At 48.3% G+C, this 113,219-nt stretch overlaps 2 protein-coding genes across 7 annotated transcripts; both read right to left on the reverse strand.

The window, feature by feature from the left end:
* Positions 1–1,034: 1,034 nt before the first annotated feature.
* Positions 1,035–4,042, reverse strand: LOC122636390. Its single transcript, XM_043827571.1, has 4 exons — positions 3,980–4,042; positions 3,407–3,633; positions 2,406–2,746; positions 1,035–1,663 (listed from the first exon to the last, which is right to left on the reverse strand). The coding sequence occupies exons 1-4, from the start codon at positions 4,040–4,042 to the stop codon at positions 1,215–1,217; spliced, it is 1,080 nt and encodes a 359-aa protein (XP_043683506.1). The 3' UTR covers positions 1,035–1,214.
* A 21,925-nt stretch (positions 4,043–25,967) lies between these two features.
* Positions 25,968–85,843, reverse strand: LOC122636265 (amyloid beta A4 precursor protein-binding family B member 1-interacting protein). Of its 6 annotated transcripts, none has more exons than XM_043827293.1 (9): positions 85,662–85,843; positions 44,823–44,922; positions 29,769–29,939; positions 29,527–29,682; positions 29,215–29,448; positions 28,899–29,128; positions 28,154–28,810; positions 27,643–28,017; positions 25,968–27,562 (listed from the first exon to the last, which is right to left on the reverse strand). In XM_043827293.1, the coding sequence occupies exons 1-9, from the start codon at positions 85,758–85,760 to the stop codon at positions 26,153–26,155; spliced, it is 3,432 nt and encodes a 1,143-aa protein (XP_043683228.1). In that variant the 5' UTR covers positions 85,761–85,843; the 3' UTR covers positions 25,968–26,152. The 6 variants fall into 6 exon arrangements, with proteins under 6 accessions (XP_043683228.1, XP_043683227.1, XP_043683225.1 ...); XM_043827292.1 differs by lacking the exon at positions 85,662–85,843 and adding an exon at positions 77,993–78,555; XM_043827290.1 differs by lacking the exon at positions 85,662–85,843 and adding an exon at positions 67,862–68,021.
* Positions 85,844–113,219: the final 27,376 nt, after the last annotated feature.

The raw sequence follows: 113,219 nt of genomic DNA on the forward strand, positions 1-113,219 counted from the left end.
CTCTCTCTCTCTCTCTCTCTCTCTCTCTCTCTCTCTCTCTCTCTCTCTCGCACAAAGGAGACGTTCTAACTTTGAATTTTATCCGTTGAAAAATAAAAAGAGAAAAAGAAGGGGGAGGGAATAAACGCTAACCTGACGTTATTCGAACGAGCGCGGTATGCAAATAACGCGTAATATGATCGCAAATATACGAATCTCGCGGGAAACGGCTCGTACCGGGTGTAAACTTCTCGGGTTTTCTACAAACGCGCGTTTATCGGAAACAAGAAGAGAGGAGAGAGAAAAAAGGGGGGAAAAAGAAGAGAGACGACGGTGGCGGCAGCGGCAGCAACGGCCGAGGACGAGAAGGAGGAGGTGGTCGATCCTCCTCGCAGGATCCGCGACGAAATCGGCGGTTGGAAACGGCCATGAACCATTTTCGCCCTTAGAGAGAGCAGCGTACACAGCACAGACAGAATAAAAATGCGACGAGAGAGAGAGAGAGAGAGAGAGAGAGAGGAGCGAGAGGGGAGGTGGAGGGAAGGGAGAACCGGCCAACTTCTCTCACCCGGTTTGGGCTGGCTCTCTTGGCCTTCCAAGGGGCCAAGCTAGACGCGCGATTCTCATCTTGCGCCGGTCCACCGGGAGAAAAGGAACCTCTCGTACGATCCTACGCGCTTCTCTTTTCCTCCTCCTCTTCTTTCTTCTTCGTCCTCTTAACCTCCTCCTCCTCCTCCTCCACCTTCTCGTTTCTCTTCTGATTCTTTCTTTGGACGACGAGAGAACCGAAGGACGACGAGAAAGAGCCTAACGGCGCTTCTACTTGGCCGTCCGCTTGCTGGCGATTTATTAGACGATCTAATTAATAGGCCGCGCGCGTGCGCGAGTGTGCGTTTCTCTCCTCCTCCCTCGCCTTCTTCTGCTGCTTCTTCTTCTTCGGAGAAATCGAACTGGAGATTGCGATTTATTGCCCTCCGGGAGATTCACGATTCCGAATTTCGTTATTCGCGCGAGAAGCGGTCCTTCTACTTTTGCCGGAGACTCTGCCGAGACTTTTTCTTCTTCCTCTTTTTCTATTCGATTACGCTTCGTCTCCTCTCTGCTATTTATAAACGCGATCGTCGCGGCGGAGTCTTTTGGACGATCGAGAGAAATTCGTTTGGAAAAACGTATTTTCGCCATCGACTCTTTTATCTATCTATCTATCGGAACCGCCGACTAAGCGGTTCGAAACGCTAATCGCAAGGGTTTCGCGAGACGTCGCCAACTTTGAGACTTGTGTCACGAGACGTCAGGCGCACGCTGTTGCAATTCAACGTGAAATCCAAAGCTACGTTCGCACCGGTGCAACAACCCTCCTCGCGAACGATCTCATCCCCCTTTCCAAGCGGCCCACTCGTCGTCGTTCTCTCGCGAATATCCTTTGCGTTTCCCCCCCGAGATCTTCTACCCCTTCTTCCAGCCTCCTTGTTCTCCTCCTCGTTGCGTCGTCCTGGTCGTCCGTGATACTTCATCGCGATTCTTATCGTATGGGTCACCTCCGGGCTCGGGCTCCTCGACGACGCGCTCGTAACTTCCGTCTTCTTTCTTACGTCGACGCGCAACTTCTCCGGGATTTCGGAACACATGCAATCCTCTTCTCGAAAGCCTCCTTTCCTCGACGGCATCTCGTTCTCCCCTTTTTCTGGAATTCGAGCGATCACGTTTATCGTCTAAGAGAGAGAGAGAGAGAGGGAGAGAGGGAGAGTAATCGGAGGATTCTCGATCACGCGTGCTCGACGAGTCGCGGCGAGTCGGCAATGGCACGAAATCGAGATAAAAAGAAAACTAAAATCGATTCTATCGCAAAGTGACTTGTGCGCGAAACGTGAATTACGTCATCGTCCTTTAACTACGGCAACGCGACCGATCGTAAACGTTTCTTCTAATGCGTTGCATAGCAACAGGGGCAGCCCCTCTTAATGAATGCACCCAAGCGAATGCAACCCTATTTTCACGGCTGCACCTTTCTCCGCGCACCTTCCCTCGCACAACGCACCTTTCGCGCCTCGATTATCGCGCTTTTAATTTTCTAATACCGTCACGTGCATCGCCATTAAATCGCACACGACCTTCCAAACTGCCGATCCTTTCGTTCTCTCTCCCATAGGCGGTTAAATCCGAGCCGATAATCGCCGACGTCGGAGGAAAGTTTACTAGCTTCCTTTAATTAGATTTCTTCCTCGCTTGCGCGAGCTTGCAAATCGATTCGATCAAATTTATATCGTTGGCGCGCGATATCGACGGACCAACGTCGAAGCCACAATCGCTCCAAACTCCACATTCTTCTGCTCTTTTAAAAATGCTATCTGTCGCGTAACAGGGAGAGGAAAAAGTAGTAGGAAGAAAGGAAAAAGGGAAAAAGAAAAGAGAGAAAAGAAACTTACGGCGAGCCCGAAGAATGTTTCTCGTACATTCCTCGAGGGTGGCGACTTCCTTCGTGCATTCCAACGAGCCAACCTGCCTCTTCCGACTTCTTCCCTCTACGAAAAACGTATCGAGCTTTCTCCCGCGAGATTCCCTTTCTCTCTCCTTGCCGACCTCGCTTACTTTCTCCAAAAGTTCGTCGAGGATGTCGTCCTTGTCGTCGGACCGATTAGCGTCCGAGTCGTTGCGGCCACTCCCCTGCGATTCGATCAGCGGTACCGGTGCTTCCGGAAGCTCCAGAGAAACGATCGTCAAGTAGGCCGGTCGTTCCTTTCGCACTCGTTCCTGCCACGATCTGTAACTGGAGTTGCGAGTCGTAAAAAGAGCGAGACGAGGGCTCTCCGATTCCGGAGGTTCTTTCGTTATCCAGTTGGCTGGATAGGCGCGTCGAACGCTCGAGATCGAGGTAATAGAAGAGAAAATTGCGCGAGAATGGACAGGGAGAAGAGCGAAACCCGATCGAACGCCGCCGCCGCCGACGACGACGACGACGACGACGACGTACCGATTTGCGTGTGTTTAACGCCGATTTCTTTAACAACCATCGGACGACCGCGCGCCGAGTCTTTATTAAGTCGTACGGCCGCGATCGTTTGTTCCGTTCCGACCGTTAAATTTTAGTGCGTTTAATTAGGGGTTCCTACGATACGAAAGAGAAAGGATTTCGAAGCACGGGACGAGCGCGTAAACGGTCCTCTTCTCTATCAGACCTTTCGAGAACGGTAACGCTTTTAAAGAGTCGCATTGAAAATAATCGAGGCTGCGCTCGAGAAAGACTACGATCGAATCGATTCGACTCGAGGCTTCCCTCGGCAGAGCTAATCGAGTAATCGTACAAATGATCGGGTAAGTTGGTCGTCGGGGCGAATAAAAGGAGTAAGAAGCGATCTCTGCGCGACCTTCACGTACGCGAACGCGTCGGATAATTAAAGGCGGAGTCGCGAGCTCGGAAGGAAAATACCTGGAAGATCCACGGCCGGAGAAGAAGGAGGAGGAGACGTAAGGACCGGCGGGATGACAGATATGGCGCGGTGGCGTGCGCGACCTTGAACCGCTCGACCGTTCCTTCGCGCTCCGAGGATCCTCGAGAGTCAGCCGCCGAATGTAAAGTCCTGGCACCTCCTCCGCCAGTCGACGTCTTCTCTCGGAGGAAGCCACGACTCTCGCGGTCGATCGGCCTTCACGCCTCTATTCCTTCTTGTTCGAAAACGTCGAACGAGGGGAGAGAAATCGTCGAGGAAATGGCCGTCGATGGACGGGGGCTGAAAACGAGCCGAGCGGCAAGTAGATTTTCGTAACGCCGGGTACGCTAATCGAGCGCCGACGAGAAGATCGATTCTCTCGTGGGCGAAGCCAATTAGCGACGACTCATCCTGCTGGATCATCGTCACGGACCGGACCGCAATCTAGCTCGCATTCTACATCCTCCTCCAAAGCGTTACTACTCCTTTTCTATCTCGTTCGTCTGCAAATTACACGTCGCTCGTTAGAAATTTCTAAATCACTCGCGATTCTAGCAATTTCCTCGGCTTACCTTCGGCGGGACGAGTGACTCACGGTTAAGCGGTTCGCGAAACGGCAGGTGGTCTTTGAGCATTCGGAAGAGCCGCGAGACGTTGAATCGACCTGTAGACCGAACGAGAGGACGAGGCAAAGAAGGGAAAGAGGAGAGGAAGACATTAAAACGTTGTTTAACAGGCTATTTTGAATTTTAATGCTCTTGTTGGAGCTAGCCAAGGTGTGGGATAGATTAGTTTTCGTTCGCATGACTGTCAGCTACTTGCCGCGGGCTTGACTGACTGACTATCTCTCCGCTTCGCAAACTGGACCGGCCGAACGACCGACCGGCCGGCCGACCGACCGACCGACCGACCGACCGACCGACGGCCGACCAACCGACCGACCGAACGACCGCCTTCTTTCTCTCTCTCTCTCTCTCCTCGGACGATTCATTGCCGACCACTCGTTCGCGTTTCAAGGGGACCACACCGATCCTCGTGCTCCCTTTCTCTCTCTCTCTCTCTCTCTCGCGCGCTCCCGATGGAAATGTTTATTAATTCGTGATAATGTACATTTGGAATAAAACGTCGATCGCAGGTGTCGCTCGACGAAATCTTTGCAACGTTTTATCTCTAAATCTCCGTTTAAACAATTCGGGATAAATTGCTCTCTAAACGGCCTCATGCACCGATTAGAAGAAGCGAACGGGAATTATGTACGATCGAGGAACGGTCCCGTAGGTCGGACCACGAAAGATTAGATGCCGATTAAAATTCATGACGTGTCGGCCGGTATAATTTGATTTCGTAGGTGTTCGAGCAGATCGAGTTACCGAGAACGACCGGACGCGCGGAGCCTCTTTTTAGTGGTTTGGCCGAAAGAACGACGACGTGGAGAAACGTCGAGACCGCGAAACGCGCGATCGAAGACGTTTGCCGGAATCGACTTTTCTTCGACGGCGTGGTAGACGACGCGCTCCGTAAGTGTGTGCGCGCGCGTGTGTGAAAGAGAATTCAAATTGAAACTGCCTCATTAGCGATTCGTCGCGCTAATCGAGCGTAAGGATTGAGACTCGTGAAGGGGATGGAGTCGTATTCCGCTAGCGTAGGTACTCCCCTTCTCAAGATCGATAATAACGACGTAATCTCGACGTAATTCCTCGACGTTCTCCGACTCTCCAGTCTTCCCGAATTATCCTTTAAAACTAAGAAAACTCTCTTATCGATCGAATATCCGATGAATTTCGATATCGGCGATAATCGAGAGATATAAGCGGATCGGAGACGGACGCGATCGTAATCGGAATCGCGAGGAAAAAGAAAGGGCAAGATCGAGCTCGGCGATAAGTCGAAGAGGAGGGAGAAAGAGTTTTCCTCGTGGAAAAACAACGCTCTAAATCGTGGGCGCGGGTGAGCTCGAGTTGGCCGCGTAATCCAGACAGATGGGACTCGTTAATGGGACGCGCGAGTAATTCGCAAGAAATCTAATAATACCGAAGAAGCCCCTTACACCTCGTCCCTCGCTCGTAACTCGTAACTCCGACGACTTTTCTCTCCGTTCCCACGTTTTACGACGACGCCGAGGGTCGTTGCGGCTCGCGAATATTAAAATTCGCGATGACCCAAGGCAGCGATCTTTTAAAAAATAACTCCTTCGTTTACGTATTACGTTTATCCATGGCGTTACAAACTTTGCTTTTCGTCAAAGATACGTCATTTTTACCAACGATTCTATTTAACTAGAAAAACTCGCACGTCGAGTTACGGCGTCTTTCTCTTCTTTAAGAAATTAGAAACTCCGAATCGGACGACAAAGAACGTCGCTCGGTCCAACGAGAGAAGAAACGAGATCGCTAAAGTTTGGTCGCGAATAGAAAAGAGAAGGAGAAGCGTGGAAGGAGCGCGGAACTCGTTAAGCGGTTTGCGGTTCGTTCCCTCCTTCTTTTTTTTTTCTTCCTTCCCTTTAAGACACGCCTTTAATGTAAACATATTCCGCGAAGAGATCCCCTTCTCTCTTTCTCTTCCCTTCTACCGTTCGGTCCACCCACGACGACGACGACGACGACGACGACGACGGCGGCGACGACGAGGACGAGGACGAGGACGAGAACGGATCGTGCCAGAGCCCCGGATCGATAGGATCTTCGATATCGGATAAAATTCGTTTGGCGAGTCTTTGCTCTCTTCTACGATAGAAAATAATCGTAGGTATGTAAGTTGGTTAAAAAACGAGAGAAACGCTTGGACCAAATAAAAAGTTAATCGATCCTCGTAGGAGGTCGAACGTTCGAGGCGAGAAAGGACTATTTTTATCGGAAACGTATTTTCGGAGAAAGCGTTAGTAGTAAACTCGACGTCGATCGAAGGGTATCGAAACTCGAACTCTCTGCCGTGCTCGTGTTCGAGAAAGTTTCGCTACGCCGTAGGAAGGACCACCCAGGCGATTTGAAGGTCCGCAAGCGGCATCGCGATATCGTATCGATCTTCGCCGCGGAACACGGCCGCCGAGACAACAGCCGGAGGAAAGAAACAAGGCAATTTCCGAAAAGGAAACACGCCAAATCGATACTTGCCCTGGGTTTCTGCTATCTGAGAAAAGTCACGGGATCGCGAGAAAAACCTTAGGAGATCTTATTCTTCTCGACGATCGAGGGAAGGAAGGTCCGGAAATCGTACGGAAGGAAATTGGCTACTGTTCGCCGAAATCATAGCCGAGATATCGAACTCTTCTTTCGTCGTATCAATGATGGCCGTTAAAAGGATATCGATAGCGACGATTGAAACCAATCGACAGCCCGATCTTTTCCTTTCTCTCGCCGTAAGAATATTTCCTTGCCGAGTTAGAGACGTGCGTGCGGGATGTCTATCGATTCGCAGGATCGTCGTCAAAGACAAGAAGGCACGTCGTCGCGAAGGCTAAACGTCGCGGAATTTCGAAGGTCTCTGCCCTCTCCTTCCCTCCCTCTCTCTCTCTCTCTCGCTCTCTCGCAATACCTACTCGTATATTCGCTCTATTGTTCGAGAACGGCGCGGTTTGTTCGATCGACGCCCTAAGGCTCTCCCCTCCTCTTCTTTCTTTCAACGGGACTCTTCTCCGACTTTAAGGAGGACCACCGTCGATCCAGCGTAACGATGCGTAGACCGAACTAGGAAGATATATACGTGTGTGCGCGCGTGTGTGTACACAGAGAAAGAGAAAGAGAGAGGAGAAACGATCTTTTTCGAAACACCGACTATGTAATTTCGATTGGTCGTTCCGCGAAAGCCGACGAAACTCCACGGTAATTGGCAAAATTGCCAATCCTGCCAATCAATCGTTAAATATCAAGGATAGCTTGCCCCCGCCCGTGTGATTTCGCCTCTGTGTTCGCGCCTACGCGTACGTTCGCACACACGTGACTCTCCCTCTCTCTGTCTCTCTTATTCGCATCTTTCTTTTTGCCCCGTAGCCCTCCGAGACGAATAAATTTGGTCGAGAAATTTCCGGGAAATAAAAAGGAGTCGGCGCATGGACTACGCCATCGACGACGACGACGACGACGACGACGACGACGACGACGCCGACGACGACGACGGCACGACGACTAGGCGGCTGTCTTACGCAACGCGATTTGTCCCGATATTTCGGCGCGTTTCTTGGCCCTCGCCTTTGTCCCATCGGACTTCCTACTTTGGCTTACTCACGAGCAAAAGTCTTTCCTCCTTGGAATCGTATTATCGAGTTGATTCGTTTCTTTCCTCCTTCTCTCGCTCGACCGTTCCAGTCGGTTTGATCTTCGATTCGATTTCGCGACGATTTAAAAGAGCAGGATTATTTTAGACGACGATCGACGAGCCCACTCCCGAGAATGCGGTGAAATAGAAAAAATAGGAAAGAATAGGCACTTGCGTAAAGGTGAAAAATAAGGGGTTGCGTCGCGAGTCACGTCTGAGCACGGACTGTCGTGCTCGAGGCCTGCACGCCGTAGCCTCGGCCACCCTCGACGGGTCGCTATTATCGAATCTCGAGTGTGTGCATACCCGGCTAGAACATTTCGATGTATGTAGACGGTTCTGCGCTCTTGCATACCGTTGCGCGTGGTGTTGGGCGAACACGTAAGTGCATACGCGCGGTATTGCCGCGGACGTTTCCATGGATATGTGCCACGCACCTGACGGCTTTCCGTTCGAGCGCTTTATGTTCTGCAACTGCAAAACGGACGCGATCATTCGCGTTCGTTAGGGATAACGGAGGAATCGACCACGAGCGACAACGTGGAATCTTTCTCGTGGAATATCGGTAAGGGGGATTATCGTGTCTCTCGGCAAAGGGAATGGCTGCGACGTCGCGAAACGGAAACGAGCGCCTCTCCCTCGCGTTTTCCGAAACGACGATAATTAGAGTAATTACGGGGAAGGGGGTGAGCCAGGACGAGCGTGCGTCGCGAGGTGTCACCGTAAACTTTTGCGAGTTTCAGCAATAATTTACGGTGCTTTTAGCGACTTGCCAGAACGGAGACGAGCTAAAACTCGAAGACGAGGAAAAAGTCGTCGAGTAAAGCCTTCGGGAAGGGGAAGCTTTCATTTTCTTTTCTTCTTTTCCTCTCTCCTCCTTTTTTCCTTCTTTTACTTCGCACGAAATATCGTTTCTCGAGAGGGACGAGCTGCGGAGATGGGAGAGAAAAAAGGAGAAGAATTTAAAGCTTTCTCGACGTCCGTTAGCCAATAAAGTATGGTTTAAAGATTAACTCGGAAAGTACACGAAAGCGAGGCAGGTTTCTTCGGGGCGAGTAGACGCACCTCGATAGACTCGTCCTACCTTCGAAAGGAAAGGAACGCGGCGCGTTTTTGCCCTTTGCCCTTTCGAGCCGGGCGGCGACGGTAGTAGGCCAAGCGAGCGTTTCGACGTCTCGTCGACGAGGAGAAAAACTTTTTCCCCCTCGTCGTACGTCGAGTCGCGACGCCGAAGCGGACTCCCCGAGAGATCGCTCCTCGTTCGATCGGAGATGCCTTCCGGAGGTTGCGTCGTTACTGGACGTTACATCCTTACGTCGAGCCTCGTCGATCCGGGCAAACGTCCGAACTTCCTTTTCTCCTTCGTCGCCTCCTCTCTCGCGCCTTCGTTCGATCGTCCAAGGAGCGACGCGAAGATAGACGAGGATCGCGCGGACGATTAATATTTATTAAAAATATTTAAAAAATAAGATAGGGCCGTTACGCCGAGAGGCGCGAAGCACGCGTCGGCAAGGTATTTCACTGTCAAGCGTGTTTCCTTGAAACGTAGCGCGTCTCGTTAAGATTTCATCCCCCGTGTTGGCCAAGGATACGTAGCGGTAGACTACACGTGGCTTTAAGAGAGTTTCGTGTTTGGGGAGCGAAGGTCCTTGTACGCCTGTCGGCTACATAATATATGTTATATGCATACGTACGATATTATGATATGTGGCACGGCAAATGCCGTAATTCCAAAACTAGAGCGTGTTACCGACCCTGCTTCGAGAGGGCGCTCCGTTATAACGTTACAACGTTACAACGGTTGCTTTATTACGAGGCTTAATGATTCGGCTGCGGGATTAGAACGGCGCAACGTTTTTACTACCTTTCTCTTTCTTCTTTCCGTTTTTTAATTACGCGCTAAGAAGAAACTTTCCATCGGTATTTTTCGAGGGCTGCCGAGCATTCCCTTGGCACCGATCGATTCACCTTTCAGAAAAATATGTTTCTACTTTGGTTGCGAAGCATTCGGTGCCAGGCTCTGCCTTTTGAGGCCTCCTATTGTCAGTAGAACGAGCATTCGTGAACGACCGGCTGAGTGATGGACGTGCTACGAGCCGCTAAAGAGCGAGCGAAAATGAAAATGAGCGAGTGGAACGGAGAGAGAGAGAGAGAGAGAGAGAGAGAGGGAGGGGACGGAGGGAAAGTTTTCTAGTTCGTAAGCAATTATCGTACGCGAATAGTGGCACTCGCCAAGGCGTAGATTGGCGCCCGTAGCATCTATCCATATCGATCTCGTTCGGCTCCCTTCCAACGTTAAAGGGAGATCGATGATAAGCGCGAATTATAATTCTCGTTAAACCCTTTTTCTTTCGATCGGATAAACGGCGTCGTTATCTCGCGACGCGTATTAACCGGAACGTCATTTCCGTCGCTCGCGCGGGAAAGTGGAATATCCTGGAAAGTTGGGCCCATTCCTCTCGTTTCGTATCGAACGCGGCAGGGCAGATTGAAATCTCATTGTCGTCGTAAATCGTCGTAAATCGTCGCAAATCGTCGTAAATCGTCGGCCGACGTTAGCGCGGAAAGTGTCATTGGCAACGCTACGACGTCGGCCGATCCGTGCACGTACGTCGGCTAAGCCGCGAAGGTGCAGGAGCTTGGAAATCGGTAAAGCGTATCGCGTGCCCGTTCGAGGTTTCCGCTTGGCGCGGCAGAAGAGCGAAAACGTTTCGCGTTGACGCAAAGTTATGGCATCTAGCACGCGAGAAAACTTGGCGGACAGTGAGTTTGTTTTATCGTTTCACCCCGTCGGCTTGCCCGGCCCTTATTCTCCTTGTTTCGCCCAACGTCGTATCGTTAAAAGCGACACGGCCGTCGACCGTCCTGAATATTACATCCGCCTAGCGAAAGGACGATGTAACTTGTCTCGAAACTCGTAACGCTGCCTGCGAGCAACGTCGTTTCTCCTTCTCGATACGCCCGCGCGTATCCTTTTATTTTTTAACGTCCCTCCGACCGTAACTCCTGCCATTTCTAGCGAATAAATAAGTTAAGGTACAACGTTGAAATTATTATGACGTTGATAATGATACTCGTTACGTCTCTCGCGAGATGATATACAAAGGCGGCGATCGAGACGTTTACGAGACGGCCTCGTCGGGTTTCCGACGGTTGCGAGCGAACCGGGACCGTCTTGTCCGATAACAATTGTCTCTTTACCGCTGACGCAAACGCGACGGCCGAAGCTCCAAACGACGTACGAATAAAGGAAAGGTTCCGATCCTCGAACGAATTTAGAACGGCCGGTTTATAAGAGTAGGAGCCGATTTTATATCCCACCGCGCGCGTCTGCCCTGAACATTATAACGCGTATTGGTATTAGCGTCGCATTAATTTTAATTACTCGGACTAGTCTTTCAAAAAGCGTACGGTAAAAGAAGCGTCCTTCTTCGTAGCCGGTACCGAGGCAAAGGCTGAAACGAGGAGTCGTAAAATCTTCCCCCGACGACTCGAAACGTTCCACGTGAAACTACGTGCCTATTAAAATCCAATTCTCAGAACGCATTCTACTAACGAACGTCGACCGATCTGCCTGGCATTAAGTGTTCCATCTCTTCTCATCTCTCTCTCTCTCTCTCTCTCTCCCCCTCTCTCCGTTTCTTTTTTTTTTTTTTCATAACGAAACTAATTATCGCTCCGCAACGATTCCACGCTCGCGTGCGAAAGAACAACGAAAGGCGCGGTCGTTTCCAGATATTCCGGAGAAGCGAGGAACGTGTCTGGACAATGTATAAACTGGGCCAGTAGCTCGCCATAGTTTTTAACTTTGTGGAGCGCGAAGGAAGGACTCGAGAAAAATTCCGCGCGCGTAACGCTATTTCTTCGCTATTGAAAAGTACGTTCTCGGCTTGGCGTATCGATAGACGAATCCCCCTTTTCAGAGTCGCCTTCTTTTTCACTCTCCGGCCACCCTTCCCCCTTTTCGTCTATCGATACTTTGGTATTGGAGTCACGTGGTCGGCAGCCTCTTGTTATCGCCGTGGCAGCAGCGACCCTCCTCCTCCCGCTCCTCCCCCTCCTTGTCCTTTCTTTTCTCTTGCTCGCTCCGATAACGCAGAGGCAGCCCTCTTCTCGATACGATACACGTGCAGACGCGCACGGAACGTTCTCCTCGACGAATTAGGACTCGAAAACGTTCCGGAGTCACCTAGGACGCGACCGGAGTCTCCTTTCGGCTTTCCGGATATTAATAACGTCTTTGATTCGTACACGTGCGAACGGACACGCGTGCGCTCGCGCTCGCGTACGCGCGCGTACGTACGCGGACGTAATATACGAGGGTGAATTATGTTCGCACTCTGCGAACGGCTTATGGCATTTATTAGAAGATGGAGGGTGCTTCGGAATTACGAGTTTCCCTCCGTGGTACGCAAGACTCTCACTTTTTCATTTATACGCCCGTAAACGGTCGGTCGTTATCGGCCAACACCTTCGACGCTTCTCAAGAATTTACTGCCGACCGAAGGGGATGATGTCTAGGAATTCCCGTGTAACGATTACGGGGGATAATTTCGTACACGGATACCAGATTTTTCCTTGGCTTGGAAAAGGAAAGAGAAAAGAGGAGGGCCGAGGGTGCGACAGAAATATGATGGAAAAGCCGGAAGCCGCCTGTCGATCGGGTGAAAACGACGCGAATACCAAAATTCCCTTCGTTCCTTTTCGATCGCGTAACCATCGAGATCGCTCGCGAGGCACTTTGTCGAATATCGACTTTGATTTCGTCGACGATAACGAAGCATCTTTTCCGATAAATGCTACGGGTATAATTACTCCTCGAGTTTAGCTCCATCGACGTCGATGGATTCTCTCTTTTCTCTCTTTTTCTCTCTCTCCCTCGGAAGGATATCCCACGTGCGCGCGCTCGTGCGTAGGTGTGTTCGTTCTCGAGGTCTCGAACGAATCGGGAAGTCGAGCGACGAGGACGAGCGTAATCGATGCTTTTGATCTACCCAGAACTCGAAAGGGCGAACGAAGCTGTTAACCGTATCACAAAGGGTCGCCCTACTCTAAGCGTCCTTTTCCCTTGGACCAGTTCCCTTCCAGCCACGTCGCTTCAGCACGCAAAAGTAGCTCGTGAGCCACCTAGTGCACCTAGCGATCGGATTGGCTCATTGAATTTTAAAATATCAAATAGGGTTAACGCAGACATCAGAGACGGCGAATTACTCCTTTCGAAAAGAGCTTCGGCTTTTTACCGGGTTCTCTTCTTTTCTCTCTTCCTTTACGCTCCCGCCTCTCGACTCATTTTTCATCCTTTGAGTATGAAAAATTTTCTATAACGATCCGTACCGCGGAGCACTCTCTCGCTCCCCTCTGCTCATCTCCCGTCGCGACTCGATACTCGATGGTCTTCTTTCGAGAGATCCCTTAGAACGGTATCATAATTAATTGGAAAACTCTCGCCGTCGAATCGATCGTAGGAAAACATAATCGAACGAAGCGACCGAATGAAATTGAAGAAGGAGAGAAAGAAAGAAAGAGAGACGGAAAAGAAAAGAAAAGAAAAAAAAAGAAGGCGCAAAGAGTTTGGCGAAGCGAGGTATCGCGTTATGGGAAGACTAACGACCTTCCGAAAGACACATATCGTTAGGGTAGGTCCTTCGTTCTGAGCTTTTTCCGGTCAACGATGAACCGAGGGGTGGCCTAATTCGTCATAACGTTTTTGTATCCCGTCGACGGCCGAGCTAATACCCTCTGTAAATCCAAGGACGAGACCTTCTACCGTTCTATATAACGTATCCAAGAAAATCCAAAGAGGAAGCCGGTCGTTCTAAGAAAAGGCTTCCTTCCTTTCTCGACTCGACGAGAGAGATAGCGATAGAGAGAGGCAAGGTTAAAGAGGGAGAAGCAGCGAGAGAGAGGAGAGAGGCGACGAGGACGGCGGCGGCGACTCGAGAGTTTATGACGCGATTAAATGTGTCGAGCGCTAATTGCTTTTTTTACGGGCACCGGCGCACGAAAAAACCGATCGAACTAAACGTTCATATCGGCGCGTTCCTCGAGCTCTCGCGCGTGTCACGTCGAATCGATCGTAAAAAGCGCACCGGTGTGCGCGCCCGAGGGCCACCGTGCGTGTGCCGTCTTTGGCCGCCTCGAAAATCCGGCATTCGATATTATTGCCTCTGAAATATTAATGAACGGGGAGTGTTCCTTCCTCCGTTCTTTTTCATTCGTCCGCGAAACCGAATACGTTACTTTGTCTTTAATCCGACGTTGTGTGGGCCTCCTTTTGGCTCTGTGCCTTGATATTCATTGCTTCCTCTAATCCTTTTTTTTCTCTCTCTTTTTCTACCATCTTTTTTTATTAACGGCGAGAGTTAATAACAACATTGTATCTCCGAAGCGAGAGATTCGATAATTGAAAAGGTTTTATTAGCTTCGCGCTCGCAACAGAGACGCTTTTATTATCTCGAGAAAGAAAATGCGTACGTCCAAGGTACGTACGTCCACGATTTCGAGAGATCGTGAGAGAAAATTTCTTCCTTCGCTTCTTTCGACCGATCGAGGCCAGTTTTCGAGCGTGGCCAGTGCCACCTTTTGCTTTAGCACGAACGGTAATTAGAAGCGCGTTACCTCGGTATCTTCCGTGTCGTACGTACATCCGTCCGTGTGGGAAGTTGGCCGAGTGTGGAGAATGCGGAGGTATTTCCGGCAATTGCCGGATAATTGGGCCGAGTCATGCGAGGATCGGCGTTCGCCCTTTAATGGGCCGCTCGTTCGTTCGAGAAACGAGAGCCAAAGTGTTCGAAGCTTTCGTGTCTATTCGAATGTACCGATGTTCACGCGCGTATCTTTTCCTTCGATCAGACCTGAAACATAATCGCGATAAAGGCGGATGACGTTAATTGATAAGACAAATATACCAAGACCTACTTCTTAATCTCTTTCTCTCTCTCTCTTCCGCCCTGCGTCGAGAGAACCGTGAAATAATCGGGCGCGCTGATACAAATTTATGATCCTCGGCGAAAACAAAGTTTCCTACATATATCTCTATCCGAAAAAAGTATCGTAAATGTATCCTTCTTCTTCCGTCTCGTTGTTTCTATACAAATTTCGAGACTAGGAAAACTTTCGACCTCGAAGGAATTCCATTCGTAAGGGTGCCGACCTTGAGGTGAAAGTAACCACCCACCCTTAAGCACGAGTTCGCCCTCCCTTCCGACCCTTCCGAGCGCTCCACGATAGTCTCGCGTTTCTGTACCTTTTCCTATTCTACGAATCGTCGAGAGACAAAAGAACAGAGAGGAAAGCGAAAGACATATATATATATATATATATATATATATACACACAGAGAAAGAGAGAGGAGGAGACGTTCTTGAGTTTCTCGTTAAAGGATTTTCGAAAAACGAAAGGGGGAGAAGTAAGGAGGTTAGGTCCTCCGGTGGCGTCCTCTGGCGAGCTCTTCGCCAATCGATACGAGGGTTCGAGGGTAGACGTATCTTCGAGATGGGGGATTAGGGTGCGGCGACGTTGCACGACGGCCCGGAGAGACCAAGAAGAGGAGAAGGCGAAGCGGCAGGAGGAGGACGAGGGGGCGAGAAAGAGAAAGGGAGGAAGAGGGTGAGAGAGAAAGAGAGAGAGAGAGAGAGAGAGAGAGAGAGAGAGAGAAAAGCCTCGCGGATCGTGGAGGGCGCAAAGAGGGTCGATTCAGCGCTGGACCAAGGTCCACTCTCACTTGCCGGCGCAGAGGGAGAAGACGTAGACGAGTCGGTGGAGAGACCGAGCTAGGGCCGAGGGAAGTTACGGGGCAAGGGGCAAGGGAAGAAAGGAGATCGCTGCCCTGGGAGGGGAGAAAAGCAGCGAAAGAGCGAGCGAGAGGAGGAGAGAAGGAACCGAGGGAGGACAAGAGTGAGAGCGAATCGAGAGCGAGAGTGAGATTGGCCTGCCGGGTGAGCCGAACGGGGTGAGACGCTAAAGGGTTCTCTCGTCCTCCCTCTTTCGTGCTCTCTCTCTTTCTCTCCTCCGCCCGGAGAAAGTGAACAGTGGTGATCAACCTGGACTTTCCTTCAAACTCCAAAGCTTTCGCCACTGTTTCTTTTCCTTTTTACAAGTTGTATCCATCATGCGAATTTCCGTGATCGACGTTGCGTTAAGAAGGTTTAACCGCTCCGACGTCCGCACGGCGGGAACTTACTGGCTCGCGAGTAAACGAGTTCTTTTCTTTCCTCGATCTTTCCTCGTCACGCGAATGTCGACTCGAAATCGTATAGCATTTTCTAATTCCCGAGGTGGCTCGTTTCGCGTCGGCTCGATAACGTAAAACATCGTAATTGCGTGTACCGGGCGTACCAGTAGCGTCGGTAGCGGTCGAAGAGCATGCAATTACGTTGTTCGCGTTATGCATACAAGTATCAACGGTAGTAATCTGTTTGCCGTAGCGTTCCGTAGAATCCCCGTCATTTTCGCGCCCTTGGAACCGACCGCTGTAGAACCGCTGGCTCCGCGTCGAGTTCTCCTTTGTTCCTTAATACGTTTTATATCGGTCTCTCGTTGCGCGAATCACTCTCTATCCTTGCCTGCAAAATCAGCGGATACGTGCGAACGACGAGATGCAACGAGTATCTCCGATTAGACCATTTTTCAAAACAAATCCATTATCTTTCCGACGCGAGTTAAAGAGCGGAGTGAATCGAGGAATAAAAGCCATCGGCTTTCCCGGAATTTTCTTTCACGATGCTTTCACGAAGGAACGAGCTTCGGAAGAAAATACCTCCTCTTTTCGGTAATGCGGTCCACTCGAAAGGCGGAACAAGGCAGCCTCGTGGAACGCACCGAAAGAAGGGAGAAAGAGGGAACGAAGGGAGAAAGAAAGAGGACGAAGAAGGGGAAGAGGCTCTATTAGAGCTCGAAGAAAAACAAAGCGTCGGCAAAAAACATGGAGAGACGGCTCCCCTTTAAGTAACTCCGTGGAAAGTCACTCGACGAGTATTGTCTACGTGAGCCGCGGTCGTGCTGCCACTGGAAATTATAATTAAGGGGGTAGAAAATTTGGAATCATCGCCGTCTTCGTCGCGTCGAGTCGGGGCTTGCTTTTACGGAGGAGAAATAGGCGCGACGACAGGGATTTCAATTAATTAAAGAAGACGGCACGGAGACGAAGGCCATCGTCGATCGTCGAATCGATAAGGTCGAACGCGTCGCGAATCGATCTTTCGTCGAAACGCGGCGAAAAACGAAAAGCCCTTATCCCGCAAAGTTGTATAAACGGTAAATAAGTTTTTACGTTTAATCGGCCTTGCGAATAGAAGGTATTCGTGAAAACGAGATAATTATCTGTTGGCGAGAGACGACGTTTCAACGGCATTACGGACGGTCTTCCTGAGCAAGAAAAAGGGGAGATAAAGGGGAAAAGAATTTTATGGACGCGGCGTATTCGGCGTGGTACGTAGAGCGCGTAGGAATCGAAAGGAGGGGAAAGCATTCGAGAGATTGGAAAAAGACGAGCATGCAAATGGACCGGTCGCTTGAATTTTCTCCGAGCTCCTACGCGTAGTCGCGCGCGAATGCGCCCTTGTGTGCGAATTCGCGCGAGTGTGTTTGTAAATACAGGGTGCGCGGGCACGTTTCCTCCTACGTACTCGTTTACGAGCGCACGTAGAGGCGTATTCGAGGAGACGAACCGTCCATCCTTCCAACGTGAAACGAAACTAAGGGAAATTGACCGGTGCACAGTGGTTCTCCGATCTTTCGTCGATTTTTTTCTTTCTCATACTTTTCATACGTCGTTTTCCGCGATACTCTCTCAAGTACCTCCGCGCGCCGAAGCTATCGTCGAGATCAAAAAATGCCTTCAACCGCAACGGTTGGATACTTAAAGCGCGGTCGACGGATAAGGAACTGATCCGAAAGTACGAACCGATTTTACGCTGTCGCTATTCGGCTATAATTTCAGAAGGGCCGTCCCCAGGTCCAATTAACTTAATGGATCTCACGATATTTTCGTACGCGCACGTAAGCATTTCCACGTGCGAAGGGGCATTATACCGTGGAATGGCTCGTAAAAGAGTAACAGGAAAATTGAATTGTTTTCGGTGTCGTTTATACAGCCTTCGCGTTAAATTCGTCATCGTTCGCTTGCGATTCGATAGACGAAGAAGCGTCCTTGTAAACGAAGATCTTCGCGGCGACGAATTCTTCGAACGACGGAAAAATTTCTTCTGGTTGGAATGAAGTAAGGGAAAGAAAAAGAGTATAGGATCGATAGATCGACGAGTAAAAAAAAGGCACGAGGAGCAAGGTAGAGCCTAAAACGGGCTTCCTTCGGGAAAGACGGATGCAAAAGGCGAAGTACTGCGAGAGGGGTTGGCCGGCTAAGAGAGAGGGAGAGAGAGAGAGAGAGAGACTCGACGGAGACGGAGGAGGAGGAAAAGGTGGTGGTAAGGTTGGGGGTGGGAGGGAGAAAGAGAGAGGAGGGTTGATATCGGCGAGAAGGTGAGCTTCGGAACGCAATGTCCGGCCTGGTCCAGCCGTCGGAGATGCGAGTATTGATCTAGGCTCAGACCCAACCACCCTTTTCTCCCTCCTCGGCCACCTCCGGCCACCTCCTTCGTCTCCTTCGTCTCCTTCGTCTCCGCCTCATCGCGAAGCCACCCCTGCTTGTTCCTAGGGGGTCGCGTCGGCCAAGGAGAGAAAGGGATGCTCGATGCACGAGGTAAGAGCGAGCGAGAGGGAGAGAAAGTATTGACTAGAATGAGACGGAGCGTCGACTCTCGGTAGAGCAAGAAAGAGAAAGAGAGGGAGGGAGAGGGAGAGAGAGAGAGAGAGAGAAGAGAAAGAGGGTCGAAGGCGGAGGACCTCGAAGTCCGGCTTTCCGAGCTGCCCCTTCAGCTACGCACGTTCACTCTCACCTCCGGTCTCCTCCTCTTACATTAGACACGCTGCAGCGGTTCTCATTCTCAAGCTCAACCTAGTTACTTCTACCCCCGCGAATTTATATATCCCCGAACTCGTTGTCGCTTTCCCGTTTGATCCGTTTTTTAATGTCCGATAGATCGAAACGTTCCAACGAGCAAGTTCCTCTTACTCGTTGGAATTTCCTTCCAAAGGTTCGAGGAGCGAATAGATTTTTTTATCGATCGATCGTGAAGATACAGGGAGATCGAAAACGACCACACCCTAAAACCGGAGAAATATCGAGAATTTGCGAAATCGATTGCTCGAATGGCGCGTTTCAACGTTCGAAACTTGAAACGAACTGTAAAGACGTTCAACGCAGAGACGGAATATCGTATAACCGAAAAAGGAAGAGCCACCGATGATAACGAACGTACGAACTTACTCGAATCTCAATAAATTCAGTCCCCGGTTGGCCGTGCTGGTTCTTGCACGGTGCGCTCGGAGATTAGTATTAATTTATAGCTCTGCGTGATACGACAGAAAGGTGGCGCGATAGGGACGCCGGTTTCCAAAAGGAAACGAGTGAAAAGTGAAATCTCGCGATTCGTAAAAAGCTTTCGTAGGTACCTCGATCGGTTATATTTCGTTCTAACGTGCGTTTATTGTTTCCGAGTTAAAAGAAGATGGAAAGAAGGAAAGGAAAGATTTTTCATAATGGATAGCAAACTACCGGTCATAAATATTAAGGCAAACTCTTCTTCTCTCTCAGCACGCTCTTTTTTATTAACTCGCGTAGAGGCTTAAGATGCGGTCGTCGGTATGACGGAAGCCGGCCCAAAAGACTTTTATCGTCCTTATGGCGTTATCTTATTAAGCGTGTAACGGAGGACCGAGGGATGCTGGGTGAATGGTCGCGACCGCGCGGCAAGGAAGAAAAATGAAGAGGAGACGAGAACCTACCCCACGGTCCATCGGTCATCGCCCAAAACCATCCCATTTTTCTCTCCCCTGGCTCTATTCGTCTTCTTTTTCCTCGAGCGCCGTTTTTACTTTCTCCTTTTCTCGCGCGTGCTGCTCCTTGTACAGTCTCTTAATGAATTTGTCACCTAACTACGAGATTTCATTTCGCGTCTGTCAAAGCGCGTTAACGATTTCGCGATACTCGAAAAGAGTTTTTTTCCAAAAGGCTTTTTTTCGTTCGCGACGAGAAACGCTTTGATAAAAAGATACGCTTTGGTAGAAGATTCGTACGCGCGCGAAAAGAAAGTCGAACGTTTATCTGGCTACGGACGTAGTTAGGTAGCGACGGATATAGACGCGTTGAAAACGGGAAGTGAAATTGAAATCGGTCTCGACCTCTCGACCTCGAGTCGAGGAGGACGATCTCTCGAGGAAGCTCGCGAGGGACTCCGGGCAAAGGAGCCCTGCGACCCAGTCCCGAAGACTTTGACCCACATCATATCGCTCGTTTTTGCCTTTACCTTCTCCTTCTAAGTTTCTTCCCTCTCGAGACTATTATCTTAATCCCATACCTCCTCTTTAAGGGTCGTCTTCTTCGAATTCGGTCGCCCAGCGGTCGTGCACCGAACGCGTACGCACGATCTAAATAATTCCGTCGCTCGATCGAAACTTTTTCCTCGACAAAAATTGCTGCTTGAAGAGAAATTGAATTTTCTCTTAAAACGACCAGTCCCTCGTATCGATCGTCTTGCACATTGAAAAAAAAAAAAAGAAAAAAAAGAAGACGAAGCGTTTCTGTAAACCGTAAACTCGTCCGATCCTCTCCGGAGCATCTATGAAAATGGAAAATAATCTGATCGATGTAAAACCGATATACATAAAATCCTGCATAAAAATCGACTGCACCGACGCAGATAAAACTTAGAACCTTGTGCAAAGTCGCTGCTTCGGCGACGAAGCCCCTCGTAACGCAATGGTACGCGTTCGAGAGGTACTTGGAAAAGTTATACGATGCATAAATCTCTCGGACTTCGTCCTTGCTTTTTTCGTAGGACTTTTCAAGGAGAACCACGAGGACGTTTTGGCTAAAATAATCGTAGATCGTTTCGAATCTAGCTTCGCGCGATCCGATCGCTGGGAGGGAAGATTTCTCCTTGCAAACGCGGCCTTGAGAAGGGAAAATAGGACGAAGGGAAAATGGGATTCTCTCGTCGAACGCAAAGACGGATTTATTAGCCGCACGTTGAAATCTGATTTGGCTCGCGACCGCAGATTCGAACCGTGGGTCGAGGAAAGGTACCACGAACGAGCGAGCGAGCGAGCGAGCGGAGGTATCGTTTCAGGTTCGTGAATCGAGCTCAACGTTGGACCACCAGCGGTTCACCGTAGGCGCGCTTCGGTCTCGCACGCTGACCGACATTCCTGCGGTCGGGAGGAATGTCGGTGTACCGACAAAAGCCCCTCGCTTGACCCGCGGTGTGGGACTAAAAATCGTGTTACGCGCGCTCGCAGGAGTGGTAAAGGGTAGCAAAGGGTGGACGGAACCGCGGGGGACGGCGAAGAAAAGCGGAGAGGCGCTTCTCAACGGGATCGCGTCGTTCCGCGACGAGGGAACGAGGAGAACGCGTTGACCTTCGAGCGTTCCTTCCTGACCTTACCTCGTTTCGCTAATTCGTTAATGACCTCGCACGGCTCCTCCAACCGTGGGCCGGTTCCACTCCCGGTCCCGTATTATCGTCGCCTTCGTTGCTTTCGCCGCTGGTTCGCGGTCCAAGGAGCGCGATTACAAGTTTAAGGTAGCCGACGCCACTCGACGGCCTAACGCGGAGCAATGGGAGAGCCGACCGATCGAGAGCGGTACTCGACTCCTCGTAAAATTATCCGTAATAAAACCGTGATTTACGTCCGCGTTCTTGAAAAGCGGATCGTTCAAACGCTCCAGCTCCTTTCTCTTCTCCTCGTTCCCTCTTCGTCTCGCCGATCGAATACGACGAGGTTGTCGATGACGACGACAACGACGGCGAATTCCCTCGAGAAACGCTCTGACCTTTCGACGAAAGAGAAAAGTATCGAGAACAAAAATTCTAGAGTAAAGGTTAAAGCTTTTTTAAAACGTACGGGTACCGTCTCGTTAACGTCGATAAAGTTCAACAGCTTGGATAGATAGCGCGCGTTTATCGATCTAAATTTCGTTACGATATAGACTCGGGACATCAAAGTACGCGAACAAACGCGTTCGAATCTCGTAACTTTGGATTAACGCGTTTCTCATAAACGCGAAGCGCCGCGGAGTAAAAAGCTATTCCATTTCACAAGTATTTTTTTCTCCTTCTCCTCCTTTTTTTCCTTCGTATTTCTCGATATACATACGGAAGGGGAATTTCCAATGGTACTGCTCGTAAACTTTTGTGAGACGCGTATGACGTAAGCGTAAAGTAGAACGCGCGGCTTCCATAAGTCGTAAAAAGGGCCTATAAAATTGTACGTCTACCCTCGAAACGAGTCCACGGCAATTTCATATATTTACGACAATCCTCCCGAGTCATGAAACTAACATTAGAATATATCTCTTCTCTTACCGTTAAGCCGTCGACGTCGCAAGTCGAAATCGCTTATTAACTATGATAATTAATGATTCATTAAAGATTCATCGATGAAAGTTTCGTCATTTTCGATATCGAAATAAGACGTTTGCGTTCCTTTTAATATCTCCAAGAGGATATCTCTTTGGCAATTCTTACGTCCGTAAGCCGATCGATCCATGGGAGACGAGAGGACGGAGTCGGGAGAAGCCAAGGACCAGGGAATTGTCTATTAAAGAACGACGATACTCGATCATTGAAATATACCAAAAATTTATTTACATAAAAACATGAATATAATACCTGTAATATTTCAACCGCTGCGCATTTTTCCATGTGGTAAAATACCCAACCAACTGGCGACGAGTCTCAAAATAATGGTATTGTCACGATATTAAGGTCGAACACACTTCCACGGTGAGAAACAACTCGTAAGAATCTAAATCTAGGCTATATCAAAATTATGAATAAAATGAAAGGTAGTAAACGAAAAAAGGATCGGCAAATCAGGCCGACCTGAAAACAACGATATTCTATAGACGAATTCGTAGAAAAGCTCCGTTCGCTCTTCGCTTTTTCTTCGCACTTCGAATTTCATTTTATCTCGACTTTGAAAAAAGTATATCTGTAGAGTAAAAGTTTAAAGAAGACTAAAGATCCGTCTACAGAATGTGATTTCTCTCCTTTTATCCTCCCATAAATAATTGCGTTTTATATTAAATCAGTCACGATATCTTCGATAATAATTTTCTTCGTAGTTATCATTCGTTACAATATTTACAGAAACATACGTACAACTTAGGAAATATAAGTGAAAAGGTACGATACAACGATAAAAGTATTACGATCGTCATTCTTATCATTGGCAATAATCATAATTTCCCATTTCGTGTCGTCTTCGTCGTAATTAATTAACAGAGCTAAGGATCGTCGGGAATTTGCACGGTCTTCTTACACGTTCGCCGATTCTTTTACGATCTTTCTCTTTTTTTTTTTTTTTTTGTTCGCGCTAAGTGCTCTACGAGAGCGAATTTCGATTCTTTCTAAATTTATCTACCTATTACATTTTTTCTCTCCCTCTTTTTTTGTGTTTTTCTTGTTTAATCAATTTCTTAGATCTTACTTTTATATATATATATATATGTGTGTGCGTGTATATATCCATATATACACACACGATCCCCTTTATCGAGACAAGAATTTTATTCTTTCTCAATCGATCCAAAAAGAATAGAAGAAAAATGACGAGCTTTCGCGCCATACACTCGCATACGAGCCAAAGTCTACAGTTTCCGTCGCGTATCGCGGTTTCGCATACCAAATCGATTTGTCATCGATGTTACGTACGTACGAACGACGAACGACGAACGGCGAGCAAACGTTTAAAGGCTTCAAACCGCTAAGCCAATGACTCTTCGCTTTTAAAGAATGCTTTTCCCATCCTTAAATCTCGTACGTAGCTTATAGCATAGAATAAAAATAAAAAAGAAGAAAAAATAGAAAGAAAAAGAAAAGAATAAAAAAAAAAACGAAATCCTTTCTTCCTTGCGACATTGCTAGCTCTTAAGGATTATCGCCTTAGCGCACACGGATAAACAGTGACAAAGAGAAATAGACGGACAGATAGAGAAGGAGATAGAAAGAGTTGAGAGACATACGAACGATATTTTCGTAGAAATTCACGTATGAAAAGTTCTGACGTTAAATCGGCTTAGTCCCAAAGATCGGTATATATCAATCTCAAAAATTATTTTATATTATTGGTTCAGTTTGATTGGATCGCGTTAATCGCTACGACGCGGAACGCGGGTCCACACTTGTGATCGACACATCGACGTTTCTGCTCGTTACAAGTCGGTTTTGTTACTCTTGTTTATTTTTTTGGCGTTCGATATACGATAGCTCGTGTTATACTAGCGATGTACGCAATATGTACCAAATGCATTCGAGTTCTCGCGAACTCGTTTTGAACGAATTTTCAGCGTTGCACGGTCGATGAAAATCGCGATACAAGCGATCGAGCAGAGAGTACGAGGGGTGTCGGCCCTTAAAGTTTTCCAAAAATCGAGATACAAAAGTATATATCAGCCTTATCACGGTATACGATCATCGTACGTCCAAGTGTTACGATTTCGTTCGTTTATAAAGTCATTGCTGAAAATCCCCTTGACGATTACGCGCAAGTAAAGTCGGACATCGATCCGTCTCGCATCAAAGCGATTCGATTCCATCTTCGTCGTCTTTGTCCCTGCTCGAATCGATAAAATATCTTTTTTATTTTATTTTTTTTTCGTCGCTCGTTTCGTCCTTTCCAAGGACGACGTAAAGAAAGGGAGTGCGCGATGCACGTTATACAGGTATATAGTATATTATACGCAGGTGTCGTCGGGATTACGACGATCGAAGTTTCATCGTTTTTCGCGATACAGTAGCTCGTACTTTGTTTAAATTACCATCTTGATCTCTCATTTCCTTCGTCTTTTATGGCTGGGAAATATATACACACACGTAATCGTATATCGTTTCCATGCTCGGCAATATTTTGTTATCTTTTCGAAAAAAGAAGAAGAAGAAGAAGAAGAAGAGGAGGAGAAAGCGGACACGACCTTGCTTCCATAGCGTCGATATGTATACATATACATATCTTTACGTATATCATTAAGAACGAAACAAAGCAAACGAAGGAAAAAATGGCATAAACGAGATCTCAAGTTTGTAAATACATACGTATACTTATAATATCTGTATATCGCGATGATAAAAGCACACGAGCTCCGAACTCTCGAAGGAACTCATCTCCTCGCTCGGAGACGAATGTAAAGAGAATCCGAAATTCTCGGGCGTCTCGAGAAACGAATAAAAATCGCTCGTTTTCTTTTTATTTCTAATTCATCGTGTCCACGTGTCGTTAGAGCGTACTTCGAAGGATACGGCATACCTACACATACAGCATCATTGTCAATTATATCGATATAAACACACATATGTATTAGTTTCTATATACATGTATACCTATGTATAAGGATCCTTTATTAAAAGCGCGAACTGGTGTCGCGCTAACTCTCCTATCGATGATTCCCATGTTTTTTTCTTTTATTTACTGCGTTGTAAAGCACCTTGGTTATTGGAAAGAAAAGAAAAGAAGAAAGAAGGAAAGGAAAGAACGAAAGAAGAGCGCCTTCGATTCGCGAGAGAACATTCGGAAGGAAAGGAACGTTCGGAAGGACGAGCGTGATCGAGCGACCGAACGAAGCTTCCTCTTAATATTTTCTTTCGAGCGAAAAGAACGCGCAGTAGCGTTCGATCGCTCACGATCGCTCGACCATCGCGCGTCTTCCCTCCGTCTCCGCTGCCCGAGAAAGTACTCTTCTTTTTAGCGAGCAGGCAGGACCTAAGCTTTATATATCACATCCTTAACGAGTGCGGCAGTGTTTTCTACGCGTCGAGTAGCGACCTTAAACCGAGCATCAAGCACGCATCTACTCGAAGCACGGTATCGTCTCCTTCGAGATCATTTTTCGGCAGCGTTATCAACGTTTCCCATCGGACTATCGCGTCTCTTTCGCGTGGAAACGTTTCGAGACGATAAAAGATAAACGTTCGTTCGTCAAGCAGCGCCCCGTATTTGCAAAAGGGATACAAAAGTAATGCGCTTAGAGAAAAATCGCTGGGACAAATGAAAAAGCTTTGTTTTTATCCGACGCTGAGATTCGACATCGAACGTCTTTACGATTATCGACGCGACCGAAGGAACTCGCTCGTATCGTCCAAGTCGTTGAATCCGTTTCGTTTTATAGGATAAGGTAAATTTTATCGGTCATTGATATCGATAAAAAAGATTCGACGAGGAGCGATAAAGCGAAGCTTGATCTTCTCAAGAGAGAGAGAGAGAGAGAAGTCCGTTTGAAATCAGGTAGCGAGGCGAAGCAACGTCGAAGCAAACGCTGCGCAGGACCGCAAAAGAGATGGAAGAAAACGGCGAAAAATCCTCCTTTCTCAGTCCTTCCACCAGCCGCACAAGCAGCAATACCATCGCCTCTCCGGATGAGGTTGTATTATCTGCTATTGTCAGTGCATCGCCCTGGTCGTGGTCAGATGCGTGGTCTCCGCCCTTTTCGGTGGCGGCGGGGGCGGTCTCCTTTTGCTGGCGATCGCGTTGACGATATTGATGCTACGATTTTCGTCGGCGAATCTGACGGTAGGTTGACGAGCGGGACTCGAGGCATACTCGAGCGGTGCATGCGGATCCGTCGTGTAAACGTTCTCGTAGAGATTGTCCACTCCGTAGTGCTCCTGCACCCAATTGGAGACGTTGGTCTCCCTGTAGTCGGCCACGGCCGGCGGCGGATCTCGAAAACCCAAGACCTCGTGAGGCGTCGTGGTCGAGTCGAGTTTGCACTTTTGCGCGACCTGCCATTTCTTTCTCATGACGCGTTGGAGATCCTTCAAAAAGTCGCCGGGCGGTGCCTGGTCCGAGGCAGCTAATTTTTTCGGCGAGGTCAATCTGGTACTGTCGGATCTTCTCGGTGGCATCGGCTTTCTTTGCGGCAACGCCGGACTACCGGGTTCCTGTTGCGCCGGTAAATTGAACGTGATCTTTTTGCCCGTACCGCTTTTCGATTTGGGCGACGTCGGTGGTTCTTGGATGGTCACTCGACGCTGCGGTTGCGGGCTGGATGCCGCTTTCAATTCGGCGAGATAGGGCGGCGCGGCGTAATGGCTCGTACCTTGCTTCATGGCACTCCTTCTGACCGTGTCCATGTTCGGATTCGGCCTGATCGGATTTGGTACGGTGTTGTGGCCGCTCTGGTGGCTCCCGTAGATCGACTCGGGTTTCGAGTTTTGTCTCGTCAAGCTTTGCGTGCCGACGTGCTGCGCTTGAGAACCGTAAGCCGGAGGCGGGACAAAGGGCGGCGGGGACGCGAAACTCGGCGAACTCGGCGCGTAAGTCGGCGTGCTGGCGCTCGAGCCAGGATAGGAACTGTGTGGAGAATTCGACGAGTTGGTCGCGTTGCTGCTCCCGTAACTCTGACTGTTTTGAAGAGCAGAGGCATTTTGCGTGGCGATACTCGCGCTCGTATACGTCTGCTGATTGCTGCTATTGCTGTTGTTGCTACTGCTGCTGCTGCTGCTGTTGGATGGCCTGGAGGAAGCGGCGTGCGTCGGCGTGCTCTCGGGAGTCATCGAATTCGACGGGCTCGAGGTTTTCGGTCTCGCGCGGCGTATCGTGCCGGTCTCGCCGACCAGAGGACTCGGCGGCGGCGGTAAGGAGGCGAGACTCAACGAGGAGCCGGTCAATTCCGGCGTGTTGCAAACTGGAAGTTCGCCTACCCCTGGCGGCGGCGGTAACGAGTCCAGAGAGAGATTCGAACGAAACATTTCCGGCGGCGGTGGCGGTAAAGGCTCGCTGTCCGATTCGCCCTCCTCGGCGACTCTCGAGGGCGACGGCGGAGGTGGCAGCGACGTGATAGAATCCATCTACGAAAAAAACGACGACTTAACGATTCGCTCCGAGTTATGGCCGGAGTAGAAGCCGCTCTCTCCTCCGTATTACTCACCATACACGGTTGTATAGGACTGGTCGGCGTCTTGGACTCTTGACTCTCCGTTCGCCCGTATCCCATAGGACTGGCTCTCTCCCTAACCGGCGTCCCGGGCGGTACAGGACTGACCGGAGTAGCGTTGCCGGATCTATGATGTCTCTTCAAAGTGCCCGACCCGTCCGAATCGGTGCCGCTTCTCCTACGGCTGTGTCTTCTGGTCAAAGTACCCGAACCGGAGCTGGTCGGACTCGGGCAAGAATCCGGCTCGTCGCGTACAGTCTCGCCCACTTCCTTCAATTGCCTCGTGATCGACGTCAGCGGAAGTTTCGGGTTCATGGAAGGTTTTCGCTTTATCGTTCCGGTTGGAAATTCTCCACACTCGAAAGCCACCTGGAGAGAGAGAGAGACAGAGACGGACACGCGAGGGGTTAATTTCGTTGGAGAGGTTTCTGCCTCCAAGAAGAGAAAAGAGAAGCAAAAAAAAAAAAGAGAGAAAAGCAAAGAGACAGATGGAACGATCCGGTACCTCGCAACTACTCGGTGCTCCATCGGACAAACATCCGCTGGAACTCGAGCTGCTGGCTCTGCTAAGCCTTCCGTCGTTGTTGTAGCTTTGTCGCTGTTCCGAATTGTAACTTTGCCGTTGACCGTCGTATTGCCTCGTCGTCGCTTGGGTCTCGTGCCTCGCGTTTTCGATGAATTGCCTCGCGTTGTCGTTGGTCGTGTTATACTGAGTTTGATTAGGTGGTACGGCGATCGAGCTGACGGAACACGATCTCGCGTGGGCCAATAGATCGAGGTCTTCTTGCGCGAGCTCGTCCACCAACGTTCTGTAGTTCTCCATTAGCTGTCTACCGTATTTGGCCACTCTAATGCCGACCATCCATCGCTCCAAAGACGCGTTGTCTTCCGCGCATAAAAACTTTATGTATTTCGTCGATTTGGGTTGCTGCAATCTTGGATGCTTTACGGCGAAACAAAAATCCGTCGGTGCTTTGTACTTTTTCTTCCAACCGACGCCGTAATAAACTTGGTTCACGTCGAACGTGGCTAAACATACGAGATCTCTGGCGGTACGAGCTTTCTCCTTGGGCCAGTAATAAAGGCCGGACGCTCGTAATATGAAATGATACTTTTTCCAGCCCTTCTTGCTGTCGGATTTCAAGTACAACGGTCCTTCGACCTGAAACGAGAAAATTCTCTGTGAATAGGCGATACCGAAAGAGCACGACGGGAAATCGACACGGTTATCGTTCGACGCCTCGTCTTACCTCGGGAACGCCAACGTTGCTGCTCGAGAAAAATTCCTCCAATAGAATGTTGCGCGAATGGTCGTCGTATTCGTTGCTACACCTGTCCGACGGGCCCAACAGGAATCTTTCGGGAGTGAGGAAGAGTTGAGTTTTGTCCGGCCTCTCGACGAAGAGCAACTTGTTCTTCGAATCTCTCGTCCACAGCAACAAGTTTTCGACCAATAGCTCGTGATCCTCGTATACTCTTTCTGCGACGGAGAAAACATTTCATCGTTAGTTAGCTAGCTTGGCCGTGCAAAACGTCGAATCGTCGCAACGTCGACTCGTGAATTACCCATGAAAAGATCCGGCAAGTGTTCGACCACGGCCCACTTCGGATCCATTGGCACGTGATTCTTGTCCGCGAGGAGCCTCGAAACGTGAGCTACGCTCATTCCCTCGTCTACGAGGAGACTTTTGCCGCTCCCGTCCAACGTGAAAGCTTTGATAAAGAGCTTTTGGACGCTGGCCTCTCGCATCTTCTCCAACGCCAGCCGTATCTTCTCGGCCTTCGCTCTGCTCGCGGCGTCTGAAAAAGTATTTGTCAACGTGAGATCTTGCAGCGTCCTTTCGCGTGGAATCGAGACGAACGCTTCGAGGTACCTACCCATAAGCTGATGCGGCTGTTGCTGAGGAGCCGCGTGCATGGCGGTCTGAGGTGGCTTGTGTCCCGAGCCGCTGCTGCTCGCTGAGCTCTCGCTGGACAGCATCGAAACCGTGTCCGAAAATGCGCTGTCGTTGTCGGGGCTGTCCGTGCGAATGCCTGCGCGAATCGAAACTTTATTAGTCGCGATATTTTGCGAAAGCAAGCACGAACTTGCATCGAATGTCGGAGCAGGCTCCTCTTACCACCTTCATTTTTGCCGATATCCGTGTTATCGGTGGCGGTGATCCTTCCGTTATTCGGACGTCCTTGCCTCTGAGAGTCTTGCGCCGGAGTGGCCGCGATATCGCCGTCGCAACGCCGCTCCAAAGCGCACAGTTCGCCGAGAATCGCATCCAGGTCGACATCTTGCGAATCTAGAGGAACGAAAGAGAAAAAAGTGTCGATTGAGGCAAACGAGACGTGGACGCGCGCATAGGGCATCGGATCTCGATCCGTAGATAATAATTTGGAAACGTTTGCCGCTCGAACTATCCTCGAGGAATCGTACGACAGGGAAAAACACGCGAGGTACGCACGAAAGTGCGCGTTTAAAGGCTCACGATCGGATATCTCAATGAAGTATCGGATATCCTGATCACATGGAAGCTTGTTCTCAATCAGTCGGTAATGCTTCGTAACCGAGATAATGAGAGTGGAAAGACGAGGCGACTGCGGGGCACGCTCGAACGAAGAGAAGCGTCTCTCCGACGAGGCAATGTCGTCGTTAAAAGCGTTTCAAGCGCGCACCGATGTTCGTATCTCTCGTAAAGATCTATAAAATGACATAAAGCAAACTCGGAACGCGTCGTTAAATCGATATCTCGAGGGAAGGTTCATCGATACGAAATCTGACTCGTATCCAGCAACGTTTACAAACGAAAATGGACGCGGGCGCGCGCTACGGTCGTTTCGTAAATAGACCGAGTTTACGCGATACGTAAACGCAATCGGTATCGTCGATATTAATCGCTTCCGATCGTAGGGATAATTTAGATATCCGCAACTCTCGAAAGACGTACGTCGCAATTACTTTCGCGATTACGATAGATTACAGGAGAGAGAGAGAGAGAGAGCGCGCGCAGTGATTAACTCGTCGATATCTCGAGCGATATCGACGGATAGAGTTACGAAGGAAAAACTTATAAAGGACGAAGAACGAGATAAGAAGGGCTACGTGGACGGCGAAGAAACGTTCGAGAGTAATCCGCGAAAGCTCGAGAGGAACGTCCGAGCAAAAAGCGGATAAGTCTAGGATAGGATCGGACGGTGGCGCGTTCCAATAACATAGAATGGAGTTAATGAAGATGGAGGGAGGGAGATCCGGTAAGAGGATCGGTGACTCTCGTTGCTCGAGTCGAGTTACGGGCGATCCCTTCGAAGAAACCAGTTTTGCACTAATTGCCGGACATTTCTACGTTCGCGTTTGGCGTTCGCGCGAACGAACGAGGACGATTGCTCGTTCCAGCGTGAAACGAGGACTCCCACAACGCCGCGACTCCCGCTTCTCGCTAATCGGCCGATAGAAGAGAAGGAGAGAGAAAAAGGCCGGGAGAATAACGATTGCCACCAAGAAATACCGCTCTATCTCGGCAGAGTCCACGACATCCATCTCTAATAATCACACGTTTACGAGATTAGCCGAGCATTCCTTACGAAACGTCCGACGAACGTACAAGCGATTACCGCGCGTTCGCCCGACTACGAGAACTCGACGAACGTAAACGCGGAACGTGCGATTTAAAAATTTTTACGAATCGTAATCTTCTCTTCTGATATAGCGAGGCCCCAGCGAATCGCGGAAATGTGTGCAAATTGATTGATGAGCGTAAATGAGGAAGCATACGCGATGAGGAACGTTCCGGGAAGCTGGTAGAAATCTGAAACGTTTTATCATCGGGAACGAACGACGATGTAAATCGAACTTGGATGCAAAAGAGATGCGATTATCGAGTTATTTCCGACTCGATTCTCGTACCGAGAACTTTCGGTTACGCGCGTACGCTAGATCGAAATTATTAGAAGTAAACTCTAGTCGAACTCGCCGGTCCTAGATGCGCCGTGTAGCGTAGTAATTATCGCGGATCGTTAATCGCACGTGATAACACGAGGCCCGTAGTATAGTTCGTTAGTATAATTAACGAAATTAGCACGTGCTCGAGGATGAAACGCGCGAGCATCAACCTCGACGAGAGACATTGTACGTACCTATTCGCGCTTCGGCAAACTTCTTCGACCGTGAATAGATCGTTTGTCCTAATAAGAAACGAAGTTTACCCGTCGAAATTCGATCGGAAGGGCGATCGAGTTGGGAACGGGTTTTCTATGGGAGACGGGACGATGCTGCGATGCCTCCATGGAAAACAAAATTAAGCTCGTTTCGCATCTATGCGAGGGCGTTACATTCCATCGAGTTCGAGAGAGAGAGCGACCGCGTGTGGGTTTCGTCGACGACGACGCTGCCGTTCGCTCGCTCGACGTCGTTCTTTCGTTCTCCTAGAATTTCACGCACCCTCCTTCCGCTTCTTCTCTCCCGACGACGAGGACGACCAAGGCAAAGTATCGCAGCTTGGATCATAAATTTATACGATTTACTTCTCTTTATGGGCCAACCCGTTCTACTTTGCGATAGAAAATATCGCAACGGTGCGAGTTTGAAAGCTCTCGTTCGTAATAAGAGATAAATTCGTTCGATCGGTCGACGTTCTAAGCGCGATTCGTCCGTTCCGTACGTAAACGACGTCGGAAAATATAATTTCTGTCACGTCGGCGATACTCGACTCCGTAAGATGACGAGAGTCGCGTGGAATGCGACGCGATATCTCGCTCGAAACGACGAGCAACGAAATTCCGTGGAAAAATGTAAAGGCTGGTCGAAAGCACTTTCGTCGAAGAAATTCGAGCTCGGTTGCGTCGCGATAATAAATTCTTTTCGATCGAAAGGGAATGAATCGGCAGAAGGGAAATATGTCGAGAGAGAATACGTCGTACGATCGGCTTCCGCGTATCGTGCCTCTCTCGTTCGTATTAAACGAGCGAGCTCGACGCTGCAAAGTTCGTAAGCTCGGTTCGCAGGGCCGTATCCTGCTTCGCCGAGTGAAAATAATTTAATATCCGGGTGGCACGGTGATCTTCGCCGCGCGTTAACGTTCAATAATACATACGATCGAAAGTACGATTCCCGTGCGAGTAGATATCTCGAAGTCGACGTACGAATAATAGGACGCGTTCCGTTGGATGTATTATGAATGAAATGGAAACCGGAAGCAGAGTGGAACGCGTTGGTCGTTGCTCGCTCGTTGCACTTTCCACGTCGGCTCTGCGGCGATAACGTTAACGAGGAGACTCCTCTTTTGTTTTACCGATGTTACGTACGAGCCTGCGAAAGAAAGAGAACGACGGGAGACCTCCTCCTCGTCGAGCGGTTACCGTTAAGAAAACGTTACCAGTGCCAAGGGGAACGTCGGTCGTCGTCGTCATCGTTTTTGCCTGAAACCATTCGAAAGTACGAGGATGACGTCGACGATGCGAGGCTCGGCGCGAGTCGCTCGAAACGAGTCTCCTTCGTATTCCGTACGAGGATGCTTGCTTTCTTGACGCTAAAGCGACTCGAGGGGCACGTGAGTCACGGGTTCCAAACGGCACAAATATCCTTACTGCTCGCGTAACACCGATCGTCCGTATCGCGCTAAAGCGACCGATCGAAAGATCCGGCTGCGCGCGATCTCTCGACTTTAGCGCTTCGTGGAAGGATATTTGTCGTCGCTAATAATAAGACGAGGCTCTCTCGTCGACGGATTTTGAGTTACGAGGAAAATCGTGGATCTTGGAAGAACAAATCGGCAAACATTGTTTTCGACGAAGAGAGCGGACTACGGACGTCTTTCCGAGAAAAGTTAAACGCGCTAAGTCGGCTCGCCACTACGACGCAAAACGTGATCTATGGAGGAGGCTCGGTAAAACGCGCGTTTTGTTTTTTCGACCCTCTCGCCCACGGTTACCGACTTTGTTCGCTAAAAAAATAACGAATCGCTGCTAGACGACGAAGATATTAATCGCGATACGTACACGGCAAAAAAGAAAAAGAGACGACGCGCGAATCGATTTCGCGATCCGCAAAAGCAAGGTCCGTGTTTTGAATTCGTGCCACGGGATATCCCGACGAGTTCATCGTTCGTCCATCGAAACGAAGTGCTCCCGATCTTTCGATTACGACGCTTTTTTTGTCACGGGTTACGACCGACGACACGTCCAAACACGAGATTCGTCTATACGACCGAACGCTGTCGTTCGTCATCGGCCACGGAATTTGAAGGGTACGGCGGTACGCGATTATCTAGTCGTTATGTCGTTACCTTTGACAGTAAGATAACCGAGTATGCTGTCGTTGCTACCAAAGTTCGTCAGCATTCTAGAATCGCACGAAATGGAAAGCGATCCTCTCGCATTGGTTCCACCGTTGCTACTGATCAACATCGCGGAACGCTATCGATTCAGCGAGGACAACGCGGCGATGTTGCGACAAATAATAAATCCAGCTACGCTTTTGTTTCTCCTCCTGCCATTTTGTATCCAAGCACGTGCGAGAAACGACGAAACAAAAGGGAGCGGAGCCACGGCGATTGTCCGTCCGGCACACCGGCACTCGAGAGGAAGTTACGATCGATGATCGATAAAACCGAGGACCGAGAAGAAAATTGATAAGGCGTTCGAAGAAAAGACGGGAGAAGACCGTACGTAGATACGCGCAGCGCGCGTGACAACGTTCGACTGAAGGCCTTAAGGTGAACACTCTCGCCTCCTGCCCCGAGTTTTCCACGCGGACGCGCCTTCGCGCTTGCGTGTTGGTACGATTCTATAGCGTTCGTGTGAACGAACGCGCTGCCACACACGCTCACCGTCCTTCTCTCTTTCTCTCTCTCTCTCTCTCTCTCTTCTACGTACGTGAGCGAGTACGCTCTCCAACCCGACGATGCACACGCGAATAACACTTGTGCAAGCCCTGCCTGTTTATTATCAGCTACCACCGGTATCGTTTCTCTCCTCGGCCTGGACCGTTCGACCGAGCGAATGCGACTTTCTGCAAATTATACGAGCCCTTTGTCGTCTTCAAGAAAAAAATATGTACGTATTTGTGTAATAGAAAGTGCCGTATTAATCGCGGCTTTTTAACAACGATCGAAGAAAAGCTTTCCAACGTGCGAAACGCGTGGGCGCAGCTCGTTCCGGCGTTGTAATATTAGTGGCAGGCGACTTGACGGAGCAGAAAATTTGTATTGATTGAAGTGTGGGCGCCAGTGGCGATTCGACGAATTACGAAGGATGCCGGCTGGAGCAAGCGGGATACGCGTTCCGAATAATTCGTTCGTTGTCCAAACGAATCGACCGGATAAATCGAACCCAACGTAAAAATCCTAATAAATCGTTCGCGACGATCCTAGCTCTTTGCGCGCTTTTCCGATCGCAGCTATATTTTTCTTTTTTTTTTTTTGTTGGTTTTCGTTCGTCCACCGCGAAAATGTCCGCCAGCGACCGGCGGGAAATGGAACGTTTGAAAATATTCTCCCAAAAAATGGAGAATTTGTTTTTTTTCCAACTTACGTCGCAGAGATTCGCAGAGAAATTTTGCGAACGCGTAGCGGTATATAACGCGTCCGGCAGGCTATCAAAAATTTTCTTTTGATATTGTGCATTTTGACGAGGTATTAGAGAAATAACGTATCGACGGAGACGTCTTTCTTCGCGGGGACGCTCGTGCGCTCGCGAACAAAGAACGCCGATGCTCGTCTCGAGCATCCTATCTACGTGACGAGACTCTTCGGATTCAAGGTCGATCGTCGAGAGATCGAGGAGAATCATGAGAAAATAAAGATCGAGGGTCGATGTCGTAACCGCGATCGGTCGTGCAAAACGTTAGATCGCTATTATTACTCGATTTTCGCAGTCGCCGAACGCGCCAAGGCGAGTTTCGATCGCCACCCAAGTTCGTTCACCCTCTCTCCTACTCGCGATTACGCGAATGCGAGCGCGTTAGTTCGATAAGCTGGAATAACCCGTATCAATCGAACCGGAGTCGTGCATTATCGAGCGAAGGCGCCCGCTCGATTATTCTTTCTTTCGCCTATCTTTTCTCACATTTCCCTTCGCAATAGAAAATCTTTCCGATAGCTTTATTATTGAGCGCGCCGATGAGTCCATTCGCAAAACTCTTCGATCTGTCGTCGCGAACGTTTCTATAAAATAATTCGCTCGGACGGATGGCGCAATCGATCGAGACGTTTCAGAGGACAGTCACGCGCATCGATCTCCGCCGATATTCGACGCGAAGAACGACCGCATTACTCGGCGAGAAAACGCGAATTCTAAGGGGCGATTTCGCAAGACATCCTTCGTTTCTGCCATAATACGATCGAACGTCGTCGGTTTCGCGATTAACTCGATTATTTCCGAATCGAAGCGATCGAGCGGCGTATCGACCGCGAGCGAGTTTCCATCGAGAATAAAGAGAATGAGAAAAAGAAGTAATAAGGTAGCGCTCGGACGATTCGCGTGCGAGCGCGCCTTTTATCGGCAATCCTTCCAAGTCGGTTTGCTTCTGTCTCGCCATAAGCAAAGGAAAATCCTTGCGAGATCTCCAACGACCTCGCCGTTTCTAGACGATCTTAAATCTCGAGACGCTCTTGCGGACGCGCTTGCGACGTCTTTCAAACGTTTTTTATTCCTTTTTTCTTCCTCCTTCGATGTCCAACTTTGTGCGTACACATTTGCATCCCGTAAAACGTCACGAAATTATTATTCTCGTCTCTCGTCTCTCGGACGAGGCTACGACTCTTGACGAACGACCGTGCAAAAGTTTGCGAATCTTTCTCTCGGTGGAACGAGATTCGAGTTCGACCGAGTCGGAAATCGAGCGCGTAGAACTCGATCGTAGGCGGAGTCTCTTTGAAAAGAGTCGCGTTTGACTCGCGACGCGGAAACACCGTGTTTATCGAGCCCACCCCGCGCGTTCGGGGCGTACGCGAAAAGAGGCCTCGAGCGTATCAAGTGCGTTCGAGTAACGTTCGAGCGTAAATCAAACAATGCGAATCCGAATAATCGAACGCTGCCTCGAGAGTGCTCCACGCGAGAGTACCCAAAGAAAACGAGCCATTTTCCCGAACGATTCGTTCGCGCTCTCGCGTTTCCGAACTTTCCGCCTCTATGCTTCCCTTTATCGCCGTTCCTCGACACCTCCTGAATAATATTTCGATAGAGCCGACAAAAAAATGATACCGCAAGAAAAAGCGACTAAATCGTTGCGATACTCGTCAAGGACGCGGTATGGAAACGTTCGAATCGCTCCTCGCCAATTCCCTGCCGCGAACGGAACGCTGCCGGAACTAATTTTCAAAGCCGCACCGCCGTGCTCGCGCTCCCTCTCCCTCTCGATCCGCAAATCGCGAACGTAATTCGAGAGTAAACGATGAAAAGTCTACGGCGTACGGTTTTATATGCGTACGCGCGGATCTTGTAGAGAATTGGCGCGTACGTATCGATGGTTTCTCCGGAAATGACTTTTCGCGAGTGCGGTTGATTTTATCGGCGTTCCGTTATCGCTTACCTATCCGCGATTATGTATGCAATTGCAACAGGTGTAAAGCGTCATTAGGTACGAGTTCATCGCGAAACCCATTGCTCGCTGGCGAGAGAACGTTGAACCGCTTTCGTTCGTTGGACTTGGCACTTTGGCTCGCATAGATGCGTAACGCTAAAAACGCCAACGTGCGATTCGTTATCTTCGAAGCGATAGGCCGTCGAAAGCGAGATACGGTCGATTCGAAAATTCGAAAAATACGTTTTGCAATTTTCCAACGCGCAAGACGTCGATCGAAGCGCTGACGAAGCCGTTCGTTTTCGTCTGCCTTCCCGCGTCCGGTTTTTCGAGCTCCGCTCGCTAGCAACAATTCCCGGTCGTGTGCTTAATTGGCAAGCTTTAACCGGTGCGAGGCAAACGACGATGACAATGGAAGGCGGATACTCGTAGCCGAGCGATATGTCGCAATTACCGCGGCAATTTGCCGATACTACCGTCTATCCAGAACGGATTTTTTGTTACGTCGATGCCAATCGAATCCCGTCGCTTTGTCGCGACGAGATACATCGATACCGCGCGTACGCGTTAATATTCGTTCGATCCTACGATCTCGAGGAAGATAAATTCTCGACGAAAGATAAATTTATAATCTCTCTCTATCCTCTTTTTCCGTCAGCGCTCTAACAGGTCGATAAAGATCCGACCGAATTAAACAACGTCGATCCCGCTTGTCTCCGTCACGCTCGATCGTCGATGAAAGCCGACGACGAACGATCGTCGTAGCGATTCGTCGACACGAGAAGGCCTTGTTGCAAGTTGTCGTTCGCGAGTAGTTGCTCTTTAAATTACTTCGGACGCGCGTTAAAAGTGAAAACGAAAGGGAGAAGGTCGACTCGAAATCGCGTGAACGCGCTACCCTCGGTTTGTTTAATCAACTAATGAACCCCGCCCACGGTCACGAACGCAGACACTTTTATTCGACTCGCACGGATGCGTTCGCGCGACGAGATCGCGTGCGCACGCGAGCGATTTAGAAAAAGCGTGCCACGGATGCGCGGAAAATCGCGAAAACGGGAATTGGAATTCCGAGGCAGAATTTAATTGGGAAGGTACGCCTTCTCGCTGACGCAACGCTTTTTCATTATTTCAATTTTGTAGATACGCATTACGCTCTGCTTAGAGGGAGAGGAGATTGGAACGCGAAGGAAAAAAAAGAAAAGAAAGAAACGAAATAAAACGGCAAAGAGGAAAATTGACGAACGGCGGAAAGGTGAGAAATAGCGACGATTAGAGGTGCTACCCGCAATTAGGTTAAATGGCGAGCGTAATAAACTTAAAGTCTCAACGGGAAGGCGTCGAGGTGCCGGCGCAAAGCGTTTCGAAGGCGAAGCGTTATTCGCGTTTGCACCTCGCGTCAAAACGCGACCCTAATGACGACTGTGAGAACACAATGACGAACGGTTTAGAGCTGTCGTAAGCATACGCTAATCTCGTGTAATCACTTTTGCGAGCAGCGCCCGCAGCGAGTTTCTCCGTAGCCGTTCGTTCGCGTTCATTGTCAGACCATAACACGCTCGACGAACGGTGCGAATTGTAAATTTCTATCTTTGCGAGGTATTCGAGTCTTGTAATAGCTGACAAACACGCCGATTTATTACGACCCGTCTTTTCCTTTTCGCCGATCTCGAATAGCCCTCGAGGATTTTTTTTCCGTGAATCGCGACGACGATCCTAGCCGCTTGATCGAGTTAATCGTTCGTCCGGCGTTCTCCGAGTAATCCTAGAAAATGAGAAATTAGTCTTTCCGACCTCGAGGAGATCCGATATCCTTTCGGGCCAGAGGCGAAGGAAACGTCGACGAGGAACGATTGAAGTTGCCAGGCGCGGTGTTTAAGAATGGTACTCGGTGAAAAAGGCTTGGAAGAGGATTATCCGAGGAAAGGCGGAAGATCGAAAAGAAGTCGACGATGCGATTCGCCGGGAGACGTTGAAATCTAATACGACGACCGGTTGCGCTTCGTATCAAGAGGAAGAGGATGAGAGAGAGAGAGAGAGAGAGAGAGCTTCCAGCAATTTCTACCTCGATCTTACTCGCAACGGGCCGTCGGTCGTGCTGTCGCGTGAGAAGAAATGATTTCTCGAAGAGAATAAATTAGCGAGCCATAAAAGGAAGAAAAGGTGACGAAGACGCGGAGAGCCGACGAGTCGAAGAAAACGAGACGAGAAAGTTCGTGGAAGATGGAAAGAACGAACGACGAGTAGCACTTTCGTTCGATTTACAAAGTGGCTCGCGCTTCCTGAGAGAGAGAAAAAAAGAAAAAGCAAAGAAAAAAGAAAAGGAGGAGAAGAAAGGCACGAGAGAAGAGCAAAGTTAAAAAGGTACTCGCGAATAAAGGAATATAGAATCTTACGTCGGTGAGAGATAAGAATTATTTTCCTTTTAGGTCGAATTTCTATCGGAAACGAATTCTTTCCCGTTTAATTTAGCGCTTTAACGAGCACGCGTAGCGAAAAATACGGGTTTACCTCCGTCGTGTTGCGATCAACGTGACTCTTTAATTAACGACACGACGCGACGGATGCATAAGTATTCCAAGGCTTCTCATAAATCATTTCTCGTTACGAGACGAGACGACGCGCTCTCTTTGTTCGAGAGAAAAGAAAGAGGGAGAGAGAGAGAGAGAGAGAGAGAGAGAGCGAGGGGGAGGAGGAAGATTTATTTATGCCCGAGCTCGTATCGAGACGAATCGTTCGACGTTGATCCACTTAACGACGCGATCGTAAACATCTCCTCTCGAACGGATGAGAGAAAAAGGATCGTTGAAAGTCTCGACGTTCCGGAATTCGAAGACGTCTGAAAAGTAGAGTTTCCATTGTTATTACCTGTCTCGATGGAAACGGGAAACCCTCCTATCCGATCGGGGAAACCCAGAGAGAAGCCGAGTATCACGAACGACGTCCAGCATCCTCGTCGACGTTAGATCCAGAGCGCTTCGGATTCTCTCGTCGTTCCGGAATCCGACGTCGTCGTTCGATCCGCCGACCATTCGAATACTCGGCTAAATTTACGATCGCTCGTTCCAATTCGACGAGGAAATCGGACATTCGCTCTTAAATTAAATAGCCGTCATTGCGGCGACGTCGAGTGTGTTTCGTCGCGTCGGAGATAAAATATCAAAGATCCATTAATCGATCTCGATCGATGGTACGGGAACGTTCGATCTTTTAAAAGAATTTTCTCGTACGGTGCGACGCGAAGGAGACGATAGGAAAAACGTAGGAGAATCGCGGGACGATAAAATCGATATTTAGTTGGATCGAAGTCGCACGCGCCGTTTAAATCGCCTCGAATCGATAGGGTGTCCGTTTCGCGCGATAAGACGATCGTAAAGTACTCCGTTGGTATCTACCGTGGCTCGATCGAAGCACGCATCCGCTGCGATTTAAGCGATCGACGAGCGACGTCGGCCGCCGCCGAGTCGCCCACCTGCCCGGCGCGGAGACGATCGTAAAACTCTCTTAAAAGCGACAAAAATTCGCCGCGAAATGTTCCACCGCGTGGGAACCTCAGTCGAGCGAAGAGAAAGAAGTCGTACGGTCTTAGTCGGTCGTTCGATAGAAAACGACCGATGGAAATTGTTTTAGGAATAAGCGCTTTATCGAGGCTTTCTGAAAAATATACGAAAAGATCCGAGAGACGATCGATAGGAGTCGCGGAGCGTCGAGTGGGCGTTCTCCTTTATTCCTTTCACTCGGGAAACTCCATCCGATATAATATCGGCGATCTTACGACTCACGCTGGGCGTGTAACGCGCACGCACAGATCCTATCTTGGCCGGCTTCCACGAATTCGAGAGGTCCGCTTCCCTTTTATCGGGGAATCGATAAAACGCGCGAAAACGCGCGAGTGGATGAAGATTTAAGAAGCGTTTAACGGAAGTACGATAAGCGAGTTGCGATAAAAGCCTCGTTCGACGATCGTAAAAGTGGTAATCGCGGATGGAGAAGAGAATCGAACGATCTTTTTTCAAAGGATTTTTACGGGGAGACACGTTGAAAAGTAATTTCAAGACGGAGCTTTATAGCTCGAGACCGATCGATCACCGAGGGCAAGTTCGAGCGACATTAATATTAACGGACGCTCTCTGTGTCACTTTCACCTCGAATTACCGGTTAAAGGACGTAACGCGGTAATCGCGAGCGGACCTCCGTGAGTTAGCGTAGATATGCGTCGGTTAAAAGTATCTCGGACGGTGTACGGTCTTGCATGCAAAAATGTCCGAACCGGTTAGCGAGCCCGTAATAAAGCGTACCTTAGCGCGCGCGAAGCGTCGCTTGAAAAAGCGAATTAACGGAGCTCGGACGAATCGATCGAATTTTTTTACGAGAAAAACAATGCGTTACCTTATAGCCCGTTCGATCCTAATAAAGTGTCACGGGTGTAGGCGCGAGAAAAAATTGGCCGGAACGAGGAAGTAAAAGGGGAAAGGATTTGCATATCTCTTAATTGAGGCTCTTCGTATTTCGAGGAGAAACGTCTTTGTAAGCGCGCGAGCTTAAAACCGGCTTTCGGCGTTGTTAACGAGCGAGGGTTATCGTCGAGACGATTCTATTACGTCCTCGAGCGTCCTCGTGCAACCAAGTGGAGTCGAAGCGAAGTCGCGAAGAATCGACTCGAAAATGAGTTGGCTAGGAAAACGCGTTTTCCACCGAGGGAGAGAAAATTCCCCGCGGTATCGTTTCGCTATATTACCGGACATAAAGGCGCGCGCGCTCTCCGACTCGACGTTGCACTTTATCAGGAGCGCGGGCTTTTACGTCGCTTTTAAAAGCTTTGCAAAAAAACACGAGCGTTCGATCGGGACTCTCTCTTTTTACGCGTCTCCTTTGATAGACCGATCAAAAGACCACGGGAAAAGCGATCGACTTCTCTTTCCCGAAACAACCGTGTACGTAATCGAGGCGTTTTATTTCCATCGCGAATATTTCTTCGAAGCGAACGAATTAAACGATTTGGATAATTAACGGGGGTCCGTCGACGTCCACGCGACGAGATCTCGTCGTAGATCGGAGACTCGATCGAGACGCGGGATCTCGTTGGCTTTTGAAAGGGATCGCAGTTTCGTCCGAGCGAAGCGTTCTCCGAGGCGTCCGTGGTAAATAAGTTCCGGAATGCTCGAGAAAGAAGAGGAGGAGGAGGAGGAGGAAGACACGAAACAAGCCGTGGAATTCAACGTTACCTTATCTGAAGAATGCCCGGAGAGGAGCGAAATGGAAGGAGCGCGAGAGGAGACGGAGGTAAATAAGGAGATGCTGCGCATCGCTACGGAATGGAAAAGAAGCACCGACGCGGCGTGCCGGATTCGAGCGACGCTAGCGTAATAGCTTCGAAGCTATTTTAATACGCGCACGCGAGAGAGAAAGGAGAAGAGAGAGAAAGATGATTGATTAAATTTCTACGAGGAGCCAAGACGCCGCGAGCTCGTAATTGAAGGCACGTTTTATCTATCAGTCGCGATTCTTACGCTCCGCGAATCGGCGCCTCTTGGCGTCGATAACGGTCTCGTTTCGTGGAAACGTCTGCTGATACTCTCTCTCTCTCTCTCTCTCTCTCTCTCTCTCTCTCTCTCTCTCTCTCTCTCTCTCTGTCTCTCGTTCCGGACGAGTCTTCGCGCCTCTAGAATTTCGATGCTCGATCGGAAAGAAAAGGAACGCGCCTTTGTCGAATCGAGGAAAATTCGGGTAAGAAGGTAACGGGCAGCGGATCGTAATTCCGTTACCAAAGCGTTACGACGAAACATCCAAGAGCATAAATTTTTCCACGAGGAAGAGAAGATACATCGTTCTCCGATATTAAATTCAGACAGCCAGTTAATTCCGTTGGGCGATCGTTTCTTTCTCTCTTCCGTCGAGCTTCTCGATCGTTAGTCGGAACGAAGAGAAATAATAAGCACGTCCCTTTTCTCTTTCTCGCTTCGAAGACGGAATAAATCCTGTGTTACATGTATATAACCATTCGCGCGTATACTATATACGAAGCCGCGCCAGAGCCAGTTCTTCATCGTCGCGGCGAGAAACAATATATTATCGTATCGATTGTCCGCCCTCGAGCGAACTTGCGAATCGAGGGAACGAACGAGCATCGAAGCCGATCGCTGTTATCCCTCGACCTTTCTCGCGCGCGCATTCTCGACGGAAGAGAGCGAATCGCGCGTAGGTGAAGGATCGAACGAGAAAAAGGAGGGATGGGAAAAGGGAGAAGAAAAAGCGTCTCGATGCGCGAGTATTAAACTCGAGATCGGTAAGATGGAAGATCGTTGGTTCGGCGTTACGAACGACGAAGATATCGTCGGTGCAATATCGTTTGAAGTAAATATTTAAATCGCTGCTTCGAAGATAAGGGATCCTTCGACGAAGCGTCCGAAAGCTCGGAGAGAGAAACGTGCGCGTTGGACGAAAGCCCAGGGAGCTTGTTTTCGGTGCTCGCGGATTTAGGGAAAGAAAAACGACGTTGTATCTCGGAGAGATAACGCGGGGAGCGAGAAAGAGAGAAAGTCGCGTTAGTAGGCGAAAAGAAGACGAAAAAGGAAAGGAAGAAGGATCGGCGAGAAGAAGAGGAAGAGGAGGAGAGAGGAGAGAGGAGAGAGGAGTAGAGCAAAGTACAAAAGGAGGGGTCATGAAACCGCAGGCCGTCGGCTATGGCAGATTATCGACTGCCGCAACGCTGCGGCAGGGAGTGGGCCGAACGAGGGGCCGGGAGGGACCAAGGGTGAAATGCGGTATCGTCGAGCATAAATCCGCAGATACGACGTGAAAGCCGACGCCGGGCATCGAGAAGGATTTTTGTCCGAGTCCCTCTTGCCGTCGTTGCTGCCGTTCGAGCTCGTACTTTGAAAGATATTGGATAAAGTCCCGACTCGCTTGCCTTGAACTCGCTAATATTAAATGACACGGGGCTGGTTCCGTTCTTCTTATTCGCGTTTGGAAAAATACGAGCGACTCTCGCGAACGGTAATGGTTCGCGATTAGATCGCGCGGACACGGAAAAATGCGATAAACGCGGCGTAAAGATCTCATTCGATTCTAAACGCGCGTATACGTCGGTACGAGGATCGTCCACTCCGACGGCAAATCGTTCGACGTTCGAGCCTCGAATGGTCGTTACGTATACGAGTTTGCCGATAACGCATGCTGATTTATGGCAGCAAAACATCGTTATTGGGAACTAATATTGTAGAAAGAACTGTTGTCCAGAGTCTACCCACGCAGACGTCTCGTGTTTTCAGTCTCGTAATTACGCAGAAATAGAAATATTAATATCGCCGTTTGCCTTCGATTTTCTACGCTCGGATGGAAATACTCTTTGAACGATGCGACGATGCGTCAACTTTTTGCGCGTTTCAAAGGGACAACGATCTCTAATTAATATTTACAGATCGTTCGTATCGCGACCCATTCGTCTCGTTGGGTCATTCAAAGATCGAGAAACGTACGCGTTTTTGATTCGGCGATCGTACGCTGGACGTAATGTAGATCTGTTTTAAACGCGACTCCGTTTTCCCTTTACCGAGCTACGTCTTCGCGCGCGTCACGAAAAAAGGAGACGGATACGAGGAGAAGAAATCTCATCGACGTACGGCGGGATCGATCGAGGCGATCGTAACGTCACCGCCAACGGGCTTCTTACCTTCGAGATTGGCCATAGAAAACCTGTAGCTGTCGATTCTCGGAGTATTGATGTCCGAGTTGAAGGGCCTGAGGGTCGCCGAGCTCACGTTATCGAGACCCTGCAAGAAAAAGAGAAAAATGCTGTAAAAACGGTGTTTGCTCGGCTTTAATTCGTATTCCGAAGACGAGGATACGAAATCGATACGATCCAAAGGAAACAGGGACGAAACAGGAGAGGAGATTCGATCGAAATCGAGAGGTTGAAAGGGAATTCGTAAGCTGCGGAGTTTCCATCGGTCGATCGGTGATCCTTTCTGGGTACCTTTACGTTGGCGCATCTCGGCTGGAAAAGCGATTTGTAGGAGATCGTCGATTGGCTCACCCAATTTCCGCCGGTCGCTCGAATAATTTCACGGCAAAAGGGGTGCGCCGTAGAGTCTCGTAGAAGTACGTGCAAGGGTGCTATCTCGTGGAAGCGTTCGTTCGAAGAATATTCGAAGGGATCGATCAAGTAGTTTCTATTTTCCGCTGCTTCGTCGGACGAACATCGCCCGGCAACTTCGCCGGTGGGCGACTACGCGAAATGAAACGAGATTACGGGGCAACATCTTGCGCGTAAATCTCTCGTGAAACCGAATTTCATGGGACGTGGTCTAAGGGACTCCGCTCGGGACATTCGTATGCGCGTGCTTGTGTGTAAGCGGTCGATGAGTCCCTCCGAAGACGGAGGTAAATCGAGACAAAGGAGCAAGATTCACGCCTATTAAGATTCTAGAGGATACCGAGAGCGAGGCTCCGCGAGAGAAGGCTGCGGAGGGAGGGAAAGAGGGAGGGAAAGAGGGAGGTACGTATCCACCGTTTTACCGGGTGGCCAGCACGAAAGACACGTTTTCTACGGCGAAAAGAAATTTCTCCGGCGTTCGACGGACGTTCGAGGCTCGCGCAAAAGCCGTATATAGCCGGCGGACTTCCGCGTTTTGAGCCATTAGCTGTAAATAATGTGCGAGAGCCTGCTCGCCCGCGCTCGACCGTGTGTACACGGAGTGTGTTATACGGCGCTTAATCAAGCAGGAGCGTCGTACACGCTGAGCACACAATGCCTCGTACCTTCGAACACACGACAAAATGTTGACTCGGCGATGCTCTATCGAGTGCACGCGCCTACGTGTGTGCGCGCCTATGTGCGCGCTCGAGAACCTTCTCTCTCGACGACTCGAACTATGCACGTACGCCTAACGTGTAATACGGATAAAATTGAGATAATAAAGATCTTAAATGGAACGTGATAAATTCGTTGAGAAGGTATTATTAGAAAAATGTCCATCGCAAAGAGCTACGGAGAGAAAACTCGTACGATTATTTGCTCGGCTACGAGACCCGAGCGTCGGACTACTAATTAGGAGAACGAACGAAATTAGGGAACGAAGTTGACTAGCTAACTCGATCGATGCTCCTCCTTTCCGACGAAGAACGTCGAAGATAGAAGCGAGTGCTCGCGCGCGCGTAGAAACTTCGTTAGCGATAAAAGCGACGACGAGCCGTGTGCGCGTGTACGCGAAAACGCGCACGACCGACTCTCGTCTCGGAGATACGACGCGACGCGGAACGCTGTGACGGAGGGGGACGGAGAGAGATAGGAATGGGACAATTAGGTCCCGTCGAATAAACAGTCTCTTCCTGTAACGCGAAACCCGTGGACGTAATTAAGCGCGTCTTCCGTTGACTTTTATCTTCCGTCGAGAATCGTTAGGTCGATTGCGTCGGGACGAATGGAAATAGGGCACCGCGAGCGGGCGATCGATTCCACGTTCGATAAAAACGACTGGAACGTTTTTCTCGAGAACGGTCGCGTTCCTTTGATCTTTCGTGGGAAAACAAATCTCTCGTCCGTAGGCAAGCAGCGCGAATGAAAAGAGCAGAGGCGCTGCTCCGGCCGCTTTCCGTGCCAATCTGCTACGGAAAAGAAGGAAGAGAGACGAACACACGAGATCTACTCTCGACGGAGATCTTCCGTGGAACTACGACTCTCGAGTGGCATTCGCGCTTTCTTCGAGAAGAACGCGGGCCGAAAGAGAGGAACCCGAAACGAGCCTGGCGCCGGTTTATTTTCGGCGAGACCTTCGAACCTTTGTTACTCGCCACCGTCTCTCCGTTCAATTCGGCTACCGGAAAGAAGAAGAAGAAGGGAACGAGTTCTCTCGCAAAAGTCGCTCCACCGTCGATCCCGTTCCAACGAGAGTCGTCGAGTCGGATCGACCGGACCACGAGAGGATGCGTAGAATTTTAAACGAGAATTCGCCTTGTTCGCGGGAGGATAGGATGGAAGAACCAGCGGCGACTGTGACGACTTCCGCGAGATAAAAAATTGGCATAAATTCGTCGCAACTCGTGTAGCGTAAAGCGTCTATCGCAAAAAGCGTGGAAGCGATTCGCGATGCCGCGCGAACGGGCTTACGAGAAAAGAGCAGAAGTGCGTGCGGAGAGCTTAACAGCGATATTTAAATGCCGCCAAGAGTCGGGGGAGGGGGAGAACAAGAGCCGGTGGAGCGCTTTACATACGATTTGCATTTAACATTCCGAGTCAGGAAGATGAATTTAACGTCGAGACTCTCGACGGTACGCACGACGCCTCGACTTCTTCCCTCGGTCCTTTATCGATCGTTTGGAGGACCTATTACCTCTCACCGATCATCGTTGCTTGCCCAAACTCCGAGAGCAACTTCGACCGATCGTTCCACGAAAAATATTCCCGCTCTCGCGGAAGAAAATGAGAGTTACGAGGTGTCGCCAGATCGCGCTTTGCAGCAGTCGCTTGCGCGTCCCGCACGACTTTTAAATCGCGACCAAGTTTATCGCGACGAGACTCGAATATTACCGAGCACGGTTCTTCCCTCCGGTACCTCCGACGTCGATCGTCGTCGGGTCGCCGAGCGACCGAAAAGAATTTTAAAAGATCGCGATGACTTTATCCCCCTTTAACGTTTCGCCCAACGTTTCACGCTCGAGACGAACGCGATTACTTTATGCGAACGCGTTTCATTTGCATTCGGTCAAACGTTCCGTGTAATATCAATCTATTCCTTGTACGATTATTTGCATAATAAATGAGTTGCCAGCGGAATATATGCTTTCTCGAAATTCAAATATGCGCGTGCGTGTTTTGTTCGTCCATCGGAGAGCGATACGTTCGAGAGCAATTCGTTTTACGGTACAAAAGCTGCCGCTCGTAAACATTCAATTCGTTTTGAATTTTCAAAGTCCCCGTATAAAATTTTCAAGAATGACCCGAACTACCTGATGCATGCATAATTTCGTTCGTCGTAGAAAAAACTCGAGACCCGGGCTCTATTCCTATTCGGTTCGCGCGCCTCTCGTCTCTTTATCTTTTTCCTTCTTTTTTCTCGTGCAGTTTCTCGCGAAGGAAACTCGCCCGGGGTTTTAAGAACGCATAATAAAACGCGAACGCGAGCTTCGGCGAAATACGTAAGCGTACTCACGACATCGTGCGCCTTGTGGCTTTTCCATCGGAACAGCCTGTCCATCTGGACGCGCTGTGAAAACACTCGTCGTACTTCCGCTATTCTCTAAGCGTACGAGCCATCGTTTCCTTCTTCGTCTTTGCTTCGTCGGCCGCTATCGATATTATCGGAGCGCGGAGCTCGATCGGACGGAAAGTCACGTGGACGGTTTTCCGACGTTTCTCGCGTTCCTCCGACGTGGGCGGACGACGAGAGGAACCTTTTAAAAGACATCTTTCCCCTCGACCAGAAAATGCCAAGGCGAGAACGACGGGAGGAAGAGCGAGAGACGACGCGATCGAGAGTACTCCGATGAGAAGATCGACTCGTCGACTCGTTTGCGGACGATCCCGCGTTAACCACCGACGACGAGAAAGTCTTTTCCCTTCCTCGTAATATCCAAGATTCGGCTCGACGACGTAGCGTTGGCACGCGCGGTGAAATCGCGATCGATTTTCTTCCGAACGATCGTTTCTCCTAACGAACCGGTTAGGACGAGCGCACGAAGGATCGAGGAGAGAGGACTCCCGGCCGTGTTATCGGATCCGTCGTAGTGGTACGAGTACTGGATGCTGATCCGCGAGGGGATTCAGCGTGGAGTCGAGCGGCGTTCCTTCCCTCGCCCTCTCTCGATTCCCTCCTTGCGACGTTCGTGTGCGCGCACACGTTCTCGGCCTCTCTCTTTTGCCTCCTGTCGCGAGCGCGCATGTGCGTCTATCGATTCCGTCGACTCTCTCGCAGGAGCCAACGGCTTTTTTCCTGCGCGAAGGAGATCCTCCTCTCTCGTCCTTTGATCGAGGATCTCTCAGCGACGCCTTGCGAAATTGCGTTCTCTCGCGAATAACGTCCAAACTTTCCCATCAAAGCCGAATGTCTCTCCGACGCCTACGATTTTTTATAGACTCCTCGACGACGCCAAATTTTTCCTCGAACGTCCTCCAAACCAGTTTCCACTTTTCCGACGAAACGGCCAAGGATATTCCTCTTCGGGTAACGAGGCACGAGTACCTCCTCGCAACTCGGGGAATTTCTCTTTCCGTTCCGTATCCTCGTCAACGACGACGCCAACGACGAGTCGTCGAGGGGGACGAATCAAACCCCTGTGGAACGTCACGTAAGCCGATGACGCCTCGTCGAACGAGGATATTCGATGCAGTCGCTCGGGTGCTGCATCGACGCTTACTCGTGCGTGCACGCGCGAGCGAATGTGCACTCCCGCGACCGAGGACCGAACCGACGCACCCTCCTCCCCGATTGTAACTCGCTGCTCTCCAAGTGCCCCTCGAAGGATCCCATGTTTTTTATGAAAACACCCCGCCCAGCTCGCGCCTCTCTTCTTCCTTTCGTCAACGTGAACGTACGCGCGACCGAATCTTCGATAGGATCGATCTGGAAGCCTCGAGCGCGATCGACGAAACTTTAATTCGTTCCTGTCCCGTGTTCTTCTCGAAATAGCCGCGAAGACGACTCGCGACTTAGGGCAGCGATCCGTGCGCCTCGCTGGAGGATATAATGGCAAAGATATAATTATAGACGCGTTGCCAAGGGACGAGAAGAAAAACAGAGAGCAAGTCATCGAGTGAATCAGACGCAGCGCACCAACGACTAATTGTTTTGTACTAATTTTTCCCAAGCAGATGCCCGAGAGAAGGATTAATTCGCTCGGAGGAAAAAAATCTCGCGGCTCGAATTCCACGAAAGGAGAGGCTCGCGTCCTACCGAGGACCGTTCATTTTTCTCGCTCGATCCGCTTTTTTTCGTTCCTGTTCGTTCCTTCTCGAAATGAAAGATGTAACGACGCAGCTCGCGAGCTCGTCATCCGGGCGTCCATTTTTCTCGACGTTCCGCGAGGAATACCTTCTCGAGATGCTCGGCGCGAAAGCGAGTATTCTACCTTCCAGTAGAATTCGTCGATCCATCAAATCGTACGGCACGACGTTCGAAGTCGTCGGCGTACCGTCGACGATCCATCGACGATCCGTCAGCGTCTTCGTCGATTTCACCAACGACAGAGAAATATGCGACGTCTCTTGTATTGCCAGACACGTTCGCGGATAAACATCCGTCGCAAAGACGCATTCACGTGTTACTCGGCGCACCGTCGTCGCGTGCTTGCATATCCGGTACATCGTGCACGCACACGATCGCGGCTCGACTCGTGCGTGTATCACCTTCGAGGACCGAGGCGATTCATCCATCTCCTTCCCTTTCTTCCGCTCTTTTTATCTCCCTCTCCCTCTCTCTCTCTCTCTCTCTCTCTCTCTCTCTCTGTGCTTTCATACGACGCACACGCCGCACTAGAGACTTGCACGTGTTCGCGCGATGCTTATCTCGTTGCTCTTAGTCGCGCGGATAAAAAGTTCCGTTGCTTCCTTTTTGCGAACCGACGTCGCTTTCTCGAGTACAAGATATTCGCGAGAGAATACAATATCGGCGTGGTCGAGTCCCGTTTTCGTTTCCTCGAAGCCGACATTCGCGCGATCAAAATTCTCTGTTCTTCTTTGGAGACGAGAGATTGATAAAAAGATGGCTAGGATCGATCGAGCGGCCGATTAAGATTTAACGATTCCAGGCGCAACGAACCCTTCTACTAGACGGTACCCATGAGAACGCAGCGGTCCGGAAGTGGCGTTCCTTTAAAGCTCGCCGCTTATCATCGTACATCGTGCGATCTTTCGAGAGAACGAGGAGCATCCTGCTGGCTGAGTCGGCGCGACCCATCTACTTCCCAAAAGTTCGACCCTAACGTTTCGTCTAGTCGCCGACCGATTAACTTTCCCTCCGTCGTTAGAAGGGTACCAGCAGAGATTTCAGGCTCGATATTAAACGCTTATTAACGTCGCTCGATGAACCTTTCCGGGGCTTCTACGTCACGAAAGATTTCTTGAGATCCGCTTCGATTTATAGCTAATTTATACTCGAAGAAAAAGATTGGATCTAGTAACGCGGCGTTACCTCGCGAGGAACGATAAGATCGGTGGATCCTCGAGAGTCTCGAGGAGATACGCGCGTAGGAAGCCGTGCGTGGAAGGAAAATTTTTTTCAGGAGACTCGGAAGACTCGAGGAGGCTTTATCGAGACGCGCATCTCGCGATCCTCGTCGGGATCGAGAAACGCCGCGTCAGCCGCTTGATAAATTAGATCGGATCTTCGAAACCCTCCGTAGCTGGCACCCTAATATTCATCGTGCCAACCGAAAGCGTCCACCTACGACGTCAACCCTTACTCGTTGGGACGATGGTACCAGCGGCGTGATTAATCGCGCGGCTCGACAAAACCGGTGACGTATTGATTTCGGAGCGCTTTTACGGAGACGTCGTGTATATTCCTAAAAGCCAAACGAGGATCTCCTCTGGTCCGTTCGACACCGTTCGAATTTGATCGATCTGTTTTTAACTTTGAGATGTTTCGAACGACTTCGACGAAAGTTCATACGATACCGCACAGAGCGGATAAAGTTCGAGGAGTCGTCGATCGATAAATCTATCCTACGACCAAAGATAAGGTCGCGATAAGCTGCAAAGTACTCCCAGAGTTTACTCGTTCTTAAAGTCGACCGTCTAGCCAGATTTATCGAATCGTTTAGGGTTTTTCGAAGATTAGGTATCTCGAAAAGGAGTCGTTGTCACGCACAGAGCGTTATTGTTTTTATCAAAAGAATTCATTTTACAAATGCGCCATATACCCTCTCCCCTACCCCCCTCGATACGATTTACCATATCGAATTTCATTTCGATAAGTACGTTTGGCGTTGCACGTACTTTTACGTAAATATACTTACTTCTCGTTGCCCTCGAGTTATTCCCCGATCACTGATAAAAGAAGATTTAATAACGCTAATGGACACGCGAGCCTTTTTGCCAAACTAATAAGAATAAACAATAAAATGCGATCGAGATTAATACGTGTGCGCCGAGCGAAAAGAACTTTCTATGTTTTTTATACGAATCCTAAGCGATACATCGATTATCGAGTCGATAATCGGGATGCGTTCTCGTTCCGCGTCGTAATTAAGAAGATAATAATTGATATCGAGAAAGCCGCAACGGAGGCGCACCGCCGATCGTTACTTCGTCGCGGCAGATATTTTTGAACGCTCGCCAAAAGAAGGATCCTTTGAATATTTTTCCAGCGTATTCGCTTCCTTCTTTTACCGTTCCGCTCGAGAGCAAGATGAGTAACTACCGATGCCGGTGTAACCATTCTCGTTCGACTTGGCTCGAGCTCGCCGTCGTCGCATCAAAAGTCGCCCCTTTTCTTATCAGCGTACGGTAAGACGCGACGACCTACGGATCTTTCGCGAATTTCTTTTCTACCTTTCTTACGATAAAAAAAGAATCTGCGAGAAAAGCTAGGAAAGGAGTAATGAGACGCAAAAATAGACTTTTAATCGACCGAGCCTTGCCTTTTCGGTCCGACCTCGATTAAACCACGTTGGTCGTTTATTTCAGCCGTCCGTCTTATCGAGACCAAAATTATATTCGCGAGAATACGCCGAGACCCGCTAACGATAGCTCCTGAAGACGCTCCGCCGGACGAGCTACGGGGCGATAATTAAAATATCCTGTACGTTTCTGAGCGAATTCCCTCTCGATGCCATTTAAACGCGTCGAATAGAAAAAGCACCACTTTTATTGATAACAAATGGGAATAGTCGACGAGATTAATTATACCACCTCGCGAGCTTGACGCTCTCGCTCGCACGTAACGACTGCGGAGAAACTAGCCACGAACAAGGACTTTGAGAAATTTTTTGCGGACACCGACCATAGTCTTGAACACAATTGGATGATATTGAATTGCCGTCGCAGAGGGAATTGGCTCTTTCGAGGAAGCGGTGGTTCAGTAACCGAGAAACGAGATAAAACGAGAGAGAGACGGAGAGAGAGAAGACGAGTGCCTATTTCAATTCGTTTATAACGAGCATGGAAAATCGAATCGTCTCGCGTGTTCTCGTGTCTTCCTGCTCAAACGATAATAGAAGAAAGTTAATGGTAATGAAATACAACAAAGTATAAAAGTCGAACGAAGAGCAAAACGACCGAGCGGATAGCAAATGCGAAAAAGTGCGATATTTAAAAGAAAGGCCGGGCGCGAGACAGACTTATTCTTCAAAGTGACATTCAAGGTGATTTAGAAACCGGATCGACGCACACGAGATAGTCATTTACATCGAGCGCTCGGAGACTAACGCATATAGCCGCGCGTATCGAGTGAAACAGACGTACGCGGTTGGTGCGACTAGTCGCTTAGAAAATGTAATATACGATAAAATGATTGCGCGTTTGGAGAAATGGCGGCCATCTTTTTCGTTCGGACGAAGGTACTTAGCTTATCGGCCTTCCGTTTGACGCGTCGTGGCGTCTACAGCTGCAACTTGGACTTCCGTTCCTCGAGCACGACCCTCCGTATTTCCACGCATCCCAATCGTGGTCGTGTGGCCCGCTGGTTTAAATATAGACGTGCTTCTTTCTACTCGTCGTGTGTTCTTCGAGAGCCTCGTCGATTAGAACGTCCCCTCACGACTTCGATGTTAAAGGAACGAAAAGGAAGAAAATAGAGGAGGTGGGGAAAGAAGTAGCATCGTCGACGAAGAACAAGCAGGATGTGTAGGCGCATCCTTTCAAAATGCAAATCGTTTCGAGTTATCGGCCGGCTATTCGAGGACGCAAGCCGCGCCGTAGCACCTGTATCGCAAAAAATTCAACGACTTTCGCCAAGAATATAGAGTGAGTGAATCCAGAGTTGTCCCTTTAGAACAAAGCCAAGGGAGACCGAACTTAGTTCGAATAGCAAGCGATGTCATTTAGCCGAAAGCAATCGAAAACTTTTCTTGTTCGTTGATTCTTCGTCGCGAATTACGACGTCTAGTTTCTATCCTAAAACGAACGTCGACGAGCGTCTCCGTTTTAATAATCGAAAATTATGCGATTAGAGTTTCGTTGAAGATCGTGAAATTTTTTATAAAGCAAATACCTATTAATTAAGAATGTCGTCGACTTCCGTTTTCTGCTTTTTTGAAACGTACCGCTGACAGAAGCAACGAGATTTTTCTATTTTTACGCTTGCCACGCAATCTGCGTTATTTTCTTCCGTTCGTTTATCTCTCTACCACGAGATATTTGAGCGAAGAGGAAGGACCTCGTTTCTCTTGGAGAATAATTAAACTAAGCGTTTAATTAATATAAATTTTACCTTGAAATTACGCACCGTAATGCAAAAAAAAAAAAACAACAATGATAGAGAACAGAGAAATAAAATGCAGTCGTCGCAACATCGCGAATACTCGAGAGAAGAAGATAGGACCGCCGCGGATATTCTCGGCGAAAAAATATCGTCCGACGAACGCGCCGACCATGACCGTCAAAGAAAATTCGTCCCGTGCGTTAGCTTCGTGGCGAAAGACGCGTTTTCTTTAAGGACGGCAAGAAAGAAAGAAAGAAGAAAGAAGAACGAAGAAAGAAGAAAGAAGAAAGGAGAAAGTCGAGCACGAGTCAACGGAGAAATAGAAAGAGAGATAGAAAGAGCGAGAGAGGGGGAGAGAGACGCTTCCAATATTAGCCGAACGCGAGTAACTCCACCGTCTATTTATATACCGGGTGGTACACGCACTCTCTCTCTCTCCCTCGCTCTCTCGAAAGAGACCCTCGCCGTTTGCATTCTGCGACGAGCTTCGCGGTATCGCCGAACTCGCAGTATTTTCGTCCAGGGATGATTCAAGCATAGAATTCACCATTGAACGCCCAGACGGTCCGACCATCTAGCAGACATTTGCAAAACCGAACGACCGTGCCAACGTTTCCTTCGGCATCCTTGTCGCACCGTCTTTTCGTCGATCGAGCAATCGCTTTTTCGAGAGATATCGTAAAACATGAATTGGATTTGCATAAATGATAACCAATAGTGTCGGTTGCTACGTTCGACGAATTCAAAGGGAATTCGACTCGAAAGATTATCATAGATGGACCAGAGAGATCCGAGCGATCGTACTTTCACGGCACGATCCGTATTAGGCGAACGTACGTGTAGGTACTCGAAATCGTTCGCGCTTCGTATCGACTGCGGAATCCGCTTGGCGAGTTTCGACTCCTCTTTGAATCGTACTAGAAGAGACCGACGTTTACTCGGACTCTTCTTCCGTGCCAAGACGTCCCTAGTACCCTTGCACTCGGCAGAGAACGTTCGCGACGCTGCCTCTCTCTCTCTCTCTCTCTCTCTAGTCTTTCTCTTTCTCGTCGCGTAAATTTTCTCGAGATCTCGAACGCCGTAGCGAAGCCTCGCGTGCTCGCGAAGCATCTCTTCTTCGTCCTCTCGAGATATCCCTCTCGAGTTTCTTTTATTCTCTCTCTCTCTCTCTCTCTCTCATTCTCTTCCTCTTATTTTATGGACGCTTCTACGTATCGGACGCGACCACGTACATACCACGATCCGTTATCGACTAGCTTTTATCTCCGATCGATATTTATCGAATCGTCCATATATCAATTTTCGTCGGTCGATTTTTCGATAGCAAAGAATTCCTTCTTTTTATCCGGTTTACCGAGAAGAGGATGAACGTTCAAACGACTTGTTTGTTTCTTCGCGACGTTCTCCTTGCACTTTGATCGCTTTCATCGAGTTTGCGGAGAGTTCAAATAAATTTGCGCTTGGTCAGACTTTGAGATTTTTTTTCTCAGCCCGAACAGTCGACCGTCCGCTTCGCAGAAACGTCCAGGCCGGAAAGAAAACTTCCGACGATTACAACAGAGCTCGCTTCCGGGTCGTAGTCAAATATTTATATTATAACGGGCTGCCGACGGACGCGATATCGGTCCGGAGCGGATTATATCGATTAGTCGAAGTAAGAATAATCGTGAAAACGAATGACTAGTAAAATTTGATACGTGAAATCTATACCCAGGTCGAACAAAATTCTAGTTAAAGTCAAGTTCCGTGAACGTTTCAAAACGCATCGTCTTACGATAATACGACTTTCGAGTCGAGACCAGCGTCGGCTTCGCGTCTGCGGCAAGAATAAATTACGTCGGCGGGAGAAAGAGGGAGAGGGAGGGAGAGAGAGAGAAAGAGAGAGAAAGAGAGAAAGAGAGAAAGTCATAACGTTTCTCGAAACGTCGCGTCGTCCCGCTACACGAGTATCCTTCTCGGAGGCGTAGCTCGCACGCGCGGTCCTTGAATGCTGGAAAAATAAAAGACGGGATACAGGAGACGGGGAAGGAGGAGGAAGAGCACGGAGTGAGTCATCGAATAAGGTGCCCGAAAGAGAGTAGAGAGGTGGGCCGTGGTAACAAAGCGTCGTTAAGAAAGGTGCGGGTGGCCTCTTCCAGCTTCTTCTGGCCGTCTCGTTGTTCACGGTTTCGACGTTGCGGAGTCTTTCCTTCCTTTCTTCCTTCCTGGTGGTAGCTCGTCCTATCGGTGGACACCGACCGTGCGGACAAAGGAATACTCTCCCTCGAATTCACCTGCGCTTCGAGGAACATCGACGGTCGACGCGTTTTCTTCCGCGAAGAGATTGCGAGCCCGACTAGAACCTTCGTCTTCGGCTTTTGTCCGTAGGTATATACGACGAATAATAGCGCGTTGCTATCGAAATGAATTATCTTTACGAATTCGCGGGGAGAGAGAGCGAGAGAGAGGGAACATTCGAAGCGACGCGTACGTAGCATCGATTTTCTTGGAGCGACCGAACGAGCGGAAGGTCGACGTTTTTATCGTTGCCACCAGAAGGGTTTCACCCTTCGACGTTTCCGAGGAACTTTGGTGTGAGAGAGAGAGGAGGAAAGAGGTGTAACGTCCTAGCACGAAGGAACCACCCACGTAGGCCGTGAAGGGGTATGCGCTTTAAAGGTCCCTAAGAGAGACTTCGAAGCGGCATCAAAACTCTGCCGTTCCGCTTACAAACGGCCAGCCCTTTTTCACGCTTGTAAATGGGAGAGAAAAAACGTTAAAGGGAAAAAACAAGGGCTCGAAGGGATGGAAAGATCGCGTTACTCCGGTACGTTTCGGAGATGTTCCCGTCGAGCACGAATATACGCACGTTTTCTAAAAGACAATAAATTTCAAACGCGAGCAACGCTTATCGTCGCGTACGGACAGACGTGTAGTTACATATTTGTAACTAAGCGAGGAGGTATAAATTTTGAACGACTCGTTCGCGGACCGTCGTTCGCGCGAACGATATTCGATGAATATTCAACGAAAGACTTGTGCGCTCGGCGCGATTCAACGTGATCGGACTACCAACGACGAATGTTTATTATTAAGTACACCGCAGGCGCCTACGTTACAACGTAATACCCGCGTCTCTCGGACCTTTCAAATTCGCATTACCGGACGTGGTACGACCAAGTCGCTCGTTAAATCGTTGCATCGTACGCGAAGGATGACATTACGCCCGATGAGCTCGTCGTTGCTTTTCCATTTCCTCTCCGAGCGGGATAGTCTCGCGATTTCTCTTTCTCGCTTCCCCAGTTCGTCCAGACTGATGGAAATAAAAGCGTTATTTATTTTTCGCGAAAGGTACACGTCCGTCCCGAGGACGAATCTTCGAGGGGATGCTTTTGAATAAAAGCCACGGTAACGTCGAAAAGCACGCTGGGACGGAGAACTTTGGGAAGCCCTTTCGAATTCTCCGCGAATGGAAGTCGATTCCTTCGTTCGTTTTAATACCGCGAAAGGGGGAACTCGGTTCGGGATGGAAATTGGTTCGACTGGCTCCAACGAACGATAACCGTTCGAAAGAGTAAAATGGACAGAAGGTAGGGAATTTTAAACCGATCGATCGTAATCGGAGCTTCTTTCTCGCGGTAAAAACGTCTGCTGCCGAGCGACGATTAAACTCAACGCGGCCGAGCGTAGTCCGTAAAATAATTCCGGTTATCTACCCACGCCGAAGCGGACGCTAATTTATGCCGACGACATTTCGCTTCGTAAGCGTGCGCGCGTGCGAAAACGCTCGATGAGAAAGCAGGTCGTAGCCCTGACAAGTCGGAGCAAGAGACGGGAAGGGGGTGGTTTACCCACGATGGGAAGGTAAGTTCTGCAAGGGCATAAAGGGATCGCGTGCCGCAGGAATTTATGCGTCGACACGCGCCAACGTTGGCTCGCATACGATTTAGCAAATTTTCGGAAGCGAAGCTCTAACTTTACGGACGAACGACAGGGCCATTAAAAGCGTCTACCAAACTCTACCGTTAATAAGCTTCCCTATCCGCCGACGTTCGTCTCTCCCTTCGTCCTTCCGTTTAACGATTTTCCAAGAAAGGCTAACCCGAAGAAATTCTTCTTCTTCGTTAGGCCGTCGAACGTTCACGAAATATCTTAACGGTTTACGTTATAATTTCAATATTTTCAAAGAATATAAGGATCCCGAATTAACGACTCCGGTAAAGGGAACGTAATCGGACACCATCTCGTTGGAATATTTCTTACGAGAGGCTCGGTCAAGACGATTTTCGTCCCGCCCTCGGACCGTCTCTCGATTACGAGTCTCCCGATCGTCTCTAATCCGGACATAAAACGTTAGATTTTACGATGGTCGATTCGATGGACAATAGCCGCTCGGATATCCTTACGTTCGAGGATAGAGACGAATCTAACTTCTTAAAACATCGAAGACGCGCACAATGGAACGTGTGAAGTGTAAGATAAACGATGACTCGTCGATCCGTGGCTCGAAAGATCAACTTAACGCATTAAAATTCCTAGAGAACTTGACGTTCCGATGAGCACAACGGGCACGCTCTTCCTTTCATAGATCTGGCATTTTTATGAAGCTCTTCGAAGAACGGGAGGTAAAGAAAAAAAAAAAAAAAAGAAAAGAAAAAGTCTAGGACAAAAGAAAAGAAAATTGGGAAAGGATCTTTTTCGTGCAGAATAAAATATGCGAACTTGACCTGTCCCGCTGACGAGCGATAGACTTACGACCGGACAACATTTTCCCATTGTCCTACGAATTCTAAAGTCCCGAGGCAGCTGTGAAGCTTTCGTTTCGAGAATCGTGCCCTACGGATCGTTGTTCTTCTTAGAGCAAAATCCAGCTAGAGCACGCGGTAATAATTTGCCCTGGCAGCTGCGCGACATCTGCGGACTCCGTTCCGTTCGACTCTCTTTTCCTTCGATCTAGCCGAGTAATCGTCCCGCGAAACTCCAGCCTTTAAATTCGTAGACGAGCTTGTAAAATATTTTGCTTTTTCAGCGTTCCATAAAAAACGCAAATATCGGTGAAGTCGTTCCTCGTCTGAAAATATGTAAAGGAAGGTAGTCAGCCGTGCGCGCGTCAACGCGAAGCCGCGATAAAAATAAGTAGACCCTTGGGATCGTTGACTTTTCTTCGGCGATAACGAATTAAGTGCTAGAAAAAGAAGGAGGAGGAGAGAGACGGAGAGAAACTTCCACATATGGAACGAGGTCGGAACGGAAACTATAAAAATATTGGCGGATAAGGTAAACTCGCGCGCCTGGTGTAACTCGTAAAACGATCGCTCTAAAAGAACGATGTCCTACGAAACGAAAACTCGGAGAAATACGATTCAACGAGGATTACGAAACGCGAGTGTCTTACACGTTGAAAGAAAATAATCGAGATCGAACGGATTTTCAGCGATACTAAGCTCGGCTTATTATGCAACGCGAACGTATAAAATTGACAGAGATATTAGCGCGGTACGGTTTCCATTAGAAAGTACAGCGAAACACTCTTTACGGGAAATAAAGGGATTCGCGCTGTCCGTTGGTCGATTTCCTCGATCGGATTAGTCACGGCGGCTTAGCTCTACGTGCTAAAAACGGCATTCATTGTTATCCCGATTCTATCCGATTCATTCGTTTCCTTTTATTTACTCTCCCCCTCCCCCCTCTCTCTTCCCCTATCCCTCTATCTCTTCCTTTGCCCTGCGACTCCAAAAGATTATTATCTTCGTTATTCCATTTTGCTTAGGCTCGCGAAACTCTGTTCGACGGCGTGACGTATCCGATAGAATTAACTTGACGATAAAAATGTTGATATCGAAAAAGAATGGAGAGCGAAAGCGCGAGAGAAGGAGAGGGAGAGTAAGAGAGGAGAAGAGACGAGGGAGGGACTGGCATTAGCTCGACGGTCGAAGAAGTTTTAAGGCCGTGGGAAGCGGCTAGAGTACGAGGGAAATGCATCGCGCTAAGTGCAAGCTGTCGTGTGAAAGCTTCTCTGGTCTACGAACGAAAAGCTCGTCCGCCACGCGCCGCAAATTCAAAGACACGGAGATATAAAGAGAGAGAGAAAGGAAGAGAGAAAGAGAGATGGATGGAAAAGACAAAGAGTGGAGTAGTCGAAAAGATCGCTCGACCGTGACCTTGCCAACCTTTCTCTCCCTCCGTCCTTCTCTCGAGAGCGCGCCTCCGCGAGCTACTCTTTGCCCTTTGTCTTTCCTCTCCCACTCGTCGCGTCTCCTTCCCACCAGGTTCGTCTTCTCTCTCCCCGCCGCCGCCGCCGCCGCCGCCGCCGTCGACGACGACGATGAGTTTCGTTTTCGTTCGAGGAAACGCTCTCTCTTTTCTCTTTTATTTCTTCATTAGCGGCACTTGATCGGCTAATAACGTCGCCGCGTTTTCGTTCGTCGAAATTCTACGTTCGACGGCGCGATATCGATCTATGCAAACGTAATCCCGTCGATTAGAATCGCATTAATTATTGCACAAAGGTTGTAACATAAATCGTAAATATACGCTCGAGCTCGAGCGAAGCGCAAGATCGATCTCCTCTGTTTTTATCGTCTTTCGATCGGTCGAAGGCGAGGAGAGAATGCAACGAGCGTAGCCGCCACGACGACCGACGACGCACAATGACGAACGATCGTGGATCGAGGCCGCATTTGTCGAGTGCTCTGTGCCGCGTTCCGCTCGATTAATCCGGCTCGAGTGTCGTCGTGGCATTTCCGTGTGAAAAAGCACCCTTTTGTCGAGTACGACCGGGAGCACTCGGCCCTGCCGAGGAACGCGAACGCCTAAGAGAAAGAGCGGAGAAGAGCGGTGAGACAACGACGGATCCTGGCACGAGGAGCCTGTAATCCTCGCATTGTCTCTTCGACGTCTCCCTCTTTCTTCTCTTCTCCGTCTTCTCTTTCATTTTAGCTCTATCTCCTTTCGTCGTCTACTCTCCGCCCTTTCTCTCTCGCGCACGCAACGTTCGCTCACGCATTGGCGTAAAAGCGTGTCCTTTGCCGCACCGAGAAGAGTAATAAGAAGGAGCGATCCCCACGGTCGCGTTGCGAGTCCTTCGACTCTCACTTTGCGCTCTCTCGGCCCGCGCGATTCCTTTTACGGAGAAAGGATGCCGGTGAAAGGAAGAAGGATCGCGGCAAAGTCGACGAACAAAAGAGGACGCTTAACGCGAAGAGAACAAGAGATAGCTACTTTGAATAAAGAAGACTTTGAACGACGGCTGTTTCGTAAAATATCGTATTAAAAACGACGAACGACGTCTTTCGACGTCGTCGTACCGCCTCACGGCTGAGATTTTGTCAACGCCGAGCGCGGAAGAGAGAGACGAGCGTCGTTCGTCCATCGACGAGCCCATTAGGGTCGCGCACGGGGCAACGACGAAGGCCGACTCCGCCCTTTTCCTTCTCGTAAACTCTGCCAGGAGAACGACGAAGGAAGGATCGACCGGCCAGACGTTTCACGCACGACCGGTTTATTCCTCGATCCTCGCGGTGATCCCGCGGTGATCCCGAGGTGATTCCGTGCCAGAAGACCGCCTGGAATTCATGGAAACCCGTGGATTCGATGAGATTTCTCCGAGTCATCGCGCAGGCTCTCAACGTTCGGCGCTCTCCGGATGAAAATATCGGAGGAAAGAAAGCACGCGTCGATCATCGTGACTAGGAACGTCGGCTATCCAACGATCTTGGCACGTTCACCCGGGAATTAGGATGATAATCTACTCCGGTATATCTTCGCGTTACGTTCCCCGCAGCTGCCACGAGGTATATAATAAGAAAGTTGATATCCGGACGCGAGGTTATCCGTAGGTGCCTCGGGCAACGATTGTCATCGAGGGTGGTGCGAGCGCACCGCGAAATGGCGGTCTCATTGGACGCGAGAGATCGTAATAGCGCCAAGAGAAACTCCCTTTCGAGAAACGAGGAAATTCAGTTCGAATTCCGGCGTTCCTCTTTACGAGCCCGCTCGGCCATTATCGACGAATCCACTTTCGGACTATCTACGTTCTCTTTGCCGATCGTTGCCGAGAACCGCGAGCGAGCGAAGAATTCGCAACGCGGACAAAAGCGCGCTTCCTTCCTTTTCGTAGCTACCTCCCTATCCCGAGGCGAATAAAACGAGATAATTATTACCCTCGCGATCCTTATCCGCCGATCGACGATCTTATCTCGACTCGATAGTTTTACGAGTAGGAAGGTAACGTCGGATAAAGTCGATCTTCGACGGAAGATACCGGCAAAGTTTAACGATATTTAGCTAATAAATACCATAGACTATTAACTCTAACAACGCTCCGCGAACGGACCGGTAGATCGCATCTGGTAGAGAGAAAAGAAGAGACTTTTAACAACGGGCTGTGTTCCGTCTCGAACGAAGAACGCTATTAAAAGGAGAAGGAGTCTAGTTAACGATCGCGCGCCCGATAATGCGGCATTTAATTGGCCAAAAAATCTTTCGGGTTCTCTTTGTGACGACTACGGTGTGGTCCTAGCGGACTCCGTCGGTCGAACCGTTCGTTTTCGTGGCCACGAGGGCCCTCGGACTTTGTGATAAATGGCATTCCACGGGGCCATGGGACCTAATCGAGTCAGGTAAAGGCTCGTCAGCGACTCGCGTCGGAATTTCTCGCGCGACGAAAAGCACGAGGCTCGTTGCGACGCGCGACTCCTTCGCGTACGATTCGGCTACGGATCGGCGATTGACCGATCTTCCGCTGTCGAGAGGATAAGCTTCGAACGAACGAGATACTCTTGACGAACTCGTTATACCGCGCGAAATCGATTCTCCGATCTCGAGTGGAAAAATAATTGTTCCGGAGTCTCGACGAATAGGACCTCCAATGTCTTATCGCGATCTTCGTGTCTCTCCCGAGATAAAAATGATCGCGAGCTCGAAAGTGACGTACGATACGTCGACCTCCTGCGATTTAATGCAATCCGTGATGAATTCTTTTATTTCGTCGAGTCTTTTATTCGCACGAAAACAACGTGGCTGGAACGCGTTCTTAGCATGGGGATCCCTCCAGTCTGGCGCCAGGCAATAATAACCGTTCGCCCACGCTGAGTTCTCGAGGTTTTTGCACCATCGTTCAGCAGCCTCGTCCGACCGTTTTCCATCGCAAAAATTCTGCCTACGATTCGTTAAAAAACAGCTAATTCGCTGCTCGTCCGTAATATCGATTTCTCTTGCCGTCCGTCGAACGGATCTCGCTCGCGTTCGCGACCGAAAGTGAAACGAGCGAGAGAGAAAATAGATAATGAGCGGCGGTGACTAATCGTCAGCTCTCGCGAGTATTCTCGCGAAGCAAACACGATTTATAAAGGAAATGAAAACTTTGCGATAAAGAAAGAAGGAATACGAAAAGACCATTACGAGCTCGTGAAAGCTCGTACCAATTCACCGATGACTGCTACTCGATCTCGTAGATACGAGAGGAACGATTCCCTTCCGTGCTGCCCCCTCCGGAGCAGTCGATAATTTCGCAAGTTCGATCGATCGAACGGACGGCGATAAAGGACAGCGTACGTTCTCGCGCGAATCAAAGGAGAGAGAGGCAAACGGACTGAAAGAGAAAAAGAGAAGATCGAAAGATCGAATCGGCCAGCAACCCCTACTAGCGTAATAACGATTATCCGCGAGTGCATTCCGTCGTTCATACGCCTGCGGAAGACATAAATCCGGCTTCTCCCCGCCTTCTTCGAGAGAGTGAAAGAGAGAATGAATGAGTCGTCTCGTAATCTCGTACAGACATCAAAACGCAATGGCAGACCCATCGAATTTTTCCAGGCCCATTCCGGCTCGGTCGTTACTCGTCCTCGTTGAAAGAAAAGACGACTGAGAAGACGTAACTAATGGAGAAAGAATATGCGAGCACGGACGCGACTTCTAATGGATTAATTCCTTGGGCAGAAGCGACGACGACTGGCCCACGTGCGTTTTAGGTCGACCTTTTTTTTTAGCTCGCTTCCTCGGCGAGATCTATCCAAGCTGCGTTAGTCGTGAAATGATAAATGATCTGAGAAACGAGTATTAAAATCTCCGATGATAGTTTCGTGGATGCTCGAAGATCCGTGAATTAAAATCAACGATGCGATTCGAAAAGTATTATCTTCGACGCCGAATTTTTACTCGAGGCTTGATTTAATTCGCGGGTTATCTCGACCTCGCTCGACCAAAGCTTCCGACGCTTTCCGCCATTTTCGCGTCCGTCTCTTTCATCTTTCGACGTTTTAGATCGCAAACGAGCCGTCGTTTTAGCTTCGCTAACGACGCCCTTAATTAGCGACTCCGTGTATCCGAAACTTCCGGTACTCGCGACGGCTGACTCCGCGTCACGTCCCTAACGAACTCTACGAGTTTGCGATACGCACTCCGCGATTTTAAATCTATCAAGTGTACGAGTCGCGTCCAACGTTAATTATATCCATTGTACGTTTCTTTACGTGACTCGATAAAGGGCTTTCTCCTCGTCCGTTAGAAATCAATGCGATCTCACGGGGAGCTTGAAAAAAGTAGGTGGATGTTCACGATCGATCGTCGATGAAAGAGAATAAAAATGACCCTATCGAATGTCTCGACTTTTGCACGCGCGAGCATAATGTCGGTAACGATAATTCGTTGAAACGGCACCTGAACCACCGCCGCCCCGTGTTTCGAGCCTTTTTTCTCGATATTCTGTCGGCGCGGATTATGTTAATGTCGTTCTCATTCTCTTTTGATCCGCAGCAACGAAGGGTGCACGGAGAGCGAGTCGGAGTAAAAGAGAAAGAGAGAGAGAGAGAGAGAGAGAGAGAGAGGAGTGCGGGAGATTTCGATGAAGGGTCCCGGAGGGTGAAACTCGCAGCGCACGAGACAGAAAGCACGACGGGGGTGGCGGCGGCAAACGGTGAGTCATACTTTATCCCCTGGCTTTCCAGGGGTGAGGGAAGTGACTGGTCGCCGTCATCCCCCGTTTTCAGGGCTACAGACGAATCCCCAACATCGCTCGGAACGACCCTACGCTGAAATTATATTTCTTCCGACGTACAGGCGCCGAAGCTTGCCGTTCGAATCGCGTCTACGATGTTTTCAGATCGAGTCGTCCACGATTTTCTCTGCGTTCTCCCGTTTTTACCGAACAATAATTTTATAAATTTCGAGAAAAAGATTTCGTTATATCGTCGCTTCAAAGTGGATAAGTACGACGGTAAAAAGTGCCGTCAAGATTCCATAAAAAGATATCGTCGAAAGCGAAACCATGCGCGCTACGCGTAAGCCTCGGGAGAGGCACTTTAATTTTGACTAACAAATTTCGGGGTAAGAGTTTACGTGACACTCGAAGGAAGGAGCGGGCGTACGAAGGCCACAGCTGGCGCTGAATCATCGAGACCTGCTTCACGAGCGTTACCAAGGTTTCCGAGTAGATTCGTGTAACTTATCGCTTCCTCTTATCGAAAGGACCAGAAAAAGTACGTCCTCGAGTACGATAGAAGTCCGACGAAAAAGGTTCGGGCACTCTGTGCGGCTACTACGAACACAAAGATAATTAGTATCGCGACTACCGAACGACTACACTTTTTTCTCTTTCTAATCTTTTCTTTTCTTCTCTTTCTTCCTTTCTTTCTTTCTTTTTCTTTTTATCATCGACGAGCCAATGCACTCGAGCACAGAGAGTATTGTGTTCCTAAGGCGACGATCGCTTTGGCTCTGGAACAACGCTTCGTAACGCGATAGCGAACCGAGAGTCGGTATCAGCTGACACAGTGATCATAAATACACGAACCGGAAAGGCTTGAGAGAGCGGCGCGACGCAGCTGGTAACAATATTATTCTCTAAGTTACGGCTTCCCAGGCCGAGGAGAAAGAAAAGTTGCGGTAAAAAGGTCAAAACTAACGAAGCTGCCTATAAGGAAGCGTTAGAAAAATTATGGCATCCTGACGAAACGACTGACGAGCGAGTCGGATACGAAAGAAATTAAATTCGATGACTACGGCGTTTCTTCCCTCTTGCCCTCGTAATCCGAAGCTCCGGACTAATTTCTCCTTTGTCAAACATAATCGAACCCTCGGTCTTGCGAATTAAGTATTCACGATCAAAGTCCACGTGCGTATGCTGGCACAATGATCGCATGTAAGCCCTCTTTCTCTCGAACGTTAGGTCGACCCGATAGCCGTAGGTAACTAAAGCGACCACTCGAAAGGCAAGGACAATGCGAACGACGAACGCTCGTAACAGTAGATATTCGAGGTAACTTTACGCTCGATCTCCATTTTCTTCCTCTTTGCCCGCCACTCGGCATCGAGCATCGTCTCGAAGGAGTGCCCCGGTGGTGGCCACGAGGGAGTTGCCACGCTGTGGTGAGACGCGTAAAAAAGAAAGGGTGCCGACGAGACACGTGCGAATTGAAATTTCTCCAACGGTCGACCCGGCCCGATTCGTCCTCCTGCCAATTATCGCCAGACGCCGAGCGAGATCACGCGGAAGCTTTCAAAAGTTATTCCCCGTTGTTTCTTTTTTTCTTTCTTTCCTCTTTCAATCATCGAACCACTCTGGATCGCGTTCGCGTTACGTCGGGAAATTGGAGGCTCCCGGTTTGCAAACGGATTACAGCTTATCGCTCCTCGAAAATTCCACCGGCATCGATCTCGTCTGCGACGCGCGTTTCCCTATTAAAGCCGAGTTGCCGAGGGAGGTAAATTATTACGCGGGATAAACAATTATGGAGTTATGAATTATTACGCGGCCTTTAATTCCGCATCGTGGTATATACCTACCTACGTGCGCCATTGGACGTAGCTCGGGGCGATCGCGAGAGACGACGGCAAGAGATGCTGTAATAGAATCGAGCGAGAGAGATGGCTATAGATGGAGAGATAGAGAGAGAGAGAGAGAGAGAGAGGGTGGAAGAGGGGAAGTATTCAAGCAGACACGCTTTTGAAGTCTTGCGAAGGATAATCCCCGAGCGAAGAATCGAAGATTAACAAAGTCGTATTCGCGAACCACATGGCTCCCGGCACGAAGGAAACGAGTTCGCGATAAGAACGGCTCTTTCGAGATATTCGCGAGGAAATAAGCTCGTCGCGCCTTCCACGAACAAAAGCCCTTTTGATAAGAGGGAAACGATCAAAGAGAAAGGACAGGATTATCGTCGAATCCTCGACGGATCCCATCAAAGCCGGACGTTTCGAGGGAACGTCGTTTGATTCGACATAATTGTATATGATTACTTGCATTCTATCCAAAGAGGATAGTTTCCTTTATCGAACGATAAAAACTAGAGTGCTCGTTAACCGAGTAATCTTCCGGTTAAAGTGTATCGCGAATATCCGATAAAAACGATGGTCGATTGATAGTCGGAAAACGTACCATGCCCTCGTCTATCGACGTATCTTCCTCGAAGTAACATTCGTCGGCGTCTTCCGGTGTCAGGACGGCAGGAGTTTCCGCCGACTCCTCCTTGATATCCTGTCTCCTCATCCAATCCATGTCGTCGAGTTTTTTACGCGTTGAAATTTTTTCCTCGATCGTAAAAACGATAGAAAGAGAGCTTCTTCCTCTCCTCGAGGAACGAAAAATAGGAAACTCTCTCATTCACGATCACATGTCTCACACAACTCGATCTCGGGGACGTACACCTGGGACTTACACCGTTTGATATACTCTCTCCGTTATCGTTCCGTTATCGTAGCGGGTCCACGTTCGACACTCCGATTACGAGTCGAATACGGCGTTGCCTCTCGAGTCTGACATTTGCGAAATGTCAAACCTTCACGATTCGACCGACCGAATTATCCTTCCCGCCGATCGTGATCCTCGATAAAACGAGATCTCTCTACTATCCGCACAGAAAATATCGACAAAAGACGGAAAGTACCGTCGATCACTCCGAATTTTTTTTTCCAAAAAAAAAAGTGAAAATATCGTCACATGGAGAAACGATCCATCGATATCAACGCGAACACACCGACGATCCCTTTCGGCAGGATTTCCTTACGAGCACGCAGCTCGTAAAAGTCAGCGTCGTTCGACCACGCACACGTAAATACGCGAAATTCTATCGGAAGAGATGAAAAGAAAAAGAGAGATAGTGAAAAAGGGACAGAGAGAGAGAGAGAGAGAACGAGACAGAAAAAGAGAGAAATACGCGCGCGCAGACGGCGCGTGTGCGCACGAGCGAGCGAGCGAGCGAGCGAGCGAGCGAGCTAGCTAGCTGAGCGAGCGAGCCACGACGGCGGTGCAGCTGCAACTGTGTGTGCACGCCGGGAATGCTGGAGGTGGTATGGAGGCGGCGAGCCGGCTTGCGTTCTCCTCTCCTTTCCTCTCTCTCTCTCTCTCTCTCTCCTCTTTCTCTCTCTCTTACTCTCATACGAAGGCGCGCGCGCGTTTTCTCTCTCGCACTCTCGTCTTCTCCACAAAGCCGGCCGGAAAGCGTCTGCCTGTCCTGCGAGCTTCCCGCTGGACGAACGTGAGTCGAGAGAAGAGACGGGAGAAGGCAAGAGTGGGCGAAGAGGAGAGGCGGAGAAGGGAGCGGAGGTGCACTCTAACGAGGGTGGCCGAGGGTTCCTTTTCTCTCTCTCTCTCTCTCTCTCTCTCTCTCTCTCTCTCTCTCTCTCTCTCTCTCTCTCTCTCTCTCTCTCTCTGTCTCTCTGTCTCCGTCCTTCTTTTTATTCCCACTCCACCTTCCAACTTTGACGCTCTTCGTCACTCCGAGCAGCATCCATTTTCTCTCCTTCTCTTGCCCCCACTAGCTAGCTCGGTCCCCTCCACGAACCTCGACGATCCACCCCCCACTCTGCTCCGGAGTCCGACTCGCCGCGGGTTCAGGGACGATCCCTTTTCAGTCCAGACTAAGGGGTCAGCGCCTCGAAGGATCCCACAGATATACTCTGAAAGTTTTCTTTTCCTTTTCCAGGAAGACGGAATGCGTATCCTTATTTTATCTCTCGAGAAAGGATCCTTTGTTTCTCCGTATCCTTCGATTACTTTCTTCCGCATAAAAGAGATTGCTCGACTCGGAGGAACGTGCCTAGCCGATTGCGAAATTATCATCCTCTCTATTTGCTTAACCAGGATCCAACTATGTTCCACGAATATACGTGCGATCCGTAGAAGCGACGTGTCTCCTGGTCATTCCGAGTGCTTAGGTTCGCCTTGGGAGAAAACAACACGGAGGAGTATCCCTTTCGGCGATAGGAAACGAACGAACAAAAGGACTAGAAGGCGATAAGACTCGAGAGAAAATATTGCGAGTTCAGCGAGTCTCGTGTATGCTTCGAACAAACACGGTGTGTCCTCGGTCACGCACCGTTGCTCGCCAAAGGAGCTAACGTTGCTACATCCCTGAGTCCCTATCCCTTGCGACAGACGGAGAATACGATGTCCCAACGCGTGCGACAAAGAGAGGCAAAGATAACTCGGAAAGAGCGCAGGGGCGGCGAAAGATTGATATGAAATGTCAGGAAGAGAGAGAGAGAGAGATAGAGACGCGAACGCACCTGAATAAACTCCCCGATGACCGTAACGCCTTTTCGAAATCGCGAACGAGATCGTTAAAAATTAATTACTCGAGAAACGTGCGAAATCCTCTGAGATCGGAGAGATCGATGATACGAGAGAGACTGTAGAGGTAATCCTGTATCCGCGGTGACGTGGCGCAAAGATTACTTTTACGGTTTCATCGATTCATCGACGAAACTAAAAGTAATAGTTTAACGAAGCACGCACGGAATTTATTTCGCGTACGATGCACCGCAAGTCCAAACGGACGATCCTATCTTGGCTCATCGCATTCCTCGATTCCTCGATGGATGTAAAATCCATTTAACGTCGATTCCTCTTTTTCTTAATGTCGAATTTATTCTTAATGTCTGTCCGGGAATATACTTTGATTGGAAATTAATACAAAATCGAAATAAAGATACCTTTGCACCTCTTTTGGCGTCGATCGAGAAACTCGTAGCTACGTTACTGCGGGAACCACGAGAGAGCCGCGAAATGTTGAAAAAGGGAGAGGGAGAGCGAGCGAGAGAGAGAGAGAGAGAGAGAGAGAGAGAGAGAGAGAGATCTGTGCAGTGTGTGTTAGTCATGAGTTGCCCATGGCAACCCACGCGGCAGCTACGCACGCGGCTCTAGGCACATCGTTCCAAACGTATCGCACACCGACGACCGACTTTGTGCGTGTTACGTGCGTGTGTGCGTGCGTACGAGCGACGCGATACGAAGGGAGCCCGATTACGTAGACTTGTATGCTCGTACGTGCGCCCGCGCGCATGCAGGCACGCACACAGACGAGCGAGAGAGTACAAGACACGCATAGCTAAGTTAATTGATTTCGGCTCTGTCGGGCCGCCTCGATATGTTGCCACCCGATCGAAGCAACGCATCGAAAACGCGTTAACGCAATCGAATCGAAGACCCAGGTTCGCGTTGAACGATGCTTCGTTTTCGAAATTCTCCAAGTATTCCTCTATCCTTATTATTCCAACATTTACAGAATCGTAAAATATACGAGAGTAAAAGCGTTCGTAACGATTTTTCGAGAGAGAGGATTTATCGCCGCGGGGATTAGAGTAATCTGGACGATGGTCCGGACACCTTTTTATCGTAGACGCAACAGGATGAACGCTGCGCCATTCGGTTCGGAAAACGCGAAGTGGTAAGGTCCGGAGGGCGGTCGTAAAAACTAGGGTCGAGTATTATGCGTCGACGGTCGGCTTGACCTACAATATGGATTGCGTTAAATAACTCGGTTACGTCCATCGTCTCTATTCCCTTTGCCGCGTTGCCTCGTTAAAGAGTTTAAATTTGAAGAAGAATCTTTCTGAAATCGATTATTTTTATAACAGATAATTTTACCGTTTTAACGATTATCTTAAACGATCGAATAACCGTTATTCGATCTCGAAAAGCGAACTAACCAACGCGAATATTATTCTCACGTAACGCGTATAACACGATCCTCGAAGACTTTTGACCTCCGCGTTATCCTTGCACCGCGTTATTCCAGCCGCGACTAGCGCATCAAGCTTCGTACGTAGGTATGCATCGATGCAACGTTATACCCCGTATCGAACGGATTTGCGAAGAAGAGAAGAGGAAGAGAGAACGGTGATAATGGGAGAGGCATTAAATTCAAATGGACCGCAAACGAAATGTACTCGCGATATCGAAGTACGACAACCGGATCGTCCTTGGTCGAACGATCGTAAAATGTTGCGACCGTTCTATGAAATATTAGCGAGCATCAACGACCGTAGGAAACGTGCGTGCGTGCGTTCTCATCTTGTATTTCATAGAAACGACGAGCCACCTACGCGGCGATCGAACGAGTCGAAGCTGGAAAAAGATTTTCTCGAAATCTTGGCACCTTCTCCAATTTCCTACGAGCTCGGTCTCTTTTATTACTACTTTCGAAACGTTAAGAATTCTTTCTGTCCGTCTTCTTCTTTCTTTCTCAAATCCATCTTGGCTAGATTTATGTCTCGTGGAAGAGATTTTCGTGGAAAGAACGTAATCTCGTCGAAAGATATTTTCGTTCTTTTTTTAGGAAACTATAGAAACTTTCTAAACGACTATACGCGATCGTTAATGATAAAATAATAAACTTAGACATATAGGATAAACTCGCGAGTACGAGGTAGAACCCGCTGGAATCCCATTTGTTCATTAGATTATCCGAATCGCTTTGGGTTTCCCTACGTCCTAGATTTATTCAGTAATCTCGTTCCGTGTGCTTCCCATGCAGCCGGTTCGTTCGCGAACTCGCTTTCTATGGAAGTGCGTACCGCGAAATCCTGTTTGTCTTTCATCATCTAGGGACGCTATATGAGTGGACGAGCGTACACGACGCGAATAGTCGGACGTCTTTACCTCCTGCGAGTTAAACGGCTAACGAGCCCTAATTGATTTAAGAATTCTTGGTAAATATTTTTTACAGGGCGTCGCGCAAATCGTATTATCCCAACCGTACTTTTGAAGAAATCAAAATTTAACTGGAAGGCTAAAACGATTTTGCGAGAAAAAATTCGCGTAAGATTCTTTTGAAGATTTCCGCTCGCATGCCGGGGAAGGCGAAAGATCGTTTCGAGAGATTTACATCCCGAGGAGAAAGAGAGAAAGGAAGTGGCACGGGAGCGAAAGAGAGAAAAACGGACGTACTCGGAAGCCAAAAGGGTTCTCGGGAAGCTGAAAGAGATCCCACGAGAAAATGTCCCTTCTGGAGCTCCCTCTTTCCTTTTTCTCGTCTTAAAAAGTAAACGCTGTGGTAAGCGCGAGACGACTCGACGCCCGCACGAGTCCGAAAAAAATGATCCAAAGACTAGATCGTAGGCAATTAGGTCGATTAACCGATTGCGAGACGCTTCCAGGACTCCGATGCTAATCGTTTAAAATGCGACGATTTCGTCATCGCGGCAAACCGAATCGTGTCGCGTTTTCTAGCGAGCGAACGGTTTATCGCTAAAAATATTAGTCGGTGTATCAAACGACGACGGGAGCAGCTGCCACGCTCGTTATCCGACGAGAGATATCGTCCCGCTTCGACCGGCAAGAAATTGTCGCGTCGTGATCGCGCGAACGAACCAACGCAGCGTGCCTTCCCCTTCTGCCATTAAATAATGCGATAAGTTTCGAGTATCTCCTATGGCAGAAAGAGAAGAAGGAGCTCTCGTTCTAGATTTAAAATATGCGCGACGATCGTTTACTCTCGTTGGATTTCCAAACGCGTATCGCGAACGATTGTATTTACTTAACGTCGACCTCTTTGGATCGTCGCTCTTTTCTCCCGATCATCGTTGGCAGGGCAAAGGTAAAAAACAAAAAAAAAATAAAAAGAGTTATCAAGAAGAAAGTCTGGGAAACGTAGTTAACAGAAAGTATCGAGGCAATGATAATAGCGTGAGAGATATCAAGAAGACTATCGATATCTCTTCTCTCGAACTTTCTCGGCGAATGAAATAGAAATTCTCGCGCGGTCGCGATCGTCTCTTAGCTCTTGTCCTTTATTTCTTCTTCTTCTTATTCTCGAGAGAATTTTCTTCGGCCGATGTCCATAGCGATTCGTCGCGTTACTCAGAGAGAACGATTAAACCGAGTACGAAGAACGCGGCCACGCCCTTCGGCTACGAGTCCGTTGTCGGAGGCTTTCGGAATGTAAAAGCATTATGTTGAACGCTAACGCGTTCTTTCTTCTGAAAAGTCTATACGAATGTCCTTGCGATCGAACTCTGCGCGTTTCGAGATGTTTCTCTTTCTTTCTCTCTCTCTCTCTCCCTTTGTCTATTAAACTCGCATAGGCGTACAAGTAAACTTACAAAAGATCGGATAACGATCCGTAAAGAATATTAAGAGATTCTCTATCGAAGAAGACGTTTCTTCCTTTCTCTCCCTCTCTTTTCCTCTTTCTCTCGTTCCTCGTAGAAAGAAGCGCTCGCTGACTAGAGAATCGACTTTTGACGTCGAGTTCGTGGCAGCCGGCATTTACCGTATTAACTCTAATTAGTGGTAATTAGGAGAAATTCCTCGTACGGCGCCATAAATTGAAACTAGCGTAAAATAGCGAAGAAAGAGGAGAAGAAGAGGAAGAATAGAAGAGTACCACAGGAGAAAGAGAGAGAGAGAGGATCGGTGAACCGAAGCGAATCGCTATGCTAGCGAAATGAAATTGTAATGTCGATCTTGCGAGAGCAATGATCTCTCGCTATCTCTCTCTCTCTTTCCCTCTTCTTCCATTCCTATCTCCTTCTCGAATCCTTTGTCTCGGAGGGATTTTCGTTGGTAGCTTTCGCCCATGATTCCGATCGATTCGTTCCATAGGAAAATTAATCGAATTGATTTTATATCGCGCACGCTCGGAATAATTCTCTAATTAATCTCGCTCAACAACGGCAGGATGAAGTTTATTAATTGCGAGAGACGCGCCGGAGCCTTCCAAACGATATTTTCCGAGGATTCGAACGATAAAAGCGGCGCCATTCGTTCGAGACTCGAAGACTCGTTCGCGATCGGACGTGTTATGAAATGTTCTATCACCGCCGACTCGCGAGAATTATGCTTCGACGCGAGCGTGGTACTTACGCGCATGCGATACGCGTTGCCTGACGTAAGAGATCGACCTTTTCTTTGTTGAATATCGAGAAACATCGACGATCGAGCGTCGTTGTGAAATTCTTATACCTATCGTCGGCAAACATGATCTTAAACAAGCGCATTACGAGTATTCGTAAATACTAGACGTTTGTAAATTTGCGCACTGGCGCCGAGGGCTCTCTCGTTCGTAGGTTCGTTCAAAAATTCTCATTGACTCCGAGGAAAGCTACTTTGCGCGTCTTTGACCGAGGCGAGCCGCGGGAGAAGCAATAATAGAATAGTTATTAATGATCGTAAAGGAAAATAGAGAAAAGAATGACAAGTGGAACGGAGCGGAGTGAAATATCGAAGACGCGACGAGATAAGGAAATATGGGACGCAACGTGGATGCAAGTTCGACGAACTTAGTCGTCGGTGGCGACGAAACGAGTAGCCGGATCGCGCGCCGATTGCGCAATTTCGAAAGAACGTCGTAACGGCGCTCTATGGCTCCGGCTTCTACGAGAGGGAGACGCTAATAGAAGACCGGAAGAACGACGAAAAGGAGAAAAAAGAACGTGTTCGTTCGGCGATAGACCGCAAACCGTAAGCGCGTGCCTCCCATCGTATATATAGCCGTACCCGCGCGGATCCACGAAAAGGAATATGCGCTGCCCGCTGAAAAATCAAAAGGGATGAATCAGGATTTACGGCGAAGGGACCGCCTACCGGAAGAAAAAGTTCGACGATCTGGGACGGATATAAATACGAAGGAAACGGAACGTTTCGATCTGCGGCCAGCTGGAAATGCACCGTCAAAGATCTCGAAAAGCATTTCTGTGTCCAGCGTCTTGCAAGCTGAGCCGAGAATTATTGCCGTTTGAAATAACACGAGACGCGCTTTTCCACGAAATTATTTCAAACGATAATACGACGTTAAATTTGAATTCTGCATTCGACAGAGAAACGCTCGGAAGTCGACTTTATTTCGTGCTCGGGCTCTAACAGCGGCTTTAAGAAAGATGGCCGGGCGAACGGTGAGTGGACCCAAATCGCGGCGGCGCGATGCGAAGGAATGCGCCGAGGTATTTCGCGACGCCAAGATCCGGAGGGAGAATCTCGTCGAAGCAAGGGACGGTGGTACATCGGGAAGAAAAGGACGAAGAAAAAAGCTGGACAAAGACCGAGAGAGAGAGAGAGAGAGAGAGAGAGAGAGAGAGAGAGTGGCCGAGAGGTGGTCCAGCCGTACACAAATTGCTTACAGAGAAAAAAGCGCTTCTTCGTTTGTCTTCTTTCGCGTCTCTTCCCCTTCCGAATATCTTCGCCTTTTTTGTTCGTCCTTGCTCTCGCTAGCTCATCGGGAATAAAAACGTCGAAATGTAATCGATCGACGAAGAAAAATCCCGCGGTAGTAAATGCGGAGTCGTCCAAGGTAAATATCCCAAGCGCAAAGAATCATTAAAAAGTGCAAACGAGTTCTGTTGTTTCTAGATGAAAAAAATATGTCACGTTGTTAATCTCGGACGCCGTTTCGCTCGCTCCACCTTGGTTTACCGAGGAAATTAACGTAGGCAACGTTCCGTGCGGCATGCGAAGAACTTTTTCACAGCAGCGTTTAAAAGTTATCCTGTTGGAATTAGAGAACACCGCGCGGTGCGTACACCTCCGCTACGCCCTTTCCTTATTCATGAGTTCTCCGTAAAGTACGCTCGAATTCTCTCGTTCTACGGGTGCAATTTATACCGCGTTATTCTCGACGCTTTAAAACATCTCGTACAAAAAGGATACATTTAGAGTAAAAGATGCTCGAGCGAAATCCTTGAATATTAAGGTCCAACGCTTGGATGTCCTCTAACGTTGCTCGAAATTCCTATCGAAGAAAAAAGTTGTAGAAAAAGCTCGTCTCGTAGGAATCGAGGAGTACGACTCGAAGTCGATTCGACGGGGAATTCATCGGGGAGAAAAGAGGTCGGGACAACAAAGGATTTCTAATGGGCGTTGGGCAGCAGCGTCCAGAGAGGAAACCTTATAAGGTAAAGCTCGCGAGGTGCCTTCACCTCCTTTTGGTCTCTCTCTCTCTCTCTCTCTCTCTTTCTCTCTCGGTCTTTCTTGTTCTTCTCCGAGCACACTCGGACTCCTGCGAGCGCTCGGAGGCGCCTACGTGGCCGGATTTAGACCGAAAAAGAAGCAGCTCGACTTTCGGGAGGAAGACGACGAAGAAGACTTCGTCGCAGCGGCAGCGCGACGAGCACGCTAAAAGGAACGCTGTCGCGAGCTGCAGGCTCGATCGTGACCGGGCGCACCGCCGTTGGCCTTCGATCTCTCGATCGATACCGTACTCGAGTCCGGTTTTCGTGCAAAAAGCGTCTCTCGAGATTGAAGGGAAAAAAACGGACAAAGAAAGTAAGGGCAAAAACGAGGAACAATGAGAACTGTCTCGCACGAGCGTGTCCCCTGCTCGATCCTGTCCTTGAAAAATAAAGTCGCTTTTAAAATGGATATATCGAGGAGCGCCTACGATGGATTTTATAGCGGTCGATTCGTTTCCTTCGTAATTTATCTCGATCTTCGTATACCGCGGTGGAGTAAAAAGTACGGTAATGAAACGAGAATTACGAGTTCGCGCGACAAGCCGTTACCGTTCCTTTCACTAGCCATCGAGATAATAGTCCTCGCATATCGTCGTTACACTCGTAAAGTATGCATATGCGTGTTAATTGGACGCCTGGAGTGCTCTTAAAGCGTATCGATCGATCGCTTCGAATTAACCCGGCCGGGCAAGGGACACGCTCGCGCGAAAAGTGCTCGCCGACGCGTATGGAATACCGATAACGACGTTCCGAGGGCCGAAATCCGTCGTACTAAAGAGGAATAAACGCGCTTACCGAATCGCGCGTCCTTGGACGAAGGGCTCCTTCCGAATCGTCCCGATTCGCTGGTATCGATCTACCGAACGAACCCGTACGAGGAGGATGCAAATTAACTACGTACGCGGCTAGCGACGGGCAACGGATCGTAGAGCGTTGCACGTGCATACATATGTAGCAGCATGACGCATTCGCATTCATGTATGTAGATTCAAGACGGTCGAAATCCTTTTGCGAACCAATCGACCGGACGATGCGAGCCCTCTCGCGTTACCGTGACTCGAGCGTGGCGCCAAAACGCAAAGGAAACATCGACGTCCGTGGGGACGGATGCATAAGTTATACCATCTTTGTCCTCGTACGTTCGAAAAACCCCGTGGGAACCTTTCGGGACGCAACCGATCGAGTTGGAACGAAGATTCAGCGGACGACGAACTCGTTCGATTTTCGTTCGAGGGAAAAAAAGAAAAAAAGAAAAAAAAAGAAATAGGAAAGTCGGCCCCGATCGGAAAGATCGACTTTCTCTATCGGAACGTCTCGAATCGAAACGTTTACGAAAACTCACCATATTGAGAAGATCTTTGATCAAGGACGATCGAACGGTCGCCCTCGAGGATTTGGTCCTTCGAACGGCTACCAGAGAACCCTCTCGCGTCGACACGATTCTCGGCATGGTGTTCGACCTCACCAACCGGTACTCTTCCCCCGGACTCCTCCTCTTCTTCTTGAACGTACCGCACAGCATGTTTGCGCACTCCTTTCAACGGGCTCTCGACGAAACGAGAAAAAGGTCCCATCAACGCAAGAAGAAACGATTTAAACGGGGGACGCGCGTTCCTCTTTACGGGAAGGTCCTCGCGCTCCAAGACGACGTCTTCCTCGTCGTAAAGAGTTTACAGAAGAGCGCCCAGACCGAATATTTTTTCTCGCGACTACGACACCGACATGGCGCCGTCCAGAGATTCCTGCATCTATTTACCTCCCTACTACCACCTTCGTTCCTCCCCCACCTCCTCGGCCTGCTCCTTCTCACGGTTTCAGAGCTCCTTTTATTCGATTCCTCCGTTCGTCGAGCGTTCCGCTAGCGGCACCACTTTCGGCATCCCTTTGCCTCCGTCCCTTCTCCCTCCTCTTCCTCCTCCTTCTCCTCCTATCTCTCTTTCTTTTTTTCCTTCCTCGACTATCGTCGACACCCACGTACTAATTAAGCTCCAACGAAGAGCACGTCCGCGCGTGCTCTCTCGCCTTCTCGAACGACTTCTCGACGGCGACTGAGCGGAGAGCGATCGAGCCGAGATCCGGAGGTGATCGACCGGTAAAAGGAACTGGTTGTTGGATCGATACTCGCGATGCTCGCGTGGCCGCGCTCGAACCGGAGATCGTCGACCGATCTTGCTCGAATTTATCTTGGCTACGACGGTCCTTGCGCCACGCCGTAAAGTCGATTATTATTTTCTATCGGGTCGAAGGCATCTAATTCGAGCGTCGAATTCCCCTTCTCCTTCGAGAAGACGTCGATTTCAACGCGTAATTTATGCTACCGTCGCGGTCCAGGTTCGAAACTACCAGAGAGAGGGAGAGAGAGAGAGAAGACTCGCGTCTTTGCTTCCTCGGAGATCGAAAGATCCGATCGAGCGTGTCGGCACTTGCGTCCGAAAGTCAATTAACGGAATCTCAGGCAGCTCGAGTCGCAGTGAGAGCCGAGAGTCGACTGAAGGCATAAGGCTCCGTTGTGGTCGTCGAAGGAACCCCACCACGTTGATTTCAACAACACCCGGCACCCAGGCCGACCGGACGACCTGGTCGCGTGGCGCTCGGCACAGATACGCAGTGTTTCTCAAAAGTCCTGCTCCTTTCCTTTTTCTACCGCTCCTCGTTCGTTCTTTGCCAATCGACGACGATCGAGACGCGATCCTTCGCGTGCGTATCGATATTCCGTCGCGATACTCCTACGAGGAGGCTTACGAACGGGTTTGACTCGAAGGATTAGCGTAACGCCGCTGGAACTATATCCATCTTCGCAACCGACTGACCCCGTTACCGATCTAGAATATCGAAATTAATCGCCTCGAGCCGACATCCTTCGTAATTCGAGAGCAACGCGTAGGACGAAGCAATCCAAGATCAAGCGCGCGAAACTTCCTACGATCTGTTCGAACGATATTCCTCGATTTAATCGCGTCTCGTTTACGACACGTCGAATCGAGGAGCGGAGACCGAGCAGGATCGTATGAAAAGGAAACCGCTTCGCAAACCCAAAGGTCTCTCTTAACCGCTAATTTCTGCGGTTTTCGTCTAACTTTCCTGTAATCCGCACTCCCTGCGAGAAGTCCTTCGCTTCTTAGTCCTTGACGCGTAACGAGGAAGGCGTGATCGATCCTATTCTTTCGCGAGCGCATAAAAGGCTCGTACGAGTCAAAAGGTTGCGTCCTTCGCGCCGTCGAACGGAAAGTAACGCGATGATCGCTCGAAGAGCGATCGCTTTTGCAAGGAACGCGGTTGGGCACCATTCTGCTTTTGTGACTAATCGAACTCGCCTCGGACAAGCGATATATTTACGTGCGAATCGCAACACGCGATCGCTACGCGGCTATCGCGATTACTCGACTCCAAAGCGTTTAAGGCAGGGACTTGTTCCATGCGCCCTTCGAAACGATCGGAAGAAATATATATAATTTTCGCATGACTCACCGCACCCTCGAGGGACTGTCCGAATTAGTCAGAGGGCTCGACTCCGATTTATATCGTATCAATATTTTTTTCCACACCTTCGGAATATACGTCGACGCGAGATACGAGAACCTGCGAGAGAGTCGCTCGTATTCGCCGACTATTTCTTTCTTTCTGTACGATTGGTCCGCGATAAAGAGAAGCTGCGACGAAAGAAAATTTGAGAATCCCTGAGAACGCAGGTTTTACCTGGGGGATACGCATGCGCCGAGACCGACAGATGTTTCCTCCTCGCCAACTGTTGCACGCTCCCGAGAAGCGAGGCTGCATCTGATTTACCAAAGAAAGAAAAACGAACGGAAGAAAGGAAGAAAGATTCTGCTTCTTCTCTCCCTTCCTTTCGCGTCCTCTCGAAGAAGCTCGCGCTCGTGCTCCTAGCTCTTTTCGCTCGAAACGCCTCCAAATGGATCCCCGAGGACCGAAAGGGAGTGCGAACCTGCGAGCTTGGTTTAAACAGCCCATCGAACGCTGCCCTTGTGTCCTCGAATTCGATCCGCTCCGACGACAAGCAACGCGATACTCTTCGGCTCGAGTGGCGAGCAGAAAAATCTATTAGGAAGACTCGACCCCCATCGGACCGGGTTATCCCCGTCGTTAATAGTTCCGAACGATGGACGGAACATCGATTTTGTAAACGCGCGATTCGTCGGCGGCTCGTTCACGTTTTCTTCTCGCGTTTCGTCTCGTACGATCTCCTACTGGCACAACCTTTCTAAGATCGATACGAGCAAAAGGCCACTTTCTCCCGAGACTTGGAACCGTCGCGTCTTACGAATCGAACTCCGAGGAATAAAATCGAAAGCGAAGCATGTAGGTAGACGCTCGGGTACCTCGCTGCGTTTCGAAGAGATACGTCTTGCTCGAAAGGGAGGATGATCGCGAAAGGAAAGAAAGAAAAAAGAAATGGGACTCGATCGAAGCCACCTGCTTAGATCGAGACGCGACTCGGTCGCGACTCTGCAATTCGCGTTATAAGTCGCAGCGTGCCGGCGAGATTTATCGTGTCTCGTGTATCGAGGAGCATGCGTCGAAGCCCTTATTACGGCTTATTAAGCGGCAGTAAGCCGGCACGTCGACGATCCTGAAAACCGGTCGTCGTTGCTCGAGACGAGCACGAAGCGATGCGAGGAACTCCGCATCACCTGCCTGCCTCTTCTCTTCTTCGCCAGAACGAGAACCTTCCTCTCGCATCCCTATCTGCTTTCTTCCCCTCCGTCCTTTTTCCTCCTCGACGAGATCCATCCTACAGCCGCACGGCTCTCCTCTCTCTCTCTCTCTCTCTTTCCCTTTCTTATTCCTTCCGTAGCCGCCGCTCAAATCTTGGCTCTCGTCGAGGGGGAGGCAGATTGCTTAACGACGCCAACCACCTGCCTCGAAAAGAGGAACACGTGCTGCCTATACTACGAGGCAGCTGCCATCCACGATACCGAGTGCCGATATGTACACAAGCGTGCATCGGCTAACACCCAAAAGCCGAGGTGTTGAGAGAGAGCTCCGATTCGCAACTCGACCCTTCTTTCTTTCCTTTTACGAGCGCCAATACGTTTGCTCTCTTTTCGATGTACCTGCTCGAAAGCAACGTCTTCGATCTTCGATCGATATATTCGACGCGCGTCGACTTTATCACCGAACTAGATTACTTTCTTCGCGCAAGCCCGTAGATCGGAACGACGCGGTTCCGATCAATTAGATCCTTGACGCGATACGAAAGAGATCTGCGGAGGTAACGCGTTTCGAGATCCATGCTGGTAGTCTAGCCTATTAACGGAAGGACGGCAACAGATGGCAAATAGGACGCGTGGCCGATGCGCCGATAGGATTCCGCTCTTTCTTCGAATCTCGTAGAGAGAAAGGCGTAGCCGTCGATCGCCACGAATCGCTATCCTCAATTTGCGACTCGACGTAGAGCAATCATTTCTATGGAGGACTCGCGGCAGAAAGATCTGACCTTGATATGGAGAAAAACAGAAGCCCTGCGAGAGATACGGAAGGGAGGGTAGCCGAGGGGAGAGACGAGCCGAACGCGCAGCTGCCCTTTGCCACGTGCAGCACGCACCTACCTGAATGATTTCTCTCTTTTCGAGGTCTCTCCCGATCCTTCACGCTTTTTATGCGAGCACAGGTACCGGGCCTCGATCGCAGAGGAGATAAGTTTTCCGAAGAAAAGATTTGCTCCCCTTGAAGAAACCACTTTTACGACGTTCTACCGCGTTGGAAGAAAATATTAATATTAATGTCGATGCTTCGTCGAGAAAAATCCTTGGTACGGTAATTAAAGAACTTTTACTCTTCGGGATGATGGATGCGCCTGTCAAAGCGACGCAGGAGTATAATTTGAGAAATCGAGTAAACGGAAAAGCTCGGAGCCGCGGATAGGATCTCGTGACTAACGAGATCCAACGGATATAGTAATATCATCGGACAAAGGCTTCGTTCGTTCTCATCGGGACTCAGGATGCCGCGAACGTTTGTACGGATGCGGATACGACGAAGCCCGCATACTAATAACCACCGGAAGTTCTTAAGCGTTCGTCTATTTCGCCAGGGGCATGTCTCGACCAATCTTGCCTCGCGACTCGATGTTATTATCTTAACGATCGAATAATGCCTCGATATCGCCTACTCGTATCCCGCTACGGCTAAACGATTCTTGGAAAGACTTTTCTCGACATTATGCGGGGCTTCGTTATGCGGTATTTTCGTTACGATTAAATTATATAATCTCCTTGGACGTTTCGTTTAACAGCGCTGGATCGTTTAACGTCGCGTCGTACGAGATATAATGCGCGGCCGTACAAAGCGCGCGCTTTAAAAAGTTACAAATTCGAATCGCTCGACGATAGCGCCGCCCGTGTTTCGCGCGGGAACATCGTCGAAGAATCCTATTGGAATCTGTTATACCGACGAACGTTAACAACCGATGCGGAACGTCGGTAAAGTACCGCACGCGGATAACGACGCGGAGCAGGTCGCTGCAAGACCGACGTCTTCCTGCCGCTGGAAGGCGACGGATAGGCGGTACGGTATATAATAAATTATTAAGTTGTATACAACGTATTGCGTGCAAATCGTTGTCGAGATATAATTAAAAGCTTCGCTATTATTAACGCGCTCGAAACACGTGCGTGCAGAGCCTTCCGATGCTGAAAACGAGTATAAAAAAATATCTGCATCGGCCTACATCTTATCTATAAATACGCTAATAAATCTTATCGTGACGTTAAATTAACAGCGATTAAACGTACGTGTGATTTATATTTAAAAAAATTACGACACGTTTTTTTATAGCGGTCTTCGCGGTATCCCGGAAAGTAAATCCGTTCCATCCGAGTCGAGAAAAAGATATTGTAAAAGTAAGTTCAAAGCGTCGAGAGCAACGATCGCTCCCTTCGATCCCGTTCCGTATCATTTTTCGATCGAGTTTTTTAATTATCGCGGTTTACGACAGACGTTTCATCCTCGTATACACCTGCATCGGATTTTGCGGTTTTTCGAAAATCAACCGCTGAATTGCAACGAGTACGGTCCTGCGACGGTCCCCGCACCCACCCAGAGGTCACCGACCAGAGTGCAACGTTATCCGTTCCGCGTTGCCATGTTATCGATCTGTGCACGGCCGCCTTGACCGACCTCCGATGCAACGCCAAGTGCAAGTGCAAAAGCTCTTTCGTCACTCTCCCGCTCTCGTTCTATCCCTCTCCGATCTTTTCCTCCCTTCCTCCGAATCTCTATATCTTTTGGTCGCGAGAAATCGGTTCGTTCGCATCGGAGTTGATATTTCGACGAACGTTTCGTCATCGATCGTCGCGAGGCAATGCGAGACCGTCGTCTCGCCTCGTTTCTTCCATTCCGTTTCCATTTTCAAGTTTTTTAACACGTCAGTCGCGATCGAGTAACAGCAGAGCGAAGACCCAGTTATAACTTTTAGCTTTAGTTTTACTCGACTTTCTTTGTATCGAGTGCCGTGTAATTAGTTTCATTTCGCCCGACTCGCTCGATCTCACCAGGCTCGTAACGAGAGCACATGGTTTTGTTTTTTTCCCGCTGTAAAGAGAGCGAATAAAGTGGAGGATACGATTAACCGTTTCGCAAGAACGTTATCCATCAAGGTGCTATCGATCTGGCGCGGTCTGCCGAGCAGTCGTCGGGAATGCAAAGTGCAAGTGCAAGTGCAACCACGAGTGCAAAAGCTCTTTCGGGCATCGACCGGCACTCGAACCGTGCTCGTACATCCTTCATTCCGTAACAGCTACTCTCTTCTCGTTTCGTTCTCTCCCTTTTCCCCTTTTTTTATCCTCGCTCTCCCGCTCGCTCGAGTATCTACTACTCGTCGTACTTCGAACCTCGCTAAAGATTCAAGGTTACTCGTTGCGCTACCGCGACTACTCGCGTTCCCTCTTCGCGCTGATCTTTCTCGCGCTTCGTCCACCAAGTAAGGACCGATTCGACGATTCGAACCAACTGGTTTCCATCGTTTAGACGAGATTTACGTCGGTCCGAGAAATTTACGATCGTTCGACCGACGCGAAAAACGCGAAAGGAGTCGTTCGTAAAGCTCGAGTTTTTCGTCAAAAGCGAGCGCATGGAAATGCCACTTCGAGCCTTCCAAGCATTCAACGAGCGATACATCTGAGCGACGTCCGACCATCTTTGATAAGATGCCAGTAGCGAGCGAAGCAAACTCTGCAGTTCTATGATTACGTTCGATTTCATCGAATTAACGCCCGGAATCCTGAACAACGAGAGAACTTCGTATCTGACAGGAAGAACTCGAACTAACGGATGGGAATCCTCCCTCTCAGCCCGCTATTTCTCTTTCTCAGCGAAACTCAGCGAGATGGACAAAGTTCGAGTCACGATCGTTTAACCGAGTCGATCGTCGGTAATTTATCGTCGAGTACCTAACGCGTTAACGGCGGATCGAGTTTCGAAACGGGAATCGAAAGCTAAGTGAAACGAATGCTTCTTCGAATCGTTTATATCCGAACAATAAGTAATAGGCGAGTTAACGAAGACTTTCGTAAAACTATCGACGATGGAACCGGACCGTGTTCTCGACTATCGAGCACAGCCCAAAGGCTCGGCATTTTCCGCCGTGACTGTGTACCGTCGTAATATCGCGAATATATGCGCGCAACGAATAATAAAAGGAACGTCACATTTTTCAAGAATGTCATCGCGCCGTCGGCGGTATCTCGTCTTGCGTGTTTCTCGGGCATACGTGTACGACGTATGTACCCGCGTATACATAGGATCGCGCGACGTACGCGTATAGAGTCGTATTATTTAGACCACGTGCCAATTGACACCAATTGAGGAGCGTGGAACGACTACTCGAAGCAGCGAACGTTTGTCTTTCCAAGAGACGTTCTTATCTCGCTTACGATTCGTTTCGTAGGAACTTTCAACGTCGAACGATTCTTGGGTACTGTCAACGATAGGGAACGACTGGATCAACGGTTGTCTCTAAAAATAACATCGAAAGAAACTTTGGTCGGACTCACCACGGTCAGACTATCCAACTCGCCGAGCCATTCGTTCAACAGCTGTTCGGGATCCGTTTCGTTGTCGCTGTCGTCGGCTTCTTCCTCGTAACGATCCATGATTAATTCTTAACTCGGCTTACGAGTCCGAGCTATTGGACTCCTCCGCTTTCTGAAAACGACAAAGACTCGTTGTTGTTATCTCATCCTCGTAAAATTATCCGCGTCGAAGTCGTCGTCGTCGATGCTCTCGACGTATCGGACCGATCTCTATCGAGCGGACGAGCGCCGGTGATCGATACCGAGGCTTTTTAAATGACTCGACGTCCGAATAAACGGTAAATACCCATACGGATACGCAGATGGAGACGGATAAACGGACCCTATTTGATCTGGGTCAAGTGTTACCGCGACTCACAAAATGGAGAAAACAAGATACGAAGCTCCGTACGTCTCGACGTCGAGTACGCGTATAACGGGCCGAAAATAGCTCGGGAAAAAAAGCGGAGAAAGTAAAAAAAACGAGGCATACGGGAGAGGTAGTACATTAAAAGGCGGAGTACACGCGGAGAGATCGTTGCGTCTTTTTACGGTGATTACGGTGCGTTCTCATCGATTTATCGAGAAACGATGCGACGTGTATCCTCGCCCACGCCTGCCACACGGGAGAAAAAATAAGAAACGAGCGTGAGTCAGAGCCGAGGGCGGCGACTCTTCTTCGAGATGTTCTTCTTATTAAAACGCTTCGATTCGCTTCGATTCGATTCGAATCCATTCGATTCGATTCGATTCGATTCAGATATAAGAAGCTCGAGATCAAAGTACTCGGGGCGGAGGGGGGATACCAGGAAAAGGTTCAAGGTCGCGGCCGTGCTCTCGCTCTCGAGGGAAGCTAACAGGTGCTGGAAACGCGTACGCTTCCAACCCTTCGTCCGATTCCTCGAGATAACGCGGTCATTCATATTCCAAGATTAACGTCTCCGGCCGACTTTTAAACTCGGCTCTTTACGACGACTCGAACGAACGTGGGAGGGACTTTCTTCGAGAAACACATATATGCAAATCGATGGTTCCTTCCCTTTTTTTAATCGCACGAGATCGTAATCGTTCGTTGTGTTCTACGTAGTATACGTCTGTAGGAATGTGACGCGACGACGGGGATAAGACGAAGGATCGAAAAAAACATTTAATGAAAAGTAAGAGGGAACCTGTAAAGAGTCCTATACGAATAGAGATAGGCCAAACGAGACGACGTCAAATATATCGGTATATGTATATATGTGACACGTATGACGCCATTCCCGGCTTAACCGGGGGAACGTAAACATAGAAAAAAACAGGTTCGTGGCGCCCAGAAAAGAAGTCCGACGCGTATTTCTTTCGTGTCACTCGCACGCTCTTAGAAAAAGACTGCCTGCTCGTAAAAAGTTTCTCAACTTTTTGAACTTTGTCCAACCGGATGGCTCTCCTCTCTTTGTTTAGAACACGGCTCTTTCATCCGTGAAGAACGCTTTGGTCTTTTTTCTTTCTCTGTCTCTCTCTTTTTTTTTTATCACGGTATCGTTCTAATAAACGAAGTTCCATTCGTTTGGAAATTCGTCGAATATAATCCGAATATAATCCTTCGAAATAAATAGAAACGTTCTACGTCGAGCGATCGAGAGGATTCGATTCGTTCTCTCAACGATTCGATCGCGTGGGCGAGCACAAAGTACGTCTAGTCGGGTCGTTAGCGATCGTCCGAAATGAAGCAGAGTCGTTGCGTGCGTCTTGTAAAGTCGTACCGAGACGAACGCGAATTTGCTCTTAAGATCAATGAAGCGGGTTCTAACGAGCTCTCTTTAAATTCTCGAAATTAAACCGAAAGAAAAAGAAAAGAAGAGACGTTGTAGGACCGAGAAGAAACGTCTCAATAAGGAGTAATCGAAGAAAGATAAATTCGTTCTTTATTAAACGCCTCGATCGCCGTTTAAAGAACGAACGCTCGTTCTCCGGGCGTAATCGACGATCTCGTAGTTCGAAAGAAAGAGCAAAAGGTTATAGGAACGTTTAGAAAACGAGCTCGTAGTATCGCCAGATTTCTTAGTAAAAGTTTATCTTATGTGCCTTCGCCATATAATGAATTAACCTTTAACATTTGCATTGCGCGTAACGATACCACCGTGAGGATCGAGCTGCATACACCGAACAATGCTCTAGCTACGACGATATTATCTACGACCTCGGCACGACCGACTCCGAATTACGTCAGGAACTATTAAAGCTTTAGCGGGAAAATGATCGAATCGCGTCGGTGCAAGAGTCTTCTCGCGAGTCACGCGCATAAAACGTCGATGCGAGTAAAAACAAAGCAATCTAGAAAAAGATAAAATAACAAAACGCGAACATGAATGAACGTTGTATTTGAAAGAGATCCTTTTTATTACGTCCTACGCGATAAACCGTTCTTTTTTTTTTTTCTTTTTTGATCGTATTCGAGAAAAAACGCGTCGACTTCTCCAGACCGATAAAAAGTTACGATATGTAAACAGAAAAACGCACGATGCGTACAGATATGCATAAACTAATTGCAAGTACGCGAAGGGCGTCCTCGTAATTATTTAGTCGAGCATATCGAAGCTCGCGCCGCGACAGGCGGGCGTCCGCGTTCGAAGGGCAGATTGCATAACGAGATAAGTGCATACACGGAGTCGGCTGCTGCGTGTACACCTTGCATTTAGGAGTAACGTCAATCGCTTTCCTCGCCAGCTCCGTAATTACGCTAGCTAGTGAACAAGAAAGAGAAAGAAAAGGACGAGTTTCTCCGATACGCCATTCCCGGCGTGTCCTTGCAAGGTTTTACCGTGAAACGACGCGATGGAATAAGAGAGAACGATTCGAAACGTTGCGACGGCTATGACGACTACGACGACGGCGGCAGCGACGACGACGCGACGCATAGAGCGAGATATCGATTGCTCGATTAATAATGCAACGACCTAGCAAGGGCCTCCTGCTAGCTTCTCGCGTTCAACCCTGAGACGAGCTCCCGTTGCTGCCGACGTCATTACGCAATGGAATACTCACGTTTTTTTTTGTTTTTAAGATATCGAGTTCTTTATCCTCCCCGTCGTATCTTTACGCGTAGAAGAAAAAGAGAAAAGGCTGCAAAATAAATCGTGCCTGGTCTCTGTGAGAACCGTTTGCGAAAGCAACTCCAACGATAGACGATGGGTGTAACGTCAACGAAGCGTGGCGCGTTTGTAGTTCAACGCTTGCCCTTTTCCCCACATACACACACATGTACGAACGTAGGTACGTACACGTCTTATTTTACCGTCGTGAATGTCACCGTTCGTTATCCCACCGACCTACGAACGAGAGATTCGATTTTCTCCGAGAGTTCCGTTTTTTTGCCCTTATTTTTACGACAAAGGAATAAAAGGAATTACGTAAGGATGATTTCATTTGCGCGTAACGAGTTTTCTCTCTCCCTCTTTCACTTTTATACAAAGTATAGCCCGACTTTATTATTCGATCTTTGTGAAAACTAACAATTCGAGCGTACGCAATCCTGACGCACGCTGAGATACTTATCTCGGAACAAATAAACGTCGGCCGACGTATTTTAGCGCGTTATCGACGTCAATAGCATCTCTGAAACGTAAATTTCTTTTATCGGTACTTTCGAATTTCAGAGAAGAAGGGAAAAAGTGAACGTTGCTCGCGCGAATAAATTTTGTTACGTACATACGGTACATCATCGGTACCGCCGCATACGCGATTACGGTACCGTGAATAGGAGAGAAAGAAAGGAGGAAAATAGAAAAATTCGTACGCTTGTAAGTATACGCGAAAGGGCTCGCAGCAGTTAAACCGTCGCTGAGAATATACATATCGCGCAACATTAAACAGCAGTGATTTCTCCCGTGACCAACTCCCCGAGTGCATGCAGTAATGCGATCGGTTTCGGCCTTCCGGCCACGTTTCTAATATGTCGTGCACACACCGGTAGCGACCGCAAACTCGAAATTCAAGCACTGCCGGCTTAACTCTGCGAAGTTATGGAAACTGACGCACAAAAATTCTTTTCTTCGCTTCGTTTGAAAAATTCTATAAAAATTGATATTTTTCAGGAAAAAATTCAATTACTCGTAAACAACGAATTTCATCTATTTCGAATTTCGACGAACTTTTATAGCTACTCGCGATAGCGTAAATATTTTTGTCCGTCGTAGAAATAATGATGAAATGGCAGAAAGCTTAATTACTCGTCGAGATCGATATAACGTACGCGGTACTGAAACGAAACCGGAGGAAATAAAATTAACTTTTGACCGATGAAAGTTGCGAGATAACCGAGCGCGTAGCGAATCAGAGAGATAGTATTTTCAGGACGTTGTTTTCTATCCCGCGTTGGTATGCTAATTACATGATAATTAATACGAAATAACTTTGAATAATAACGAGTAGTTTGAGTCGATCTTTGACTCTTTGAAAATTTAATTTGGAAGGGTATTAAAATGCGGTAGAAAGATAAATAGCGATATCCCGATAAGAGTACTACGTGGGAAAAATACGAAGAATAAACGCGGCCGAAATCGTTCCAAAAGGAGAAAAAGAAAAAAGAAAAGTTGTAAATAAAAATTTTGCAATCGCCGCGATTCTACGATCGGCCATCGATCTCATCTCGGAGGATTCATTCGATTTCGACGGATAGATGGAATATCCTTTGACGGATTCGGAGCGTTGAACCGAGCTTTCGTAGAGCGAAATCGCAAAGGCGATACGGTGCGCGTGCGTGTCCGAGCCGTGTGCGTGTTCGCACGCGACCGCCAAATAAAAGCGAACCGATATCGATTGCCATCGATCTCCGTGGCGGCGTACACGCACGCTCCTCAAAATCTAGTACCTGCGTTCGCTGCCGCACGCACGTCTGGTTACGTGTGGTTACGTCGATATCCGTTTTCGCTCGCGCGAATATCGAAGGAGGATCTACGAGAAAAAAAATCCTTTCGTCTCGGTCTTCGAGCTTATCGTCGAATTCGAGCGAACACGCGGACGTCCGGGGATCTTTATCGAAGCCTAGGTGCGTTTACATAAATTCGTAAGGAGAGATTTACGCGAAGGAAGACGCATGTCGCGAGGTATCGAGTAGCGAGAGAAAAGGGTCGCGATTCGATAGGATAAATAGAGCTTCGATAACGAGATAAGCGAGGAAACACGAAGGATCTCTTTCGACGAGACGTCGCAAGAGGTGACATCGTGCAAACACATCGATCGAGACTCGTGTCTCGCCCATAGCACCGCCGTGCCAACCGTATTTATCGTCGTACCACACTATCGATGCCTAAATCACAAAGAGAAGAGAGAGACCCCTTCTCCGGTAAGACGAGCGCACTTCAAATACCCGGAGGATCGGCGTTCGATGATGAGAACGTCCAGTCCAGTCTATTCCTCTTTGGAAAGGCTCTCCTACGATTGCGTAATCGTCGATGCGGGATACAGAGACGAACCTATGGAATCGACGGATTCCATTAAATGACTCGTTGTCGAGGTTCGAGTTAAGTGATGGCAAACATCCAAGCGTGTTCCTCGATCGTTCCTTAAACACTCGTTAACGAACTCGAATAAATACCCGTTGTATCCGATCGGTCGAAGGAAATCTGTTACTTCGAATGGGATTCGAAGGACAATCGTAATCAAAGCGATCGCTCCTTTATACGTCTAATTTGATCTCCCAGCGAATGGAATCCATCGAATCGATGGAGTTTCACTCGTCAAAGATCTCTCGAATATCCAACGTTTTCCCTCGAAGGCGATGTTTGTAAAGAGGAAAGATCGACAACGGAGATTCTGCGAAGCACCGAAAAGGCAATCGAATAAGTCTCATGGCTCAGAAGTAATCTGATAAAGCGTTTCCTTCTCCGAATATACGAGTGGAAGGGGGAAAAGAAGTTGGAGGTCGATGGTGCGGAGTGGAGGGAGGGATACACCGACGCTCGTCACCTTTTCCAAGTCTTATCTTTCGCCTCACGTAGCCGTCCATCCCGATGCCATCGCGCTTCACCCCCTTCGCGATCGATCCTTCCGCTCAAACGCTTTACATCGCAGTCGACATTATGGAATATGAACTCTCTCGGGAGAATCAGGAATTCCCGGAATGACGAGCGATTCGATGTCTTTTCAAGATTTCATCCGGACCGATTATTGGAATTTGGAAATGGGGAGTGAGAATAAAAGCCTCAAAAATGTCGCATCAAATTTTCATCTTAATTGATCAGCGATCGAACGTACGTTTGTTTTTCCCTCGCTAGCAGAGATAAACGAATTTCGTCCTGTCTCCGGCGCGTGCAATCTCATTCGCTTCCCCCTCGAAGAGGAACCTTTCCACGTCCACCGCCCGTCGTTTCATCTTGTACTTTACTCGCGAGTGCAACGCCCCGATACTATCGATCTTTACCTTCGAACATTTACATCTTCGTTTATGCAAGCACGAGGTAGGAGAGAAGCGGAGAGAGTGCCAAAGAAAATAAAAAAAAAAAGAGAAAAGAAAAAAGGAAAGGATGAGAGGACGAAAAGGAAGCTCTCGCCTACAATTTCTACGCATTACGAAAAGTCTGTGGAGGAAAGGACGAGGGCGAGGAATGTCGGGACAATGCATCAATTCGGTTTTCTCCGATGTCGGCTGCTTCGAGAGGGTGGCACATGAGTCACGTTTGCCGTGGCTTTCGGGAAACGCCAGTGAGAGACGAGTCTTCTTCTGACCGAACGCTAATAACGGAAACCAAGCGTACGTTCTCTCTCCTAATAAACTCCACGCGTTGGTTACGAACAATAAAATTGCGCGTTCAACGCGTAACTCGTACACAAAGCGTTCTCTATGTCCTCGACTCGGTGTACACGTATACGCGCCCAAGTATAGGACAAAGGACACGAAGGAAGACATACGTTCGTTTCGCGTTTCCTCGGTTCCATAGAAAAATCTCGGCCGATCGAATTACTCGAAATAAACGGAACGAATTACGCTCTCGGTGCTCCCGGGACTCAGATTTCCGTGAAAATACATTTGCTGAAAAGCAGGAAAATGCGATAATCGTAAGGATACGTATTCCCTGGCAAGAACTACGTCTACGTAAACGGTAGACGGAGTATTTCGGGTAGGAACGGTACCGCTCGATAAGTCGGCACTGTCGTTGCCCATGGCGATGCTAAATAATAATGGCCCTTCTACTCGTACCACCTTCGAAGAGCTACCGTACCTACGTATACTTTACGTCTTACGTTCTATCTTGAGAGTACGATTAACTTCAATTTACACGGATCGACGCACGCGAATTCGCCTCTGGAGAATCTTTAGTAGCTACGTTTCCGCGTTATATAAGACGTACTCCGGAACAGAAAGATTGATAAACGTCGAAATTGTCGATGCAGCTAAGTCCTCGATTATGTCCGACGTTAACCGCGAATAGAATCGTGATGTAATAATTCGAAATCGTTAAATGAATCGATCCTACGTAGATGTATTTCGGTTTACATTCGACGTAAAAACTTGCTGGTAAGGGTTACGTCTTCGCCGCTCTACTAATCCCGGTGCTCAAAATGGCTTAAACGTCTGAATCAACGTCAGTCGCGATACGAATCCGGTCTTTCGTCGATGCCGTTCTTATAATCTCGCTCGATGTTCGACGGACGAGATATCGAACCTTAATTCGATATAACGCTGACGCGCCGATATACGGTATACGATATACGGTCTCTAGGGCGTTGCTTTTCTAAACGCATTCGAGTCCACGCGTCCGCGGAATACAACGTGGACTATTTTCCAAACAAGGAACCTAACGAGTTACATTCAGGCGACGTCTGTCGTCGGACAAAGCTCGGAAGAGACGATCGAACGAAGCTCTCCAACGTTTCCCGAGTTTTCCATCGCGAACGCGCCACCGATAAATTCGAACAATGATTTGAACTGTCCGACTAATCAGAAACTACGATCGCTACGATTATACTTGAGGAAAAAGAGAAAGAGAAATGGAAGAGACGAACCAGAGAGATAAAAACGAAATCGAGAAGAAAGAAAACGAATCGAGAACGATCGGATGGAAGCGAGTGGCCTCCTTGACACCGAACGTTGCGTAGGCCTATAAAAAGTTGAGACCTTTTCAAACTATGATCTCAGCAGCGACAAAGGCGTATCGATTTCACCGAGATTGTCCGTTACTGTCGCTCGGGAAGGCGTCCGCGATTTATATCGTGGACGTTGGATACTAAATGCAAGCGCGTAGAAAGAGCGAGACGGGATGTACGTATTGATCAACCAAATGGAAGAACCGAGAACGGATAGACTCTCTATCTCTCTCTCTCTCTCTCTATTTCTTTCTCCGTTTCCGTCGGCCCACGGCTGGATGATCAATTCGAGTAATAAATTTTCTTCGCTTTTATCTCGGTAAGGAATAATAACGGATAAATATACTGTTTAGCGCGGCTCGACTCTTCCGCGATGTCCAAGTCGATGACCCCCGTACGTACAAAGATATACTTACTCTCTCGACCCTTAAAGCGCGTTCTGCGCTTTACCGTGAACTTGATTAACTCGCTATTAATACCCGATAGGAGACGTTCCACGTAATTTAATAGGAAAGTACAAGGTTGATAAATAGGTGCTGGATCGAAAGTGGAACGATCGCGTGGACCAAACGTTAATTGCGACCATCTTCGAGCTCGCGGAAGATGTCGATTTATCCGAGAGACGGTGAGTTGAATTTTCACCCAAGATAAGATTCTATAAATACTCGACCGTCTCTAATAAGTTTTAGCGAGTTTTATCGACTATCAGAGACCGGATGTAAAGGCGACTCACGCGATACGGAGCTGTCTTAGTCGTTTAAAAGAGCTATCCGATTTCAATGTCGTTCGCATGGCTGCCGTACGTCCCTTAACGAAGCAACGAGAGAAGGAGAGGGAGGGGGAAAGAGAGAGAGAGAAAAGAGGGTCGGTGACTTCGTTTGCGCGACGGAACGTAAGGGTAAGAAAGGAGGGAAGGAGGAGAGGGGAAGAGGGCTCGGTTATGAATGGAAATATGTTAACGGTTCCAAACTTAGCATCGCTACACCCGCTGCTCTCGTCTCTGTCTTTTATCTCTTTCACTCTATCTCGCTTACTTCATCTTTCCTTCTCTGTGCATACGTCACACTCGAGATCATCCACCGTGAAGGAGGATCGTGCGTTCCCGAGGCGCCACGAAACAAAGAACGAGTCCGGCCTACGCCGTTGAAACGAGCATGCAAACGATCGTGAAAAAGAGGGAGAGAAGGAAATAAGGAACGTACGTACGTGGATCGTCAAAAGAAAATCATTTGGGAATTCTTCCTATCGTAGGAGCGATCCCGACGCATCGATTTTGCGAATCTTTTCAATCGGACTCTCAATTTGTGGTGCATTAGAGAATGAAACTCGATATTTCAGGCGTCTCTTTCTCTCTCCCTTTTGAAAGGGTATTTCCCGAGGATGCATAGGGCACGCTTCGTGCATGGATCAATCGAGCTCATTCGATCTTGATAACTCTTTTGTAATCGCATCTCGAAACCGGGTTAACGTCGCGCGATGCGAACGCGAAATCGAACGCTTCGTCCATTCGATCGAATGAAACAAAAGGGAATAAACGCGAGATAAAAAAGAAAATTCTTCGATTCGGTGACGGAGCAGCGCGTTGAATCGGTACTGCTACGAACGCATCGAAAACAATAGAGACGATTACGCGTTACATTACGCGTGAGAAAAATGCACTCGCGAAGCGATCGATCGATCGACGCTGCGTTACGCTCGATTCTCCAGGTATGCGTCAACTCGGACGCAGCGATCGTTCTTTCGTGATTCATTCGGAAAATAATCAGTTGGGACTTCGTAACAGCGGCTCGATGATGCCGCGCCAAGGCCGCGTTTCCGCGAAAATTCCTTCGCGCGTTCGACATGCGTCGCTTCTTCTCACTTTTTACGAGCTATCTATACGTCCATAGATATGTATATGGAAATTTATAGAATCCGAGAAACGAGAAAGTCGACTCTAAGGAGATATCGCGATTCAAGGACGAGGAATGGAGGACAAGGCGTGCTAAGATGAAATCGTATGGAAAATATACGACTCGAAGTATCACGCGTGGCAGCATCGATAAAAAACGCGCTTACGAGTCGAGGAAGTTCTATATTTACTCGTCCTTCTTTTTTTCGATAAGCGTGCATTTGTATCGTAGCGCGCGTGTCGAGAGCGTTTTAAAAGTACGACTATTTGCAAATTACTCGCGCAAGAGGGTTGTTCGACAATAACGAAGAACTCTGCCTTTCGAGAGCCAACCGAAGAGACAAGATTTACGACCCTACTAACTCTTAAGAATTATTATAACGTCAAACGGAATCGTTTATTACCGTATAGTAATTAATAAGTAACGTTAATAATCTCGCCAAAGCCCGTTTCTCTTTTCCGAATGATCGATCGTCGAAATATATTACGGAGGAATATTTATGTGTATGCGGAATAACTCGCATCTACGAAAGTCAAAAGCGATATCGAAGATCGAGATGTCTTCCGGCGACCATGAATGATCCTTTGTGTATGCGTACGAGCGATTCATTCTATTCGGCGATGATTTTCTTCGAGAGGCGCGTATATACGAATAATCTCGCGTAAATCGTGTTATTATAAGCAATTTTGAAAGGAGTAGCTCGGTGCGCGAGGTGGAATATCGAAACGAGTTCGTTTGAAACAACGAAGGAGATGGAAGAGAACGGGTAGCAAAGGAGAAGCAAATCGAAATCAATCCGCATCGACCTTGCAATTTCCACGGCATAGGATGTACTAAATATAGTGATTTCGAAAGGCCCCTGGAGCAAGCAAGATCGTTGCAAGCAAGGTCGCAATCCGCGTGGTAATCCTTAAGCGCTCTTGAATTTAATTACCCGCGAGACGAACGAGGCAAAGGCAAAGCCGAAGGATAACGGCGGGCTGCGAGACATCCTTTAAACACGGCCACAGCTGTGCGCTAGGAACAAAGCGAACTTCTGTATTTCCCGGTGCACCAAAGGATCTCTCTGTCTCTCTCCCATCTTTTACTCCGGAAAAAGAGAAAGAGGAACCGCGGTGGTAGGGGGGAATCGACGAAAAACGAACATTATAAAGGACGAGCGATCAGAAGCAAGAGAAATACAGGAATAGCCGAGCCGTGCTTAACGCTTAGAACGTGTTCCCGTCTCTAAATATAAATTTCTATTATCGAATCGTCGACTCTATATCCGGTCTGACGATATACACTCTTAGAAATCGGTCCTCCTTAATATTTTAAACGGCGATACGTACGGGTCTTAATCTTTCCATTCTTTTTCCAAAAACCGCAAACACGGTTAGTACGACAGAATATTTACACGAAAAACGTTTCTTTCCAACCACGATATAATGCATCATGCAGCATTAAAGAACCCGTGGAAACGCGCTGCTACAAAGTGCATCGACCCTGAAATCAATATTTCTATTAGTCCGTGCATCAACGTGCGGTGGTAAAGCCACGTTTGAAATCCTCATGCTTGTTCTCTCTCTCTCTCTCTCTCTCTCCTTCTCTCTTTCCTTCTCACTCCACATCTCCGCGATCTATCTCGTTCTTAGTATCTTCCGTCTCCCTTTTCCTCTAGCTCCCTACGTCACTCTTTTCTTCTTTCTTTCATCTTTCTCGTTTTTCTACCCGGAGAACGTACGCGTTCACGCGAGTACGTTTCGTTGCGTGACGATCTTTACGCATCAACTTTGATACCAACCGCAAACTCACGCTCGTATGGGAAATAACTTTCCAACGAATGCATAAATTTCCCATCATTTTCGAAAAAGAGCTTTGAGCGTTCGCTCGAAACAAATTTCAATTCGATTTTGTTTCTCGTTACGTTCGTAAAGCTCGTATTACCGATCGGCTTAATGATCGACCTTTGATTACACGAACGTGTGTACATAATAAGAATATGAATATGCATAAGGTGTCCCGTTTATCGCGAAAAATTGGAATATCTCGTAAGAGACTCGATCGATTATTTCAAAGGCACAAAGAAAGATACGTGGTTTGTCCTTCGTTAACAGCGATATTACTTTATATGTGACGAAACAAGTATTTGCGTAATTATCAAATACGACGTATTTATTATTTTATTACTAATAAAAGTGAAATTCTCCGTTAAATACTGCCGTCATAAACAGGGACACCCCGTATACTCGTATTCGCATATTATCAATTTTAATATAACTTTCGAGTCAAACGGGTCCTATTTACACCAGCATTATTATAAAATTGCATTTTCGAAGTTCGTAGCGGCGGTATGAAAGATTTATTATAACCTTCTTGCGTAGAAAGTTACGGTTTACGACGGTGCATCCTATGGAAATAATGAATTCTCCGTCCGTCGCAGTTTATTTCTTATTTAAACGGGCTTTGCGATCTTTCCGCTTTTCTTGCGAGCGTTCACGGTTAATCTGGAAATCTTTCGGTCGGATGCAAAAGTTTAACGCGGCTGTAAAAAATTTTCGACGGAATTTCATTAATACGGAAAATGCAGCACGAGTAACGCTCGAGAGATGAACTCTTAAAGCGGTAATAATTTATTTTTCGATAAAAAGGAGATCCAAGGAGCTTCGTTCTTTCTCCGATCCTTTTCCAAAGTCCGTTTCCATTTTGGAATGCTTTCTTTTAGTCTCAATCAATGTTTGGGCGCATTCCACGCCATATTTGGTCAAGGAGGAGCTCCGATGGGGTCCCGTGGCGCAAGAAACTCGAATCGTCAACGACCCCGTGACCACCTTCGAACGAGATATATCGCGCCGAGATCGTTTCTTCGGTAGGATTCTCGAGCGACTACGACGAATGGCAATGCCGAATAAAATTCAATAGGGAGTCTCTTTCTCTTCTCGATCATTCGTCGTCGCAAGAGAATGCCTACCTTCTTGTCTCAATCAGGCTCGCGTTTTCGATGGCACGCGAGATTTGATCGAATAGCGCGCATAAGAAACGAACCTTCTCGATTCCGTTACAACGTTTCTCCGTTCCGCTCCCGAAGAAAGAGGCGATCTAGGTCGATGACAAAGTTAATTACAAAAGTCCTCTTCTCTCGCGTACCTTACGTTTTATATCCTCACGTGGTTCTGGTACTCGAAAGTTTCGCGATCTAAATATGGATCGAGCACGCGTCGAACGAGCCATAGTTTACAAATAGTCACGATCGTCTTACGAATCTCCCTTGAATGGCTTCCGAAGCGACGGGATCTCAAACTTTGATCTCGATCGAGATCGATAGGTATGTATATTCTTCGTATCGTCTCCTAAGAGCACGACTCGCTTAGATCGATGTCTTTATTTCAATGGATATCGATCGTGTTTCCCGCTCTATGAACGATCTCGTGACGCACGAACGATCCTTCCTCGAAGCGGGTCATTGTTGTAAGCTCGCTCGAATGCGAAGACAAAACGAAACGATCGGGAGCACGGATCGTCGATCCTTCGTGGTAATTCTCTCTTTCACTCCCTCGATTTCGCAGTGTTTACGCACGGACGAGTTTGTAACAGCGCAGAACGATCTCCGGAGAAGCTGCGAGTTGCAACCACGAGAGAACCACACGAGAAGAGTAGCGAACCGTTACCTACGTAACTGCACTCTAAGTGCATCGATCGTACGTCAAGAATACGCTATAATCGGATTCCCACGCGGATCGTTGCCTTCATCGACGCTTAAACCCGAGATAGCGGAATTTGTCGGGTTCGACTAATCGCGAGTCCTCTTTCTCTTTCTTCTCGATAATAAGACGATTCGCGACGATTGTGGGAAAGCTTCGTAATCAAAAAAAGAATATATATAATACCTCGATTCAAATTGCGATATTCGTACGGCCTTTTGATCATCGCTAAAAACATACGCAAGTATCGATATAACGGAATCGCACGAGCGTTTACGAGCATTACTTGGAATAAACGTTGCAAATGAAACCGATCAGCCAATAATCGTTAATTCTATGTGCCATGGTAGGGCGGTGCTGGTATAAGCGAGTGTAACCAGGTGCAAATAAAAGCGGTGCTTAACACCGGAGGTTTAACGCGACGATCTCGCTCGTGTGGGTGCCAATCCGTAGCACGTGGGCAGTCGTTAGCCGGTACCCAACGGTCGATCGAGCTCCAGATTTACCCACACGCCTGATCTCTCTTCGGTGAAACTGACTCCGAATCGGTGCCCTTCGCCGTTCATAATTAACCGTCAAATTGGGTGATGTGACGTATCGTAAAAAACAAAAAAAAAAGAAAAAGAAAACGGAGGGAAAGAGAAGAAAGAATGACACCGAGAGATCGTCCATTTGTATTCCGAAAAAGGTGCGAGTCCTCTTAGGTTTCTTTGACTCGTTACAAATCCGAGCAGCTAAGAATGGTAATGGTCGGGAAGACATCGCCACACGACCAAGTGCCGGACCACCCGGCTGCCAGAAAATTTCAAACGAGTTTCTGGCGTTCTTTAGAGACGATCGTAAATTACGGCGATTACGCCTACGCGTGACGAAACTTACAATGGCTAGGATCTAGGCACATTGTTCCCCGAAGAAGTGCCTCCAAACAGCCTCCGCTCGCACACCGATGATGCAATTATATTTATCACCGACGGTTTACAAAGTACGCACCAAGTCTTCTCCTATCTCTTCCTCCTATCGACTCTCTCTCTCTCTCGCGCGCGCGCTCTCCGCGGCCAATTACGGTGGTAATAATTTAATCTTCGCTCCGAGGAAAGCGTTTTATAAGCGGCGAAAATTTATCGTTCTCGCGCGTAAAAACGTTAACAAGATGTTTCTGGTAAGTGCGCTTCTTAGTATATAGAAAATATCGGATAAAGGATTAACCGCGATAGATTAATCCGCGATTATCGCGGCATTACTAATTATTTACGACGTTTGCGATATTAATTAACGGCACAAAGTGCCGACAGGGTCGATCGGCTTTAATTGAATAGAATATCACGGGTTTCTTTGTCAACACCCCCTTTGCCGAAAGGTACAATCTCGGAGGGAATACAACAACGAGCATTATTATCGCGATAATAAGTAAACGATGCGTCGCGCCGAGGTATCGCCTTTATTCCTTTAACGATGACTACGCGGACCCTTTTTTCATCGCTCATCGGAGCTAATTGTGACTCGAAGAAAGACTCGAATCTATATCGTGGATCGCAAAGTCATCGTAGCGGCAGAATGCACGGTGCAAAGGTGTGTGCTGAGAGAAAGGAGGAAGAGAAGAGGAGGAGCTGGAGCTGAAGCAGGAGGTGGAAGAACACAAAGCCTCGTTAAATCGAAATAACGATAATAAAATAAGGTTAGGGTGCCGCAACAACGTTACAACAATGTAGCTTGAAAGCGATCACCACGTTGATTGCCGGCGTATAAGTACGAGCGTGACGATACGGAATAGCCGGTCACGAACGCGTTTCTAATAGTTTTCACGATGGAAATAAGTGTGTATCGATTTTCTCCTATCGATTAAATAAATAACAATTTTTTGTTAAAAGCTTTATAAATAGAGAAGGACGATCGAAGTAGGTACTTGAGCGTTATGCGCACGTACACGTAGAACAGTTAGATCGCCTCGTCGTATGGAAAAGTTAGAACGACGCTGCGACGATGGAAAAATTTCAAGCAATTACGGGACCAAAAAGGAAGTACAACGGTATCCGATCGGATTTTCACTCTCGACACGCACCGACTTCGGTCCCTCGAACCGCCTCGTCTTCTCGCGTGCGTTTGTCCCTCCGAAGGATTACTCGAACGACGGTATGACGTGCCAGAACGGCGTTTATCATCGATCCTTTTTCGCGAATACTAACCCCGATCTAAATCGTTGTCGGGCATCCTTTCCATCGTGATTACAGACCAACGATCGCGAACGCAAAGACAACGAGCACAAAGGAATAAATGAATCCTTAATGATTCACGACATAACTGTAGAGAGTTCTATGCATTTAGAGGCGCGTCGATGGAGCTCGCTGCGAAACCAATCGATGCCGTTTAATCGCGAGACACGAATTACCGAAGCCCGTGAATTACGCGATTACGATTGATTCGTATTACGAGAAAATATATATCGCGCGTTTATCGAGTACGCATAAATTTAGTGCACGAATTCAATTAATTTCGAATATCTCTCGTAAGGCGAGGAAAGAAACTATTCGACAAATAGAAAGAGACCAACGTCGTTCCCGAGCTACGGTCAATTTCAAATTCGAAAATCAATGGAACGCGTTTAATCGCGCCTATCATTGACCTTTCATCCCGAAACTAATAGAAAGAGGAAGAAATGGAGAGAGACAAGGATACGGAGAGAGGGAGGGAGGGAGGGAGGGAGAGAGAGAGAGAGAGAGAGAGAGAGAAATAACAACGAAGCGAATCGCCGTCACGGTACCAATTCAGCCGATAACGAAGCGCTGATTATCGTGGGACGGTATGCGAAGCTCCAATTGTAAATCTACTACGTGCGGAGTGTATCGCGTCCAATCGCAACGACGCACGTTTAAGGGGTCGATAATGGTATCGTCATAGAATCATTCGAGTGTATCCAAGTATCTAAACTCCTCATAATTTTTTCTTCTTCGAACGAGCTCATTCGCGTACGCGCAAACGTCTCGACATCGTATAAAGTCGTATCGATATTCGTAGAATCCGGATCTTCTGCATGGACTTGGACGTAATATTTCATGGAAAAGCGAGCACGCTCGACGACGATCCTTGGAAGCTTTCGACGAGCGTGAAAACAGCTTTACGTTCTATCTCGATCTAATTGCGTACTCCCGATCGACCACGAGAAGATCGAATTATTTACGCTCGCTGCCAGGAAGCAGAAAGAGAGAGAGAGAGAGAGAGAGAAAATAGATAAGCAATTTCGTGCGCTTATTAAGAGAAGAACATCTATTTACCTGTGACAACGCGTAGCATAGGGTGGGATTATTAACTGCGGTTGGCTCGGTTAGCCGCACTTCTGTCTACTGCCTACCGTGCTTACGTACGCACGAAAGAAAACAAATAAACGTTGTAGCTGCAAGGAATACGATGCACGTCGACTCGCTACAAACGTATATACTTACGTGTGTACGTACGCACACTTGGACGTATAGTTACCTTTTAAGAGAACGTCGCGCGTTCGTCCTCGTCCCAATGCCGCTACCACGAATCGTCCCTTAGAAATTCTATTTGCTAAATTTACTTCTTCTCGTTAACGTCACATCGTTTGTCCATTTGTGGACAAACGGAGTGCCACCGCGAATCGATAAACCGATACGTTCGTTGCTTCGAAGCGATCGCTAAGCGTAAGTTTGTCCGGTGTAATTAATGAAAGCCATTGATTTCATCGGCACCGAAGAAACGGGAAAAAAATTGGGACGGACTTTGGAAAAAGAGGTAGGACTTTTAGAAATACGAAGGATAATCGACGACTCGGAGATGCTCTATTCTCGACAACGACAATTTCGATTCGAATTCTCGACGGTACACGCACGTAGATACTTTCTCGTATACGCACGCGGAACGTCAATTCAATCGCGAAAAAAGGATTTCTTTTTATCCAATTTTTCTATCGACGTACAGCGACAAAAATTCACTCCCTTCGACCGAACGATATTCGTGGTATCGATCGAACTTATTAGAGTGTAGCGAAGGACGATAGCGCGAGTGGAATCAGCTGCGTTTGTTTACACGTTGGCCTTTATCAGCGACGACTACATCTTTTACACGAACGTATGCCTTGTAAAAAATCCATAAAATTTTACGTAACTTACACGTATCGTTTCGCATACACGCGTATTTCATCGGTTATCGCACAAGTTTGAAAAAAAAATATCGGAATATCTTGAAAAAAAGTACCGACGAAACGAGTATTACAAACGAGCGCGCTTTCACGTAGCTTCGACATTTTTCTACTTCCAAATCCATGAGGATTTTTTTCATAAAGGTCGAATATAGTTACGGCGAGTTAACGATGACCCTTTAAAGACCCTCCGATTGCAATCGTCGTCGGCGCAACGCCGTTAACGACGAGCATCGTTTGGTGAGCGAACGTTGCAGTAACGCATTATTCCATTATAGCGTAACTTCATTAATTACATCAGAATCGTGGGTTGTGCTCTAGGGTACTAATAGATGAGAAGGATAGAGAGAGGGAGAGAAAGGTAGACCGTTCCTCTCTGGCCCGGTTGCCATTCCATGAATATTCTACTTTTCTCGATTAGTCGTCTAAAAAGCATCATTGAAATTTCCACTGGTTTGCCAGCAATTCTCCGAGTTCTCGCGTAACTCGCCATTCGCCAAGTTGAACGCATTAAACTCCTCTAAATGCCACCAAGTTTCAACATCAAACTTCTCCTTCAAAGAAATTACATAGAGCAGTGCTATCGAGATACTTCGAGCAGAAATTCTTTTAACCGTTCGTATCGATTCGTCGATTGCGAACGTTACGAACGTTATTACGCGGAGCTATCGACTAACGATCGAAATGAAAGATCGAAGAAAAGCGTCGAGACGACGGACAAAGCGCGCGAGTACGCGATCGGAGCAACAAGTCCTCCAAGAGCGTAAAAATCGAGCGATCTCGATGAGAGACGTCCTCGAGGTTCTTCGCGACACGCTTTCGTCGACGATAGACGAGGGTGTTAATCGTCGATATTTCGATGTAGGTACGTTAGAAAAAGGGGATCGGAGAGCTCGACACAGTCGTTTCTGGATTCCCTTACGCGCGATTTCTAAGCTCACGCCCGGAAACACTCGATGGGTAAAAGCTGCTTGTCCCTAGCCGGTGCTTCCCAAGAGTAAGAGAGGAGGAACGGTGAATCCTCTTTAGATCTTCCTTTCTCTTTCTCCCTGTCTTTGAAAAGGGGAGAGATGGACGACGACAGAGGGACGGACAGACAGAGAAGCTCGAAACTTGAAGAGGAGGGGACGCTGGCTTCGACTATAGTCCGTCTGCTATCGTCGTTTCTTCCTTTCTTTCCTTTTCTTTTCTTTTCTTTTCTCTTCTCTTCTTTTCTTTTTTCTTCTCTTTTTTACGCGCTCTGACACGTTGCTAACTCGCGCTCGCGCTCGAGCTCGTATCCACCCCCGAAACTCTAGTTCGTTACTTTCCTTCGCAATTATTTCTCTCTTTTGATTTCGCACTCAAGATCGATGCATATTTCCTCGTCGAAAGAAATTCACCGAGACTCGTTAGCGCGACGAGGTACTGAAAAACGGAATTAAATTTCTGAGGAAAAGGCCAGAAAATTACCGAGAAAAAGTCGACCCTTGGGAAACTACTTTTAGTCGACTTATTTAAGATCGTATTAAGTTCAATAACTTTAATAAGGTTGCACCGAGCTCGACTAATTAATCCAATCTCCTGCTAAATCGTCCTTTAACCTTATGCGAACGATCGTAAAAACGTAGAAATGAATTCGCTACATTTTTTGCCAATCGAGAGAAGAAGTAGGTCGTGTTCCGCAAATAAACATTTTTCTGGGAATGACGCGTCATGCAATATGGGAGGCTCGCGGTTGCACGCGTCCGTTCTGCGAACGGATAAAGGATTAAGTACGCACACGTTTCCTTTAGCGAGGAGCTACCTGCATACGCGTAACATTTGTGCATACTTCTTTTCGAGTCGTGCGACCGTATAAACGGCGAGTAGGTGTATGCACCGTGCCTCGTGACGACGGCCATACGTATGCACCTATGTACGCTTGCACATGTACACGTACGTGGGCAAACATGAAATCGTCGTATTACCTGTGTGGGAAGCACCGGACGAGAAACTAGATGCACGAAAGGAACGAGTTGAACTTGGTATTTCCGAGAAACACGAGCTCGATATCTCCGTCAGTAATATTCCTCGCAAGTGCTTTGAAATCTCAAACGATCCTGGCCATAAACTTCTCTTGGCGTCGATCGAAAGTCGGCTGCTTTTGAAGATGACGATAAACGAGCCAATATTGAAATTAAATACGGCTCATTTAAAACGTTCGAACGTGAGAAAGGGAATATGGATGAAAACCGATGGACGAGGAAACGTCGAAACCGCAAAGGCACGAGTGCACGCCGGATTAAAAACGGTGCAGCACTTGCTACGCGTTAACAAGAACGCTGTTTGCACAGTGCATTTCTGCATTCTTTCAACGCCTCGCTTTCGAGCCCAAAGAACGAGTCGTTCTATGCGAGAGGTCGACAACATTTCGAGCGCGACGCTTTAACAATAACCAACGTCTCTTTGCCTTTGATATCTCTCCGACGTTATAATATTCCGTTCCTAGGGACAATCTCGAAGCGATTTCGTTCGAAAGACGGCAAAAACTTCCTAAATACGAATTTTAATATCCGCGTAAAGATACGAAGGGGGTTGCAAAGTGACGAGCGAAAAGATGGCGGACAGGTTTATCATTTCCTCGTGTTCGGGTTAACGCGTAATAACGTGCTTCCGTTGGCCGATAAAATGTCAGGCGGTAACTGCACTTACATATCGCGATAGGTGGTGGTGGGTGCCGGGGGCACGAAATCCCTTTGGCTTCCACCAACTCCTTTAATTACTAAGCTAGACCAGAGCGTTCTACCGCTTCCGCGTTTCAACGCGTCGACGACGGATTTTCCCTTGAAGTTCGTCATTAATTCTTCGTTCTACGCTCGGAAGCTCGAAAGCCCTTGAAATACTTTTCCTCGGTACTCTCGGGAAAAAAAGAAAACGGAACTAAATCAAAAACGGAATCTAGTACTTTCTCTTTTTCGTCTCGTCGACAATCGTTCGATTAAAAAAGTAGATGAGATGAAAAGGAAGTGGCTAGACCGTGAAAAACGTGGCACTTCGGACACCTCGTTAAAAATCGCCCCTGCGATAAAAAAAACGTGACCCGTCGTGGTAGCAACAGAAACTCGAGTTCGCCCTTACGAGCCGAGGGCCCACCCTTCTCGATCTCGAAAGGCCGCGAAACGTAATTGGGTGGCTAGGGAACGAAGGAAAGGCTCGAATAACTCGACGATACCGTATCTTTCGAACGATTACAGAGCGTAATCGCGTTAATTGCGTCGAGCGATCGGTCGACGCACCGGAGCGCGTTATCGATATATCCCGTGGTAGCATCGAAATAGATCTTCCGACTCTTGCGAATGGCCGTAACTTTCTGACCGGAAAGCGTGGTACCTACCGATAAAAATATAACGTTTGCTCGCAAAGACTTCGCTCGCAGCTAATTAAAAAGATATTTCGAAAGAGACGTCCGCTTCTAACGATGTCGCGCGATCTTTGGCGTCTCGACTTTTTAATTAATTTTTATAAAAAAAAAAATTATCGCGAGCGATTCGATTCGCGACGCGAAACGAATAAACGTCGATTCTACAAAAGCGAAATAAAACGATATTTTTCATCCCGTCGACCTGCTACTTTGAAAAAAAGAAAAAAAATATATGCAGAGCGTATAATACGTCGTATCGGATATCGCGGTGAATCTCGCGAACGAGAGATCTTTTTCGTGCGCGGAAGGAAAAGAAAAAAAAAAAAAATAGAACTCGTGTCTCAATTAAAAGCGATACAAAGCGGCAGAGCAAAGACGCTTTTCGTGCTCTGCGTTTGTAGTCCCTCGCAAATTATAATAAGTACGGGGCAAAGAAAGGTTGGCCGGTGCCTACTACCGTATTGCCCGTATGAATTCGCCTGCACGAATGCACCTACGCGCAGTCGTGTAGGCACAGCAGCTCCGCCTTTTCGTCGCGTCGACGTGCCTGATAAGGAAACACGCAGGGCGTGTCAAAACTTGTAAACGCATTTTTTCTTTATTTTTTATTTCGTTTTCAAGAGACCGAACCCCCATTAAATCATTTCGAGAATCAAGAGCGCCTAATAAAAGAGAGAAAAAGGAAGAGGAGGGAGAAGAAACGGACAAAACGAAGAGAGGAAAAAGATCGCGAGTTTTTGTATCGTTCGTTCGGCGTCGAAGGACGACGATCGATGAAATCGGGGTTCACGGCTTTTCAACGATACATCTTAATGAATTCCTCGGACGAGAGGAAAGGAAGGAAGGAAGGAAGGAAGAGAAGGGAAGAGGGAAAGAGAGAGAGTCTCCCACGGGAGAAGAAGAGGTAGCGAAGAGATGTCGAAAGAAACGCCCATGTCGTATTTCTCCCTCGTACTTGCATACGCCCGAAGGTACACGTCTACATAAGCGCGATGCTCCTATCGAATGCGATATCTCGACACATCCTCCTACGCGAATTCGAGCGTCGCGCACAATAACCTCCTCCTCCTCCAACTCCTCCATCGACACCGGGTTGAGACCGACACCGAGTGGAAGTCGCTACGTGGGTGCCACGAAGGTAGCCGAGACTTCCTGTCGACGAGGAAGTACGCATTCGGAAATCGTAGAGAGTTCGGTCGAGGATCGGTGTCGCGTATAAAGAACGCGTTTTCAAATGGAAATCGAACGGGAATGGTTTGGGTTTGGGGTCAACGAACTTCCTCGGCCGCCCTAAGAATCTTTTCGAAATGACGTTGAAATGCAAATCACGTAGTTTTGGAGAATAATTCCGTCTTTCCGAAGATACGCGCGGAAATCTCTAATCGAGGAAGAGAATGACGTCGTTAAATGGAACAAGGACGTTAATTGCGAGCTTCTTCTTGGAGGATGCAAATCTTCGAAAGAATGGAAAAGTCGAGAAGAAGTTGCGTCCTTGGGAGCAAAAGACGGGAGCGTCGATCTAGCCCACGCGAGTCGTGCGACTCGAATACTCGATGCCGTGGCCGTTCCTTAATTGTCGATTCACGTCCGTGACTTCGTTGTTAACAACCTGTTGGCGCGATATACGCGCGTCTACGAGTAACTCGAGATACTCGGCGAGTCGACTGGTATCGATTCGAATAAACCAGAAACCCGTAAACGCCCACCGGTAACTCCAAAGTACCTATAGGTACGTGCGGAGTACGCGTATCGGAACTGCACCTTGCACCGCCCTCTCGACTCTTCTTCCTGTCTGTTGAATCTGCGAGCAATGTTTTCGCATATTCCATTTACTCGTACGGCGTACGTCAAGATGGAACAGGGACTCGTAACGATCGTCTTAATTAATAATTTCGAACCCGCGGCTACGTGGGAAAAAAAGGGTCCTGATCGAGGGTCGAATCGCTTACGCTCGAAAGATAAAAAGGAAATTGTACACGCTCCGACTAAATCCTAATCACGATCGTAAAACTCGAGAGAGGACGGATGTACCTACGCGACGGTGAATCGTTCGTCGATATCGACGAGATAAAACGTGCTACACACTAGGTGGTGTGCCTTCAGGGTGGAAACGATAAAAGGGCTTAGCAAGAAGAAACACGGCCCGGTAGAATTCTTCCGAAACGTAACAAAGGCAACGAGCTCGCGTTCTTTGTAACTTTGAACGAGCTCGGCCGGAGGTAACGAATTCGCTTGAAACGACGCTCGGTTTTTATCCGAACTCGGTTACTATGCGAAATCGGAGGAAAACGTTTCCCTATCTTTCTCTCTCCCTCATTTCCGCGCCGTTGAACGCGCGTAAAACGTGCAAGTGGTAAACACCGAAACAAAGACGTCGGTAGGGCAATCGTTACTCCCATAGCAGAAGAGGAGCCACGTTAACGACCGAGCGCGTATCTCTTTTGCTCCTTAACGTTCCGCGACAACGAACGTTAAAGAAAATACGATACGATCTCTCTAGGAGAGAGTAGGCGAGGATAGGAACGCTGAAAATGAGCCGCAAAGAATGGAAAACCGAAAGGAGGGAGACCGATGGTCGTTTCTCCATGGAATGCGCTTTAAAATGCATCAACTCGGACGTAAAACAGCGATACGTTTTATCGTTGAGCTTTAAATATTACCGCTCGCGGGAGTTATAGTCGAACTTTGACGCGTTACGAGAATATTATTTCGTAGTCGCGTCGGCATCGTTTCGAGATACTCTAACGTCGAACCCTTCGCTATTTCGCTAGTTCCTAGAGTCGACAAATTCTTCTTCTTCTCTTAAGACCTGGACGCGGTAAGAACAACCTCGGCGATTACTTTCGATCGACGTTGGATGCTCGTTTCGCTCGATGAACCTGTCATCTTTCTTCTCGCTCGCTTATCCTACGTTCTGCTCGACTTCTTCTATTCGTATCGTGCTTTCGAAAAGGTTAAGCGAAATTTCTCTCTCTCTCTCTCCCGTTTTCTTTCTCTCATCACGGCATTCTTCTCGTTCGAGGGAAAAGAGAACGAGAGAGAGAATAGTTTCCATCTTTTTCTCTCTTCCTTTCTCCACCAACAATGGGGGCGTTCCGTTGGGTTTTATCGATCGTTTTCTCGTTCCTCGCGCGGAGGCATGCACACACACACACTTCAAAACACATAAATATATATATATATATATATATATATATATATATATATATATATATGTACACATATATATACACACCTATAGGCGTAAGCATTCTCGAGAACTCGACGCAAGCACGACGCGGACTCGTGACTACTCGCGCGAACGTCGATCGACTTTTCGAAAGTCGAAAAAGGATCTCTCGATCGGTGTAAGAGCGAGTAACTTCTCTCCACCCTTTCGAGTAAGGAGGAGGAGGAGGAGCGTACAGCCGCAAGCCGAAAGGGCTCTAATAATAGGCCGCGTATATACATTAACTAACTTCCGCGATTGGCTGCCGTTAATGGTAACAGGGAAACCGGAAAGCCGAAAGGGAGTAGTAAATATAGCGGCACGGCGTGCTGCTCGCCTTCTGCTCAACGGGGCAGCTGTGAAAACTCTCTGCGGTAAATTCCAAGACGTTCGCACCGAAGAAAATCTTTCTAACCGATTAAACGGAAAGACAACGGTATCGCACAGTTGGCGAGGTGACCGCTGTTTTCTTTTGCTCTCCGCGCTCTTCCTCCTACTTTTATTTACTCGTCCGAGGAAAAAGTTAGTCGATCGCAGTCAGGTCGTAGCAAAGTGAATGTCGTGCGAACCCCTTTATAGCCTCGGCTCTTATTTCTATTTTTAATACAAGTATCGGTACTTTGTATCAGCTACCGTGTTAATTGGATAAAAATCCAATAATAGATAAGCTAGAATATGTGGGAAAGAAAATAGAGGAAAGCAACTCTGGTAAAGTAAAAAATACGAGCGAGGACGATCCTAGCCAAGGAAGGACGAGGACGCGATTAAAGGGAAAATATGGAAAGGTCGCACGCGAGGCCAGGAAAATCGAAGGAAGTCTCTCTCCCTCTTCGCAGGAGGAAAGACCTCCGCTACTTTCTCTTCGCTATCGGCACTTCGGTCTAAGAGCGCGTGCGTGCGTGAGTGCGTGCGTGCCCGTAGCATCGTGTAACGAATGACGAAATCGCGTGTAACTTCTCGAACGCGGTGCTACTCGAAGGCACGAAGAAGGTACTATTGCGTTTGAAAACTAGCGAAGGCACGCGTCCTACCGCACAGGTGTATACTTATTGTTGAACGTATTCGTACGGACGACAGCGATTTCGGTAGAAGGTTGAGAAAATTGATTTAAAAGAACATCGACGGCTTGTAAAATTTTTAATCGTTTTTTTGTTTTTAAGACGCGATAAGACGATTAAAACGGTTCTTCGTGTAATACGTACGTACCTCTCGTCCGCGTGGTCGTTCTAATCCGAGGGTCGCACGGTCGCGACTAACTCGACTCGGCCACTCGACTTCGTTCCAAAGTGCGCCAAGATAAACCCTGCAAACATTCGCGATAAACGCTAGGTCCGCGAGGGCCAAAGGCTCGACGAGTACCGAGGAAACACCCTTCCCGAGCTCGAGAATTAACTTTCGTCGATTAAAAACGACCGAAAAAGGAAAGGGTTAAGAGGGAGGTGTCGAACGCCAGCGAGGGTACAAACAGCCTCTTAGGAGAACTGCGAGGCTTTGTCGAGCTTCGTAACGCGTTTAATGCTCCATTGATTTCCATTAGCTTTGACGAAACGGTAAAAACGGAGAGAGAAAACAAAGAAACATTTACGTTACTTTAATGCTCGCGAATGAAATTAATCGAACAGATAAAATTGATTCGCAATAACGTGAAAAAAGCTCTCGACGACTCGAACGTCCTATTCATTGGCGAGGAAAAATTTATTTAAAAAAAAATGCTTACTCGTGAAAAAAACAAACTCGTGACTAAGACTCTCTAAGAATCGTCGTCGAATCGGCAAGGTTATCGCGATGCTCGAGGATCGCGACTACGAAGGCGTACTTACGCATCGCAGATATACTTTCGCGTCTACGATGCAGCGACGTTTGCAAATGACGACGATTCGAGATAAGCGACGGCACAAGCGATGCGCTAAAACTTTTGCGATAACATTCGAAACGTTCCGCTACCATAAACGTCCAGGAAACGTCTCAGTGTTCGCTTTCAATTTTCCGAGGAACAAAGTTCACGAATTAAAGATCAAAAACGTTTAAGATAGCAATAACGGCAGGACCGTCCGACTCTTTCATAACTGTCGGATATAGACCGGTCCGATATACTTCGATGAGTCAGAAAGAGGGAAGAAAGAAAAAAGATGAAAAAAAATCTATCGACTACTCGGTACTTATTTTTATTGAACTCCTTCTCGTCCACGAAACGTTGTCGAGAGTCTCGATAATGTATCACGATGGAGGATGATTCACGTAGACGACAAAAGATTCCAAGCTGAAACTCGATCGAAAAGCTAAGATTATATTTTATATAATCCCGAAGGACGCGATAAAGTACGTCACAACTGGGACAAAAATAAAAGTCTCTCTTGAAGAAAAAAGAAAAAAGAAAAAAGAAAAGAGAAAACAAAAAAAAATACTCGCCATAGTAGAGAAAGAATCGCGACGCTCGCGGGCTTTTCATCGGCTCGAAGCAACAAAGATATCGTAAAGCCAATACTTTATCGTTTAGGTGGTTCCGCGAAAGACCGAAAAAAAAGAAAAAAGAGGAGAAGAAAAAATAAATTTTCTCGACACCCGATGGCGAACGGAGATTAAAGAAAATGCGAAGCGAGGAAGATCAAGAGAGAAGGAAAGAGAAAGAGTTGATGCGCGCGCGCGTGCACTAGCGGGAACCACTTTAAGGACTTATTTTTATTGGACACTTTTTTCTGTCTGGGCGCTGAGCCGAGGGCCCAGCGTAAAAGGGGATGCGCGCGCGATGAGGTTGCGAGAGAGAGAAAAATAGAGAAAGAGAGAGAGAGAGAGAGAACGCGTATGCGAACGAACCGCACAAGTGTGCTCTCGTCCTCCTCCGGTGTGCGGCAAAAAGGCCGCACGATGTGTACACCCGCCGTCGTCTCTTCTCCTTCGTCTCCTCGTTCGGAGCATTCCGTCTCTCGAGAGTGGCGTGTACGCATCGACGAAGGGCTTCTGCCAGCGGCAGAACCAAAAAAGATAGAGAAAGGGAGACTCTATTAATAGCCGAAGGAGTTACGTCTTCGAAAAGCGACCTTTTATCGACTCGAATAAGAATATCAACGAAGGGAAGAAGCAACGGCGATCGAGACGAAGAAGGATAGGGAGAGAGAGAGAGAGAGAGAGAGAGAGAGAGAGAGAGAGAGAGAGAG

The sequence above is a fragment of the Vespula pensylvanica genome, chromosome 21, assembly GCF_014466175.1.
Source record: "Vespula pensylvanica isolate Volc-1 chromosome 21, ASM1446617v1, whole genome shotgun sequence".
Taxonomy (NCBI): Eukaryota; Metazoa; Arthropoda; class Insecta; order Hymenoptera; family Vespidae; genus Vespula; species Vespula pensylvanica.

Excerpts from the sequence above, each read along its gene's own strand:
- LOC122636390 (XM_043827571.1), bottom strand. The coding sequence starts at position 4,042 with ATGCTCAAAGACCACCTGCCGTTTCGCGAACCGCTTAACCGTGAGTCA. Across the intron at positions 2,747-3,406 it reads TCCGGCCGTGGATCTTCCAG|TTACAGATCGTGGCAGGAAC; the intron begins GTATTTTCCTTC and ends TCGCAACTCCAG. Across the intron at positions 1,664-2,405 it reads AAACATTCTTCGGGCTCGCC|AAAAAGGGGAGAACGAGATG; the intron begins GTAAGTTTCTTT and ends CTCGAATTCCAG.
- LOC122636265 (XM_043827292.1), bottom strand. The coding sequence starts at position 78,172 with ATGCTGTGCGGTACGTTCAAGAAGAAGAGGAGGAGTCCGGGGGAAGAG. Across the intron at positions 44,923-77,992 it reads TCAAAGATCTTCTCAATATG|GGTCTCGATAACGTGAGCTC; the intron begins GTGAGTTTTCGT and ends TTTTTCTTGCAG. Across the intron at positions 28,811-28,898 it reads GCAACGTTGGCGTTCCCGAG|GTCGAAGGACCGTTGTACTT; the intron begins GTAAGACGAGGC and ends TTCTCGTTTCAG.